At 30.4% G+C, this 144,179-nt stretch overlaps 9 protein-coding genes, 1 non-coding gene and 1 pseudogene across 14 annotated transcripts; 7 read left to right on the plus strand and 4 right to left on the minus strand.

Moving 5' to 3' along the window:
* Positions 1 to 6,306: 6,306 nt before the first annotated feature.
* On the plus strand, positions 6,307 to 11,736 carry LOC113845815 (probable protein phosphatase 2C 59). 2 transcript variants are annotated; one of them, XM_027473417.1, is made up of 9 exons: positions 6,307 to 6,613; positions 6,835 to 7,094; positions 7,722 to 7,849; positions 8,583 to 8,681; positions 8,799 to 8,957; positions 9,761 to 9,847; positions 9,937 to 10,028; positions 10,607 to 10,681; positions 11,101 to 11,736. In XM_027473417.1, exons 2-9 carry the CDS (start codon positions 6,886 to 6,888, stop codon positions 11,257 to 11,259), a joined length of 1,008 nt encoding a protein of 335 aa, XP_027329218.1. In that variant the 5' UTR covers positions 6,307 to 6,613; positions 6,835 to 6,885; the 3' UTR covers positions 11,260 to 11,736. The 2 variants fall into 2 exon arrangements, with proteins under 2 accessions (XP_027329218.1, XP_027329217.1); XM_027473416.1 differs by lacking the exon at positions 6,307 to 6,613 and having other exon boundaries at positions 6,924 to 7,094; positions 7,722 to 7,925.
* Positions 11,737 to 16,234: 4,498 nt separating this feature from the next.
* LOC113848023 (protein GLUTAMINE DUMPER 4-like) lies at positions 16,235 to 16,814 on the minus strand. The gene has a single exon (XM_027477375.1). It carries the CDS (start codon positions 16,782 to 16,784, stop codon positions 16,242 to 16,244), a length of 543 nt encoding a protein of 180 aa, XP_027333176.1. The 5' UTR covers positions 16,785 to 16,814; the 3' UTR covers positions 16,235 to 16,241.
* Positions 16,815 to 50,172: 33,358 nt separating this feature from the next.
* On the plus strand, positions 50,173 to 54,291 carry LOC113848255 (glutamate receptor 2.8-like). The gene is made up of 5 exons (XM_027477697.1): positions 50,173 to 50,305; positions 50,914 to 52,268; positions 52,644 to 52,959; positions 53,148 to 53,563; positions 53,863 to 54,291. The coding sequence occupies exons 1-5, from the start codon at positions 50,173 to 50,175 to the stop codon at positions 54,289 to 54,291; spliced, it is 2,649 nt and encodes an 882-aa protein (XP_027333498.1).
* A 578-nt stretch (positions 54,292 to 54,869) lies between these two features.
* Positions 54,870 to 61,452, minus strand: LOC113848259 (annotated as a pseudogene).
* Positions 61,453 to 84,603: 23,151 nt separating this feature from the next.
* LOC113848267 lies at positions 84,604 to 86,833 on the minus strand. Its single transcript, XM_027477717.1, has 3 exons — positions 85,788 to 86,833; positions 84,868 to 85,669; positions 84,604 to 84,750 (listed from the first exon to the last, which is right to left on the minus strand). The coding sequence occupies exons 1-3, from the start codon at positions 86,831 to 86,833 to the stop codon at positions 84,604 to 84,606; spliced, it is 1,995 nt and encodes a 664-aa protein (XP_027333518.1).
* LOC113848603 lies at positions 86,331 to 86,437 on the plus strand. Its single transcript, XR_003501867.1, has one exon. It is a non-coding gene; the product is annotated as a small nucleolar RNA R71 (small nucleolar RNA).
* A 6,480-nt stretch (positions 86,834 to 93,313) lies between the features above and the next one.
* Positions 93,314 to 103,510, plus strand: LOC113846108 (ubiquitin carboxyl-terminal hydrolase 18-like). Of its 2 annotated transcripts, XM_027474018.1 has the most exons (12): positions 93,314 to 93,350; positions 93,499 to 93,927; positions 94,362 to 94,554; positions 95,301 to 95,389; positions 95,489 to 95,574; positions 95,661 to 95,823; positions 95,952 to 96,075; positions 98,676 to 98,833; positions 100,466 to 100,550; positions 100,840 to 101,052; positions 101,173 to 101,234; positions 102,495 to 103,381. In XM_027474018.1, the coding sequence occupies exons 2-12, from the start codon at positions 93,665 to 93,667 to the stop codon at positions 103,216 to 103,218; spliced, it is 2,160 nt and encodes a 719-aa protein (XP_027329819.1). In that variant the 5' UTR covers positions 93,314 to 93,350; positions 93,499 to 93,664; the 3' UTR covers positions 103,219 to 103,381. The 2 variants fall into 2 exon arrangements, with proteins under 2 accessions (XP_027329819.1, XP_027329818.1); XM_027474017.1 differs by having other exon boundaries at positions 93,342 to 93,927; positions 102,495 to 103,510.
* A 1,276-nt stretch (positions 103,511 to 104,786) lies between these two features.
* On the plus strand, positions 104,787 to 106,918 carry LOC113846109 (F-box only protein 13-like). The gene is made up of 2 exons (XM_027474019.1): positions 104,787 to 104,899; positions 105,440 to 106,918. Exon 2 carries the CDS (start codon positions 105,464 to 105,466, stop codon positions 106,682 to 106,684), a length of 1,221 nt encoding a protein of 406 aa, XP_027329820.1. The 5' UTR covers positions 104,787 to 104,899; positions 105,440 to 105,463; the 3' UTR covers positions 106,685 to 106,918.
* A 10,627-nt stretch (positions 106,919 to 117,545) lies between these two features.
* On the plus strand, positions 117,546 to 120,952 carry LOC113847657 (E3 ubiquitin-protein ligase AIP2). Its single transcript, XM_027476889.1, has 5 exons — positions 117,546 to 117,846; positions 118,798 to 119,023; positions 119,175 to 119,377; positions 120,304 to 120,519; positions 120,663 to 120,952. Exons 1-5 carry the CDS (start codon positions 117,700 to 117,702, stop codon positions 120,810 to 120,812), a joined length of 942 nt encoding a protein of 313 aa, XP_027332690.1. The 5' UTR covers positions 117,546 to 117,699; the 3' UTR covers positions 120,813 to 120,952.
* A 1,810-nt stretch (positions 120,953 to 122,762) lies between these two features.
* Positions 122,763 to 126,943, minus strand: LOC113846545 (RNA demethylase ALKBH9B-like). 2 transcript variants are annotated; one of them, XM_027474948.1, is made up of 6 exons: positions 126,652 to 126,943; positions 126,054 to 126,542; positions 124,267 to 124,352; positions 123,821 to 124,131; positions 123,601 to 123,672; positions 122,763 to 123,516 (listed from the first exon to the last, which is right to left on the minus strand). In XM_027474948.1, the coding sequence occupies exons 1-6, from the start codon at positions 126,842 to 126,844 to the stop codon at positions 123,225 to 123,227; spliced, it is 1,443 nt and encodes a 480-aa protein (XP_027330749.1). In that variant the 5' UTR covers positions 126,845 to 126,943; the 3' UTR covers positions 122,763 to 123,224. The 2 variants fall into 2 exon arrangements, with proteins under 2 accessions (XP_027330749.1, XP_027330748.1); XM_027474947.1 differs by having other exon boundaries at positions 126,604 to 126,935.
* A 6,432-nt stretch (positions 126,944 to 133,375) lies between these two features.
* On the plus strand, positions 133,376 to 138,302 carry LOC113846452. Of its 2 annotated transcripts, XM_027474748.1 has the most exons (9): positions 133,376 to 133,748; positions 133,874 to 134,077; positions 134,164 to 134,221; positions 134,448 to 134,510; positions 135,080 to 135,155; positions 135,992 to 136,107; positions 136,701 to 136,790; positions 136,879 to 137,010; positions 137,697 to 138,302. In XM_027474748.1, exons 1-9 carry the CDS (start codon positions 133,393 to 133,395, stop codon positions 137,829 to 137,831), a joined length of 1,230 nt encoding a protein of 409 aa, XP_027330549.1. In that variant the 5' UTR covers positions 133,376 to 133,392; the 3' UTR covers positions 137,832 to 138,302. The 2 variants fall into 2 exon arrangements, with proteins under 2 accessions (XP_027330549.1, XP_027330550.1); XM_027474749.1 differs by lacking the exon at positions 136,701 to 136,790 and having other exon boundaries at positions 137,697 to 138,208.
* The last annotated feature ends 5,877 nt before the right edge of the window (positions 138,303 to 144,179 follow it).

Here is a 144,179-nt window from a genome sequence, read left to right on the forward strand (position 1 = left end):
ACAACTAAACTGGTTTGATTAATGGTGCCAACATGGATTTTCACTCTTAAATTTCAGCCACAAACTTAGCATTAGGTGATGCTAGTGACTTGGAATTTAAAGTAACGCGATTTATGTTGAAACTTTGTCTTTTAAAAGTAAACTTGTAGTAAAAATTAGTATAATTCTTTTCAACTCAATGTAAAAGCTATAATTTACAACGTTGATTCAAACATTAATTTTAAGACATGATTCTATGTAAAGTTGACTGGCATACACTTCATTTTGGAATTAATTGAATTAGTGAATGGATCTATGTATTTGGAATTTCATTTTGTAAAATTTTTTATGAGGTGTCATCACTTCATTAAAAGTTTTTCTTTACATTCTGTATATTTTTTTATTTTTAAAAACTTTATTCTATTATTATTAAAAATTTAAAAATATTAAATAATTATTACTTACTAAGGTTGTTTATATTGACATGTTGTATTACAATATTTATTAACTATTAAAATAACGTCAATTTCAAGACTTTCCATCTTGGCAGCCATAGGAAAGTTTATAAACTTTTCCAAGAACACATTCATATGGTCACCATACAAATAAATTACCTTACCCTACCTCATGTTGATCTTTCAATTGGTACTATTGCATTACTTCCATTTCAATAGGAGCAAAGGTCGCAAGTCAAGTTTCATCTCATGTTTTTCTACTTTATGTCTTCATATTCATTTTAGTCTTTTTCTTCTTTTTTCGTTATTAGATTGTATATATCATTTATTTGATTTTTATCTCATAAATCTTTCTGTTGCTTTTTTATTTTATTTATGCAAATTTTTTCAATAAAACCAAACATTTACGATCCACCCTTTAAATAAAAAGTTATGTTTTACCTCATTTTTATGTTTCTTTTCATCATGTTTTCTTTTTTATAATGTGTATTTTCACTTTGTACTACACTACATTTTTTTTATTATTTAATACTCCAAGTAGGAAGAAAAGCATGAGCATTTCTTTCACATTTATATGATTTTTATATGATATATAAAAGATAAAATTACTCTTTTTATCTCTTAACTTTAGGATAAAATTCATTTTTGTTCTCTAATTTTTTTTATTCATTTTTATTCTTGAAGTATTATTTTTTTTCCACATTAGTCCTTAGCTTAGTTACATAACCTAATATAGATGTCTTACGTAGCACTGAAGTGACTTAACGTTATTTATTTAATTATACGTAAACTTTTTTATTTAAAAAAATAATTAAAAAAATGCAACTCTCTCATTTCTCCTTCATCTTCCCGTAACTCCCTCACCACTTTTCTCCTAAATCCCTAACTCACTAGCCCTACTCCTCCTCTCGCAACCTCCTTTTTCTTCTTTTGCAACTTTGCCACCTTTTTTTTCTCAATCTACCAACCTTGTTTCTCCCATCTCCCCTCATAGCTTTTCCTCTTTTCTTGCAGCTTTGCTACCCCTTTCCTTTAACCCACTAACCTTGTTTCTTCCTCTCTCAACCTTTGTTTCTCTTCTCCTGCAAGTGGAGCGCTATCAACAACACAAATAAACATCAAAATAATGAAAGATTCATATTTCACAAAAAATTAAATAATTATACATAAAAAGTAATGAAATTTGGAGTTTCATGCAAATCTGAAATAATCCAATAAGCAATAGAGTGAAAAGTTACAAGCTTTAAATGCAAAGAAAGAGAGCAGAATGGATGTATTCTATAAATCAAATTTATAATTGATAATTGGACATAGATTGACACTTTTGCTAATTTATTCTATAAACAAAAGGGTGAGGGAGGTGTAAGAAGAGGAAGGAGAAGGGAAGAGGTTGCAGGAAAAATGGAGGTTACGTAATGGTGGGTTGGGGGAAGGGTGAGGGAACTACGGGGAGGAGGAAGGAGAATGGCTGCTTGAAGGCAAAATGAGGGTTGAAAGAAGAGGAGACAAAATTGGTAGATTTGAGAGAAAAGGGACAGAAGAGTTGTAACAGCGGGAGGAAGAAGGATGAGCTGCAGCAAGAAGAGGAGAGGAAAAATGAAAAGTTAACGTCATTTAGACAAATTTTATTATTTTTAAATAAAAAAATTTCAAGTTTGATTAAATAAACAACGTTAGACTACTTCAAAGTCATCTAAAACATCTATGTTAGGTCATGTAACAAAACTAATAGAAATGACTAATATAAAAAAAAAATACTTTGAGGATGAAAATGAATAAAAAAAAAGTTAAAAAATAAAAATAAATTTTATCCTAAAATTAAGGATGGAAAAAAGTAATTTTGTCTATATAAAACATTTACGGATCATGAATTTTCTGTAGCTTTTTTATTTTACCGATGCAATTTTTATTACGAAATCAAACCAAATGCTAATGACTAATACTTTTATCATAAAACTAAGCTTCGTCTCACTTTTCTGCTTCCTTTCATCATATTTTGTCTTATAGAATGTGTGTTTTCACTTTTAACTATATTGCTACAATACATTTATTTTATTGTTCAATACTTTAAGTTGGAAGAAAAACCTGATAATTTCTTTTTCATTTATTTGGTTCTTATATAATGTATCCAATATTTACAATTCATAAATCTTTCTCTTTCATTTTCTACTTTACTTATGTGTTTTTTTCCAAATAGAATCAAAGGTTAACAATCACATTTCTAATAGAAAATCAGGTTTCATCTCACTTTTTTGCTTCCTTTCATCATGTTTTTTTTTTACTTTGAAATGTGTATTTCCACTTTGTACTACACTACTGCCATACACTTACTTTATTATTGAATACTGAATACTACAAGCAGGAAAAACAACGTAACCATTACTCTTTACATATTTGCTTTTGTGAAAGAAATTACTATAAACTCTACTTTTAACATTTAACGAGCCTAATAAGCAACATTATGTATGAAGTTTACCATTTTTTTACTTTTTAGATTTATATCATTAAATTTGTACATAATATATTGACAACCATATTAAATAATTATAAATTATTGTTGAATTTAATCCTAAAATAATATCAAAGGTTAGCATACAGGAACATAATCCATAGAAGTTAAGAAGCCATATTGATAATGTCATATTTATAAGAACACAACGAATTGGTAAAAAATTTTGGTTAACAAATGATAAGCAGAATCTTCAAAATTTTATTGGTATGTTTAAATATGTAAGTTATTTTAATTTCCACATAGTTATTTTTAATCAATTTTTAGTTATATTAACTCGTTACAAAGTTACTGAAAGTCAAATAGTATTTAATAATCCTTGTATCTTAGAATACGTGATTTTGTTTTAATATAATATTAAAATTTTTTATATTTATAGAATTTATTAAAAGTAATTGTAACAGTTAAAAATGATAAAATTCATTTCTAAAAGTTTTGAGTTTGAGACTCAGTAAATGAAATTATGTTAAATATTTGGAGAAAGAGTTTTACGACTCATTAGTTTTATTTAATTCCAATATAATTGTTTCTAATAAAAAATATATTATTTAAAATATAAAATCTAAAAATATAATTAAACTATTAAATTATTATCCAAATACACTTGAATTAAAAAATGATAGAATATGATTAGAAATATATTGGAAAATTGACATGAATTTGTATCCAAGTGGTGATGTGTGGTAGTTGGAAATGAATGGAGAGAAGATGGGAGTTGGGAATTGATACGGTTGATTTGTACTCTCCACACGTAAGTGGTTGGAGGGGGCAAAACATGTGGGATACAGAGACGTTTCAAAGCCAATTCAAGATTTTCATATCCTCTCCTCAAATCAAAATCAACCATCATCACATTTTCCAATTTCCTATTTAAGATTGAATAGGAACATTTTTTTTTTTTATAAACACGATAAATATTATAATATCCTCTTTAAATTATTTTTTTAATCCCTAATTGAAAAAAATATTTTCAAGAGTGGGGCCTACAAATTTGCTATAGAACATTATTTCTTCTATAGTTTTGGATTTTATGCACATTTTGCACGAAGCCTCATAACTCCCTTCATCAATACCTCTTCAGAAATAACATGCGATACAAATTATTTTATGTTTTTGTTTTTAACATGTGATACATTTTAAAACAAAATAAATTAATATTTTTAAAAATAATTTTATCTAATATTTAAAGATGATTAATTTTCTTAAACACATTTTCTTACACACGTATTTAAATAATAAATTATTATATTTATTATATTTAAATAAGTTAAAGAATATTTAAATTAAAATTTAAAAATAAAATAATAATATTATATTGATATTTTTTTAATTTTATTATTATTAATATTTAATTATTAGCTTAATATATTATTTATAATTTTTTATTTATAATAAATAAAAATTACTTAAATATAATTATATTTTATTTAAAATTAAAAATTTATAAAAAATAATAAAAAATTTAATATATAATATATATATATAATAATAGAATTATGTAATAAATAATATAATTTTAAATAAATTATATATAATAATATTGTTTTTAACTTGACATATATTTTTTTTTATTAGTATAAATTTTTTGAGTACGGTATTCATCAAAAAATTTAGGGTAGCACAACATACACTAATTTAAAATCCTATTAATAGAGTACTCAAATCTATGTGTGTGATTGTATCTTTAACAAAATTATTATTATTTATATAAAATACATTAATTTTTTTTTAATTTTTAAGACTAATTTTTAAACATTTTTTTGTCTATTTTTTACTCAATATTTCTTGTGGAAAATAATTATGGTCTAAATAAAAATATTAGTAAAATAATATTCATTAAATTGAATTTAGACTAAAATCATTATATTTTGATTTGATTTTTGAATTTTAAAAATTATTTTTATCAATTAAATTACTTTTTGCTAATAGAAAAATTTAAATAACAATTGGTGATTTTTTTAATAATTTAACACTCGCTCCATCGCTTGCCACGCGGCAGGATTGCCATACTTTTCCTTATCGAATGGGAACTCAACAACCAAAGAAATTCAAGAAACAGCAAAATGACGTATCGTACCATTTCTTGAGGCGAAGATTATTTCTCATAATCTGATGCTACGTTGATATTTTTCACGCATTTCCCTTTCAAGTTTCCTTCTCATACTTTTTTTTAAATTAATTTCTATACTTTGAAGTCACTTCCAATTTAACCAATTCAAAATCGATTGACCATTAAAAAACCTCAACAATTCCTTTTGAGTGTGTTTATTTCTTCATTTTCACTAAAGGTAATCTACTTTTAAACGAAAACTAACCATAGTTTAATCTTTTTTAGAATCTTTTAAGTGATTTCTTTTTAAATACTCTCAAGTCTCGACTAAAAAAATTTCTACATAAATCATGAACATTTTAAAAATTAGTTTGTAATTTGTTAGGAAAATTAATTTTAACATATAAATACTTTTAATTATATAATAAGTTATAATTAAATGAAAGTATTTTTATTTAATTATAATTTAAAAGAATATACAAACAATTAAGGGGTAAGAAAATCTTAAAATAAGGCAGAAGATGGGGGAGAGATATAGCACAACCAATGGTAGCACACAGTAAAAGGTAATTGTCAAAGGAATCCATAGACGGCCTATTAAATAATTAAACAAAGCTTTGATTCCTAAGATTATGAAAATTAAATAAAAATAAAAAGTTCGGATTTAATGAACCACTTGCAGTAAAATATCAAAACCAGTTAATGGCTTATTCGTTCAACTCATATATTCCTCTGCTACCGGTCATAGGATTCTTGTACCCAAATCCAAAATTCATTGTTAAACTTAGCAGAACAGAAGAACATGAACATCCAGGGTATGGAAATGAGAGTGCCACCATTGTCATTCTTCTTTAAATATTTTTTTATAATTATATTAATAATAAGGATATTTTAAAAAAATAACGATAAACACGTAAAATTAAAAAGTAACAATTAAGACTCATACAAAAGGAGAACATGGAATTTATGGCCCAACAACAATTGTAATTAGTCAACCTTTAATGATGTAATAGATGAAAATGTCAAACATATCCATAATGGGCATGAACAATGCCTCTGCATGTACATAATAACAAGCTTTACTAAGTTAGAAATAAAAACTTAGGAAAAGCTAGTGCTTAAGATTTTTTAATATTAATTATTTTAGATCCAATAATTAAAATATATATTTTTTAATTTTTATCTGATCTATCAGATAGAGTGCTATTTTGGCATTGGCTGAGTCCCACCTTAGCTTCCCTTATCCTTCGGCGACGCGCGCGTAGGATGGAACTAGTTTTTGGTTTATTTTTAGCTTAACCAAAAATTTAAAAAACAGAAGAGTGAAAAAAGAAAAGGTTTATTTTTAAAGAAAGAAGAAAAATATTTTCTGCTTTCAATTGATTTTCTTATTAAAGCAAGAAATTCCAAAATATACTAATTTTTTTAGGTGCAATTAATTAGTTTACTAAAAGAAGATGGTGTTTGAATGCGTTGAACTCAATTTGTTGTTGGAACAAACAAACCATGAAGCTGACTTGAACTAAAAATGAGACAGAATCCACTGTGTTTTCTCACCGTTGTAACTCAATTCTCTCCTTTCTTTGTGTCATGCCATGTCTTCTTTCTTCCCTTCCTTTGGTTAGTTCTTTCTTTCTCTCCATAATTCAACAACTCTAACCAAATCCTAACCATGTTCAATGTTTGATTGGATTGATTAATAGTAACAACTGACAAGATCTATATGAACAAAATTTGTGTCTTTTTTTCATTTGGGTGGTGCAAAGTTTGCTTCTTTTTTTGTAAATTTATCTACTTTGTGAGATTAACTGCACTTTCTTCCTTGTGGGGTTTCTATGCAGATTAAATTTGGGAGCCTGTGATTCCAAAATGACCCCACCCCACTTAGTGTTATGATAACTTGGAACCTTTTGCACGCAAGAATAAGCTGTGCACACGCAACACTGCTATTATTTCTTCATTTTTTCTTATTGGTCAAAGCAATTGTGCCTGAGAACCCTGAATATTCAAGCTGTGATATGGGTTACCTCAATTCAGTTTTGTCCTCTTCAAGCCAGGTTCATGCTGCTGAAGATTCACCTGTCAGTGGCGGAGGCCTCAGGTTAATACCATTCTTTCTGTAGATCTAGAATTTGGTGAATTGATTTGTTTTGTCCTTGTGTTTATTTAATGGTTGTCGTTATTGTTGTTGGTTAATGTTGTTCTTACTTGGTAGTTTTGTGTTTAATTCTTTTGTCAGTTGTGTCCGTTTTGTTCTATTACTGCATGTGTTGCTTTGCAGATTCACAATCACAATCGTGTTCTTCTATGCAGTTCTTGATATTTGCACGACTTTTACAATCATTGGCCAAGAAGAAAAAAATTATTGGAATTTTTCGTTGTATAATAAAATTATTTGAAGAGGTCTTGGTTGATGTAGAACTGGTCAAACTTTGTTTTGTTGAATATCATAGTCAAGTTCTGCTTTTTTGCTTTCTAATTTGTTGTTGTATTTGCTTCTCTGTGTCCTATCATCTATAGATTATATTGGTTAATGTTGTAGTTGTACTCCTACTGGAATGACTACCCTTAGCCGAAGTTTTTCTACTAGGATAAAAATTTAATATAGATGGTGATCTTTTTGCATAATTTGATGGTCATAGATGAATATAGGTAGTTTTCCTTTATATTTTGTGTCCTCTGGTTAATTGAATGATTTGACATAAGTTGTTCTGATTTATACGTACAGTCAGAATGGCAAATTCAGCTATGGGTATGCTAGCTCCCCTGGCAAGAGATCTTCAATGGAAGATTTTTATGAGACACGAATCGATGGTGTTGATGGTGAAATTGTTGGCCTTTTTGGAGTTTTTGATGGTATATTTACATAATTCTCTCATCTCTCCATGTCCTTGTATCCATGCTACTTATCATAAGACGATGCTCAGATGGGGTACTGGTTGTAGGTCTACATTAATTGGAAACATGACGAACTACTGATGCCTGTAGAACTAATAAAAAAAACATTTCTATTTGTATTTGTTATTTATTTATTAGTTTGTTTCTATCCCTTTCTAAGTTACTGGGAAATTAATTATTCCAGGTGACTTAATACTGGCATATGTGAACGCTTCTTCACTTAAGCTTCTATTTTCTCAAATTCACACACCTTCATAGACACACGCACAGCACACTTATAAAGAGGAAGAAAGTTTGAATTTGTTTGCCCTTGTGGTCTCTTCTTGACTTCCATGTCAGCAATTTGATTGTGGAATGTATTGATCAGCTATAGTACTGTTTTCTGTACATCATGAAGGAAATTATTCTGGAGGTTTTCTTATCTAAGTAATCCATCTTTGAGCATAATTTTCAGAGGCTTCAACCATTGCCTTGTACTTTCTCTTTCTAGTATTCTTCGTTGCCTTCATTAATTCTTTATAAGAGTAATTATTGAACGCAGAGTGTTTCTTCATATGGCATTTGAATTTTTTTTCCCTTACACTTAAGCAAGTAGGAATTATTTACTCATGGCTAAATATAACCTGTACCTGTTATTTATCGACTGAAAAATGTTGAATGTAGCTGCAACTTTCTTGATTGAAACTTTCAGGCCATGGTGGTGCTCGTGCTGCTGAGTATGTCAAGCAAAATCTATTTAGTAATTTGATCAGGCACCCAAAATTCATTTCTGACACCAAATCTGCAATAGGTCTGTGATTTCCTATCTATGGCATAGAACATGATCCTTTAGCCTGATGCTCTCCAATTTGATAAATCCTGAGAATAACTATTTTGTTTCTTCTTCCAAACTGTTTTCCCCCCACAGCTGATGCATATAATCATACCGACACTGAGTTTCTGAAGTCTGAAAATAATCAAAACAGAGATGCTGGATCAACTGCTTCCACTGCCATTCTTGTTGGTGACCGTTTGCTTGTTGCAAATGTTGGGGACTCCAGAGCTGTTATTTGCAGGGGTGGAAATGGTAAGACTATAGTCTTGCATTGTAAATTCCTAGTTTCATACACAGTGTATTACTTATATTGTTTCACATGAATTTTAGTTTTTTGATACCTCAGGATGTCATAATAATTATTGTTATTGTGAAATGGTTCTGGAAAATTTCTGTATTATGTCAACCCTATGTGTCTCTGCTTGATTCCTACTGTAGTTCTCTCTACCTGTTATTGTCTAGATTCTAGTCATCTCCATTGAAGTTGGAATATGTTCAAGTACTTAACTAATGTATTGTCGCAACAAGTTTACACTCATTAATCACTTATGTAGTCATTTTTATGATTGTTTGTCCATTTCTCTTGTATTTACAAGGTTATGGATTTTTAGGCACTAGTGTGCAGTTAAGAAAATGTTAAATATGTGAAACTCTAGAGACTGCCTTGTGCTAACCTTTTATTTTAAGTTTATTATATATTGTTTAATTACAAGTGTTTAATGTTGTTGGGTTTATCATAATTTGTATGTTGGTGGTGTGTGCAGAGCGCTTATGTATGACTTCTTGTTTTATTTCAAATACCATAAATGACCATTTTTTCTTTCCTTCTAAATGTATCTTTAAAATCTATTTAGGTATCATTCATTGTTAAGATATTAAGGGCATTTACTTGATTTTAATTGTGTATTCTTGCTGTATTAGTAAGGGTGTGAGTGCAACGGGTGTCTGCATTTGAATTTAGCAATTTATTGTGCTTCTGTTGAGAAAATTGCCTCAACCTTCTGATATTGAGTGGTGACTTAAATATTTTAATTTCCTATTTTTGTTTCCTCTAGCCATTGCTGTTTCTCGAGATCATAAGCCAGACCAAACTGATGAGAGGCAAAGGATTGAAGATGCAGGAGGCTTTGTTATGTGGGCTGGTAAGGTCATCTTATAGTTAGCTTTCATGTTTTGATTTATAAATTCATCTTGTTTATCTCTATGAAGAGCTTAAGCATTACATTTGCAGGAACTTGGAGAGTTGGTGGTGTTCTTGCTGTTTCTCGTGCATTTGGTGATAGACTCCTGAAGCAGTATGTTGTTGCTGATCCAGAAATCCAGGTGCGTTTAGTATGGTCAATCCATTATTGGATATTTCATATTCATGTCAATCTGTATATGTTGTATACAGTCCATGATTTAGTATATGGTTCACATTAAAAAACATCCTTCTAGTAAATTGAATTGAAGAGATAAAATTCTGTTTCAAATGACAAGATGAAAAATATCATAAAGTTTAAAAATACTGGATTCCAAGAAATTTTAAGGAAAAACTTGACTGACTTGCATGATGTGTATAACTATGCATGTGGTTTTAAATGTATTAATATTTGTTTCTGGCATGTTTACATACTTGGAAATTTCCAGAACTTTGTGAAGGTAAAAGAGTACAATGAAGTGATAAATCTTTTATTGCTCTACTTATTGTGCAATTAACCTTGAACAGTAGCATTTTAGAGCTTTTGAAGAAAAATGCTGTTAAACATAATAATTTGTAACATTACGAGTCTCCTCATGAGAGATATGTCTCCAGACTGGTCTTTATTCTTGTTCAAATGGCTTCTTGTCATGAATGTTTTTGGTCTCTTTTTTCCTCTTATTTATTATTTACAATTACAAACATGTTTGTGGCCTTGCAGGAAGAAAAAGTTGATAGCTCTCTCGAGTTTCTTATATTGGCCAGTGATGGGCTATGGGATGTTGTCTCAAACGAGGTTTGCCAATGATTTTTCATTTCTTCCATTCCCTTTGAATAACTATGGTGCATTTTCATAAACCACAAAAATTCAAACGAAATAAGACCTATCAAGAACTTTTGGGTTGCTTCTTTACCCAATTTTGGTGCTAGTCCCGTGATTTGATAAGGTTAATACCTTCTTTCTGAAAGGTGTGAGTCAAAGATTATATCAACAGATGAGAATCAACCAAAGATTGCCTAAATTTTGTGTAACACTCATAGGCTTATCTTTGAGAATATAAATATATGATGACTTACATGATGTAGGGTTCAGGAAAATTAGCTAAAGACCAAACTCATGATGAGTCATAACTGATAAATATGTAAGTGTAAAATCAGAAAGCCAGGCCCCAAAGTCTTATTCATCTAACTCTCAATCTTTTCACCTTTCTCTAGGAAGCTGTTGCTATGACTAAACCAATTGAAGATGCAGAAGAGGCAGCAAAGAGGCTGATGCAAGAAGCATATCAGAGAGGTAGTTCTGACAACATTACATGCGTTGTTGTTCGTTTCTTGATGAACCAAGGTGCTTCTTCTCGTAGTAACTCTGGCTAAGAGTCCTTCATTAGAAGGGTAGCACATAGCTGGTGGATGATCACTGAAACAAAAAAGATTGGGTGTGGCAAAATCAGTTTATTATAGTTGGTCATAGGTATTCCTTGTAGCTGTGTACCATGCAAGAATAGAAGTCAAATTTAAACTCACTATGGTCCTCTAGCATAGAGCTGTTCACACCATCTCACTTCCTTAATTGTTTCCTATTTATAGTTAGGAAAAATTGTTGTGCAAAGAGTTTGCAGTGTTTTTAATTGCTCACACATGATGTTTGTAAATGGGGTGTTGATCTTATCAAACCCTTCCTTCCCAAACAAGATACTCATGTGCTTTGTTGAAGTACCCCCTTTCATTGTCCATTCGATTTTTAGTGTTAGTCCCGTCCCATGTAACGGTTACCCTCTTTTCTACTTGAATTATGGCTTGTTTCAAGTGTAATAATATAAATCTAATAAGAAACATTTTTTTTTTCTTGTGACTATGTTTATATTTTATAACGTGTTTAAGTGAGTGGTTGTAAATTTAGTTTTGGTTGATCTTGTTTTTCAAAACTTGACTTTGATTGAAATTAAGTTTGGAATGAAGCGATTTATGTAAAAACATTTTAAGAGATTTGTAGTAAAATTTAATCTCAATTTTTCAACATTAATGCCAAGCTATATTTTTTTGACTTCTACTCTAACACACTTTTGGAAATAAATTTTGTTTAAAAATAACCAACCAACACTTTCTTTGTATGGAGTTCTGAACTGCAGAACCAAATACATGATTAAATTTTACTTCGGATATTGTAAGACTAATGAGCAATGAACTTGGAAAAGGGTCCAAACCTAGATGGTTCATTTGTCATATATACAAACACACCCACACACGAATTGTTTCTTGTATGTAAAGAAAATGTTATGATAGATTTGATAGAGAAATGATCATGATTCTAACTAAATAAGTAAATAAAGTATAATATGATGCATTTGTTACACCACTAGCATGTTCAATTCATGCAGTCCTGTATGAAGCTAACTCTGCCCTTAACACATGAATTAACGAACAAAAAAAATGACACCAAATTTGATGAAAATCAGAGATATGGCCTCAGAAAATCCCTTTGTCGGCAAGGCAGCATTAGCTCTTACGCACGACGAGCGAACAAAGTATCATCATCATCGCCAAAACAACACACACAAACATATGGAGCATGAAATGTTAGTATGTGAAAAGACTCAAAACATATTTTTGCAACATATTCGTAAGTATATAATAAAGAATAATATTTTTCATAAAACATTCTCTAACTTAACAAACTTATGGTTGATAATGTGCTCCTTAAAAAACAAATTTCAAATATATCAAAAAAACATATATATAACAAGAAAGCAGGTAGAGGAGAGCTACTTTGAGCTCGAAGAAGGGTGAATGGGCAAAATGATAATGCAAGCTGAAGGTATATATAGTGCACAGTTTAATATATTTTAATTGGGGGTTTGAAAATTTAAATTGTAAAGAGGAAGAAACACATGAAGTTCATGCCTTGCCGACCAAGTAATGGAATAATAAATAAAGTGAACCATTCAAAAGAAAACGATAATTATAAATTAAAATACTTGGAAATCGTACAGCCAACGAACCCTGGTCCCCATTGGTCATTTTCATATATAATTTTGTTCAATTTATGCAGAGAGAAATAATTTGCTTTCTATCTATAAGCTGAGCTAGTATCCAATTAAGACTAAGAAATGCATGTCGTGATGCATGTGGAACGATTTAAATAATCTGAGCCACAGATTTGAAAAAATCATCAGTTTACAATTATGAATTTATTAACATTTACACACCTAACACTCTCATTAATACTTTGCTAATCTTTTTCCTTTACTAAAATAAATTATTCACTTTACAAAAGTCCAATTCATAATTAATGGTAAAAATAAATTAGATTATGTCATATTTTTTCTATGACTTATATTCTAAGGATTGAGTTTGAACTTATTTATTTGATGTACATTTGTCTTTAAAAATCTCACATGTTCAAAGCCTGACAAAATTTAAAAGTTTTTATTTTTTTCAAAATTGATTTGTAATAAGGCCTACAAACTGGCCATTGAACATATCTTTAAACAGGTCCCTTATAATAATTGCACCCTAATGGATTAGTGCTTTCAAGTTGGTAGAAGCCGAACAAAGCAAAACATGTTAAAAGACAAAACAAAACAAGTTTTTAATTGAGTTATATATATAATAAAAATTTATTTTAAAAATATTTTAATAAATTAAAAATTTATAATGTAAATAAATTGTAAAATAAAGTATTTAAAAAATAAATGGTCATAATAAAATCTTATGACCAAAATAAATTATTTATCAACATTTAAAATTATTTTAAATAATTTTTTAAATGAGTGTTGTTAGGGGTTAAGATTCTTATCTTTATTAAAAACATCAACAATACACTTACTCATCTTTATTATTTTTTATGTATCCCAATATAATTTCTAAAAAAAATAATTATTCCATCTTTTTTACATACGCTTGCAAATTTTTGTCTTTTTATAAATTTAACACTAATTTAATTTTTTTCTAATACATCTCCATTAATAAATCGATAACAACTTCAACTAATTACTATAATTATATCTCTTATTTATTACTTTCTTTTTTTCCGTATTAATGAAAGTTAAGAAAATAATAAATGTAAAATTTAAACAATAATACTTTAGTTAAAATATTATACATTTACATTATTTAAAAATTTATTAATTCTTTTGCATAACCTTAGAAAAAATGGAATAAAGAAAGTGTTATTTATTAATTTCTTAACCATTATTCTAATAAAACACTTATTCTAATAATTAATTATAAATAAAAATGTTAATCAATGTCACAAGGAAACTAGTTAAAAAATTAGAAATAAAAATATTAATTCACTTTTTTTTTTATTTTTAAAGTATTATAACATAATTTTTTGTTGATAATTTTTAAGTTAAATTATAGATTATCTTTATAATTCACATACATTTATGAATTAATCTCTATACTTAAAAAAGTTATATTTTAGTTCTTATACAAGTGTTTTATTGTATTTTAGTCTTGATGATTTATGTTTTAACTTTTATACACGTGTTTAGTTAACACATTTTTTTTTTCAAGTACAAATATTAAAATGTAGATTTTTTTTTAAGTATAAGAACTAATTCATAAATATATTAAATATATAAACTAAATATATATTTTAATTCATTATAATATTAAAAAAGTTGCATAATTTAAACTTTAAGTATTGTGTTTGTGCAACTTTTGTACAACTAAACACTTAATTAAATTTATATTTTTTATATGATATATCAATTTTTGTAATATTTTAAAAAATAATTTTTTTATATAAAAAATAAAATATTTAGTATATTTGATATGTGAAATTACACTATTATTCAAAATTTTAAAAAATCAACTTTATTACGTTAATGAATTTATAATTTTTTTTATTATCATTAGTAATTAGTTGATTCTTTTTCTCTTTTCTCTACTAATTAGATAAAAAAAAAAAAGAAATCTAGACATATGTAGTCTTTTTTTTGGTCCTATTATATTAATTTAAAAAGACTAGATATGCTTAGATATCTTTTTAATTATGATAAAAAATCTTTATCATGTGAATTATTTTTAGTATTTTAGTAACTATCATTATTAGTTTTTTTTATTGATTTATATATTTACTAAATTAATAAATTTTATTAATAAATATATATGATTTTAAACGATAAATGATATTTGACTTAAATACATAAGTTTTTAATATTTTTAAAATTTATAATCCTTTTATTTGGTGACTATTTTTTAATTTTTCTACACAAATTCACTAAGACTTTTTTTTTTATGTATGGTTAAAATATACTTTTAATTCTTATAGTTAATATTTATTTACGAATTAGTTTTTATATTTAATTTTTTTATTATTTTAAACCTTGTTGCTATAACATCTTTAACATCGATAATGATATATATTAAAACACAAATGATAAAGACTAAGACATAACAAAATGCTTATGTATAAATTAAAATAATTTTTTTTAAAGTAAAAGAACTATTTTGTATACGAGTGTCAACTTTAGAGATTATAGATATAATTTAATTAATTTTTTACTTTATTTATTTAACCAATATTATTAGGACACTTATTAGAAAGATACTTATAAATATAATTAATTATTATTTTAATTAAATATATAAACTAAATTTTATAGTTAAATATATTAAAAGAAAAGTAGTTTGAAGATAAAGTATCTTATTTAAAATATTCAGTATTTATAATAAGTTATAAAAAATGGAATGCCATTATTGAAATTAAATAATTTTAAATAGTAATGCTCACAAATTTGCTCCAATCACGACCTTCCAAAATTTATTTATATTTGTTTCAATTTAAAAATTAATAAAATTAGAGTAGAAAATAATAATAAAGGAAAAAGTTTTTAAAAACTTCAACCAAAAGGTCAAGAAATTGAACAGAAAACAAAGCTAGTGATTCAAACGGCATTTGGTAAATGTTTGTCTGGCTGGACAACTAAGCATACTTTACTCTTACTTAAATTGAATGCTAAGTTGGGGGAATACATTGCTAACTTCTCAACTCAAGGTGAATGATTCGATTCTGACAGTTTTTAAAGGAAACTCTCCTGATCCTAATTCTCTCACTTTAAATTTACAATTTTACCAAAAAACCTGAAAAGAAAACCACAAAAATTGACCAAATGAAGAAAGAGTAACAACAGAAAAAAGAGATAAGAGAATTTCATTGCAGCACTCTCCTCTCTCTCTTGCCAACAAAAAGCTGCAAAAAAATATTAATAAAAAAACATAAAAAATTATACAAACATTTAATGTCATTAACACATTAATTTTTATAAAATTTTATTATATATAAATTCCGATGAAACACAACCTCTTGAAAAATTTAACCAAAAAAAAGAAAAGAGTAGCCTATTAACCTATAAAATTTCTGACAGCTGGCTATGTTGTTGATGTTGGGAACTTGCATTTTCTTGTGTGACAGCTGAATTGACATGGTTGTCCACAATTTCTTTCTGGGACTTGTCACAATCCTGAGAATTTCCTAGGTCTTTGTGGTGGTTGGTACTAACAGAGTGTGCAAAAGAAGATGAGTTGGGGTATACAGGTGTGGCCAAGAAAGTGGGTTTTTGGTCCCCGGCCATGATGACCAGGATCTTGTCCTCGTAGTCCTTGATGGGTACCTTCTTTCGATGGTCACCACCCTCTTTGTTGTTGTTGTTCTCCAAATTGGTGTCTAAGGACCTTGTGAGTGTCCAATAGGAGCAAGCAAGCATTAAGAGCGCAAAGGCTATGAGACCCATTATAGTGGCAAGGCCTCCAAAGAGGTAGGGAATTGGAGAGTGCCATGGGGAGTGATGAGAAGAAATTGTGGATGGTGATGATGTTGTGGCTGTTGGTGCTAATGTGTTTGTGGTGGTGATGGTGGCTGTGTTTAGCTTTGTTGGGGTAATACTTCTCATTTTGCTTGCTTAAGTGGGTGAGGGCGGCGGAGGAAAGTGAAGGATGTGTGTGAGCTTGATAAAGAGAAATGGGGGAGCAGAGAATTTATAATGTAACAACCACCGAAGTTCATCATGAAACAGACAACAAGGCAGAAAGAATGGAAGGGTCCCATAAATACACAGTATTGTTTTACTGGTTATCTAGCTAGCTTTTATTTTAGGTTACTGTTGACCACTCTTAATGCATAGGATTTTAATTGAAGAATAAGTAAATAAATCCTTTCATTAAAGTTTATGTTAAATATTTATTTATATTTTTAAGATATTAAAAGTTTATGTTAGAAAGATGTACAAGACATATAAAAAAGTTTATTAAAAGTTATAATAAGAGCATATTAATAATGTTAAATTTTATTTTTAAAATTATATACATTTAAATATTAATTATTATTTTCCTTTTTCTTATATGTTGTTATATCTGGTCCTTTATATAAGAAATAATTATAAATATACTTTTTTTAAATATAAGAAATAATTTTTTAGATGTATTAATTACTAAGTTCTTTTTATGCCCTTAATCTAAGATTTGTGTAACAAAATATTCATCTTTTATCCTATGAAAGTTAATACATTCATTTAATATATAATATACTAATTTAAATATTTAATATTATGAGTAATTTTGAAATAAAATATAAGTTTATTACATATAATTTCTTTTTCATGATCTTAATAAATTAAGTATTTAATTCTTAATAAAAGTAATATTTTTAAAGAAAATCATGACCTATTGTTTTAAAATAATATTAAGGTTAATTCTACTTTTATCCTTTATACTTTAACTTACGTGTGATTTAAATTTTTTAGTTTTAATAGTTGATATTTAGTTTTTTAATTGTTCAACTTGAATATTTTATTCCAAAATTTTATTTAATAATTTATAAAAATATAATAAAAATATAATATATTATTGATTTATACAAATTTATAAGAAAAAAAGTATAAAAATAGCTTAATAAAAGTAAGAAATTTTTACTAAGTTTATTTAATATTTTATTTAAATATTTTATACAATTTTTTATAAATTTATTCAAATCAATAATATATTTTACCTTTATTATATTTTTATTATTAATTGGATAAAATGTTTGGTAAGAGATAATTTAAATGTTTTTTAAAAATTAAATATGAATAATTAAAATTTGAAAGACTAAAATCAAATAGAAGTTAGAATATGATGACAAAAAAATGCAATTAAGCATGACATTATTCAATTTTCTTTTACCTCTTTTGAATTATAATCTTACCAAAAAATGAAAGATAATTAATAAGTAAAGTAAATATTTTTATCTTCTACTTTTAAAATAAATTTTAATTTTATCTTCAAACTTTTATTTTTGATCCACTAATTTTTAAAAACACTTTAAATAAGTCTTTTATTATTTTTAACTTTATTAACATATTTTTTTATCTTTGTCTGTCAGGTGTATTATTTATTTTTTTCTCTTGCTTCTTCCTCTTCTTCCTCTCTATCATATTCATCCTTTTCCTTTTCTTCTTCCTTTTTTCTAGTTTTTCATCCTTCCATTGTATGTGATTTTGAAAAAATAATAGTAGTGTGTGGCTGAAAATTCCAAATGAAAAGGTAAGAACCCATGAAATCATTGGTTATAAAGCATTTGTAGCATCAATCTCAACTCACTTGAGTTCAAACTTAAATTCAAGTCTAGCTACACACTATTGTCTTTTGTTTATTTGTGTTTTTTCTTTTAAAAATCTCACAATGAAGGGTCAAAGGAAAAAAAGAAAAAGAAAGATAAAAAAGAGAAAGAAAAGAAAAAGTGAGAGTCGTAGTTACAAACCTAAGAAACATGATGAACAATAATATACATGATAAAAAAAGATAAAAACTTTTAATAGAATTAACATTACTTACCTTAAAGGTAAAGGAAAAAAAATGCTAATTTTGTTTAAAAATATATAAAATATTCAAGTAATAAATAAGAAGTTATATATATATATATATATATATATATATATTCTTTTAATTTATGCTTTAAAAAAGAACTTTATTTTTATTACTCGTCTATTTAGAAATTGGTTTCCCAAACTTCATACCTCACTTAAGAGTTATGATTTTATCCAATGCAAGGTTGATTACACTTTTTTACTCTCCAGCAAGGTGATATTTTTTTTTTGCTTTACTTGTATATGTAAATAATATTATCTTGGTCAAAATGACCTAGTTGCATGTCGACGTATTTTAATTATTATTTTAAGATAAAAGATATTAAAATTTAAAAATATTTTTTAGAAATTAAAATTGCTCGTGATTCTATGACTTAGAAGCATTCCATTGACATTTTGAGTTTGGTTTGCTCGGTTGTAAGTTTATTGAGTTTTTCATTGAGTAAAGTAAGTCACAAGTTGGCTCTTGTTGATAATCCTTAACTACAATGATCCTATGTGCTATTGTTGCTTCATCAATTGTCTTTTATTTTTTACTATTATTCTAAATTTAATTATATAGTTCATACTCTTTCAATTTATATAACAACCAAAGCAAATTAATTATGATTTTGTGTTTAGAGTTAAATTGACAGTTATTTACATGGGATAGACAACAATTTTTCATCATCTAAAAGAGAATACTTTAAATCATTCTAACAAGTATTACTATGTAAAGTTATATGTACTTAAGAGTAGGAAGTGTCTCTCTTATCCTATGAATTGCTACTATGGTAGCCCAAATTGTCACTGTTTGATTTCAAAATCATAATGTCAAGCACAAGTCCTTCTCACTATTGTGTATACCAACAACCTAAATCACTACATCATTGCGACTCAATCACAAATCACTGAAAACCTAAGCTTTACCATTGCGTCTCACTTTTTACCAACACACACCTTCTTGCAATACTACAATTGTCATTTGTTAATCAAACACATCATTATAAAACTACTATTCTTATAATCTTATCACTTTTCACAAACATAATGTCGTTGTCACTATAATGTTTAAACTATTGCTAGTTTCTCACCAGCATGCTTGAAATGAAACCTATAAGTATTATTAACTCTTTACCATGTTGAACGCCAATCACCATGACATGATGAAATTTATTCTCCTTATTGTGAGATGAACAAAATTTCATCCTTATACATGTTAGAAATTATTAAAGTATATTTTAAATATTTATTTTAGTGAGAACAGTTGGTTGTGCATTTTTATTCTCTAAAGTAATTTAAGAAAATGATTATATATAAAACTAATCTTTAAATAAATATTAAAGAACAATTGATTACATTGACTTTAAAAAGTAGTTATACCTTCCTCTAGTTTACCATACAAGTGATTGCTATAAAATTTAAAATGGTGTAGTAAACATACAGTTACTCATTCCCCAGTAAAAGTAGAGTACTAATTCACATGGTCGCCATTGCTGCTAAGCTTTTATGGTTAAAATCTTTCTTATTCTCCCTTGTTGTGTCCCATTCACAGTCTTGCAACTATTCTATAATAACTAGGTTTTTCTTTATATTGTCATCAACGCAATCTTTTGTGAATGAATAAAGCACATTGAACTTGACTATCTCTTTGTTCTTAACAAAACTATCACTAGCTACTGTTATGTTCATGCAAGTCTGCAATTTAAAAACATTTTTATCAAAGTTTGGGAAAGAAGTAATTAGAGATGTATTTCTTGCGTGCTCCAACTTAAAAAAGAATGTTAGTGATAATTTAGCTTTAATTTTATTTGAATGATTTTATAAGCATTTTTTTATGGCGACATCTTCTATCTGTAGCCTGTATGTAGGTTGTTTTTATCATTAAAAGGTAAAACATTTTATTACCTCTTAGCTCAAAATACAGTTATTATTAAAATATGCATTTTAATATTTTTTTCCATCCATTAAATTTTGAGATGTATTTTCAATTTTTTAAAAGTAAATGTTTCATTATATAAATTGAGAGAAGCTGATATTCAAATGTGTAAAATTTTGCACTTTCAATTATTTTTAAATATAATATTTTTTAGATGAATGAATAAAGAAGTCTTATATTGAATAAAAAGAAAAATCAACAGCATATAAATGATAAAAGTCTTAAAATTTTAGATTGGATGCGATTTGCTTATGTGATTTATTCGTGATCCACTTATATAAATCTTTGAGTGGTTTAATCCTGTATGCACTGCTATTTTATGACTTTGGATGAATATAAATTGTTATCATAATAACGATATCAAAATTTGAAAATGTAGTTTTATAAGTTTATTCAATCTTTAGTACTAATTTATTTCTGTTGACTTAAAGTTTGATTGGTACAACTTACTATTCGGAAAGAAAAAGTTTGCCGTCGTTTCATCATATTTCTAATAGATGTCATTTTAATTTGCATCGGAAATTTTCAATTTTAAGTTGTACTAACTTTGACTTTGCTTAATTGGGGAGAAAGAAGAAGGAAACAAATATTTTTTTTTTATTAGCATTATTTTCTATAAAAATTTATGAAAAATATAATAAGATAAGTTAATAATAACTCTAATTAAAAAAATTTTGACTTTTAAAAACCAACAGAGCCATCTTCCCTTGAAGACATGGTATTGTTTTATTTTTTATACACCATACATTTAGAACGGAGATCAATAAAATAAAAAAATACTATAATTTATAAATTCTCAAGTTTATTCTTCAAATTCATACGCATCATTGTATGAATACTTAATAGTTTTGATTTCAAGTTAATTAAAATTTGATTATATCATTTTTTTAAAAAATTGTTATTAAATTAATCCGTAAAAAATAACATTTTTATTAAATTAAAATTTTAAGGATTTTTTATTTCAAAGTTTTAACCTTCATGGATAAAAGTATGGTATTAATATTTTAGATATATAAGAAGTCAATTTATAATAAATTTAAAATAAGTTTTTAAATAACTAATATGATGTATGCAACAAAGACTACTTCTTACATAGAATAAATTGCATAACATGAATGAGGTCACAATGAGATTTTTTTTTAATGTCAAGGTGACAAAAAATGCAAAACAAAGGAATATATGTTACTTTTATATATATATATATATATATATATATATATATATATATATATATATATCGTCAGGGTTCTTGGTTTTAAAAGGAGTAGCAGTAACAGGGTTATCGCTTTTGTCTTTCAGATTCGGTAACTGATACAAAGTAGTGACTAGCAATTCGCTTTGAACGATTTGTCCATCTTTAATCTGCCAAGATATGACATTAGCAGAGGAGGTACTAATAACATCCTCTTGTCAAGGATAATCTATGTTATTATGAATGGTATAATCATGATACCAATCAAAGAATGAGATGTTCTGTTTGACTTTTTAGAGAAATTGATAGAATTTCTCTTGGATATCTGACATGTCTTTTCTCCTATACTTCTGAAAGAACCACTCTCTTTGAAGTTTCCATTCCTCGGAGTAGAAATCTTTCCTAAGGGTTTCCTTATCAATAGTGAATTTATGAGATAACATCATAAGACTCATTTAGGGAAGAGTAGGTTAGAGATTGGATACTTTGATTCTCTTCTTCTTTTTCAGAAGTCTGGTAAACATTTCTAGGAATCCTAGAAGTAGTATCTAAACCCTGTAGGTTTATGGAAGGATCATGGTTAATAGATATAGGGATTTCAGATCTAGACGATTAAGACCTGTAAGAGAATGACCTGAGATAACCCAAAGTGGATCAAATGAAAATAATCAAAACTGAAAGGAAAGTAGGTAGTAGCAGGACTACTAAATGAAATGCAGAATGTAAAGTGCAGAAAATTAAATGAAAAATTTAAAACATAAGAAACTAGAACGGCGGTAGAACCGACACAGATCTAGTGGAGGGAGAAGAGAAGAAAGTCAGACGACGGTAGTTCGATCAGAACCGGCTAAGAGGGAGAAGAGAGAAAATAAGATTGAAACAACAAACTTTTATTAAAAGATCTCAAAGAGGGAAGGCTTACAAAGGATTTTATCTCTTAGAGCTTCTCTCTCTAATATCTCTCTCAGATTGCTAAATAAAAGGGTACCTCAAAACATGGCCGAGGCCTCCTTATATAGAAAAATTAAAATACTATTTGTATAGTCCCGGTAAGTAACAGGAACTGTTTCTACAGAGTCGGTCACAATTCTGTTATATCTATTCCAAAACAGTCATCTTCATTTTGATAGAAGTCGTCATCTTTGTTGAGATTAGACTCTTGTTTAGTAGAAGACTCAGCTTCATCTTGATTCAACAGAAGAAGGACTTCTTTTAAGTTTTTCTTCATCTTATCTTTAGAATTATGGCAATCTTATCCTGATAGGAATGCGGCAATCTTTGCTTTCTGATTCTGAAATTGAAAAGTTGCAGGATCAGCAAGCTTCAAGAGTTTTGGATTATTTCTAAAAAACTCATTAACTCCTTGTGGTCCAACATGTTTTGCGTTGAATTGGTTCCACCATTTTACAAAAGCATGTCTGTGGATCATGGGAAGAATATCGTCTTCTTCTCTCTTGCTATACCTGTACTACCATGAGAATACCCAGGCCATTGCAAAGGTAGAGAAATACTTGAGATCTGCACCAATTCTGTTAGGAGCATATCTATTTTTGAATATTTCAAATCCTTCTTTTATTGGAGAGGGAAGGATTGCTTCCAATGGTCCAAAGAAGTCCCACCATTGAAGGAACCAGTTAGGGAAATTGTAATTTTGATTTTTCTTGAAATAAATCAACCAAGAGTGTCGATTGAGTTTGTTCTGGAACCAGAAAGTTCTTGTCCAGGCATCTATGTAGTCCCAGTAATTGTATCCTACTGGATCAAAAGGTTGGGAGAATTTTTTGAATGCATTTGGATTGTTTCCAAAATTCTTTGGTGACAGAATTTTTAAAATCTGTATTGTTGAATGAGTGATTATTAAAGGATCTTTTTTGTCCTTGTAGTGTTTAATAGAGACAGAATCTGAGTCTGTTAATATGAACTCATAAAATTGTTTGATTTTATTCAAGGCATATGGTCTAAAATGAAAACTAGGAGGGAAGGCTTTGGTATTGGCTTTGTATGGGTTTTTGTCCCAAAATTCGGGTTCCATTTGGATGACAGAGGAGAATTTTTCTTTTGCCATGTAATGGTTGGTATTTGAGGTTTTTCCTTTTTGAAGACTAATAGTTTTCTCTGTTTTATCAGGGAGACTTATTGTCTTTTGTGATTGGCTGAAGGACTGGATAATGGTGTTTAGGTTTGCTAAATCAATTTTCATGTCTTCATCAGAGGCAATGTCTGCCCAAGATTTCTTTGGTAGGCTGTTTAGGCTACCTTGTTGTATGGCTAGAAGTGTATTAACAGGGAAAGCATAGTCTACTTTGGTTTGTTTAACACTTTTCGTTTGTGATTGGGAAGAATCAGCCTTGTTGGATGAGTCTTTTTCAGGAATCACAGATTGCTGAGTAGATGACTCTACAATCTGGATGACTTTCTGGGAGGATGACCCAGCCGGAGTGGATGACTCCGAAGAATCAGAACAAGAGTCTGTTGTGGCAGACTTTGATTTTGTTTTGTTGAGAGTTAGGGCGAGCCTAACTCTTCCTCCTCTAGACAAGCCTCCCTTAGAAGGGGTCGTTACCTTTCTAGGCATTCTACTTATCCTGTAGATATTCACAGGTAAGGTAGTCAGGAAGAGAATTAGAAGTGCCTTTGAGATATTCAATATCAAAATAAAAAACACTTAAAATTGCCTGCCATCTTGCAAAAATTTGTTTTGAGGCAAGATTTTTTACATCCTTTTGTAAAATTTCTTTAGCAGACTTACAGTCTACTCTAATAAGAAATTTTTGGTTTAATAAATCAGATTGAAATTTTGAAACACATAAAACAATTGCCAAAACTTCCTTTTTAACAGTTGAATAATTCTATTGTGCAGAATTCCAATGTTTTGAAGTATAAGCAATGATATGCTCATGTGACTCAATTCTCTGTTTGAGGATACCTTCGTAGCCTATGTCTGAGGTATCAGTTTCAACAATTTTAAATGCTTGAGGAATGGGAAGATATAGGCAATTTATCTTCCTGACTCTATTTTTGATTTCTTTGACGACATTAGTATGAACATCAGTCCAAGAAGGAAGATTTTTCTTAAGCCTATCATGTAAAGGTTTGATGATGTTATTTAGGTGAGGAATAAAATCACCTACATAATTAAGACATCCTAAGAACCTTTGTAACTGGGTTTTATCTAGGATTCTATCTGGAAATTTATCAGCAAATTCAATGGACCTGCTAATAGGAATGATAGTTCCTTGATGAATATTGTGACCAAGGAATCTAATATTAGTTTGAAAGAGATTAATTTTAGACTTGGAAACAGCAAGTCTGTTCTGTTTGATGACATTGATGAAAATATTTATGTGTTTGAAATGTTGATCAATGGATTGGGAAAAAATTAAGACATCATCGATATAGACAATGACAAATTTTGAATAAGGATTGAAGATGTCATTCATAATTTTCTGAAATTCAAAATGAGCATTTTTCAAACCGAAAGGCATAACATTCCATTCGTAATGCCCAAAGGGGACAGTGAAGGCAGTCTTGTACCTATCACTTTCACAAATTTGGATTTGCCAAAATCCAGATTTCATATCAAATTTTGAAAAGATTTTAGCAGAGTTTAATCTGTTAAGAATGTCTTTTTTGTTGGGGATAGGATGCCTAATCCACTGGAGAGCTTGGTTAAGGGGTTTGTAATTGATGACAAGCCTGGGAGTGCCTCTCTCGATTTCTGCAGGTTTATTAACATAAAAGGCAGAACACGACCAAAGACTCTTACTTTTTCTAATAAGATTTTTGTCTAAGAGATCTTTGATCTCTTTCTGACAATAATGAAGGAGTTCTTCATTCATCTGGATGGGTCTAGCCTTAGTGGGAATCTAGCTATTCTTAAAACCTGACTCATAAGGAAGACTAACAATGTGTTTTTTTCTATTCCAGAAGGCGCTGAGCAAGTCAGAACATATGGAGGATTGGATGCTACCTAAAAGGGATTGGATTTTCTTCTGAAGTGAAGGATTTTGTAATTGTTTTTCAATGTTGGCAAAAGAAACTTATTCTTTCAGAAAATTAATTTGATTGATTTTATTTTGAATGGTGTTGATATTTTTAGTAAATGGTTTGCTGGAAAATTTGAAAGTTATTTGTTTCCCTAAATGATAAGTGGAAATACCATCTTTCAAAATTTGTAGTGGAAAGAGGGCTTTTATAAAACGGGTTCCCAAAATAACTTCATTTTTTAAATTTTTCACAAGGAGAAAGTTTGTTTCAATCTTGAGCCCTTGATTTTCAATCACAGCTTTAGAAAGCTTGTAATTAAATTTAAGCTTCGAACCACTAGCAATGCTGAGTTTTTCAGAAGTTTTTTCAAAATACTTTGTAGGGATTAAGCCTTCTAAAATACAATTTGAATAAGCACCTGTATCAAAGAGGGCTAAAGTGTCAAGAACAAAATCATCAATAATGATTTTGATATTAATGTAAAATTTTTGAATTTTGACCTTGTTGATCAAACACATAAAGGTTTCTTCTAGATTACTAGAATCAACCTTCACAGAATCATTATCTTTAGGAAGTTCTTCTTTCTCAATATCAGATTCATCATCTAATTGGGAAAGAATAACTTAATGAATTTGTTGTTGCTCTTTAATCTCTTTAATCTCTTTCTTGAGATTGTTAATCTCAATCTGGAGATCCTGAATAGTGGTCAGTTTAATATTAGAATTCTTTTCTAATCTTTTGAAAATATTTGTAATATCAAATTTATTTGTGGTAAAAATTCTTTAGGTTTAGGTTTAATTTCTAAAACTTCTTTGAATTTATTTAGAAATTCTTTTCTTTCTTGGGAGTCAGAAATGGAACTTATTGCTTAAAAAAAAAGATCTTGTTCTTTTGTCAAAACATTGATTTCTGGAATATCATCACTATCAGAAGAGGAAACTTGATCATCGTTTTGGATTTGGTTAACATCTTCTTCAGATTCTTTGACAGAATCTTCATCAGAGGATTCAATAAGGAGATTGTTAATCTGGTCTTCTATAGAAGGCTCAAGGTTAAGGCTGCTAATTTTCTTTTTTAGCCTACAGTATTTGCTAATATGGCCGGGTTTTCCACAGTTGTAACAAGTTACACCTGTTCTGGGTTTCTTGGGAATATTGGTAGGGATAACACTTTCCCCTTACTTCTTAGGAGTAGGTTTTCTATTGTACTTACGTTTGTAAGGCTTTTTATAAGGTTCAACAGTCTCTTTCTTGGGAGCCTGTTTCTTCTTTTTGGTGGAGCAAGATGGAAGATCAAACTGCTCGCAGAAAGATCCTAATTCTTTCTTACTCAAGGCCTTTTCTTTGGCAAGCTGCTTTTGGAGTTTATCCTTCTGGCAAACCTTGATACCATTATGAATAATGATGGCAGTAAGCTGACCATAGTCATAACTATCATAATTAATCTCTCCAGTAGGAGAATGACTTCAGAGTTTGCTTTTAATAAGATCTCCAAAGGCTTTAAGAAGCCCATCAAGATATTTTTCTTTCCAATAGGTTTGATTGCAATCTTCTCTGGTTAAGACCCTAGACATGAAGGTATCCTTATACCACTTAAATTGTTCTAAAGAATCACACTTTAGTTTGGAAAGGAGTTCTCCGGATATTTCTCTGCACAAAGAAGGATCACCTAGAAAATGTTAGGATATTGTGTATAATAACGTATTCACTGCATCAGGGAGACGCTCACTGTCACTGACAATAGTTTTTCCCTTATCATCAATTTTTACTGCAGAGAGGATGTTTTCTCTATCAGCTTCAGTGAGATAATTATCCCACTAACCTTTGAGTTGGCCAGTAAATCCAGCGACTAGAATATAAATAATGGTGTCTTCAGACATATTTTGATTAGTAAAATAGCCCATGGCGACAACCGACATGTTTTGGAGTTTGGCAATGATATTATATTCAGATAATCCATCAATATTCCAAATATAAATATCATTAGAATTGAAACTTTGAATAAAATCTTGTTTTTCTTCTAAAATAAGATCAGGAGCAGTATAATATTCCGAATCTGTTTCAGAATAATGTTCCGAATCAGTTTTGGAAATAGCATTGACAGTTTTGGTAAGGGATCTAGCTCTAGGTTTAGCATTAGATTCTTCAGAGGTTTGAGGAGTGTCGGGAACAGTAGTAAGAAGACTAGTAATTTTACTAAGCAACTCATTCTGGTTATCCTCATTCACTCTGGTTTTTTCTTTCTGCCTTAGTTCTAAGATTTTTTGTTTAGCTTTGGCACTAATCTTAAAAGGTTTAAACAAAGGTTTTTCTAATTGAGGCTGAGAGGATGAAGAAGTCATTTCTTCAACTTTAGTTTTGACAGGATTAACAGAGATTTTTTCTCCTAGAACCTGAAGGTACTTATTGGTGTAATTGGCCTGTTCCATGAGGCCTTGGATGTCATTGGGGGTGATGGACTCGTCAGAGTTCTTGGTTTTTAAAGGAGTAGCAGTAACAGGGTTACTGCTTTTGTCTTTCAGATTTGGTAACTGATACTGAGTAGTGGGTGGCAGTTCGCTTTGAACGATTTGTCCATCTTTGATCTGCCAAGATATGACATTAGTAGAGGAGGTACTAATAACATCCTCTTGTCAAGGATAATCTATGTTATTATGAATGGTATAAGCATGATACCAATCAAAGAATTAGATGTTCTGTTTGACTTTTTTGAGAAATTGATAGAATTTCTCTTGGATATCTGACCTGTCTTTTCCTCTATACTTCTGAAAGAACCACTCTTTGAGGTTTCCATTCCTTGGAGTAGAAATCTTTCCTAAGGGTTTCCTTATCAATAGTGAATTTATGAGATAACATCATATGACTCATTTAGGGAAGAGTAGGTTGGAGATTGGATACTTTGATTCTCTTCTTCTTTTTCAGAAGTTTGGTAAACATTTCTAGGAATCCTAGAAGTAGTATCTAAACCCTGTAGATTTATGGAAGGATCATGGTTAATAGATCTAGGAATTTCAGATCTAGACGATTGAGACCTGTAAGAGAATGACCTCCTAGTAGAAGCAAAACTAGAACGACCACTATAAGCATCGACTCTAGAAGAGAAGGAGTTTCTCCTATCAAAGGTTATCTCAATTTTCCCAGAATTGTCTTGAGAAATATTTTCAATTTGAGGAGCAGGTCTAGGGACACAAGGCGAAGCCTTATCCAGGACCCACTTTTCTGGAAGGGAAACTTCATCCCACTTGATAATTCTAGGAAGAGAGACATTAGCCTTTGTCATATCAGTGATAAAAAAAGTAGTCTCACCTCTTTTGAGTTTGAGAAGGACATGAGAAGCACAAGAGTTCATGGCCTTGTACTGAATCCTATAGATTAAGGCTGCAGGAATAGATCCCTCTTTCATGTTTAACCCATGAAAGCAAACATTGAGGAACAGAGAGTCAAGAATATGGTCATCTAAAAGACTCACTGTTTTGTTAGGAAAACAATTGAAATAAATTGGTCCTTGGCCAAGGCTGGTTTCAACAGTTCCTATAAAGGAGTCGTTGAAGTCATTGTGGCGAGCATCTCTAAGACACATTAGGATAGCAACATCTATACCTATGTCTATGAGGGGCTTAATGGCTACCTGGACACATCCTATGTGGAGGTATTTGTATTTACGCTTGTGCTCATTGATGGAAGATTTGGACAGGAGATGAAATTCTTCTCCTAGATCTTTTCCTAAAGGAATATTATTTTCAACAGTTTTAATAATGTAATCAAAACTATTTTTCTTGGAATGTTCTTCAGGAACATATAATGTGTCCTGAGAGATTTCTGGAATGGTCCAGTCATCCATGCTTTGGTTGATCTCTTCGAAGCGAACTTCTTCGTCGAAGAGGTTATGTTTGGGTGTGATCTCAGGAGTTTGTTTCTTCTGTTCATTAAAAAGATTATTTTTGGTTGGAGAGGAAGAAGATGAACTAGAGCCAGAACGAAAAGAGATGCGGGAGAAAGAACGCAAAAGTCTAGACATCATAAAAATACTTCTGGCACATTACCTTCATCTGGTTCCGTAATAATATATCTGTTAATTATTTATAACTTATTTGACTAGATCTAGTTTATTTGTGAGCTTTTTTTTTTTTTGAAACATTTACAAATTCTGAAATTCTTTTACCATAGCCACCAGCTTCTTATGTTCTTGGCTTCTTTTGAATATAGCATCGTCAAATTAGCCTTACTGCCCTTTAACCACACGGGACTTACTGCTACAGCTCTATTCAAAAGAACTAAGAACTGTTGTACTTCCAGTAAAGGACTTTCATAATCAAAGAACTGTTCAAAAGCAATATTTTAGAATCATTAGTTCGTGGCGTTGTTACAGACAGGGACGACCATTACAAGTCTCACCCGAAGGGCCTGTCACCTGTCCAGCCTATAAACCATGATTACAGAAATTTAAAGTCCAGATCCAGAAGAACATAGTAATAAATAATCAACAGTTATATTCCTACTTCCCCATCAGGCTCTGATACCAGATAACCCGAAGTGGATCAAATGAAAATAATCAAGACTGAAATGAAAGTAGGCAGTAGCATGACTACTAAATGAAATGCAGAATGTAAAGTGCAGAAAATTAAATGAAAAATTTAAAACATAAGAAACTAGAACGGCGGTAGAACCGGCACAGATCTATGTTATATATATATATATATATATATATATATATAAGTATCTTTTATTCGAGAAAATTTTAAATTAAGACTGTTATAAGTAACAAAATTTATTTTCTAAATATTTAACATTATTATATTTATTGGAACTTGAACTAAAAATATAAATTGTTTTTGTTAAGGAAACACTAGTGTTTAAGTCTCTACTCTGAAGCGGTGACGTCCCTCTGACTGTCGCTGATGTGGGGAGGGTACCTGCAAGAGGTATTCCGATGCTGAAGTCAGAATTCAGTTCTGAGCAATAAATGCTATTTAATAATGAAAAGTTAACCCTTTACCTGTACTTTCTACCTTCCTTTTATAGGCATTGTTATGGGCTAATGGGCCTGCTGAGTCAGCCTTGAGTTTTGGCCATTTACTTTAAAGTAGATAATGCCTTGATTTTTACCCTTAGTTGAGTTAATTACCTTTTAATCCTAACAAAATGTATTCGGTCAAACTGGGCCGAATAGGTACTCGATTTTCTTTTTCTATATGTAGGACTCAGCAGTTCCTTATCCAGTACACTAGTCCCCCAAGCCCGAAGATGTACGAGGCAAGGGCTTAATAATATACAAGTGTCAAGAACATGTAGATTAGGGGGTACTCAATTTGATAGGATGGATGGGAATACCGAGGGGAGTGTTCGGTCTAAGCAACATAAGTAAGCCGAGTAGGGTATTCGGTTCAAGTATAGAAAAATAAGGAGGTGTATGCACCTAAGGGGTATTCAGTTTATCAAAAAAGTGGTGTAGACCGAGGAGGTAAAAATAAAAAAACCATAAAAAAGTAAAATAAAATAAATAATAAAAAAGATCATTCTAGAACTTCAGGTTTTTTAGGATTTCAGGAATTTTTAGAGTTTCCTCGATGTGTGTGTACAAAACGAAAGGGTATTCGATCTCAACCGTTTGATTTGGAAGATATCTGTCGATTTGGAAGGGATGCGACCCTTCATATGTCTGAGGGCCCTAAACCCTATAAATACATGGTGGTCCAGGTCTCTTGTTCTTCACTTTTTCTCTGAGTCGAGAAGTACACATTGTTGCTCCAAATCGAATGATATTCAAATTTTCTCTCATTCTTTCGAACCGACTATTTGTGAGGTACGTTTAGTTTTCTTTTCTTTCCCTTCCTTATTTTACCATGACCGAATCCTTGGAATGGGAGGACTTGTTGTTGGACTCATCTAGGCCGACTAGTATTGAAGGTCAGAATGCTGAGGGAACCGAAGGAGAGGTGGAATTTTCTTCAAGATCGAGTGGGGTAAATGAAGAAGTAGAGACTCACTTTAGAGAATGTAGTGACGAAGCCGAATCGTTTGAGTCAACTAATTCTGATTCTTCTGAGCTCCTACCGAGCATGAGCCCTCCTAGGAAAATACCAGTATTCCCTCCCTGTTCAGTTCCTGGATACGAGTGGGTACACGGTGAAGTAGCAGCTTACTTCTCTTGGTTTAGAAAAAATAGGAGTCTTCAATCTTTCGTGGACCATTGTGAAATTTCATTATGGGAACCTTCCGATCCCTACCCCATATCCATCGACCCTTGCCGAGGAGAGGAAATCGGGAACCCTAAATTTGTTTTTCAAGGGGGTGCCGGGATGACCGACACTTTCTTTGTGTACGAGTATATGTTTAGAGAACTAGGTATAAAACTGCCCTTTGACAACTTCCAAATGGGAGTATTGAGGGTTTTAAATGTAGCGCCGACACAACTCCATCCGAATGGGTGGGCGGCTATCCAAACTTTTAAAGTACTTTGTAAATTTTATTATATAGAACCTAGTGTAGGCTTATTTCTTTATTTCTTCTGTACTTGTCCATTAGACTTAGCAAGATGGATATCTTTAATAAGGCAACCAGAATTGCCACTGTTTAAGCCTTATGCTTCATCTTTCAAGGGTTTAAAGACCAGCTACTTCAAAGTAACCGCCCATCCTGTAGGTAGAAATTTTTTCTTTAATAGTGAAAACAATCCCCTCTTTCCCTTCAACTGGACCCGAGTGTCTTGCCGGTACGACTGGATTCCTAAGGACCTGTTGTCGGCCAAAGAGATATCGGCTTTGGATTACTTGAAGTCTCTTCCCTGAGAGCTTCCTGCCCGACACATACTCCTAGTGTTAAAATCTCTTCACCCTCGTCTGGATATGGATGGTATATTTCATCCTTATGATTTAGTTTTTGAATCAAGTTGTATTGATTTGACTTTTTCTTTTTATTATAGGTTTGATGCTTCAACGCGGTGTTCACGTACTAACATATCGTCAAACCTTGAAGATCCCACCTGAAAACACACCTATTGAGGAGCACCGAAACTCTCAACTCGACCACTTGCCAGAGATAACCGAGCCTCATCCTCCTCCCCGAGACCTTGTCATTACATATAGTCAGCCCAAGAGGCCCAAGAGGCGCAGAGAAAAGGACAAGGAAAAAGGAAAAGAAAAAGAGGCCGAGAGATAGAAAAAGAGAAAGTATTCCCATTCGGGTAGATCGAGTAGCTCAGAGGGGGCACGAAGTCAATCCCGAGGTGATATGATGGCTGGGGTTAGCAGCTCTGCAAACTCTGCTATTCCCCCATCTATCTTATCCGACACCTTCCTCGTCCCAGGGGTACATACTGGACAAGTAGTTGCCCCTGACTTGCTTTCTGATTCAGGAAAGGAAGCGGTCAATAACCTGGACCTTGAGTCCTTATGGCGATGCTTCGCGGAGCTTCAAATTCGATCCATAATGATGCTCCGAAGACTAGCTTTGGAGCCCATACTCAAGGTGAAAAAGGTGCAGAACGAGTACTCCTCCTCTCAGCAAGCTTTGGCCAATAACAAAGAGATTCGGTTGAATCTTTCTGAGACCAACAAAGCTTTGGAGGCTGAGGTCATTTAGTACAAAGAACACTACCAAATAGTGAAGAGTCGGCTCTAGGCCACCGAGCAAGCACTGAGGGCTAAGGAAGAAGAATTGGGGGCTCTAAGGGTAAAATCTTTGGGACTGGAGGAGGCCTTAAGGGCCAAATCTGTTGAAATGGAAGAAACATTGGCTCTTGAAAGGCAAAAGGCTGATGCTAAGATGAAGGCCTTTGCTGACAAGTGTTCGGTCCAAGTGGCTATTGAACACGAGTCGAGCTTTAACCATGCCATTTGCCAATGCTATAGTTTCTGCTAAGTACCAGCCAACTTCCATTTTGATCTTACTAAAGATTTTTCGGTGGCAGGTTTTTACCATACAATGACGTGGATGATGATGTGGAACCTGATACCGAAGTCCCTTCTCGAGTTGAAGTTAATAACAATGCTCTCAGTCGTGAGGCCCCTGGTCCTGACACTCCCAGTCCTGATGCTGGAGAGGAGGAAAATTAGAAATAGGTTTTTGATTTTCTTTGTATTCATGGGCCGATAGTTCCCAAATTTTGTAATCCTTTCAAACATGAATACAAGCACAATTCTTTTCTTGTTATCTTCTGTGTTCTTTTATATAAAAAACAACCAAACCGAATAGATATAAATTTTTTAATGAAATTTCCTTAACATTGAATACTTCTGTTTATCCCATTACTGGCTGAGTAGGAGTACTCGGGAGGAAATTAATTACCTTAGCTAAATAAAAGTACTTGGGAGGGAATTGTAATAATGATTCATCCTTGGTCAAGTAGGGGTACTCGGGAGGGAATTAATTAATTCAACCTTAGCCAAGTAGAAGTACTTGGAGGGAATTGTAATAATGATTCATCCTTGGTCGAGTAGGGATACTCAGGAAGGAATTAATTAATTCAACCTTAGCCAAGTAGAAATACTTAGGAGGGAATTGTAATAATGATTCCTCCTTGGCCGAGTAGGGGTACTCGGGAGGGAATTAATTAATTCAACCTTAGCCAAGTAGAAGTACTTGGGAGGGAATTGTAATAATGATTCATCCTTGGCCAAGTAGGGGTACTCAGGAGGGAATTAATTCATTCAATTTTAATCAATAGCTGGAGAGATTTTATTAACACATAAAAACTGAATAGCTAAGAAGGAGTATTTCATTGATAAGGTGCCTCGTTAAAAACCTTTCCAGGAAAACCTCTTTTCACTTTCTTTTAAGAGGACAAAACCTGGGCGAGGAAAAGAATGCACCGATTACATGTTACAGGTGTTTAACTAAAATAATGCTTCAAATGCGTGATGTTCCAAGTTCTCGGTATAAGCTTTCCTTCCAATGTCTCTAACTTGTATACTTCATTGTCTAGTTGTGCCGCTACCCGAAAGGGTCCTTCTCAATTAGCTGCTAATTTCCCCTCTCGTCGGTCTCGGTGTGCTTCTCCGGTTACTCGCCATACTAAGTCATCCACATAAAATTGTCTTGAGTTGATTTTGGAATTGAACTTCCTTGCCATCATTCTTCTGCTAGCCTCGGTCATTATTGCTGCTTGACCACGTACTTCATCTAGTAAATCTAAATTGACGGCTAGAGATTTGTCATTGGCCGATTCCTCAAAGTATTCCCTTCGAAATGATGGTTCTCCAATCTCGACCGGTACCATGGCATTAGTACCATAGGTGAGCCGAAAGGGAGTCTCCTTTGTGATAGTTTGCGGCGTACATCGATAAGCCCATAAGATCTCAGGTAGTTTCTCTGCCCATTCTCCTTTGGCCGAGTCCAACCTTCTTTTTAATTCATGTAAGATGACTTTATTGGCAGTCTTGGCCTGACCATTAGTCTGGGGATGTTCAACTGATGTGACCCTATGTTTGATGTAGAGCCCTTCCAAAAATTCATTAAATCGGCGATCCGTGAACTGTAATCCATTATCTGTAATTAAGGCATGAGAAAGACCGAATCGTGTAATAATATTTTTCCAGGTAAACTTTTGAACATTATTGGCCGCAATGGTGGCGAGTGGTTCAACTTCAATCAACTTGGTGAAGTAATCCACGTCGACTATTAGGAATTTACACTGCCTTTTTACTAAGGAAAAAGGGCCGAGAAGGTCCATTCCCCAAATGGCAAAGGGCCAAGGAGAATTGATGGGATGCAGGGTGTCGGCATGTTGGTGTAAATGAGGACCGTGTTGTTGATAAGAGATGCACTTCTTCACAAATGTTTGGCAATCTTGGGCAAGTGTCCGCCAAAAGTATCCAGCTCTTAGTATTTTAGCCGCCATGGTTTGTCCACCCGAATGGGTACCACAGATACCTTCATGAATCTCTCTCATGACATTGCTAGCTTGATCTTCATCAAGACATTTAAGCATCGGTGTTGAAATTCCTTTTCTATATAATTCTTTGCCGAGAAGGAGGTATTTAGCTGCATGCATTCTTATTTTCTTGGCCGAAGCTGGATCCGTTGGTAAGCTGCTGCTGGCGAGGTATTGAATGATCAGAGTCATCCAATTTTGAGGCATATTTTCTATGTCCATGCACTCTTGTTTGACAATGCTAGGTTGAGGGATTTTCTGATGAATCACTCTTTGTAATTGCCCAGGTTTCCTTTGACTAGCAAGTCTATCGGCTTGTTCATTTATGGTCCTCGGCGTATTTCAAACATGTACCTCGTCAAAATCATCCTTTATATTTTTGAATTCTTGATAATATTGGAGCATTACCGAATCCTTCACCTGATATGCTCTATTGACCTGTTCAGCCATTATCTTTGAATCACTCCAGCAAGTGATACGTTTTACTCCAATTTCTTTTGCCAAAGCTTCATACTCGGCTTGATTATTGGAGGCTTTGAATCCAAATCGAATAGATTGCTCAATAGTTATATTATTCGACCCTTTTAGTATAATTCCTGCTCCATTACCCAGTCGATTTGATGATCCATCGACATTTAGGCTCCACATATCCAAGCTAGTATGTTTCTAGAAGGTGAACTCATTAACGAAATCTGACAGTACTTGAGCTTTAAGGGGGCGTTGGTTTTCAAAATGAATATCAAATTGGGACAACTCGATCGTCCAGCATACTAACCAACCAGCTAACTTTGGCTTTTCTAGAATTTTGGCCATTGGGCAATCGGTTCGCACTACCACTCGATGACTTTGGAAGTAATGTCTTAACCGCCGAGCTGTGTGGATTAGGGCTAACACCACTTTTTCCATTAGCTGATAGCGGGATTCGAGACCTTGAAGTGTCTGACTGATGAAGTAGATAGGGACCGGTTCAGGAGTTTCTTGTAGTAAGACCAAGCTGATGGCGTTTTTTGATACAGCCAAGTAAATAATTATATTTTTTTCGGGCTTCGGTTTTGTTAACACAGGCAGTGCTGCTAACATATTTTTATATTGGATGAAGGCCGCTTCACATTCGTCAGTCCAAACAAACTTTTGAGATTTTTTAAGCAAGTCAATGAAGGGCCGAGACCTGTCTGCCATGATGGGTAAAAATCTGGCAAGGGCAGCAATACTACCAGCAAGTCTTTGGACCTCCTTGACATTTCGAGGACTAGTCATGTCGATGATGGCTTGGCACTTGTCAGGGTTCGCCTGGATCCCTCTCTCGGATAACATAAACCCCAAGAACTTGCTACCAGCTACGCTGAATATACACTTTTCTAGGTTAAACTGCATCCCATGTCGCCTAGCTTCCCTGAACACCTCCTTTAAATGAGCGAGATGTTGTTCGAAGGCAGTAGATTTAACCACCATATCATCTACATACACCTCTATGCATTTCTCTACTTGTTTTTCAAAAAATTTATTCATCAACCTCTGATACGTCACCCCCGCATTTTTCAGGCCAAATGACATTACTCGATAACAAAAATTTATTGAGTTCGTGATGAATGTCGTCTTCTCTTTATTTGGGGGATACATCCGGATTTGATTATACCCAGAATAAGCATCCAAAAAACTGAGTATCCTGTGACCGACTGCACCGTTCATCAGGGTATCAATATTTTGTAGAGGGTATGCGTCCTTTGGACATGCCTTGTTGAGGTCCGTGAAGTCTGTATATATTCGTCATTTATCATTTGCTTTTTTAACCATGACCACATTGGCTAACCAAGTGAAATATCTGACCTCTTGGATAAAACTGGCCTGTAACAACTTACCCATTTCCTCCTCTATTACCTTTGCTTTGTCACCACCAGTCTTCCTCTTCTTCTGTGCTATCAGCTTGGCCCCCTTATAAACCGATAGGTGATGACAGAGAAATGCAGGGTCGATGCCAGGCATGTCTGAAGTCAACCAGGCAAATAAATCAGTATTACGTTGCAGTACTTCCTGACAGTCTTGCCTCTCTTGTACAGACAAACCGACCCCCAGATAAGTAACCTGCTCAGGCTTCGGTCCAAGTTGAAAAGGTTGCTTATTTTTGTTGGGGCTCAACTCGACACCCCTCATCAACCCTAGGATCCAATTCAACCTCCAAGTCCTTTTTAGACCGAGGGGATACAATATTAACATCTCGTCTATAGTCTTGGAATGGTTTGAGGCGTAGGCTTGCAAAATAGCATTCTCTTGCTGTCTTTTGGTCAACATGAACGGTGACAATTCTACCCCTTTCTGACAGAAATTTCATAACCAAGTGAGGAGTAGACACTATGGCCTTCAACTTGTTTAGGGATGGCCTGCTGAGTAGTATATTATACGAGTTATTCGCGTGTACCACCAGATAAGTGACTTTGATACGTTTTTTCTTGTGCTCTGACCCGAATGAGGTGTAAAGATCAATACATCCACGGGTTTCCACTCGCTCTCCTGAAAAACCGACCAGTGGCTCATGGTATTCTCGAAGCTCCTCTTCTAGTATGTCCAGTTGTTTAAATGTACTCCAGTAAAGGATATCAGCCGAACTCCCTTGATCAATGAGTGTTTTCCTGACAGTACAATTGAGAATGTCAACACTGATGACCATCGGATCATCTTATACCAGATCCACTACTTGAAAGTCATCGTTTGTGAATGTAATGGGCAGAATTCGAATTTTGCTGCCCAATGAAACGTTGTTAACAGAGCAAACCTATCTGAGATGTCTCTTTTTAGCCGAATGGGTGGGTCCTCCACCAGCAAACCCACTGGCTATGGTGTTGATTACCCTCTTTGGGTATTTTTCTCGTTCATCATATTTTTTTATAGGAGGCTCTCTTGACTGGCTCCGCTGTCTCTCAGGTTGCTTATCTTCGTACCTTCTCGAAGATTGGGGGTATCAGTCCCTACCTCTCTCAATACGACCAGTGGGATTTGTTTGTACAAATCCCCGAAGATGTCCTTCCTTGATTAAATCTTCAATTTTATCTTTTAGGGTCGTACACTCCTCTGTCGTATGACCCCTATTGCGATGATATCAACAAGATTTGCTTTTATCTGCCCGAGGAGGGGTGTTGCCACATCTGGGCATACTCAAGATTTCTGTTGCTAAGGCTTGATCAAGTACCCTGGATCTGTTAGTGTTGAGTGTGGTGTAAGAGGGGTATTTAGGCCCCCTGGGCGGCCTCTCGGGCTCATTCCTTTTATTTTCTTGCCGGGGTCTGAAAGTTTCTCTTTTGTCAATATTTTTTGAATTGGACCCCTGGTCCATCCGAATTTGATTTCGGTACTCGGCTAATTCCTCCATCTGCATATACTTTGCAACCCGACTCCTCAATTCATCCAAGTCAGCTGGCGGTTTTTTGCAAATGTTGTTAACAAAAGGCCCGAGCTTAAGAACCGTTGTAAGGTGGTGCATGGCCAGGACTGGTTCTAGATTATGGATGGAAAATGTCACTTTGCCGAGTCGTTCTATGAACGCTCGGAGTGATTCTCCTTTTTCTTGACGACTATTGACAAGCGCCAGGGATGTCAAGGGGTGAGGTCGGCTTGTGATGAACTGCAGATTAAACCGTCTTATGAGGGTTGTGAAGGAGTCAATAGATGAGGGGGGGAGTCGGGTGAACCAAGTGAGAGCTGGCCCTCTTAGTGAAGTGGAAAAAATCCTGCACCATAAAGAGTCATTTTCTATGTACAGGCCGACTTGGGTTGTGAAAACATCCAAATGTTCCCCTGAATCAGTTGTGCCATCATATTTTTCTATTGTTAAGTCTCTCCAGTTGTCAGGTAGTTTAGCATCCAAGATATGGTGAGCAAACGGGCTTCGACTCACTATATCATCTCAGTCATTCTTGGTTTCAGATTGCTGAATTAGTCTCGGTTTCTCTTGTAACACCGAGGACTCCCCTTGATCCTAGGCGAGATGTGTAGTTTGGGAAGGGATGTATGTTCTTATTTCTTCTCTTAAGTGGGCATTTTCCCTTCTCAAGACCGAGAGCTCTAGGACATCTTTTTCCCTTTCTTTTTTCATCTCTATCATTTCTGTTTTGAGTTGCATTAACACTGCTAAAAGGTCCTCGTCGGTGTCTCCTTCCACCAAAACCTCAGGTGTCGGTTGGTTAGGTGTGATATCTTCTTGCTGCTGCTGTGAAGTTCCCCCCGCTGAACATGTCTGTCCTGTTGACTTCTTGTTAGTACCATATTGATCGAAAAAGTAAGGCAATCGTGCCCCATGGTGGGCGCCAAAATGTTCCTGTTAGGGAAACATTAGTCTTCAAGTCTCTGCTATGAAGCGTGATGTCCCTCTGACTGTCACTGATATGGAGAGGGCACCTGCAAAAGGTACTCTGATGCTGAAGTCAGGATTCGATTCTAAGCAATAAATGCTATTTAATAATGAAAAGTCAATCATTTACCTGTACTTTCTACCTTCCTTTTATAGGCATTGTTATGGGCTAATGGGCCTGCTGAGTCAGTCTTGAGTTTTGGCCCTTTATTTTAAAGTAGATAATGCCTTGATTATTACCCTTAGTTGAGTTAATTACCTTCTAATCATAACAAAAAGTATTCGATTAAACTAGGTCGAATAGGTACTCAATTTCTTTTTTCTATATATAGGATGGAGCAGTTCCTTATCTAGTACATAAATTAAATTAAACAATCAGTTAATCTACATAATCTACATGTTTGATAATATATGTTACTTGTGGAATGACATAATAGTTTTAAAAACTCTGAAAAAAAAAGAAGCTAGTCTTCTCTATTTTAGGAGAGCCCCGTGGGTTCTTGGGTCCCAATCTAAGGGCATAGTTATTAGTGAATGCACATTTTGCTGCATCATTGGCAAGTTCAAATTTTGAAAGCAACCAGAAGCATCAATCAGGGATAAAAGAGAATAAACAATGTGGGCAAAGCGGAAACAAAGCTATTTTAGCTTTTCCTTTTGTTTCAACAGTTTAATTTCAGATGTGATTCGTATTCATATACTCTCAATTAAAGATGAAACTAAGTCTCTTTTTGTAAAGGGAGAAAATGAACATGAAAATGAAAAAATGATTAATTGGCAACTTTTATATAATTTGGATGACATTAATATATTATAAGGAAAACAATTAGTACAATGGAGATAAATTTTAAAATAATGATCTCATGAAAATGAGAAAGAGTGAGACTTAAGTTATTTTTGTAATTTTTAATAAATTTTAAGTAATAATTAACTGTGTGTTAAAAAAAATATGTTTGGGAGTGAATTGCTAACATTTTTTTTATCTAAATGGTTTAAAGAAAGAAAGAAAATATTATGGGTGATATGAATCATTTTTTATCTGCTGTTATTTATTTAAAGTTTTAACCTTTTCTTTTTGCAGAAAAAAAGAAAAGAAAAGTTATCTTCCCATTTAAGGTAAAAGAATGAAGTAATGATGATTGATATATGGTAAAATTCTAATTCTAATGAAATTCATAGTGTTTTTCTTCGTCCAAATAGGGAGGGAACATTGGATAAATACGATCAAGGGCCTGAAAAGAAGAGGTTGAATCTTCTGATATATATTTGAATAATAGTGCAATCAGGCAGTAACCATCTATTTACTCATATAAATTTACTAATTGTATGATATTATTGAAAGTTACAAGTTAGATTTTAAAATAAGGTAAGATTCAATGTAATAGAATACATGATTATTTATTTATATGAACTAATTAATAAATAATTTACTTAATTTTTCTATAAAGGAGTTCAACTGGAAAAAGAACCTGTGGATAAAAAGGAACTGATAAATACATTTTTTTTTGTTGATTTTATTATTCTTTTATAAATTGATAAAAAATGAAATATATTATTTAATAATTATCATTAATAATAAGCCAATTAAAATTTAAAATATAAAATACTTAGTTTATTTTATTTATGTGAACTACTTATTTGACATAAAAAATATAAATGATTATATCTTATCATATTATAAATTTATTAAATATAAATAATTATTCTTTTTAATTAAACAAGAAAACACATTATTATTATTATTAAGAAAATGTATTTTATGTGTTTATTTAAATACAAAAATTAAAGTAATATAAAAATATTTTTTTAAAATTTTAAAAGATGTAAATATGATTTATTCTTATATTACGTTTGGATAAAGTAATTCTAAATTAGCAGATAATATGCAATAGTAAAAAGTATATTTTAAAATACTTCAATATTTTAACTAAAATTTTTTTGTATCAAATAAAAGGAATTTTAAATGACATATATTTTATATAGAACTTAAAAACTCTTAATTTCTTCTAAATATTATTCATAATTATTTTTATAATTTATCCCTGTTTAAATTATTCTTCATCATCATTGATTTCATATTTTTTGAAAAGTCTAGAATTCTTTATTTTAATACAACATTAATTTTATGAATGAGCAACTATAACAAACACAATAATTATTCTACCAATTTATTTGTCTCTTTTTAATATTTGAACAAGAAAACTCACGAATAGATGTAATATTTAATGACAAATTTAATTTCTTTCAAAGCGTACTTAATACACATTAATAGAAATACTTATTTTTTAATATATAATTTAATAATTTAATACTACATTTTTTGTTGTTGATTTTGCTATTTTAAAAGTATTCATTACATGTCATGAATTTTATAATAAACATTTATTTTAATTCTTTAATGTAAAAATTTTAAGAATAATTTTAATTAATAATATAATTTGATTAAAGAATTTATAATACAAAATTTTTAAAGAGTGACACTATTAACAAACTCTTTTATAATTTTTAATGCAATATAAAATTAGTTCTTCAAATAGTAACTGTTATGCATATCAATCATTTATTTATTTAAATTTTGTTAGTTTCTTATATATCTGACTATAATGCATTTAAGTTTTTATCATTAATAGACATCTAAAAAATTTTAAATAACACATAAAAATTAAAAATGATGTTGTCTCACATTTTTCTTTCACTCTTTTCTTTCTTCTTCTTCAAATCCAGAATGGTATGTCATGGAAGTTGTTTATGGCAAGATCGAGAAACTTTGGATCTTCTTGTTCATACAAAAGGTCCAACATGAGATTATTGCTTCTTGTGTTATGTGCACCACTTGCGAGTTTTGTTAGGGGGTATCATTGGTTTTGATGGTTTTGTTAAGTGTGATTGTAGGAAATTTTATACATTGTTGCTTCAAGTGGCCAAAAACTTCAAAGAGGAAGAAGAGAAAGAGTGAAGAGGATGTGTGGAACAATATTGCATTAGCTTCTACATGTTGTTTAATAATAAAAAATAATTTTTTCAAGTTCCTGTTAATGATAAAGACTTAAATAAATAAAAGGCTAATATATGAAGAATTAATAAAAAATTTAAATAAATAAATGACTAATATGTATAATTGTTATTGTTGAGAAATTAATTTGATGATTTACTCTAATTTTTATCATAAAATAAAGATAAAGTTACTCTAAAAGTAAATTTAATAATAATTACTCCTATTACTAACTTTTTATAAATATTAAATTTTTCCAATCCAATAATTGAATAAGGTTGTATATTTATGTTAATTATGCATCAAATTTAGATAACTTCAAAATTTGTAGATATATAAGTTTATAATGAATACTTACTCATATTTAAAAATTATATATTATACATTAAAATAATTTTTGAAGATTAAAAAATAATTTTTAATTTAATAATTAAACTAATGAAATTTAATATTTGTAAAGAGTTATTAAGTAAAGTTACTCCCTTGAAGAAATTTAATTTATAATCTTATTTTATTATAATTTATTTATTTTTTATATCTTTAAAGCATTTTGTTAACAAGATTCTAGTTTTAAATCAGATGAGTTATTAAATTGATGAAATCATCGATTCATCGTTTACTCAACTGTAATTTAATTAAAATTTTAATTCTATTTTGATTTAAGATCATTGACATTTAGGTATTATTTTATTAAAAATTAAAGAAATGTAAGTTGATTTAATTTATAAAATAATTTTTTTTTATCTTTTATAAACACTCTTCAAAATATTTTAAAAGTCAAAGTAATTTAAAAAATGTTTAGTTTATGAATTTTTTATTTGTTTAAAATCTTGTTATGCGTTAATTTTTTTAATGCTTTTTTCTTTTTTATAAAAATGCATATACACTGTTTTATTATTAGTTAAAACTACGGTGGTTCTGAACATTAGAAAAATTTTCAGGGCCTAGAGACCTGTTGAAGACTCATCACTATGTCTTTTAGCCTGTACTCGAATTCTTTTTATGCTTAAAAGCGTTAAAAAATTAATATGACTCGTAGAAGTAAAAATCTTACACTAAATAAATTTTAATTCAGCATAAAAAATTAAATTTTAGTATGAATGACGGAAAAAATTCTAAAAGTAAATAGAAAAATAAAAATCTGAAAAAAAAGAACAACATATTTTTAAGAGAGAAAATCTAAAAAGAGAAAGAAGAAGGGGAAGAGTAAAATTTGTTCAAAGAGATAAGAAAAAAAAGAGAAAAATGAAAATAAAAAAAATTGAAAAGCAAAAAAAAAAAAATAGAAAAAAATCAAAAACTAAAAGAAAGAGTAAAAATTGCACCATTAGTCACCGCTTCTGCCGTGTTTCCACCAAATTTTGAATCTTGCAATAAAGAATGGTAGAAAGAAAAGGCTGAATGATCAAAAGGGCGAAAGTTTCTAGTTTTTTTAATATTATTTTTTATTATAATAAAATTTGATGTAAACTACCAGCATCCTAGTACCGGCGGAAACTTGCACACGCGACCTACAAAGAGTTGAAATCAACCTTCCACAGCTTTTGCATTATTATTATTATTATTTTAAAATATTAATTAATATTTTAATAAATAATTTTTTAAAAATAAAAATAGAAAATATTATTATTTTAGGTTAAATAATTTTTTAAATTATAATAAATAATAACTAATTTAAAATAACTATTGTTTAAATGGAGATTGCAAGATGTTAATACTTTCTTTATGTATAAATAATTTTTAAATTTATTTTTTATTTTAAGAATTATATTATTTTAAAAAATTTAAATATTTTTTAATAAACTTTAGTGGTAAATCTTCTGATTTTTAAAAAATATTTTATTTTTAATAAATATTTTTTTAAAGCATGTCTGTTATCATTTGTGACATTAAGTTACATTTCTTTATTTTTATGTACTTTTAATTAATTGAAAAAAATTATTAAAAATAATTAAAAAGACGTATAATTAATAAAGCATAACTTGTGTAATTTGTAAGATTGTTCTTTATATAACTATAGTGCTAAGAATAGGCTTTTTATTCCACGCAACGTCATTCTAATTGTACACATATTATTTTAGCATTAAAAACTTTTTGTACGTGGATACCTTTATCGTGTTGTAGGGAACATTACACCACCAACTCAAAATCTAGTGAACTGTGAAAACTCAGATAAGTCAAATAGGTTGGAGTCTCATTTGTATAAACAAAGCATCATATGGTTTGCTTCGTGCAATCGATCTTGAACATAACTAATAATAAAAAAATCTTAATTTATGTTCATAAAGTTGCATTGAAACACTTAAAAGTAGTAAACTTTTATTAAAATTTATATTTATTATATTTTATAATTTTAATATATTAAATTTATCAATATATATACATAGCCTTAATATAATGAAAAAAAACTGATATTAACAAAATCTTTAATAATATGATGACAATTTTTTTTATATCAAGGATTAAGTTTAAATGTTCTTCATCTCCATTGTGGTGACGTAGCTGATTCTTCATTCCATCTCTACTTTGATTAATTAGTTCCCTTGGTTAGCAAAAGGGTGGGAACATAAACACTTGGGATCAAAATAGGAACCAACTTTTGCCATTGGAACATCTAATTTCTACCTTGATGCTTCATTTTATCTGCTTTATTACGTCAAAATATATTCTGTACCCATTCGCAAAAAGAGTTGAAATGCTCTCTAACTTTGATTCTTCATATTTCATAGGGTCATCACTTTTATTCCTATCTCGTCTCCACTATTATTAGCCAAAAGAATTACAAAGATAAATATAATATTAAACTTAAAATGTTAATTTATTTTTATATTTAATGTTTCTATTTTATTTTATATTTTATTTGTTTATATATATTTCCAAAACCTTAAGTCTGATTTGATTTCATGCAGCATCCAAAACTGTATTCAACATTATAGATCTAGACAAATGAAACTTACAATAGTTCCTCTATTTTGGTTAGCAATTTAATGAACGATTTTTCTAAAATGAATTCAAGAGTATATGTTTGAAGTTAAAATTAATTTTTTTAATTAAAAATAATAATATTTCTTATCTCAAAATCATAAAAATTATTCTATACATATTTTTATAATAGTTCAAAATATTTAATAAAGTATATTTAATTCTTCTGAACACGTACTAAAAAATATATAGTAATTAAATAATCTGTTTAACGAATAAGAGCAGTTTGTTTTAAGGGTTCATGAATTGCTCAAACGTCATTGCCTTTGTTTTGGTTCAAGTTCTCAATCATTGTTAACAGATAATGATTAATAGTAATGTCATATTTGGAGCATAAAAAATTGTGCGTGACCTTATTTATACCCACAATGACACTTAGGATAATGATCTTTAGATGTTTATAACTAAATGTTATGACTCCAGCTTCAGAAGTGGATAGAGCACTGGTGCTGGGTGAGGTTAATTTATACAGATTAGTGATTGATTAGTGTAAAAGCAATCTAATTATATATAATTTCAGAGACATTTGGTGTTAGAATCTTTTGTGGCAAACAGAGAAAAGTGACAGAGACAGATAGAGAGAGTAGTAGTCTGGTCCCCCACTTGCATGGATGTGTGAACTATGACGTATAGTTCCACTAATTAAAAATCCTATTCTTTGATATATGCTTCCTCCTTAGAGTTCTTCTAGATAAGGAAATTGGCACTTCTAGTTCAGGTTAGCTCATATATTTTTAGATGCATAAATAAATACTTGCAGCTGAATAAGAGAGCAATATATGCCAAATCTATAATTGAAGTAGAAAAATTTCGACCCTTTATAAATATATACTGAAATGAGAATAATTACAAGATTGTGATAATATTAAATATGAATTATTAACATTAAAAATTTGATAACGATCACATGACCACTTACAAAAAGTCATGTGTATTATTTTTTTAAAATTTTGACTTTTTAATGTGACCATGGGTTTATTATTTATTTAAGATTACATGAATCCATCCAAGAAATACATCTGAAAGATCATATATTTTGTTTGTGTCCTCTCATCTCCTTAATTCCATTTTAGCAATTGCTATCCGAACTAAGCTTTCTCAAAATCTCGTATGGTCCAGTGTATCACATTTGTTACCTTCTTATTATTCCCCTTCAATATTTCCTTTGCTTCAGTCAGTGTAAGGTTCCCACTTGGAATAAGTGCTTTATAATTTGGCATCTCATGCCCCTGAAGATTGTCGATTCCATATGCATGCTATTTATAAGCTCAGTTGTGTTCATTTTCAAAGCCAACCTATGTTTGATAAATGGTATATATTAGGAACTTCTTTAGGCATCTGGTCAGATGCAACTACATATCAAGTATAGATGCAAATCTTCAACTTAGAAAATGAAAGTTTTTTCATATCTCCTGGCTATACACAATGTTACGTGTAATTAAAGATCTAGGAATACCATTTTGTAAAGTTATGAGCCACATGCTTTCATGCTTTCATGTAGTTAGGATAGGGGCACAAAAGGTGGGTTACGAACCCATGTATCAAAATAATACATGTGTAGATTTTTTTTAAATTATAGATTTAAAGATTAGGTCTTACTTATGCAGACTTTAAAGTACTTTTTCAAATTAATATTAAGAGAGTCTAATATTTAATATAGTAATTTTTCTTTTTTCTTTTTTCTTTTTTCTTTTAGTTTTTTTTGCTTTCCTCTACCAAAAAGCAGCAAATATAGTAAGATGCATTTTATTTTTCCCTAATTTTATTAGCATACCATTAAATATATTCAAATAATACACAATTAGTATATAAGTCAAAGTTTTTACTAATAATTTTTTTAGATAAAAATTATATTAACAAATGTTATCCAATACTTGATAATTTCTTTTAGTAAATGATAATCATTTTAGTGTTTTTTTTTTTTTTATCTTTTATGTATATATACATTTTAAAAATGTGCTCCAAATATAAATTAGGAGACACCTGAAGGTGTCCCTTACTAGTGGTACATGAAATATTTTTCGTAATGAAAAAATGTCTTTTTTTCATATTTACTTTTTCAAAACCTACTTCTATGCTTTTTATTCAGGGTAAATTATACTTACATCTTCTCAGGTTAAATGAAATTTCATCTAATACCCTTGTTTAGGAGAGATTCAAGAAGGTCCAAATCTCACCACCAGCTACCTTCAGTAACCAGTAGCCCAACACCTAAATACAATTGGTGGCCCATTTTGATTTAAACACTTATATGTTTAATGCTCTGTGCATGCATGATCAATTCAAAGGATCATAACCTTGGGGTCATTCATACCACCCTGCTGGACAAGACTCTTCTATAGTTAAATGATGCCACCCTCACCCATTAAGTTACAAATTCTATCACTATACTATTAGTATAAATATTGACTTGAGCATTTGAGACCCTTTATAAGGAACACTGTTATGGTGGGCTCATCAAAGCGATATAAGATCAACCCTTTTTTTAAACCTTACACAATTTTTTTCTTAATTTATCTAACAACATGACACTCTGTACTATCTCGATTACTCAAAACATCCTTGATTTCTTGTGCAATGATATGAATCAAACGGAGGTCAAAGTAATTAAAATAAAAAAGAGTATTGAGAGAATTATTTTAAATCTTAGAAGAATATAGGTAACTTTGTCCTTTATTTATGATAAAACAAGAATTTAAGTATGAAAATAATATATATATATATATATATATATATATATATATATATAAGGAATGTTGTAACGAAAACTTAAGTATGAAAATATCATAGTTAAATTTAATATGTTACTTAGCAGACCTATAGTCGATTTTTTTTTTTTTGTGGAGATGAGATGGTATTAGTCATAAATTAAAATTAAGAGATGAAATTGAATTTTAATTTTTAAAAAATAATTTCGACCCTTTCTTTGAATTCTGTGAAATTCATTCTGATCAGCCCATATTTTTATTGGAGTTATATTATTCATTTAACATTTCTACAATACTTATCACATTTTTTTTTTACCATTTTTCTATGTTACTCATTTCACATTTTTCTCACTCTTCCTTTGTAAACTTAAAAGCAATTATAAAACATATCTTTAAATTTTTATTTAATTTAATAATACAAGTAGATTGAAATAAAACTCTAGTCGATATATTATATTAAATGAAGAATGCTGATTTTTTTCAAATAATTTTGAAATTCAAAATATTTTTATTAGATTATTTGAAGAAACAAAATTCATAGAAATCAACTTAATTTACCTGTATATATAATTTGTGAGTCATAATTCTTAATTAAAATTTAGGATTTTAAATTATTTATAGTTATTTTTAATTTAAAAAATTTACTTTTCTAATTTTATTTAATATAATAAATTTTATTATCAATAATTATAATATACTTATTTTCTAAGTTTATAAAATTTATTCATTTAAAAAATTATAATATAATATACATTTCATTTTTTATTTAAAATTTAATAATACCATGATGTACACGCACTGCAAACTATTGCCTATATTAATGACATATGGCCTTCAGTATCATTTAACAAAACTTATGCTGGAATTCTTTTTCTCTTAGAAGAAGTTAAGTCAAACAAATTTTTGAAAAAGATACTTTTAGAAGCAATTTTTTAATGAAGAAAATATGAAAGAAAAACGTAAAAGAAAATAAGATTAACTTTTTCAAACACAAATTATAGTAATAAGTACTAAGGTCTTTTCTTTTCTATGAGCACCATATCAAAGCATTGAACGTGTGAATCAAACATTGAACGTGTATTCACACGTTCAATTGGTCAAATTTGAAGGAAACAAATCATTTGATAAATGTCAAGTAAGAAAAATCTGTTTTTCTCCCCTCCTTCCTTGTTCTTTCTATGTTTCTTCGTTGCTTGTCAATATATGTGTGCTACGTGAATCTTCCAACACTAAGTCAACCCAAGAACCTCACATATTTCCCCTTATATAATGACATCTCGGGCACTGATTTGACAAAAGTTCAATTTCCTAAAACCAAAAAATGAATGCCATGAAACTTTTTGGTTACTTTTCGATCTTAAATGCCTCTATTTTCACTTGTTTGGCCTTCCAACCAAATGCTACGATCCCTGTAAACGTTGGCATAGTTCTTGATGTTAACTCGTCGATGGGGAAGTTGGGTCTTAGTTGCATCCGCATGGCACTCTCAGACTTGTATGCTTCACAGCGTTATTATAAAACTAGGCTCATTCTCAATGTCAAGGATTCCATGGCAGAGGTGATTGAAGCTGCTTCAGTAGGTAAGGTACAGTTACATTTATGGCTTAGTATTTTAGCACTCCACTCACCAGTGACTCGAGTTACCTCACTGGTTTGAATCTACTTTAACGACTTTAAGTTTTATTAACATCTATCTTTAGGGGTGAATTTAAGCATTTAAAAAATAATAAATTTTTATTATAAAATATTTATTACATTAGAGATACAAAAATGTAATAAATATTGTCTTTTTCAATCAAAGTATATTACTTTTAAATGCTTAAATTAGCTATAAAATTTAGATTATTTTTATATTAGTCTTTAAATTTTTTTTATCATAAATTAATTCTTACCAAAGACTAAAATAGTGACAAAATGAATTTGAATGACTAATTTGGTGGCAAATTAAATCTCTAAATAATTAATTTAGAGATATTTTTTGTTTATCTTTGAAGGATTAATTTGGTTAAAAGTTAAGTTTTTGAATAATTAATTCGACAGTAAAGTTATTAAAAGACTAATAATTTAGAAGTTAATTTTGAAAGATTAACGTAGTGACACAGGAGGCTTATGAATTCATCACAACTCTTAAACTTCAAATCTCGTTTGGTTAATTTAATTAATATTTCGCTTGATTTCATTCATGCAGGTTTGGATTTGATAGAAAATGGGAAGGTCAAAGCCATCATAGGGCCCCAAATTTCGAAGCAGGCCAACATTCTTATTGATGTGGGACTCAAATATCAGGTTCCTATTATATCATTTTCAGCTACCAGCCCTTCTCTAAGTAGCCCTCAAAGACGAAGTCCTTATTTTTTTCGAGTGGCACAGAATGATGCAGCTCAAGTAAAAGCCATCTCAGCAATTGTTCAAGCTTTTGGATGGAAGCAAGTGGTTCCCATATACTCACAAGGCATATATGAGGAGGAACTAATACCTTATATGACTAGAGCATTACTAGAGGCAAATGTATCTACTCCTTATCAAAGTGCAATCTTCCCTTTAGCAACCAACCAACAGATTCTCCAAGAGCTTCATAAATTGAAAATGATGTCCAATAGAATCTTTATTGTGCATGTGTCACTTAAATTGGGTTGTCGTTTGTTCACAATGGCAAGAAACATGGGAATGATGAAGCAAGGCTATGTTTGGATCATGACCACAAGGATGAGTAATCTTTTAACCTTGAAGAATTCTTCAATTATTGATTCAATGCAAGGGGTCTTAGGTGTGAGTAGCTACTTTCCAAAGACAAAAGAGCTTGAAGATTTTGATGCTAGGTGGAAGAAAAAATTTCAACAAGAATATCCTAGCATCGTTGACACTCAAATAAATGTTTTGGGTCTATGGGCCTATGATGCTGCAACAGCACTAGCTATAGCGATTGAGAAAGTTGTGCTCACAAATATGAGATTCCAAAATACAAATGCTTCAAACAATGCAACAAAATTTGGAGATATGAGGCTCTCTCAAATTGGTCCAAAACTTAGGGAAGCGTTACCCACGATCAGATTTCAAGGCCTTGTAGGGGAGTTCAGTTTTGTCAATGGAGAAGTAAATTTATCATCTTTTCAGATAATTAACATCAATGGTGATGGGAAAAGAGTGGTTGGATATTGGACACCACAAAATGCACTACAAAGAAATATGGATTCCACAAGCATGGGTGCTTATTCTATCTCTAAGACCAATCTAGGACCAATTATTTGGCCAGGGGATTCTTCCTCTACCCCTATAGGCTGGGATGAATATGAATTAGCCAACACCAATTATTTGAGGGTAGGAGTTCCCTTTGATCAATATAAAAGGTTCATTGATAAAAAAGGTGACCAATATAATAACACATTTGTTCTTGTGGGTAGCTACAGCATTGATGTTTTCAACTACGTAATAGGGACGTTACCGTACAAGGTTCCTTACGAATTTGTCTATTTTGCCAACTATTATGACCCTTTCCACCCAGGTTTAATCTACGATAACTTGATCAAGCAAACTTATCTTGGGGTAACTTATCTTTCATACTTGAGTATTTTTGAAATATTCAATTCTACTTTTTGTTTGTCAACAGATAAAATCCATTCTATAACCTCATGCCAAAATTGCTTTTCTTCATTCATTCGAAATTTTGTTCTGCAGATATACGCATATATATACACGTATGATTTTCTACTCGGTTAAGATTTTTCATATCGGTTAAAAAATATGAGTAGAATACTCCTTATAGTAAAGCCTCCTTTTATAGGTTAGCTTTTAGAAATGAGTTAAAACTAATTTTTTAATATATAATTTACATGCACTAAAAAATGAGAAAACAATTTGACCAAATAATCCATAAACAATTGCTTTAAATATGAATTGTTGGTATCTGGTTTTGGACAGAAATATGATGTGGTGGTAGGAGATATAATGATCAAGGCTAATTGGTCCATATATGTGGACTTCACATTGCCGTTTACCGAGAGTGGTGCAACTTTTATAGTGCCAACAACAAAACTAAGTAACAAGACAAAGGCTTGGATTTTCTTGAAGCCCTTGACATGGGAACTATGGCTCACAACCGGTTGCTTCTTTGTGTTCATTGGCTTTGTGGTTTGGGTGCTCGAACACCATGCCAATGAAGATTTCAGAGGATCTCCCTCCCATCAAGTCAGCACTAGCTTTTGGTTTTCCTTCTCAACATTAGTTTTTGCACAGAGTAATAATTTCATACTTTCTCTTCTTTCTACTGCCTTCTGTCCTTTTTATATGAACTTTGAATTTTGCTGACCAATGCTCTTAGATCATTAGTTAAGAAACTGTTAGAAAGCTTCTTATAAACAGTATCAAAGGAGCATATTTGTAACTCTTTCATTCTCATTTTATCTAAGGTGTTAAATTTCACAGGGGAGAGGGTCCAGAGCAACTTGGCTAGGTTTGTGGTGATCATATGGATTTTTGTAGTGCTTATACTAACACAGAGTTACACAGCTAATTTGGCCACGTTAATGACAGTTCAACAGCTAAGACCAACTGTGACAGATGTGAGTCAGCTACTACAGAATGGGGACTTTGTAGGATATCGATATGGGTCTTATTATACTTACGAATCTTTAATACAAATGGGCTTTGATAATAGCAAGCTTAAGTTGTATAGTACTGCAGAAGAATGTGATCAACTTCTAACTTTGGGAAGCCCAAATGGAGGCATTAGTGCTGCTTTTGATGAAATCCCATACATAAAGGTTATTCTATCAGGTTACTGCTCCAAATATACCACCATTGGACCAACATACAAAACTGAAGGGCCAGGCTTTGGTTTTGTAAGCCAAACTTCTTATGTGACATTTTTTCGCAATATTTGTCTCACACCCTTAATTTTTTTCACACTATCTTACATTTCACCTTTTATAGTAAAAAAATGAAAGAAAATCAATCCAGTGTGGATTAACTTCCAATAAGTACTTTTGTGAATTAAAATCAACTTATGCTCTTTTATTTATTTTTTAAGCTTCCTTTTTATATAAAATGCATGTTGTGAAGTAATGTAAAATGTCAAGGGTGTAAGAGAGAGATTACTCTTTTCTTCCAATTAATTTGTATATGAATTGCATGCATGCAGGCATTCAGAAGAGGTTCCCCTTTGGTAGCAGATGTTTCAAGAGCTATCTTAAATTTAACACAGAATAATCAAGATACCATGAAAGCAATTGAAGATAGATGGTTCAAGAACGAAACCCATTGTATACAACCCTCTGAAGAGGATAGTTCCTACAAACTTGACCTTGAAAGTTTCCAAGGACTATTTCTCGTTGCGGGTTTGGCTTCATCATTTGCCCTTATAGTACACTATTCTATGATACTTCGTGGCCACAGGAGGGTCTTCATTCAGTTTGATTCAAATGAATCATTTTGCAAAAAAATCTATACCATGTTTAGAATCTACTTTCAAAAAGATGCCAGAATTGTTCCTGATAAAGATATATGGATGCCTGAAGTGAATTACGTAGCCCCACCAAATCCACCAAGGAATTTAGAACCATATGCTTGAAGCATGATACACCCTATTATACCAGGCAAATTTCCTTGATTGTAAATCACTTGATACAAACATGCTCTTTTCCTTTCTACCCCTAACTGCACCTCATGCAATACTCAGGAAGATCCAAATCCTAGTCAAATGATGGATCCTATTAAATAATTGTTTTACATCAATTCTTGGCTCTTGCACACTCATTTTCACTCCTTTAATTTTAATATCATTAGCTAGTTCTACATAATATATACTAGCAGCAAGTAAATATTACCATAAACTTTGAAAGAGATTTCCTAGTGCCTCTTATGGTTTTTCTAGTGCCAATTGCCACCAATACATTCATAACTATTATTAGCAAAGGCTTATGCACCTCTACATTCATAGTCCAATTAGTCCAACTGGCTAAGCTAATAGCTATTTGGCAGAGACTCCTGCACTCTCTTCAAAACTACTTTAACATTTAGAGAGATGGAAAGAATATTGTAGATCTATACAATTTAAGGTAGATACAGATGAAAAGAGCATGATTCACTCGTTGCAAAACTTTCCTAGCCTCTTATTCTTTTATACACAAGTAGAAATTTACATGGATATCACCTCAAGTACTGTTCTAGACACTCTTTCAATTTTTGAAAAGTCACAGGTTTTGACACAAATGAGTCCATACCATGTGCATAACATTCTTCAGCACTCTCTGACAGTGTGTTTGCTGTCATCTGCATCAATATGAGATAATTAGAAAATGATTAGTTTACTGCCAAAGGATGTGTTTATATACAGAAAAGTTCGTTTCAATATTAAGAAAATTTGTAAGCTTTTTGGAGATGACAAATCCAAAGCAACAAGAATTTTGTTAGTACTAGTTTTGAGAACAAACGTGCGAATGGGTTATGGCTCAATTGATTAAGCAAGATGCAACTCAGATGCACAAATGTCAAAGCAAGAAAATCAAGAGCCCCGGAGAAACTATAAGAAAATAGAAATCGTCATGTTCAGCACACCATGCTACATAAAAATGCGGCATGGCATTTTTTTTCTGTAATAGTTGTTTAAGGCTTATTTCGGATAACTTTTTTCACTAGCACTTGTACAGAAGAAAATAAAAAGGCATAATAAATCAAACTTCTTTCACAAGTTAAAATAACTTATACACCTCAACTGTTTTAGAAGTTCTCCCATCTAATTTCTCTAAAAATTAAGGTGTATAACTTGATTTTAACTTATAGGAGAAATTTGATTCATTTAACATTTTTGTTTTTTATCCTTTGTATTTATCAAGAAGTTGACCTAGACTAAGCCTTAATAACTGAATATAGTGCTTGAATTTGTTTGCAGATTTTAATATAGTGACCTATATAAATTACTATATAATAGTTGTTAACATGTTGGAGTTCGTCTTCTAGATTAGATGTAGCCAATCACACACAAGCCGATTTACTCACTGCAATAATGTGGATCCGGCTTTTAGGTTGTATAGAACATTCATGTGAAGCTGGTAAAGATTGTTCAATTCCAGCTTTTCTTGCAGCATCCCAATTGCCTGTTTCCTCATAAGAACGAATCAGCTTCGTTGTTTGAAGACCATTCATAACTGGCATGAAAACATCCTGTAAATTGCAAGCACCAAACAATTATCAGAAACTAAAGTTTCTATTCAGAGCATGACCTCAAAATTATTTACGTCAATAAGCACATTGCTTACAAATTGTTTCAAGGTTATCATCATTCATATCCTAAAGAAGACTTGCCAATTTTTTTTTTCAGAGAAAAAGGCATTGATTTATATAAAGACAATGCATCAACATAAAATTTGAAATTCAATAAATTACCATCAGAATTATGTCGTAAGTATGGCGCTGAACAGCACGTACAGCTTCCACTCCATTATGCACAACATCCATGCTATAACCTAACCTTTTCATCATTGACTGTGTCACCATGACATTGATCTTGTTATCTTCAACAAGAAGAATCTTAGGCTTTAATGTGCATTTGGTTACTTCTGATGATGTGTTACTGCTGCTAACTACACTTTGGGAGGTTATATCTGTCTTCACTTGTCCCTGACATGTTGTTTGAGGCTCACTTGGCATTGTTCCTAGAGTTATTGCCTCCTTAAGTTGAGAAGATTCTGCACTACCATTCCGTAACTGAGCACACGCCTTATCTTGATTCTGTTTGTTTCTATTAACTAAATTTTCATGCTTTGTTTCTGGGCTGTGACTTGATGAACTTGTTGATTCAGACATCTCTGGAGGATCAACAACAACTGAAGAAGCATCCTCAACTGCACTAGTCCCTTTTGATCTTATGTCGCTAGTGGGAAATGAGTAAGAATTCTCCGGAAACCCATTAAACTTATTTGAGCTTCTGAAACCTGGTAATATATTTTGGGGCCTGGTAGGTCCATTAGAAGAGAAGAGAGAGCCCAAAGTGCGTGGTTGGAATTGGAAGAAACCCTCTGTTGCATCATCATCATCATCATCATCATCATCATCATTATTTTCCACATCTGAGAGTTCATCTGGGTCATCAGAATTTTCACAAGTGGTCGAAACCTTGTATGGAAGTATGAATGTAAAGGTAGAACCACAATGTTCTTTGCTAGACACAGTTAAACGACCCCCCATTAACTCAACCTGTTTCAAGTGCAAGAAACGTTTACAAGGTGTAACATGTAGTTAGTATCATAAAGAAAATCTTGCTAAAGTTGGTCCATAGAAATGACGAAGATACCTATACAATGCGAAATAGCATCTTTTTTTTCTCTTTAAGACAAAAATCAATTCTTTTAGGCCAAGTTATGGAAAAAAAAAATGAGGTCTCAGAAATCCTTAAATGAAAATTTAGTAACATCGTCATTCAAATAACATATGATTGTCTATGTTATTTTTTATCTAAGAATTTCTACTTCTGCCAAAATAAGAGGGGGAATAAAAAGCTTACCAATTGTTTGCATATTGCTAGTCCTAGCCCCGTGCCCCCATACTTTCGAGCATGGTCTGCACTTACTTGCATGTACCTTTTAAATAAAGTAGGTATAGCCTTTTCTGTCACATTGCAACATGTAAAAAGTTAAGTTCTTTTCAAATTTTTATGAATACAAAATAGAATTAATCCTATCTATAACCAAATGAAGGATAGAAATCATATTTCAGGAATTTATATAGTTGTCATCACATACCTGGTATTCCAATTCCTGTGTCATACACATCACAACGTATCCACACTGTTGTTTCAGTTGAATGAGTTTGCTCCTCAGTATCTCCATTCATTGAGCATTCACTTTTAACTGAAGATCTACATTCATCATTTAATTCATGATTTTGGCTGAGATGGTCATTGTGTTTCTGACCATCGTGACATTTTTTATCACTACCACTTCGAGGTGTTGATACATGTTTTTCTTCTTTCACCCCATTTTCTGAAATAGTTGATCCATCTGTAATCATCTTTTGACTTCCTTCTTCTGCTTTGGCAAAAGGTGGCTCTGAAACAACATAAAGGTTTATACCAACTTTGCCTTCATGTGTAAACTTGACTGCATTGCTGCAAAATATTAGAAATAATAAATGTAAAGCAAAAGATAATCAGAAATAAATTCTTTTGTAGTAATAAAATTTTTGGTTGTCAATATACTTTCAACAATGAATAGTCTATGAATTTACAACCAAACACTTCAAATGTTTCCATTTCGTAGACTATATTGGGAACGTTTGGAAGAGCTTTTGAAAAGCTCTTTTGACTTCCATGAGCTTGTTTTAATTTATTTTTAATAAACTTCCCGGTGTATTTTATTAAAATAAGCTCTTTGTAACTTTTCTAATAAACTTAATGATCAAATTTATGCCATAAGCCCTTATATGATATGAGCTTATTGAACAACCACTTCATTAAGATGTCTATCCAAGCATACCCTCAATCACATAAAGCTTAATACCTGACTAAATTTGTGAGAATCTGTCGAATCCTTAAAACATCTCCAATGACCTGCAATGTTGCATGGAGAAATTTAGTGTAAATTTCATAGCTATCAGGTGAAAATATGTCATTGCATTCGAAATTCAGGTCAGGACCCGAGTCCTGCATAATGCTTTTGCATTTATCAGTCAACTACTTCAATAGCACTTGGGATTTATGAAAATAATCATTATCTGTTGAGGTACATCATAGAAGTTGTCCCGAATTTATGCATAATAACAATGCCGAACCTTTGATATCAAAGCATGGAATTGTTACTTAAGTTCTCACCTCAACAGGTATATCATCTGCCACATTTCCTTCCAAGGTTAACATTTTCTGCAATGATGCTGCAGCTGTCTGGAGGACATGCTTTACCACCTCTCTCGGCCGGAATTTGGTAGCTTCCAATTTCATAACTCCTATAGAAAACACAGGTTTATGGGGACGGGAATAAATTTAAATGATCAGAAAATTAGAACCCATTTTGTCTTCACTATACATAGCTAACTTCCATGTTCCTCTCTGTGTGATTAAAATTCGTCTTTGAATAACTGTTATAAGTTTGGATATCACTGATAATAAGCAATGGTAGAAGACAAATTTCTAACCTGACTCAACCTTGGAAAGATCAAGTATGTCATTTATAAGTTGAAGAACCAAATCTCCTGAAGATATCATGACATTCAAGAGCTGTCTTTGCTCCCGGTCAAGTTTAGTGGTGGAAAGAATGTCAGCCATGCTAACAACCCCAGAAAGTGGAGATCTTATCTCATGAGACATTGTTGCCAGCATTTGTTTTGCTCTCATTGTCTCCTCTATTGAAAGGGAAGGGGAGAAGAATAAGTTTCTTGCTGCCAAAGTAACAAAAGTATAACTCAAAAATTAAAGATAAGGGTAAGTGATTAAACCTGTAATGTGAATGGTTTTATTAAGTTCTGTTTCCTTGGCTTTCTGAACTGCAATCTCTTCCCTAAGCTTTGCCATTCTTTCTCTTTTTCTTACCTGCAGTTTGTAAAAATATATAAATTTCACCAGTGCAAACACAAGATTGGAAGTGACACTTGAAAGTAAATAACAGACATATACCTGATCGGTTATTTCCATTCCCATATAATTTATTCCAATTGTCTCTCCTGCCTTGCTAAAGACAGGTTCTACATATATCAAAAATGTCTTTGACCCAAATAACTCTGTCTCAAAAGTGATTTCCCTTTTTGCAGGCAACCCTTTCTCCATTACTTCCCTCTTAAAATCTTGAGATTCCTTAACACCAGATCCTGAGAAAATTTCAACATCCGTTTTTCCTATGATGTCCTGAAAAAGATGAGTTTTAAGAATCAAGATATTCAGTGTACTTATAACACGTTCGGTTCTATTTCTCTAAAATAAGTGATTAAATTAAGCTACTTTGCAAAATAAGTAAAATAGCTCATGAAGAGGCAAAAAAAGTTTTATTTGAAGAAGATTCTTCTGAAATGTGTGTAGCTTTTGATTTAAAAGAAAATATTTACAATGTAACTTGATCATATGACCTTGCAATAAGAGCTTCGACAGCAATCATTACCTCCTCTTGTAAACTCGGGAAATGATTGTAGATAAAGCGATAGCGCAACTCTTTGTCCTGGAAGAAAAATATCAGAGTCGGCACTTTGTAGATTGAAAGACCCCTTACAATGACAAACATTCATTTAACATTCATAGTGGTGAACCAGTAAAACTACAATAACGGAGGTATAGTGCAAGTACTGTGCATAATACGGGCCATGTGTTGGAAGGAAACAGTGTCATGTAATTCCTAACTGATGTAGAGTTTAATCAATTTGGTGACAAGTTCTTATATTTATGTTGCATGTCTCATCAATTTGGTGACGTGTTCCTGTTTATATGTTTCACGTGTTAATTCACCACCACCTGATCCTGCAGCACAACACAAAGTTCACTTATTCTAGCCTATTAAAAAGACATTTTCAGGCATTGTTGTGTCCCCTGCACCTAGGCAATACGGCAGCATAAAACAAAGGTTAGTTAAATCCAGTGCCTGAGCCTTCCTTCCATCTTAGGCAATAGAAAAAATAACTATTCTCTAAATGCATTAATTGCTTTCATACATATTTCAACATGTCAACCATCATGATGTAAATAAAAGAAGGAAATATATTTACAAGAATATAAGCTCAGAAATATGTCACTGATGCTTGCAAGGTCATAACTCTTTTAGTACTTAGCCTAAGGAAAAGCTAATCTCTTTTTTTTTTTGTGTGTGTATGCGTGGATCAAGATATTTTCCATACTCACAGCCAGAGATCAAACCCATGTCAACGTACTTAAGGGACACAACTATTTACTAGTTGTGCTGGACTTTGTTGGTTAAGGAAAAAACGAATCTAGTTTAGATAAATTGTACCTTATGCAAGATTTTTCTATATAAGTAGGGTCATATCTGGTCATATGGATATAAACTCAATACTCACAGCAATATACCTGATGGCCAATAACAACAGGTGCATTTTGGAGTATAAAATGTAAGAAATTATCTGCTCTCTTCAGAATCTGTGTGAGTTCTTCCACAGGTGACGACTGCCTTTCAAGATTCTTTACACTTTCTTGCAACTTGTCCATTAGTGTCTGCTCTCTCTGCATGCTTCCCTCCAATTGTCTTTCCAATTGAAGCGCCCGCTGTTTCCAATACACAGCAGTGTCATACTCAGCATCAACTTCAATCCTCTTGTTTTGAACAACCACATTAGTTTTCCTGAGTGGCACTGGCACATCTTGCCATGTGTAGTAAACTTCATCCAATATAGAAACTGGCCGTTTGTCGCCGCCATAATTTTCTTCCTCGAATCGATTGTCCTTAAGTATCTCTAACTTTCTTAGCTCAACTTCATGCCTTTGCTTGCTAAGGTTGTCAAGTTCCTCTCTGAGAAGGCGCACGGCATTAGCCTGCTTATACTCCCAGTGTTTCATGAGAAATGCTAACTGAGAAGACCCTTTATCTGTATAATTGGTAAGCTCCATGAGGCGCTGAAAATCAGCTATAGTTGGCTCCTCTATGATTGTGACTTCCTCTAACATGTCTTGGTCCCTTCCAGGCTTTTCTATATTGAACTGTTTTCCAACATCAGTTCCAATATCTTCAGGCCACATTGAAGAGAGGACTTCAACTTCAACGTCCATGTCCTCAATACAATCACTCTCCATTTCACAAACCATTGAAAGCAAACTGATAACATCCAATTTTCCTTTCTATAACATTTAACTTGTGATTTCAGTTAGCTCATCCTTCAATCCCATAAGAGCACCTTCATCTTAAGAGTAATAGTCCAAGTTTAACTACTCTTGCCTTTATATTTAAGCCAAAGCACTTGTGCCAGCTGCAATCTGTGAGGCCAAGATGAGTCTCTCGTAAGTTTGGAATTGAAGTTCTAAATTGGAACAGATATATAATAATAGAACAAAGTTACCACGAAAGAAAGGTTGGATTGAAATAAAAGAAATATATATTAAAAGAAAATAGAACAAAAAAGTAGTACAGTGAAAGTAACCAAGATCAGGAACTTTAACCGACCAACAAAATAAGAATAAGGAAAAAGTTAAAAGAGAAAAAACAGAATGGCCACTGATTAGATGTTATTATGTCATTCTAAGGAATGGAAATGTGGAATGTGACAAAACCATGACTGTTGAAGAAATCACAGCTGGTATCAAGCCCTGAAGAGATCACAACTAAACAGAAATTGAAGAAACTGCGCACTGGTGACTAAAACCATTTTAAAAAATTTAGTGAAACATTTTGAAACAGAAATTGAACAACCCCTGACACTGCACATTCAGAATATTAATAACAAGAAAAGAAGTGAAAAAAGAACACCTGGAAACTTTTAGAGCTCAAGTACACAAAATAAAATAAATTTCAGACTTCAGCAAACACTTGCAAATTGCAAAACAAAACTAACACACATTTTCACAACTAAAAGATGATTAGATGAATGATCCGATTGCAAACAATGAAATCAAGATCCATCATCAACAACAAGCCCACCAAAAAAGAAAGTGAAAAAGAAAAACACTCAGAAGAAACTAACCTCAAACCAAACACAAATACACATTAAAAGAAACCAACCTTATATACGAGTGTAAGTCATGTCATAAGAATGAATTGTTGTTGAATTTAAGAGCTCCAAACTTTCTGGATTGATAGAATTAAAGTCAGTCACCAAAAAATAAAAAAGACCGGAGAAAGATGAAGAATTGAAGCTGACAATGTGCAAAAGTCTTTCCCTGTAGATCTGAGGAATCTCTTCAACTGTGGAGTCAAAAGCATTCAATGATGCAGCTGAAACATGTAGCTAATCACTTGAGAGGAGAGAGAAAGAGCAGAAGAGAGAGGATAGCATGTGATTGTAAACTTGTAAGGGTAAAGGCAAAAACTTTTAAAAAACCAAAAACTAATAGAACAGAAACCCAAGCAGCCATGTGCATTTGGAGGTCAAATATGATAGAGAAATGTTCTTGCCCATTATTTTTTTCCTTTCTTATTTTAGTTGTCTTTCATGTGTCATATTATGAGGCAACAACGTTAACTTCACTGTTCAGTTCAGTTTTCTCTTTCCTCTGCAAAACCTCATGTTATTGTTGGCTACAGTGCATTAAGCCAAAGTCATAGGTACCTGTCACCATGCAACTATTTTTTTACTTACGTTTATTACTCAGCTGCACAGTTCACATCTTATTTGAAATTTACTAATGATCAACCAATCATGAATGTTATAACTGTTTAAATTAATAAAAATGTTTGCATAATTTTCAACTTTTTTCAATGTTTTTATTATTAAATGAATTTTTATACTGAATACGGTGAACAATTTCACCATGTTTCAGTTGTCCACACGTGATAATTTATCTAATAATAGAGACAATAAGAAACATAAAAAAAATTATGGTATCAATAAATATACTTTAAGCTTAAATATGTTTTTAATATCTATATTTTATTTTAATTTCTATTAACGATTTTATTTTATTTTGATTTTTACAATTTTTTGATTTTGTAAAATCACTATCAGTAACGTGATTCATTAAGAGGTTGGTATATTTAAATTTTAAGTTGGAATATGTAAACAAAAAATTCAAAAAAAATATAACAATTAAAATAAAAAAATAAAAAAATATACTTGAACTTATTTTTTATTCGATTACTCTTGCTCTAGAAAAAAACATTAAATTCAACCAATCATGCAATATAGAGAGAGAAAATATATTTGTTTTTATGGGGCGATGAGATTTTTAAATCCCATTGATGTTCCCCGCCATTTGCAAGGTGACGTGGGAGGTGGTGGCGCGGCGCGTGCAATGACGCGCCAAGGGAGAATGTGGGTTTTACCGAAGCAACCCACATGATAGATCTAAACTCAACTAAGCTTAATGTTTAATTTACTATTTTACTTTGCAATGAGATGAGATGAGATGAGATGCATGTATTCAGACCCAAAAGAAGCAACCTACGGGGCGGTTGCACAGATTCTTATTTCTTAATATTATAAATAAGATTATCTCTGATCGCATTTTCTTAATCTTACATTAATTTAATTCACCAGTTAACGTACTACGTTTGTTTGGTAATGTTATTTTACAATGCCCTACATGTGTTCCTTCATAAGCTGTTTCCGCTGGTTAAACAAACAATGTGCATGTCAATGGTTGCTTCAAGGTTTATCAACCCGTGAAGGAGAAGCAACCAAAAACTATTAGTAATTAGTTTTGACTTTTAAGCATGTTTTCAGTAAATTTAATTTCAAGTAATACCATACATTGTCATGTAAATTTTGTTTACATGTTACAATGTAAACAAAATTATATGCTACTTTAACTTTATCTAATTGAAATCATCAAGAAATAAGAGTAAACTGCAATAATTTTGTTTGTAGCATCATCCAAACCTATTTTTGCTTTCTGTCTGAGATAAAATGTACTAAACAAAAGCTATATATGGTTTAATAAGTACAATTGATATGAGTGTAGATATCATTTAACACATCATTCTAATTTTATTTTATTCAGAAATGCTGCGTATGTTTGAGTACTACTCAAAACAAAAGTTTCAAGAATTAAAACAATATTGTCCACTTTCTAATCATGCAGTGTGTTGGAGGATATATAGGGTGGTTGTTTTTATTGCAAACAAAGCTTTCTTGGGATATTTTTTTAATGGGTTCCGAAAAACAAGAGTAAATTAACCAGAGAGAAATAAAGAAATCGGAAATATTAAATGAAGTGCTTTTGAAAATAATAATAATAATAATAATAATAATAGTTGGAGAGACATGGGTGTGTTATAAATTGGTGTAGGTTATAGAAAACACTAATACACATTATGGTATTTGTTTATGCATATGAACAACTAAGCCATATTCTCCTCTGTTGTGTCTGCTTCTTGAACCCTGTCAAATTAGCCATTCCCATGTGACAGTCGGCTAATTTGCCTTCGAACCACATCAATTCAACTACTGCCATGTGGCACGCTGACTTTAGTGACACATGGCATCAATATATATATTTTTTGGCAACTACATGACATTATTATATGGTTTGTGTAGTTATGTGTGTTCTTTCTTTAGTTTCCATCTTTGAATATTAAATTTGAAATGCCAGTTAACATTCGATCATCCCTTCTGTATTGAATGATTAATATCCACAAGCCAAGTTGCAATGCTCTTTTTTGTATAAAGGAAAAATACATGACATGTATACCATTAGATATGGTTTCGTATTAAAATTCAATTGAGAGAAAGACCAAGTGTCAGGTTATATGGACAAAGATTTATCAATTTATGGCACTGCATGGCTATCTAATTATATCTTCTATTGTAACCAATATGAGGTATTTTACAGAATTTTTAAGAAAAAAAAAAGTATTTTGTACTAACCTTTACATTTTTAAAATTATATTTTTATTAAGAATTAGTAATCTACATTTTATTTATCAACATATTGTTTTAAAACCATAAATCTATCCTTTTTTTTTTATCGATTATCTTATTAGTATATCCATCTAAGCTAATTAAACGTAAAGACAAGAGTCAAATAAGATTAATTTGTTGCTAATGTTAATGGAAATAATCATAAACAAATTGCTCTGTTTATTTAATAATTTGAAAGGTTTATTAAAGATGAAGAAAATATTATAAAATTAATTTAAAAATTATAAGTCATTATAAGTATTAGAGTATGATGGGATTTTTATTTATTTTCCTTATCACCTAATTGATTATATACAAAAAATTTATTTCTCGAGTTACTTTCTTTATATTTATTCCAAATTCAAATTACTATTTATATAAATAATTAAAATTCTTTATTAATTGATTTCTTCTTCACGTAGAAAGATAGATATAAGATTTATAAATTAATTAGTAAAGATTGTTTCCTATATAATAAAAAAAATCCCATGGATCATTCTTTTCAACCTAAAAGACAGATGTTTTACAATATGGTAGGACCTATACAAAGCTTCTCTGTAAGGTTAAGTGGTATAAAATAAGAAACAAATTTTAAGTCATAATAAAGTTGTCGAGAAAGTTAAGAAAGAACATAAGTTGAATTAAAAAAATTGTTTCCATAATTTAACTCCCTTCTATGCTCTCCTCATCTTTTCTTATAAATTATTTATTTTTTTCTTTTTTTTTATCCATTTCAAATTTAGATTACAAACAAACTCTTCAAAAGGATAATTTAAGGAATTTTAGAATAAAAAAGCACTCGTGTGACTGAAGTTAATGAAAGAAAAACTATTTTTTCTAGAATAAACATTCACTTTAGTTTTTAAAATATACAATCTCATTTAAATTAATTTTTAAAATTTTAAATTTTAGTTTTTGAAATTAACAATCGTCAGTCACATTAATTTTATTATTAAGAAACGTTAAAATTGAATAACAGAGTGATTATTTATCATGTTAAATGCATGTAACAGTTCATCTAAATACAAAACACCATTGTTTCAGAATATTTAAAAAATAGGTTATTTTCATCCTTAACTTTTGAAATTTTTGGACAATAAGGTCTCTATCCCATCTTTTGCTTCACCTTCTTTGATGAAACTCTAATTTGTCTCAGGTTTTTCCACCCAAATTATCAAATTTAAGCCTTGAACTGAGAGGTCTCGACAAAGATCTAAAACAAATTGGATGAGGAAGAAGGCACGATAGTGATCGATTTTGTTGAAGCGAGAGAAGGTTTTGGCATGATGGCACCGGAGGTGTTGAGAGGACAATAGGGTCTAAAGAAGTGTGACATGTAGAGTGGGTTGGTGAAAATGTTAGATTTAAAGGTGATTTAGGTGGGTGTGAGGGTAGGGAGATAGAGGAGGTTGAAGGATGATGCTTAGGTTAGTAGGAATTTGAACTTGTTGAGTTATATATGAGAGAGAAAAGATAAGATTTTGTATTGAATGAAAGGGAGAACTATGAAGAGAAAAGGGAAGAGTAAAACTATTACGGTGACGCAGATGTCATAGAAGAAGGGAACTCCATTGCAGCGATGGCCAAAAGAAGAAAAAAAAGAAAGCGAATAAAAAAAAAAACAAGACAGATACCTTATTGCCTAAAAATTTCAAAAGTTAAAGACAAAAATTACCTATCTTTTAAATATTCTAAAGCAGCACTGTTTGTGTCCAAAATGATTCTATGTGTAATGTGTTGACGTTACAAATCATTACTCTATTACTTAATATTAATGTATTTTAACGACAAGATGATGACAATTGTTAACTTTAGAAACTAAAATTTTAAATTTTAAGAACTAACTTTAGTCAAATTACATATTTCAAGGTCTAAAGTGAAAAAAAAAAAAATTCTACTTTTACATGCTAAATAAGTTGATAAAATTGATTAACAAATGAAAAGTTAATTACAAAAATTTAATCATATCAACATAATAAAAATAGTTTTCGTCTACAAAAAGTGACATCAATTATTAGTTTCAACAACATCCCGATATAAGAGATGAAATTTATATATTGTATAAGTGTTTCTCTTATTTTATAGCAAAGGTGAATTTTTATTTTTTATTTTTTTGCTGTTTAAAAAAGAAAAAAAACGGTGCATTGTCTTATTTCGAAAAAGTGTTTTTTTTTCTTCTTATATTTATAGAGATTGTACCTTCTTTTATTTAGTAGAATTTTTCCTACTCTTAAATGTGATTGATTTTCCTTTTACCAATTTAGAGCTTTTTCACGTAAAATTTTTCCTACTCTATTTCTAACTGCATGATATTATTTTTGTGACTTTGGTAGTCAGATTATTATCAATGCCAATAATTATTGTTTACTATTCAAGTTATGATTCATATTATTCATAATCACTGTTTATATGTATAGTTGTATACTTTTATAGTCATTATTAATATATAATAAAGTTATTCTATAGTGTGATAATACTTGACAATATTATTGATCACGTTACAAAATTATTCTTAATAAAATTGTGTAAATCAAATTAGTTATAGATGGTACTAAAATCATTGAAGCAAAATTTGAGATTAAACACAGTAGGAGTATTCCAATTTCTCCTACAAAAATTAAAAATAAATGCAATTTTGACAAAAGACAATCAAGAAAATTGAAGGTAAAATTGTAAATAAAGCTAAAAATAAGTGAAAGAGATAGAGGATAAAGATATTATCATTTTGCATTTAGCATTAACAAATTCAATCTTTTTAGAAAGAAAGGACTAAAGAAATTTGAGATGAACATATAAAATTATACAAAATAAAATACTTATCTTTTTTTTTTTTTTTTGCTATTCAATGAGACTAAAAAGCCCAACAAACAAAAAAATAAACTATAACAATCTAGGAGTACAAACACCTAACGAATCTAAACTTAGAAAAGATTAAAAAGGAGGAGGACTCTTAACAAAATAGGAGGCATTCTCAGAAAAATTTAGATCAAATTTGACCAAAATATCAACACATCTATTTCCTTCTCTAAGAATGTGCCTGAACCTAACAAAATGTTAAGAGCATCAATCAGATAGAATGATGAATGATTACCACTTTGAATATTTAACACAAGGTTAAGAGTTTCTTTGGAGTCAGTTTCTATCCAAATAACAGAAATATTATTATGAACAACTAATTGCCAAAAAATATGTTCCGTAACTTAGCATCTAGAGGAAAGCACAATACAATGTCCCTGTAAAATCTAGCTATAACATGGCCTTAGCAGTTTCTGATTAAACCACCACAGTCAGCACTTCCATGAACCTGAGAGACAGCTCCATCTACGTTAAGCTTCATGTGGTTCAAAGGGGTAGGATACCATCTCTAAAGACTTTGAACTCCCAGACAATTCTGTTCTATAATAGAATTGATCTTGAAACAACAATTTAAATAATCAACTTCATAGCAAATTTTACGATATAAGGACATAGGAGATATAGATGAAAACTGAAAAATGACATTATTTCTCTCCTTCCAAATTAGCCAGATAGCCACCCCAAACAGCCTATTCCAACAAGGAAAGCTATTAAACTTCGATTTAGATAAATTTATAAGCAACCATTTAGATAGACCAAGCTAAAAAAAGAGGCCCAATTTTCAGGTAAAATAAGATATTCCCAGATTTCTTTGGCAAACCAACAGTCTCTAAGTATGTGAATAATGTTCTCAGTGGCTGTATTGCACCTAGGACAAAGAGGTGAACTATCTATGCCTCTCTTATATCTTTCTTCATTTGTCAAAAGTCTACATGAACTACCTTCCATAAAAATAAGGTAACTCTAGGAGGTCCATCCCACTTCCAAACTGCTTTAAAAATATTATTACTAAAGTCACATTGCTGATCAATAATATTAAACAAGTTATAAGCAGTTTTAATAAAAAATAATTCATTACTAGAAAGATTCTAGAAAACAAGGTCTTCACCTCTGCTCATATCAGGCAGTTGGACTTGAGCAATAGAGTCACATATGGGAATAGGGAGAATCTGTCTAATCCTAGCCCAATTCCACTTTCCCTAGTTGGTGAAAAAAATCTCAGGCATATCTAATTGTTCTTCTGAAATAAGGCTCAAAGCATACTAAGCCAAATTTTGGACATGGAGAATCCAATTATCCCTCCAGAATTTAGTTGTCCAACCATTTCCAATGACCCAACCCCAACCCCTAAGAAAAAGAATCCCAAACAGAACATATATTCTTCCAAAGATGAGAGGTTCTCATGTTATTTCCTAGGTTAGGGTTCTTACCAAGGCAAAAATTATACTTATGATATATGACTTAAGCCATAGCTCACTAGGAGATTTAATCAATCTCCAAAATAATTTTATCATATATGTCTTATTAAGCAGGGAGAGATCCCTAAAACCTAGGCCTCTATTATTCTTATGTTTAAAGATTTTATTCCAATTGATTAGGTGATATTTTCTCTTGCCTAAAGAGCCTCAAATGAACTTTTTACATGTATTGTTTATTTCTTTACAAACAGAACTAGGAATGACCCTAGATTGCATAATATAAGCAAGAATGGACAAGAGGCATAACTGGGCCAGTGTGACCCTTCCAGCTAAGGAAAGGGTATTCATCTTCCACAGGGAAAGTTTTTTGCGAATTTTATCAATAATGGGAGCAAAATCTTTTCTGCCAGGAGTTTGGTTTCTAATGGGATGCCTAAGTAAGTCCCAAATTCATTAGACCTTTTAATTCCTAAATGATTACTAATATCCTGAGCAAGGACAGGGTCTATATTTTTGGAAAAAAAAAATAAAGAAGATTTTTCTTTACTAATTGAAAGACCTAAAGCCAAACAAAATTCAGAAAGGACACCATAGATAATGTTAGCTTGATGCAGATCAGCCTTAACTACTAAAATAATATCATCTGCAAAAAATAAATGAGAAATTTTACGTCCGAGATTACTAAAAGAAAAAGGAATCCAATCATGATCAAAGATCCTATCATGGATTAGTGTGTAAGTCTCTCTAAACATAAAACAAAAATATAAGGGGAAATGGAATCCCCTTACTTAATACCTCTGCCTGGGCTAAAAGGCTGGATTTGACTATTATTCCAGTTAACAGACATAGACACTGAAGATATACATTGATAAATTAGATTAACTAAATTAGTTCTAAAACCAATTTTTTGAAGGGTATTCCTAATGAACTCTCATCTAAGCTTATCATACGCCTTTTCAAGGTCTATTTTAAATATCATATAATCGCTTCTGCCTTTTAATTTGTTAAAGGAATGTAAGAGTTGTTGAAGGATGAGAGCATTATCAATGCCCTATCTCCCTGGAACAAAACTAGTTTAGTTGGCAGACACTAGGTGGGGCAGGGACTCCCTAATCCTATTAGCCAACAACTTATTAATAATCTTATAGCTCACATTACATAAAGAAATAGGTCTGAAATTCTTAATGTGTTCAGGATTTTTATTTTTAGGGATTAAAGTAATAGAAGTTCCATTTACAGCAACTATATTGTTAGGATTACTAAAAATATCCAAGACAAAATTAAAGATGAAATGTGCTAGTATATTCCACTAACTTTTAAAAAAAGTAGCGTGTAACTCATCTGGGCCAGGGGATTTGAAATTCCTTATACTAAACAAGGAAGCTTTCACTTTATCTATTGATAAATCAAAATACAGTCTGTCACTATCAAAATTCCTAAGAGGAAGGAAAGAGGTTCTGCTGTTTAGATTAGGGATAGAGAGATTTAGATCATTATATAGGTTTTTAAAGAACTCCAAGGCCATGAATTTTAATTTTAAGGGGTCATATTCCATATTGTTATCATCATTTTTAAGAGCCTCCACCAAGTTTTTATGTTTATGAATTACAGCAGATTTATGGAAATAACTATTATTTCTATCACCTAACGTAATCCATTTAGATCTAAAGTGGTGATACCAGTAAATTTCCTCTTGGTCTAGAATTTATTGATAGTCTTTCAAAGTGAGATCATTAAATTAGTCAGGAAAGGGTTGTCCCCAGAAGCTAATTTATTGAAAATATCTTGTATTCTATTAAAGATTCGCTTTTTCTATTAAAAATGTTTCCAAAAATAGTCTTATTCCACTCTAAAATGTTGCTTTTGAATCTATCTATATTCTGAGTCTAAGGGCTAGAAGATCTCCAAGAGTTCTTAACCTGGTTAGAGAAATCATCATGATTAATCCTTGGGGCAAGAAATTTGAAGTCCCTGTACCTATCTTTGACACTATCCTCACTTCTAATCTTAAGCCATGGACCAGAATGGTCAGATTTTAATAAAGGGATATTGATAATGAAACTAGCTTGAAATAACAGTCTCCAAGATTCATTTACAATAACTTTATCAATTTTTTCTTTTAGGTAACCTTTTTGCCAATTAAAAGAGTTACCTTTAGCCTCTATATCATGAAGGCCACAAACATTCAAGTAGTCAACAAACTCCTAAATATGATTAAGGTTGGCTGGACTGCCTCCTACTTTTTCTGATTCAAATAAAATAGAATTGAAATCCCCTGCAGCACACCAGGGTATGTTTATGGAGGAACTAAAATCCATTAGTTCATTCCAACAATTAACTCTCTGCCTACCTTGGAGACTAGCATAAACTGAAAAAAGGATCCACTTTTTTTTACCAGGACTATTGATTTTAAGGTGAATAAAGTGATTGGATGTTTTATAAACCGTAGCGTTAACTCTCTTGGAGTTCCAGCAACACCAAATGCCACCAAAGAACCCAACACTGTCTACCATGACTGATTCATCTAAATTTATTTTATTAATTATTTTATTAGTATTTTCTAAGCTAACTCTAGGTTCCAATAAAGCTATAAAATTAAGGTTATGAATGACAATTAAATCATTTACTAGCCTTGAGAAAGTCTTTCCGCTAGCGCCCCTATAGTTCCAAAATAAACAATTCATAAATTTTGGGTCTAAATGGTAGAAACATCCTTAGGATATTGGGTTCGACTCTTATTATTGTCCAAATGCTTGATATTTTCTGAATTAGTAGGATTGTCTTTACCTAGAATATCTATTTTCATAGACTTTTTTTTCTCAGGGGGCCTATCTGTGTGGGCATTATTAACCAATTATTAGAATTCCAATGGTAAACAGGATTAAGGCCAATAAGGTTCTGAATAGAGCTACTATACTCCTTATTATTCTGAAGCTCTTTCTGGATTCTATTCATCAAGAGTAAAGTATCTAAACTATCCTGATTATCTTTTGGTATGCTACTTGGATTATTGAAGGTATCATTCATAATACTTAATTGAGGATTATCCTCTCTACCGTTATCTAATTTTACAGTTTTAAGCAATTGTTTGTTTTTGGTTAATTTTTTATGCGAGTTATTTCTTATAATGTTATTTTTGTTATGTTCCAACTTAGGTAGAGACCTATCACTAATATTGACTTTTTTGAGTTTATGTTCATTTGGGGTCTTATGCGACTTAAAGGGTCCATCCTGACTCGTATCCTGATCAGAAGAGCCTAAGATATCATATCTTGATCCTGAGTATATCTCTTTACCTCTTCCATTATTAATATGGCTACTATTTATTTGGGTCTAGTTAGGTTTTTTCTTGAAAGGCTTTTTTGGTAGCATCCTTGTCTTTAGTGTTTTTAATATCTTTATTATCCTGAAATTGCTCAATGACCTCCTTTATCATATCTGATTCCCCTTGTTGTGTTCTCATTTTGAAATCATCATGATTCTTTTGGTTAACGTTATCATTATTTTGTTCAACAATTTCAGTGCATATCTCCTACCTATGTCCATATTTTCCACATTTAAAACAAATTAAGTGCAAACTCTCGTATTCAACCTTAAATTCTTAGCCTAGGACCTTAAAGGAGGGAACGAGAGTTTTTCTGAGATCTAATTCTATGCAAAATTCTGGCAAATCTACCTTTGGATAGCAGAGATGTATAGGGGTCAACTTTTAACATTGACCCTAGACAAGCTCCTACTTGCCACAAGAACTTTTCACTATATAATTCCAATGGAAGATCAGGGATACGCACCCATGAAGCAATTTTTCTAAAATTATAATCTTTTAGCCTAAATAAAGGTCTCCATCTCTGAACAAGGAGATAGTAGTCTAGGATCAACCAAGGCCCCCTTAAATCAAGCTCGCTTATAGTCCTCTATATCGTCAAATTTAAATAAAAAGAACTCATTATTAAGGTCTAAGATTTTGAGAGAACTATTTTTACCCCAAATATTATTTAACTTTTGAGTTAAATAGTTAAAGCTAACAGTTTTACCTAGAAGTTTGATTATTAAAGTAGATCTCCAGGGTGAACACCAATTTTCATAGTCCTCCAAAGGGATTTTTAAATTAGGGCACAAATCTTTAAGGTTTTCAAAAATTTCTTCTACTTCTTCATTATCTGGACCAAAGTTAAAGTCATCAAGAACAGATCTAACTATTTCTTCATCTCCTAAGACAATATCTACCTCTTTACGTTCAAGAACCTTATCTTTATACGAAACATAATCAGATCTAACAAGATTTGACGGCACCTGATTTGGCATCAGAGTAATATTGATCTCTTCCTGCATGCCTTCCCTCAGTTCTTTGAATGAAGATTCGTTAGCAATCTTTATCTTTTTTGTGCTTCGACTCATTTGATCAAGTTCTTCCATCGAACGCTTTTCAGATTCCAATTGCTTCATTCCTCAAAGCCACTAAGAAGGTGAATTTCTGTTGGAGCGACACCTTTGGATAATCGTGAGACCCCAAGGCACAGCGGCACCGAGGTTTGAAAAATGGGGGAAATTTAGGGAAAGAAGCTTAGTGGCGCACTCCTCTCTCTTAGCTTTTTGAAAATACGAGACTAATTCTTGGAATGTGCTCATCCATGTCATAAAGCTTCATTTATCAAGTAAAATACTTATCTTTTAAAACAAATGACTTTGCACTCTTCAAATAAATGAATCTACGTCAACAAAAATAACAAAAAAATGTCATTGGATTATTAACTTATATATTTAGATCTTAAAATGGGCGGAAAATGAACATGTAGTTTAGAGTTTATCACATTCTTATATGATCAATTTATCATCAACATAAGTCTAAGCTTTAACAATGATGAGACATGAATCAACAAAGCGTGACTTTAGAGTCAAAGTCATATGATGGAATTGTTGGCACAACAAGAATAATATCGAAAGGACTATATCAAACCTTTTAAAGATGAATTGCAAGTATATTTAATGATGTAGAAACCATATACAGGAAAGTAATAACTAGTTTCAAAGGGAAAAAAAAATAATTAGCAACATTATAACTGTTTAAATGTAAGTTAAGTGAAAGACTTAAATCGAGTGTAAGAGTTTTTACACTTATACTAGTGTGAGAAGATCATACGCTTTTCACTACGTCATAAATAAGCTTTTGGAGCGCTAACTTAGACAGCGGTTAATAAAAACCGCTTTATAATTATATATTTAGAGAGCGGTTAATAAAGAACCGCTCTTTAATCTCATTCTTGGAGAGCGGTTAATAAAGAACCGTTCTCTAATGTTATTAAAGTCATTTATAAATGAACACGCTCAACGCATTTCTTCTTCTTAGCTAGCAAAACTGGTCTCTTTTACTGTAAGTTTCTTCTTTTCTCTCTTATGTTTTCTTCATCTTCTCTGTTAGCCTGCTCTCTTTGTCTTCTTTCGCTAACAAATTAGTTTTTTTCCATCTGTGTACCTCTTCATTCTGTGTTAGCCTGTTCTCTTCATCTTCTTTATGCTAATTTTTCCACATCTGTAGGTACTTCTTTCTTCTTCTCTATGTTAACGGGGAATCATCCATTCCCTTTTTCTTTCTTTTTCTCTCTATTAATGTTAAAAATTATCCTATTAATTTGTTCTCTCTTTTTTCTCTGCTTACTTGTGTTTGGTTCATGCAAATGTAAACTGTTTGGTTAACACCAAATATATAAACTCAAGATTCAATTTTGATTTGTGATAAAAATGAAGAAAACTCACAAAGACATCAATTCTAAATTTTGATTTAAACGTAATAATAAATTTTTATTTTGTAACAGAAAACTAAAAAAAAAAAATCAATTTCAAATTTCAAATTCGTGGTCTACATTTATACTTTAGAGAGCAGTTCCATGCAGAACCACTTTCTAATTTTACACATATACTTTGGAGAGCGGTTCCACCTAAAAACGCTCTCTAATCTTAACATCAGATAGCGCTTGTTTAACCGCTCTCTTAAATATAATACATCTGATAGCGTAAGATTTTAGAACAGTTCTAAACGCTCTCTAATTCAAAACAGAACCGCTCTCAGATCTCCATTTTGGCGTAGTGTTTATACATATTGTATGATATTTAGCAACAAATTTATATCTACTTTTAAGAGATATATTATAAGAGACAAATGTATCAAATACATGTATCATTATAAGTTGGCCACATGTCTAAATAGAATTTGAAGTATTTATTACAATTTAATAAATTTTTATTAAAAATTATTTATTACAATTTAAAATTTTTTAATATAATAATGATCTTTTCTTATAAAAAATTATTTTCAATTAATTTTAAGGATTGATGTTAATATTTTTTTTATTTAATGATTGACAACTCATTATGACTTGTTATGTTGTTACTTGAATTGATAGTAGTTTGTAAAATTCAAGTGTATATGATACAAGGCAAACAAGCTCTGATGTTCACAAGTAGTTACTATTTCTTTTGGTGGATTCAATCCAAGAATATATTTTTTGACAAAGCAAAATTATTTTGGTAATTGAAGAAGAAAAATTAAATATCTAAGTTGAAATATTATTTTTAATTTTTATTAAAATGTACCAAAAAATAGTACTTTTTGTGATTAAACAATGATTGAAAAGAGATAGCACTTCAACTAAAAAAATGGAAATTTTGGGTAGTGTAGCTTTACCTTCATTTCTTTGCTTATTTTATTTATTTATCTATTTATTTTACATCACGTGTATGAATGATCTTGCATTTAGCTTCCATTCAAATTCTTTTATAAGTGTCATTCTTCTTTATTCGGAAGATATATTTAGTATAAGATGGAGTTAAATAGAAGGAAATACAAATAAATAAATAAAAAATCGTCTAAGACTAGCATATGATAGAAAAATTTGTTATTTAGAATGGTCTTGGGATTGGTTTATATAAAATTCAATATACTTTTTAAATCTATTTTTGTGAATGGTATGAGTCGTATGGACGGTTTAAAAGAAATTTATAAGATAGTTACTCGATGCAATCATGGGATAGTATATTCTTTATACTATATATAAAAAAATATTTGATCTTATCCTTTTATTTAGTGTTGTTTTTTCAATTAGAATTTGTCGACCAACAATACAAAATATTAGCACTTCATTTGTATGGATTTAGTTAATTAACGCTTAATGCCGTTTCCTTTTCTATATAAAACCATGCTATTATTTCATGCATATTTTGTGATTGTTTTTACTTTCCATTAAAATGGACAATTGAAGAGAAAAAAAAGTATTAAGAACTTAAATAATAAATCATACGTTTAATTCTATATCACTCTAGCTCGTATCATGGATGTTATAAGTAAATCTTTTTAATTTTTATAAGGCCATATAAAGAGAGTGTCCCTACCCTTTAAAATATGAATATATCTTAAAATATTCATTTTGTTAATTACCACTTATGCCAACACTTTATGTTCATCCGACTAAAGGATCGACATCCATTCTTCAGATTTCATTATCAGCTTTTCTAAGATTTGCTTTGAATCATTGATACTTCCAAAACTCTTAGAGATCAAGCATGATGTTAAAATATTTAATATTTTTTTACAGGTTATATATTTACGTGAATTGAAATATTAAACTAAAAAAAAACCTTAACCTTTTATTATTATATGATTTAAAGATTAAATGCCACAATCTTTTTTAAAAAATTATATCTTTATTAAAAATAAGCTTAAATTTTAATTAATACTTGTATCTCATATGAATAATTTGGCTCACACATAAAGCTTTTATATCTATTTAACAATAACAATATTTTGGAGAGCAAGAAATGAATGGATATATGGAGTATAGTGGAAAACACCACTCCGGTTTTTCTTGCTTGAACTTTCCCTCATTCTCTACCCTTTTGCAGCAATTGCAAATAATTGATCACCAACATCTATAACTATCCTTATCAAACATGTATAAAAAAATGCTACTATCATTTTCAGTTAGATTTTTTGATTCCTCAAATTCTAAAAGCCACGGTACAACACAGTACACCTATTAGCCATAGCATAAACTTGGGACCAAGATTGGCCATATATGCACCTAATTATAACAAGTAAATTTAATTTAATCATTGTTTATGGCTACTTTCTTTTGAGAGAAAGTTAATTTGACCCACAGCTTCTCCTTCATTCAGGGGTTTCACGAAACTTGAGTCATTGCATGTCTTCATTTTTGCGTTGGAATCATACAGAAAGTGAAGATAGAAACGTCTTTTAATTAATTAATAAGCGTTAATTTCAATCCAGTTAATAATAATAAAATTTTATTAAAAAAATATTTATTATATTTTTATAACTTCAATATAATTATTGTATTTTTTTTATAAATTTTTTTATTCGTGAAAGCTTAAATTAAGTCTAAACACTTAATTAATTAATACATAACAGAAAACAACACAAAAGGTTGCTTTGCTGAAGAAGAAGGGGGCACGATAATTATATGCACAAATATGTATAGTGGCTAATTAATAATAATAAATTATGGGTATTGTTAATATTAAATTCTTTAACTAATAATAAGATTAATAGTTGGCATTAATTAAAAGAGCACGATGAGTGCCTAGAACAGAGGGAAATAGAAAGAAGGCAACTTCTCCTAATCAAATGTTCCATTCTCCGATTCATATGAAACAAGACCTATAAAATTGGAGAAATATTAATAAGAAAAGAGGTTGTTGATGCTACAGATGAAGTATGAATATAATTAAGAGTGGATTGAGTTGAACTTGAACCTGGATGGGTCACTTTAGACAGACACAAAGGTTCCTTCCCACATGCTGATTCTACTTATTTAGAATAGAAAACAATTTGGATCCATTTAATAACCCCTTATTCTGTTGTTTATGCGCCTTATAATAATAGGGAGTGATGGATGTTTAACTTTAAAAACTATAATAAAAACTAATGAATGTGATTTATTTATTAAGACCCAAATAATGTTGCCTTGGTTGGCATTCCATTAAAACTGCATTATTCTTACTTGTATATCTCACCAAAGAAAATGCCTATTCTTTTTCAGGTGTTTGGTAGAAGTGGCTTTTACTTTCTTTTCTTTTCTTTTTTTTCTTTTTTCTTTTTTAGACTTTAGATTTAGAGAGTGGAAGTGGTTTATGTTTGGAGTGGAAGTGGATGTGGATATGGCTTTTTTGTTTGTCAACAGATAGGAAGATTGGGCCAATGTGCTCAATAATATCATGAAAATATGATATGGGCTTGAGTTCCTCTAGATGGGCTACAAGTTCAAAAATCGGCCTTGAATTTTCAATATATAGGAAAAGCATGTTATCCTGGTCATTAGTTGTTAAGAATGAGGGCCCTTGTCATTATTAAATTATTAAAAGTTACATTTTAAATTTTTTAAAGGAATTTTTAAAAATAAAAATTAATTAGTAGTTAAATATATTTTATTTCGTAAACATATATTGACTTTTAAAAGGTTTAGTTGTGTTTTTTATTCCTCCAATTTAAATTATGTGCAATTTTGATCTTTTAAGAATATTTTAACCTAATTAAGTTCTTCTATTTTTAAAATTATATAAATGTAAGTCCCCATTGGGTTTTTTACTTCCCGCAAATTTTTAATTTCCACCCAAACTTTTAGGGGGTTTATAATAGGATTAGAATATAAAGTTAAAAATAAAAAATTTAGTGAAATTTTGAAAGATTTGATAAAGCGTTAAATCATGGCTTGATGAAAAAAAATATTTTGTGTTAGAATTGATATTTTGGTAGGTTAATTTTGAGTAAAAGACAAATAAATTAATTTATAAATATTTTTAAAAATATATGAAATTTAGTAGTTTTGGATAGAAGAAAATTAATTAGGGACCAAATTTGATAATTTTAACTAAAGGAACCAAAAATATAATCTGTATTTAATTTTTATGTATTTATTTTTCTAAAAATTTCAAAAGTTGTGTGCTTTTAATTCTCGGGGAGGGATTAAAATCATATTGTTTTTGTTAAATTTAAATATTAAATATGAATATTTTTTTTATTAGTAAAACAAAATTTTCATACTTTCAAAAAGACCAAACATATATTTTAGGGCCTTCCTTATTGAAACACAGTTATTAACATAAAAAAATAATTAATTAATAATCCTATATAAGTAATACTAATCAAATCATATTATAATTGTTTTATGTCTTTTTCTTATGACATGACATGAGATATTGCATTTTTTATTAATATGGAAAGACCAAATCCACGCACAAGGAGCTTTTTCTATAAAGTGAAAATGGATTTAGATAAATGTGAATTATTTATCTTCTATCTAATTCGTTTGTAATTCATATCATAATTAATCTACACCATCCATTCAATTTTTGTATTTTGTGCTATAATGTGTAAACGTTAACCACATATGTATAATTTAATTTTCTTCAAGTCTCTATTTAAGTATTATAAATGCATTAAAAAAAATCAAAATGGCTATATTATATTTTTTTTTCCTATAAAAAGAAAACTAATACCAGATATTTAACAATCACAGGAGGGGGAAAAATTAAAAATATATAATTTTATCCGTTTGAGAATTATGAACAGTCTCATGCAAAATTTGCACTAGAAATTAAAGTCAAACCAAGAACACTTTTATTGGAAAATATGAAAAGTAACAATGCAAAATGACTCTAACTGTGCACGAGTGGCACGTGCTGGCATGGTATTAGGAGGGAAAGAGAGACGTAATAATAATTAATGATGTTTTTGACAATCCCATCACCAAACTGGCAAAAATAATAAATGGAGAGAAAAGGTTTCCCTTTTGCTTCATCATCAACTAAGCAATCAATTAATTTGACAACCCCTTTTTATGTCACCAATAATTCATATAAAAAAAAATATAATAAAATATTGAGAACCTACCATTTGAAATATTTAGATACTATTTTTTCAAGTCACTCTCCCAGCATGAGTTTTATTATGGCTGTAACTTTCATTTTTTGAAATTAAATCTATTATGTGACTTACAAATATTAATGCCTGCGTTCTCCATTTTTTGAATTGCAAGCGTTCAAATGCTATATGAATATTTGGATGTTTCCTTTTCATAAAAAAATACTTGCAATTTTAGACAAAATAACACTAAAAATTGTGGGCAAAGTAGTTTAGTCCACTTTTTTAAATTATTAAATTTTTGGTAGATAAAATCTTATAACAAAGAGATGTTGTTCAAATCAAAGATAAGAGAAGTCTTAAAACTCAAAAAACATTATAAAAATTTATATGATTTAAAAAAAATGCAGAGAATAAGCATGTTTGTTTGTATTTTTAAAAAGATAATTTTTTTTTAAAAACCAAACAAACATATTAAAGTTATCAAATAAGACTATTGCCTCACTATAACTTGAAAAGTTTTTTAGTATATTTTTTACAATACAAATTTGGTTAGTTCAATAAATTTATATAATTATTAGTTTCAGTATAACATTTCATTCAACAATAATAAAAAATATATTACTCATATATCTCTTGTTATATCTATTCGTTCCTCTAAAATATTTCTTTTCATAAAAGGTAAGTATTATTTTTTAAGCTTAGTGTTTATTAAATTGATAAATTTTTTAGGAAAAATATATAGCTGTCTTATTTTATTATTTTTGAATATATTTTATATAAAAATTATACATAAAATACAAAAGATATATGATTTCTTAAATACAAAATAAGTAATTGTAAATATCAATTTTTGCATCTCCGAAATGGCCTCCAATTTTTTTTTAATTTATAAAAATAAAATAATTTTACAAAAAAATAGAAAATTTTGACAAAAGGAGAGACCGGTTCCTAAAAACGGTATCCTTGTACTATGCAGTCTGAGACCTCAGTTTCAAAATTGACTTAATGCATGAAAAGAGAAAAGAGAAAGGCTCAGATATTTTGACATTTTATAAAATCTTAAAATGTAAGATTGAAGGTCGGTATAAATACATAAGGATGACAATGAGTAGGATTTCTCCTAAACCTGTTATCATGCCCACTAGGTCAAGAGAATGTTTGATTCTCATCTCGCACTCTGGGTTAACAACCCACATCAGAGGTCTCCCTCTTGATGCCTTAAAGATAGAGGAGGACGGAAGGTGTACTAATAAGTGTTAATCCTACTCGAAAAGGATTGAGCTAGCAGGATAGCTGGATAGAGGATAATACGGGATAAATGGTGTGTAAAAACTAATCACTGGGCAAGTGTACCTGTTGTCGAAGTAATATTATTAAAATTAAAATTAAAGTACCAAGTGTCGTATCCACAGGAACTATTATTAAGAAACTTTTCCTTAATTGTGTAATTGTTAATAAATATGAGAAATAAACCTTGTTGATGAAATTGCTAAAAGTAAAAGAATAATAAATTAAAAGGAACAGATATTCTAGTGAAAATAAATTATAAAAAATTATGACTAAAGGTATTCAATGTAAAAAGGCAAGTATCTAGACTGTAAATCCCCCTAAGTGTCCAAATAACTGAAATTCTTCTTCAACTACTTAGTTCCAAACCCTTATCGCTGCAGGAAATTTCAAATTAAATCAATACCTTTCTCAAGGATAATGATTCCTAACCCTCAGTTGATTAATCAGAATCTCTTCCTTAATTAATACCCCTAGGTTGCATTAAGTTCATTATGAATTCCATAATTAGGGTTAATCCTAATACAGAAAACTCACGTCTTTCTATCTCTAGAAATACATTCAAGTCTTTTTAATTGAGCAATGTTAATTTCATGCAGGAATTTTACTTAAATTCAAACAAGAAAACAAGATAGAGAAAATTGATACTACTCAATTAAACTCAAGAGAAAAGAACATGAAATAGCATTAGAAGAATTCCAGAAAATTTAGTCAATTAGGATTCATTATGTCTAGATACTCAAAAGAAAGTTAGAACCTAAACATCTTGAAATTAAAATTACAAAAGAGATGAAATAAAATGCTTAATCCCATCCTCTTGCCGTCTCTGAGTCTTTCGTCTCCAAAAACCGTCTCCCCAAGTTTGAGTTCAGTTCTCCTTTTATAGGAATTATCCTAGGGTTAATTTTCTCGCAAAAGTTAAATTTCTGACACGCGTAAAAGTACACGCCCAAGTACATGGCCATGTACTTAGCCGTGTACATCTCTGTTTTCTAATAGACGTCTTTCAAAGCTTTCCATCAAAGTACACGCTCATGTACACGGCCATGTATCTGGCCGTGTACATCTCTGGTCTTGATGATACACTTCAATTGACGCGACCAGTGAGATACACGCTCATATACACGGGCATGTACTTGCCCTTGTATATCTCTGGTTTCTTTTTCTTCAATTCTCGACATCTTTAAGACTTTCACTTCTTGATCCTTTTTCCTGAAATATGAATAAAATGAAATTAATAATAGTAAATTTTCTCAATGAATAGCTTAAAACTCTCAATTATCATTCATGAATTACAATGTAGGATCAAGTATAGAAAGCATTTATCAAATTCCCCCAGACTTGAACGATTGCTTGTCCCCAAGCAAAGAAATGGATCAATTTTACCCTTGACAACAAAGAAGCAAATTCCTGATATTTTTATTATTATTGTTGTTTTTTTTATTTTATTTTTCAAATTTTTTTTTATTTTTATTTTTATTTTTTATTTATTTATTTTTTTAGAGGGATAGTAATTCTTAAACATCAAATTGTGCCTTCTTTTGCTCTCAACCTTTGTAACTTCAGACAGAACTGAATAAGGACCTCTCTACCATTAGCTCTTAAAATTCAATTCAAAACTTTGAATCCTTCCACAAGGTATTATTTAATTTTCTTTACTTTGAGCCATGATCGGCTAATAGGGTGCATTTTATGCTCCATCCCAATTAGCACAAGGTATTAATGAAAAATTCCACCCCTTGCTTTCCACATCGGTACCTCAAACAATTTCGGGGTTCTAGGATGTGGTATCCGGACATTGCCTGCAATCCACATTCAACTAATTATGCTTCTATGGCATGCTCTTTTATTTCTGAGCAGAGCCCCAATTTTTCAGATATTAACGATTCTTAAAAAAAAAAAATTTGCATACATTCAAGGGCATAGATTCAAGGTCCTCAAATCAGAAAAATCTACCGATACTTCAATTGAGAAACAATCAAAAACACAAATCCAATATCTAGAATAACTGCATATGAATCTTTATTATTATTTTTATTTTTTTTATTTTCAGGAATATCATCTTCTATGCAACAATAAAATTGACTCAGTATTGCTCAAGAATAAAACAACAATTCAGTTCAAACATCTATAATTATCTACCCCACAGTGTAAGATTTGCATTGTCCTCAATCAAATAGAAGAGTTAGAGTGCAACTGAAACTTCCCTGAAGAGTAAGTAAATAAGCAAAGAATCTTGGGAAGCAAAACTAATCTGAGATTGACTTGAAAAGGAAACCTGATTAAAATTGATTTATAAGAAGATTTAACTCAGTTCATAATGACAAGAGGAGTAGAACGATCAAAATAATGCGATAAAGAAACAGAAGTAATAAACAGACAAAAGCAATTTAAATCATAAAAAATAACATAAGTAAAAAATTCAACAACTAAGACTCCTAATTGCAGACTAAACTGCGCATCATCTAAGTCTTCATCATCTATACTAAGAAAGTGGTCAGAAGGAGATGGGGTTCATGCTGGGGCGAGGACGCTTATTCAAAATATAAATAAATGAGCAAATAAATAACTAAATTAAAATAAACTAAACCAACCTAACCTAAACTATTCAATGTAATTCAACATTCAACATGCAACATTCAACATGGAGGAGTTTAAACTCCTCATTTGCAAAAGTTTGCAGTTGACCCCCTTGGTACAGTTTCAGCCTATGTTCATTCACCTTAAAATTTCCTTTTTCTGGATGAGTTAATTCAATTATACCACAAGGAAATACCTTATGCACAGTAAACGGTCCAGACCAATGGGATTTGAGTTTACCTGGGAATAATTTGAGGCGAGAGTTGTACAACAGTACTAAATCACCTTTTTGAAATAGTTTACCTCCCTTGAATTTTTTATGATGGTAGACCTTCAATTTTTCATCTGGCGGTTCATTAATGGATGGGTTGCGTTGCTTCTCTGATTTTCACTCCAAAACTTTGAAGTCTCTCTTTCTCCATAATGGCTTAGTGGCTTCTAAATGACACCACTGTTCTTGAGTTACCAAGCTCATATCATCTTTTCCTCTATCATGAACTAAGCTTCTTTCCAATGGGTTTGAAATCAAGAATTCCTTTGCACAATCAGAAACATAATCATTAATTACATTAATAAAGTAGCAAGAATCATCTTGTTTCAAAGACTTTTTTATCACTTCAGGAATTTTGAAAGTGACTTTTTCATCTCCAACCCTCAAAATTAACTTTCCATCCCTCACATCAATTATAGCCCCTGTAGTAGCTAAAAATGGACGACCTAAGATCAAGGGAACATTAGTGTCCTCGTCCATATCAAGAATCACAAAATCAACAGGAAAAATAAATTTGTCTACTTTTACAAGCACATCCTCAATGATACCCCTAGGATATTTAATTGACCTATCAGCTAATTGAATACTCATCCTAGTTGGCCTAGGTTCCCCTAAACCTAATTTCTTAAAAACAGAATATGGCATCAAATTAATGCTAGCACCTAAATCAGCTAAAGCCCTATCAACTATCAATCTACCAATGAGACAAGGAAGATTAAAACTCCCTGGATCTTTTAATTTTTCGGGCATCTTGTTTTGCAGAATTGCTGAGCATTCTTCATTCAGAGTTACTGTGGCCAACTCCTCCAATTTCTTCTTGTTGGACAATAGATCCTTCAGAAATTTGGCGTACTTGGGCATCTGTGCCAAGGCATTAACAAACGGTAAATTAATATGAAGCTGACGAAATAAGGAAAGAAATTTACCAAACTGTTCATTGTCTCTGTCCTTCTTCAATCTAGCTGGGTAGGGAAGTGGGGGTATGAATTCTTTCACTACAGGGGGCTTTTCCACATTCTCCTCTTGACATTTATCCTCCTCTTCAACTGCATCTTTTTCTGTTTCTTGCTTCCCCTTCTCTTGTAATGTTCTGCCACTCCTTAATGTTACTGCATTGACCTGCTCCCTAGGATTAGTCTCAGTATTGTTAGGCAAGCTTCCTTGGGGTCTTTCTGAGAGGAGTCTAGAAATTTGACAACAACTGAATTTCTAAATTATGAATAGAGGCTTGTTGATTTCTTAGTGCTGTCTCAGTGGATTAGAACCAAGATTCTGAAGTTTGAATGAATTTGGTCATCAACTCCTCAAGGTTTGACTTCTTTTCAGCTGGGGGTGGTGGTGGATGTGAAGCTTGTTGAAATCCTGGGAGTGTGTTGTTCTGCATTGGCTGTTGGTTGTTGTTCCATGGTTGGTTTGCATAGTTCCTCCAGCCCGGATTATTCATGCCATTATAATTTTGATAAGGTGGTATGTTTCCTATCACATTGGCATATTCTTTCTGAGTAGCTCGACACTCATGATTAGGGTGGCCTCCTCCGCAAATATCACATCTCATTACCGGAGCAACTTGATGGTTAACAGATAGACCATCAATCTTCTTCCCTAAGGCTTCCACTTGCATTGCCAAGGATGTTACTGCATCAAGACTATAGATCCCCGCCGATTTTGCAGGTTTGGATCGAGTGGAGCTCCATTGATAGTTGTTCATTGCCATTTCTTCAAACAGTTCTTGTGCAGCCCTTGGTGTCTTGCTATTTAAAGTGCCCCCAGCTGCAGCATCTATCATTTGTCTTGTGGCTGTGTTTAATCCATTGTAGAAGGTTTGCACTTGAAGCCAGTCCGGAATCCCATGATGTGGGCATTTCCGCAACAATTCCTTGAACCTCTCCCATGTATCGTATAATGTCTCTGACTCCAACTGATAGAAGGAAGAGATATCGTTCCTCATTTTGGCAGTTTTCGCGGGAGGGAAATATTTTGCCAAGAATTTTTCTGCCATAGCCTCCCATGAAGTGATAGACCCTCGTGGGAGAGAATTCAACCATTGCTTTGCTCTGCTCCTGAGAGAAAATGGAAATAGTCTCAAGCGGATTGCATCATCAGTAGCTCCATCGATCTTGAAAGTATCACAAATTTCTAGAAAATTTGCAATGTGAGCATTGGGGTCTCCGTCTTGCAACCCATCAAACTGGACAAACTGCTGAACCATCTGAATAACATTGGGCTTTATTTCAAAATTTCCTTGCACATCCGGACGGACAATGCTAGACTCTGTCCCTGTTAATGATGGACGAGCATAATCGAACATGGTCATTGGTTGATCTTCGTTGTTTGCCATTCCTTCCATGTGTGTTTGTGCGTTTTCCCTCTGTACTAGCAGTCGTCTCTCTTTTTGAATTTTTTTGCAAAGTTCTTTTGATTTCTGGGTCAAATTCAAATAGTTCTTCAGATAGTGCAGTAGAACGAGTTTTGATCATACACTAGAAAAATCAACTCCTAAAAAGAATGAAAGCAAAATAGTTAAGTTAATTCAAGATTAAAGAAATAAATAAAATTAGTAAATACGTAATAAAGGGAATCCTAATTAAACAGTCCCCGGCAACGGCGCCAAAAACTTGGTGTGTAAAAACTGATCACTGGGCAAGTGTACCCGTTGTCGAAGTAATATTATTAAAATTAAAATTAAAGTACCAAGTGTCGTATCCACATGGACTGTTATTAAGAAACTTTTCCTTAATTGCGTAATTGTTAATAAATATGAGAAATAAACCTTGTTGATGAAATTGCTAAAAGTAAAAGAATAATAAATTAAAAGGAACAGATATTCTAGTGAAAATAAATTATAAAAAATTATGACTAAAGGTATTCAATGTAAAAAGGCAAGTATCTAGACTGTAAATCCCCCTAAGTGTCCAAATAATTGAAATTCTTCTTCAACTACTTAGTTCCAAACCCTTATCGCTGCAGGAAATTCCAAATTAAATCAATACCTTTCTCAAGGATAATGATTCCTAACCCTCAGTTGATTAATCAAAATCTCTTCCTTAATTAATACCCCTAGGTTGCATTAAGTTCATTATGAATTCCATAATTAGGGTTAATCCTAATACAGAAAACTCACATCTTTCTATCTCTAGAAATACATTCAAGTCTTTTTAATTGAGCAATGTTAATTTCATGCAGGAATTTTACTCAAATTCAAACAAGAAAACAAGATAGAGAAAATTGATACTACTCAATTAAACTCAAGAGAAAAGAACATGAAATAGCATTAGAAGAATTCCAGAAAATTTAGTCAATTAGGATTCATTACGTCTAGATACTCAAAAGAAAGTTAGAACCTAAACATCTTGAAATTAAAATTACAAAAGAGATGAAATAAAATGCTTAATCCCATCCTCTTGCCGTTTCTGAGTCTTTCGTCTCCAAAAACTGCCTCCCCAGGTTTGAGTTCAGTTCTCCTTTTATAGGAATTATCCTAGGGTTAATTTTCTCGCAAAAGTTAAATTTCTAACACGCGTAAAAGTACACGCCCAAGTACATGGCCATGTACTTGGCCATGTACATCTCTGTTTTCTAATAGACGCCCTTCAAAGCTTTCCATAAAAGTACACGCTCATGTACACGTCCATGTATATGGCCGTGTACATCTCTGGTCTTGATGATACACTTCAATTGACGCGACCAGTGAGATACACGCTCATATACACGGGCATGTACTTGCCCTTGTATATCTCTGGTTTCTTTTTCTTCAATTCTCGACATCTTTAAGGCTTTCACTTCTTGATCCTTTTTCCTGAAATATGAATAAAATGAAATTAATAATAGTAAATTTTCTCAATGAATAGCTTAAAACTCTCAATTATCATTCATGAATTACAATGTAGGATCAAGTATAGAAAGCATTTATCAATAAACAATAGTAATAGTTTGAGATAGTAATAGCTCGACTGGTGTACTTATAAAATACCCCCTCTCCCTACCAGACGGGGGAAAAAAAATTTTAAAAAATTGAGAGATCTAAAAAGAAAAGAACAAATTTTTGGAAAAAAAAAAGAAGCAACAAGTTTACGGGGAAGATTTTCTGGATAGTAAAAGTATTTTTAGAAGATCTTATATTAAAAAAAATATATCATAGAAAAAAGGTAACCAAAAAACTTAACTGAGAAGAAAGAGGAAGAAAAATCATATTTGACATAGGTTAATATCACCCACCCACTGCAGCTCTACTCCATTATCTTCTCAGACTCTCGCACAACAAAGCTTCTTTCAGTTAAATGGATTGTTTTTTACTCTCAATTCTATTGAGCATCAGTAGTATATAAATACTTTTTCATTTCTATTGAAAAGTGATGTGCACTCGTGACTGAACGTTCATATATTAATTTTTACGATAATGTCTAATCATTTTATTTCAAAAAAATAGGTAAAAGATTGAAAAAAATTGGTATGGATTTGATGTTTTATCTGCACTTTCCCATCTCACATACTTTATACCTTCATTTGTATATGTTAAATATCTTTAGTGATTATTTTAGCTTTTCAAATTATATCTGAACATTCCTTGTTTCGTTATCCTGTTCATGCATGTTTCAATTTTTTTTTCTTTTCAAAAATATAAATTGTTATTATGTATTTAGGAACTATTGTTAAAATAGATTTTAGTTGCTGTTAATTTTATATCTAAGTTTGTTTTATTTTTTTTGACATTTTATTTGAACATTTATTTTATACTATAAATTTAGACATTTTATTATGTATATAATAATAAAATAATAATTTTTTTAATATATCATCCCATATTTGATTGCTATCTAGTAATTAAATTTTAATATATTTTTTATTTTTTATATTTTTGAGTTATTATTATTATTATTATATGAGATAGATATAAATGAATTGAAGAATCAAATTTTTTTATATGTTCTTTTATTTTATTTTATTTTTCATTTATTTAGCCATTCATTTTTTATATCGATATAATTTCATATAAGTTTGTGTGTCATTCTTTTCTATTATTATGCTAAATTATAAAAAAAATTATTATAACAAAATTTATCTAAAATTAAACAAGTAGATAATACAATATTTGTATCGATTTATAACATTAACGTGTATTTACTCTACTGTCATATGTTATAAATTGATAACACTTTTGTATACCAACGTTACTTTAGGTTTTACACAATATTAATATATTAAAAATCTTATCCGATTTCTAAAGTAATCAATTTTATCATTATTATTTTTATTAATTAAAATCTATCATTTATAACATTTTTATTATATCAGTGCAACGATTTATAGTATTATTGTGTAGCGTCTCTATCTTTATACGCTCTAAGACATAAAGGCTTTTGTTTATCAACGTTAACTCAGGTCTTATGCAATATAAATTTATCAAATAAAATTTTAATCTTTCATTAAATAACTATTTTCTTTAATTAATTTAAATATATTTATTCTTTTCATCGAATAGAATTAATTTCATATTATAATTTTTCTTAAGTCAAATTTCAAATTTTGATAAATTAAATAACTGTCATTTGTTCATTTTATTATATGAATTTTTTACAACATTAATATGTAATTTACATTATCTTCAATTGTTTAACTATTATAAGAGATTTATGTATAGCCTATGCTATATTAAATTCTCTTTCAACCTTAATCATAATTTAAATATAAATTCAAATATTTCATTTACAAATAAAAATACTTTTTAGCGACTTACAATATAGTTGTGTGATCTTCCTTCACCTTTTGTATTATTTTTCGTAGAGTACATGTATAACCACATTATCTTGTATCCTAAACATTATAATTTTATAAAAATAATTTTAATTTCAAATTAAATTTTCTTTTACTAAACTTTTTTTAGTCAACTAACTTCAGAATGTTTAGATAAAACTACATGACTTTGAATTCTCTATTGCACCTAGGGATACGTAAGAGAGAGAATCAGACCCGTCAAGTTAAAATAATTTTTAAGGTATCCATTAACATTTTAATAAATAATTTGTCTTCTTTTAAAATAAATAATAATAATAATAATAATAATAATAATAATAATAATAATAATAATAATAAATGTTTAGGGGTTAAATAAATATTTTTTAAAATTAAGATAAATTTGCACAATTAATTTAAGGTAATCATTTTTAAATGAACGTTATAGGGTGCTAATACCTTCTCTACACGTAAATGACTCCCGGACTAATTTTTGGTTTCAAAGATCATATTATTTCTAAGTATTTTCAAGGTTTTCTTAAATTAAACTTTGGTGGCGACTCCTCTGATTTTAAAAAAAATATTTTTATTCTTAAAAAATATTTTTTTTTAAACTCACATTTTTGCCATACCGTTGCGACAATAATATGAATATGATTGTTTGAGTAAATATTCAAATCTTTCTCTAAAAAATTCACAAAATCAAATTTAAATTCCTAAAAAAGATATCAAATAATCGCTAATTCCTCCCTAAATATATTAGTCTCTCTTCTAAAATATCCTTATTTAATTTAATGAAATCATCTACGTGGTTCATTAATTGATTTATATGACACATGTAATTTTCATCTTGTAATAATTAAGTTTTAACACTCAAATATGACTACTTTAATTTTTTTAGTCGTTTTGTCAATATTTTTATCATTTCCTTTAATAAAATAATTAATGTTCATTTGAAAAATAAAAATAAGAACCTTTAATTAAGATATTGTGCATTTATAACATTTTGATATCCCTTTTATTAATATACTTAGTCTAAATAAAATTTAAATGTATCATTGATTAATATGCAATAAAATATATTAAATTAAATAAATAATAAAATACTTTTAATGAAACTCAAGAGAATTTAAACTAAATTTATGTTATATTATTCATGCAACAAAAAAAAATAAATTAATAAATATAAAAAATTTAAATATTTTTATTTTAATATCTTTTTATTAAAACCTATATATAAGTAAAAAAAAAATTAAATGGGTATTAAATTAATGTACAAGTTTTAAAAAATTTTACACAATAATTTAATTATGATTTGTCATACCAAATAAAAATAATTAATAATAAAAATATGCTTATGTTATATTCTAGTTAATTGATAGTGTGAAAATTGTTTTATACTAACAATGTACTAAATAATAATACATAAAAAACATAATAAAAATAAAATAACTATACGATGTGTGTTGTGGTACCCTAAAAAAATTTTATGGGTACTGTACTCAAAAAATTTAGACTAATAAAAAAGAAACACGTGTCAAGTTAAAAAAAATTATTATATATAATTTATTTAAAGTTATATTATTTATATTATTTATTACATAATTTATTATTATTATTATCATTATTATTATTATGTATACTTAATTTTTTTTTATTTCAAATAAAATATAATTTATATTAAATTTATTTAATAATAAATTGTTATATTTGTTATTTTAAACAAGTTAAAAACCAGTTAAATTTTTAAATAAAAATAATGTGCAATCAAAATTAAACTAATTAAAATAAAAAAATATTATATTAATATATTTTCATATTCTTAATTTTATTATTATTAATATTTAATTTTTTAATTATTATATTAATATATTATGTTATAATTATTTTTTATTTATAATAAATAAAAATTACTTAAATATAAATTATATTTTATTTAAAATAAATAAAAAAATTATACTAAAAATAAAAAATTAAATATACAATATATATATAATAAGACTATGTAATAAATAATATAATTTTAATAAATTATATATAATAATTTTTTTAAACTTGATACATATATCTTTTTATTGGTCTAAATTTTTTGAGTATGATACCCACAAAATTTTTTTAAAGTACCACAGAATTTACTTATACACATTTTATCATAACTAAAGATAAAAATTAGAATAACACTTTAGAAACTGTTTGAAAATGAAAATTTTAAAAGGAAGAAGTAGAAAAGTAAATTTTATATTTTAAATTAATATTTGAATATAAAAATATAACTAACATATTAATTATATATTTATCATATTTTTAATTTTTAATTTAAAAATTAAAAATGTTATTTTCTCTATTTTTTTCTAAAAATTCTCTTCCGAATATATCCTTTATATGATATATTAGTTTCGATTTTAAAAAGGCAAGTAAAATATTTAAAGATAACAATTATAAAAAATTTAAATTATATTAAATAGTAAAATACTATATGAACTATATAATTTATTCACTTTTCTATATATATATATATATATATATATAAAGATGAAGTTTAAATAATGAAATAAAATTATCTAGATTTCATATTTTGTAATTTTTTTATTTTAATATTTTTTTACCAAAAGATTTAAATTTATTATTATTTATTTTATTATAATTATGAAACATATAATTGCATAAATATGTTCTTAACAATAAATGTATCTTTAAATTACTGATGACTTATGGCCTCTTTTGTTGTTAAAGATTATATTGCAAACAAACAAATATACATTAATTTAATATAATCAGCTATTATCATGGTGTATTTAAAAATTTCAACTGTTTCCAATTTTAATATTTTTTTTGTTAGGGTTTACTAATCTTACTTTTAATTCAACAATGTCTAATTACATTACAATCTATGGATAAATCACATAATTCAGTGGTTAGAAGCCGACAGCTGCAAATTATGAACATAATTCAGTAGTATGTCTTAAGCAAAAAGAAAATATAACAAAAATGTGACACGTGGGGTAATTTAGCTCCATAATCATAAATGAGTGTCCAAATTGATGTAATTAATTTTTAATTAAATCCGTTTGAACACAATCTTACGAGGCTTTTCTATCTCCCAAGATCGATCCCCGTGTGATGGTGTATTCAATGTCAGTTTCGAAGAAGCAGAAAGTGTCACAGAGAAGAAATGGGAGAAAGAGACTCATATAGTATTATACTATTATTTTTCGTATTATATTAATATTAATTACCATATATATTAATGAATTTAGCCATTTATCCATGTCCTGATAAAAGGAACAGGGAGATTCAGAAGAAGTAATAAAGAGTGAGTGGTATAAAGAAGAAGAAGAAGAAGAGGAGGAAAAATGAGAAAACCCTAATTGGAGGATGTGATATGATTATATATGATCGATGGAAGAGAAACCCTAGAATCGGAGGGGTATAATCGACGGCGACGTAGATGCTTGTTGTGGTTGGAGTGTCGTGGGATCTGAATTGGTTCCTGCAACTCTTAGTCTCCGTTATCGTTGTGGCCGTTGGGGTTCACATTTTCGTCAAAACCACTGCTTCCAAGTACTTCGAGGTTGACGCCAATTTCGAAGGGGATCAACACCCTCTCCCCGACGCAATGCCTGGCATTCTCGCCGCCGGCGACACTCTCTGCGCCGTCTGCGCAACACGCGCCACCAAAAAGTGTTCCCGCTGTAAAGCCGTTCGATATTGGTACGTTATTTTGTTTATGAGTTTCTTTTTGTTTATTAGTTTTGGTTATTAGTTAGTTGAGTGTGTTTCGCGATGTGAATTCAGGGGTTAGTGATCAAATTGACAGGTTTATGTCGTTTGTTTTCCTGGGTTGGGAGCTATACTTTGGAGGGTATGAGAATGGAGGATAATTTTTTTTTTTAATTTCTAATTAATATGGTTTAATTTCATAATTTTTTTAAATAAAAGTCATGAACTGATAAATTAGGATTAATTTAACGTGTTAAGTTTTTATTTTATAAATATTAATTATTTTAAATTGAAAAATAAATATTTATTTTTTCCTCTCTTTCTCTCCAAAACTCAACTAAATTTAGTGGTTGAGTTTTTGTTTTTTAATAGAAAAAGAAAAGTAACTGAATTTAGTTTGCATGTTGTGCGTGTTGATTTTTCAGCTCACAAGAATGCCAGCAGTCGCATTGGAAGTCTGGGCATAAAACGACATGCAAGGATTTTTCGGCTCAAAATGGGGCAACAACTAATCGAGGGTTAAAGGCTTCTGTTGCTGGGAGTAAAAGCTCCACTTCAATTGCACTCATACCTGCCTCTGGAGCAACGCCTTCCAGGCCAATCAAGCAGCCTAAAGATGTAATTTTCTTTATTGAAGTATTGACAAATTCATATTATGTGCATTGCTTACCATAGGAAGTCAAGGGGAAAAGGCAATTTTGAGGCACTAGGTTTAGATGACTTGAAACAAGATGCCAAAATGCATGCACCTTCGTAAAGAAAATAGTTACCATTAGGGTAAAAAAAATACTCTACCCTTGTCTATTTTGCGTTAGTTTTCCATGTTAAGTAATTGCTCAAGATAATAAGAATATATGATTATGATTTCCAATTGTCAAAACCTTAGCTACTTGTTCCATTGTGTCAGTGCCTCTGACTTTATTGTGTATATGGGGACAAATCTTATATATATATATATATGTAAGATAGAACACCGCTAGAATTTGGGATTAAACACACTAATTGAATAGACAATTACAGCAGAAGCTGTCTTTGTTTTAACAACTCTAACAGATAATAACCCTGTCCAAAGAACTTCCAAATCTACACATAAACTGTCTATTTTCATACAGTGCATATCATATATGACAATTACATATCTGCTTCTCCTTAACTTAATTACTGTCTACAATCAAACCATGTATAAAATTACTGCTCCTACAGATCAGCCAACATGACGATTAATATTAATATGAATATTTTAATATTATATTTAATAATACACGAGTGCTCTTGATAGTAATTATTAATTCCTGATAGTAATTATCAATTCCCATCATATTTTCTCACTTGCTCACCAAAATTATATGTTTTATCTTCTTTAGGTTCTTTTTCCTTATGATGAATTTGTCAATTTTTTTAACTGGAACAAGCCAGGATTTCCTCCTTGTGGACTCTTGAATTGTGGAAACAGGTTTGCCCTTTTTTCAAGCTTAAGCTTTATTTTGCTGTCCGCAATTAATTGTGATTTGAGGATTTGGGAAATGAAATACATTATTGAAATTTTTTTCAGTTGCTTTGCAAATGTGGTTCTTCAGTGTCTCTCATTCACAAGACCACTCGTTGCCTACTTGTTAGAGAAGGGCCACCACAGAGAGTGTAATGTCATAACTCAGAGCTTTGGTTATCGCTGGATGTCAATTATTCCTCATGTCATGCTTACGTTGTTGTTGGTGGTTCTTCAGGCTGTTGTAATGATTGGTGCTTTCTATGTGATTTTGAAAATCATGTTGAAAGAACAAGGCTAAGTTCACAGGCATTTTCTCCAATGAATATTCTCTCTCGTTTGCCTAATATTGGTGGTACACTCGGTTACGGAAGACAAGAGGATGCTCATGAGTTCATGAGGTTGTTTTTACATGCAACATTGTCATTTCATTTCTTGTAGTGAATTATTCATTGACTGTTAGCTAAGATGTCTGTCTTATGAGTTTGGCAAAATGTAGATGGTAACTTTTTCAATATTTTTTCTGTAGGTTTTCCATTGATACTATGCAATCTGTTTGCCTTGATGAATTTGGTGGAGAAAAAGCTGTCCCTCCTAACTTTCAGGAGACAACTCTTATTCAACACATTTTTGGTGGCCGCCTTCAATCTGAGGTTAGGCATCTAATCAGACTGAAATAAACACTTTCTTGTTAGAGTGGTTGCCTTCTGTTGTTTCATTACATGAGTAATAAATAAAAATATAGAGACTAATGATTATGATGGCATGGGATCATTAATTTCTTGTGTTTTTTCCCACTATCTTTGAACTCAAGAAGTTTGTCTAGTGTAAGTGCTAAGACTCCATAATGGTGTAGAACTCCATTTAAGGTTGAGCTTTGGAGAGTAACCTAATAGCCTATTTTGTTTCTGTTTTTAAGAACAGTTTTATGTTTTCAGAAATAATCAAACAGTAATAATACCTGTTTGAATGAATGTTTTCTGTTTTTAATTTCCAAATACAATATAACACAATACACAAGTCAAAAACAAGTAAGCAATAAAAATTCATTTTAGTTTATGGTTTGGAAAATGGAAACAATAAAAAGGCATGAACAGCACTATAATTAATGGAAATATCGTAAAATTGTAATTATCAGCATGGTTATCGAAACTGGATTCATACAAATATTGTGTATTGTAAGATTCATAATCAATAACTAAGATTACCATGAAAAATATGTTAACATAAAGAAACATAAAAATACATCTATGTATTGATATTCTAAAGTAATAGCTAATGGAAATTTTGTAAAATTGGAATTATTGGCATGGTTACCAAAGCTGGATTCATAAAAATATTGTGTATTGTAAAATTCATGATCAATAACTAAGAATACCATAAAAAATATGTTAACATAAAGAAACATTAAAAATACATCTATATATCGACATTCTAAAGTAATAGTTAATATAGGGAAACATAAACTTCAAAATATGGCAAGATTGAAGCCGTAACAGTCACAAGACAAAAAAAGGACTACTGAATTCAGCTGTATATCCCATAAAAAAAACCCAAAAATTACAGAGGTCACTATTTCCTATTCTAAATGCCTAATCTCATGATCATCATTGATCTTCAAGATCAATGTCATTTAGTTCCAGGGCCGGGTAGTGCTGCTGTCAGCCACTACAGATCTTCCATTGTGGTGCATTTTTCTTTATCAGATGTCATGGTCACTTGAGGCCCAAATAGCAGGGTTTTTGGCAGTGATAGTACTGCTACAGTGGGCAGGGAGAAAAGCCACTTTTGCTCTCAGAATGGTGTCATTTTATTTATTTATTTATTTATTTTTGAAAGGGGGAAGGAGGAGGAGTGTGATTAGGAAAAAAGTTCACTTTTTTCACTTTATTTTAGAACATTAAGAAACCCTAAACTCAAGTATTTTCCCATGCTTCTCATCTTTTCTTTTGTTTGAAACCTCTCTTCTCTTTGTTCAGCCTCTGTTTCTGTGACCAGAACCACCCATCGCTGTTGGTTTATTCAGGCAACACCCTTCACTCTTCTATCCACCTCTGATCTGAACATTAGTTTCTTGGAGGCTTGGAGCTAGAAAACCAACAAAGAAAGTCAATGATATGCATTTAACTTCTAGTGTATATTGTTTCAAGTTTAAAACAAATACTTGTTTTCCTTTTCTAGCTTGGCATCTCTTCTTCAAAAGCAAGGTACTCGTGTATGCATCCATGAAGCATCAATTGGTAAGCAAGCATCAATAGTTTTTTTTCTTAGTATTAGGTGTGGGTATCATTGGAAGGGGTAGAATGGCACTTTCCCTCCAAATTCACACGAAAAACTTGCAAAATACCGACACCCCCTTCTCCCCTCCCCTCCCCTCCTCCAGGAATTGCTGTCCGGTGGACAACTTGAACCCTAACCTGCTTTAATGCATAATATGGTTGATCAAGAATTGTGTGATAGAGATTCTTTCAATTCAGCTGCAATACATATTCAAGTTCTGATTCAGCACCAGAAACTGTTTAGGATGTGATCTGAATTGCTGAATCTCTGAATATAATTGAAACACACTAATTGTATTGCAATTCATAGATTGTGACATGGTAACAATGATTATTGATTTACAATTTCACACTGCAGAAACAAGAAGAATCAAATGGTCTGTATAATTTTTTTTTTGAACTTTTTTGTTCTTCAAAACTGTTTACAAGTTCTGTTTTACAGAATTGATTTCAAAATCAATAAAAAAAACTGAACCAAACATGGATAAGTGGATATGCCCCATTATCTCTGTAGGTTGAAATTTCTTGTTCTCTTTAGATGAATACAATTACAAACCTTGTCTCTCTTTATATAGTCAGTGTTTGGAGAAATTGCATTAGAGTCTTATTCTTGTTTCTCAATTTTTTTATGAGTTAAAAACTTTTTAAAAATTGAGCTTATTGTTCAATATGCAATATTTTAAGATTTCCCACATTGGTTAGCAATAGAGTCAGAATATTCTTTACAAAGGCTTTGGTAGTCTTCTTCCTATGAACTAACTTTTGGAAGTGAGTTAGATCTAAGTTTGTTAATACAATTATTATGGCAATGCAGTTGTACTTGCTGTTATTTACAGACTAGCACATACCTTTTCAGTATATTCGGGAATAACACCTTTGTAAAATGTCATGAAATGCATTGTGTTATTTTGATGCTGAGTGCTGACATGGATGCGGCTGTTTGTCTTGTTCTTTTTTCTTGTGAAACTAAATAGGTGATTTGCACAAAATGTGATAAGATTTCAAATCAGTATGAAAATATGATGGACTTGACAGTTGAAATTCATGGAGATGCTGCCTCATTGGAGGAATGTCTGGACCAGTTTACTGCCAGGGAGAGGCTTGATGGGGAAAATATGTATAAATGTGAGGGGTAAGGTTACCCTGCCCATTGAATGATACTTGTACCTTGACAAGGTTTATTGTCACATTCCATATTGTTTCTTGCCATTGATGTCAGCTTGCTTTAAAAATAATATTTAGTTATACTCAGAGTTTTTGTAGTTTGATTAATTGAATGTAGATGATGAGAGAACATGAGAATTTTATATTACAAGTCATAGTAGTTAATTCCGGATAGCAGCGCGGAGCGGCTGACTCCCAAAACACTATAGCGGGATAGCAGGATGTCTGCTATTGCAGACAATCAAAACAGCAAAGGAAAATAGATCAAATAGTGGTCATTCATCGAAAAAATCTCTAATGCAGATGGTCTCGCTGGAAAATGTCTCACTATTATTAGAAAATATCTACATCTTGTCAGAACTAGTTTCGGTTTCGCTGGAGATAAAGAAGAAAATTGAAACCTGGCTGGAAATGGTGACTCACATGAGAAAGTGGTACTGGAGATGGAGGACAAAGCAAAAGAACGAGAGAACCAAAGATGGAGGTAGGGTTCGATCTTGACTTGTGAGGACAGAAGAGAAATTGCTATGTAAGTAGGAGGCAAAATCCTAAGATTGCCCCCCTTAAAAAGCTTTCCAACTTTAAGAAAGGGAGGGTAAACTTGTCCTTTTGCCCATTTTTGATATAGCAATTATGATGGCCACAGTTTTCACCTTTCATGGTCACAAATTGTGGTCACTACACAGAACCATGACGCGACAGCCCTAGGATCACAGCAGGGAGCTGCTCCTCCGCGATCTCGCCCACTATTCCCGCTATTGACTACTATGTTACAAATTGAAATGGAAGTTGGCCCCTCTCCCTCTAGTCGTTCAAAAATTAAGTTCAAAGATGTTCTGTAATAGTAAAAACATTGATAGTAATGATGTAAAATATTGTTAGCTTTAAAACTAAATTCAAAATTTGTGCCAGGGAACTATTAAAAAACATTTGTGGTCTCATCTGCATAAAGGTGACCATACCCCTTAATTTTAATGACCAAGATATTGAGGTAAGAGTTTAGGCTTTCCAAAAAAATTATGTTAATTACATTCTAAATGGAATCTTTTTGAACTGATCCGTGTCCCCATAATAATGATCCAAATTGATAACTATTACTATAAAAATCTTTATTGGATTCAATTATGTATGTTGCATTATGAGTTTAAGTTATCAGCTTTCTTAATTTAGCTTTTATTGAAGAATTTGGAAGTGTTGATCATATGATGTATCAATGTCAAATCATGATGCTTATGTTGACATATGTCAATAGCTTTGTAGTTTTCTGGCCATTACAAAATGAATATTGCTTGAGAATTAACCATAATAATTATCCTCATTATAGTTGTGGGTTTTGGTCTTTGTTATACTAGATTTCTAATTCAGTTCTGTTTCCTATTAAAAAATATAGGCTTGTGACTTTTCTTTTTTTTTTTGGAAAATTTTAAGTGTGTATTTTGTTAACCAAGATGCACAATTTGGGAAGATTTTATAAATAGGAAACTTTCAATGGTGGAAAGTGAGTGTTGTCAATGAAAATAAAATTCAAACATTTGCCTTTGATAATGTATTTTTGCTGTTAGATCCTGTTCTTAAAATAAGCTTTCCTGCTGCTTGTCAGGTGCAAGGATTATGTCAAGGCATGGAAACGTCTTACAATAAAATGTGCTCCAAATATTCTTACAATTGCCTTGAAAAGATTTCAGGTCTGAGTGATTTGATTAATTTGATCTAGACATGCTTGCTAAGTTGTCTGATGCTATAAGCTGTTAAACTTTAGATATCAACTGTATAATTCTAGTACTTTCTCATCATGTTTTCCATGTGATATATGAATTGTATGGATGTTAATTTAGCATGATTACATAGCATACTTTCAGCACATTAACTTTTACATCTACTAGTATATAAAAGCTTGAAAGGCTTATATGCGTTGTTAACTTCTCCTATCAAGTTTTCTTATGTTTATTTTTTGGGGGTGTTGTGTGCATGCAGAGTGGGAGGTTCGGGAAACTTAACAAGAGAATAGCCTTCCCTGAGACTTTAAATCTTAGCCCCTACATGAGTGAAGCTGGAGATGGATCTGATATTTATAAGCTATATGCTGTTGTAGTACATATTGATATGCTAAATGCTTCATTTTTTGGTCATTACATCTGCTACATCAAGGATTTCCAGGGAAACTGGTATAGGATTGATGACTGGAAGGTAGATATCCGTGTCTCCCAATCCAAGTTTGAATATTTTTCTTTTTGGCCACTGAGTACTCTGAATGTACTTGAACATGCAGTAAACTTAGCCTCATTTGTGTTGCCTTACATTTCTCAGGTTACGAGCGTGGAGTTGGAAGATGTACTTTCTCAGGGAGCATATATGCTGTTGTATAGCAGGTATTCTTGTTACCATGTATTGAAGAGGCTAATGCTCTCTCTCTTTCTCTCACACAAATTAATCCAGTGTGTCTGTGGTTTCTATCTTCCACTTCTGGTGCCTGAACGACATTGCCCTTTGAACATGGTTTTGTCAGATGGGATGTGAATTTTCATATGATAGAATATCTATTCAGGCTCAATTAAAATCGAATCCTATCTTTTCATCTAATAGCTCAAGTTTATTCTTTATGCTGATATTAAATTGGTCTTAGTCTCGGGTTATCTATGAAGAAAATAATCACCCTTGTCTTAAAAGTCAAATTTTAGTTATTCTGTGCGGAAGTCCACATAGCAGCTTTGTATCCATGGTCCCAAGTTGAGCTAGCAAGTACAGGTTTGAGTGTTCTTACCTTTGTTAAGTGGTTTTGATGACTAACAAGACCTGCATTAGATCGTTTGATTTTTTGAATCATTGAAAAGACCAACTGTTATAACAACAGATCAACCTTTTTATATGGAGTAAATCATCAGTTCCTTGAATTACAATCACCAATCATTTTAGTTCCTGAAATTTTGAAAAAAAGTCTCCTTGAAATTGACAATTGGTGATCTGTTCAGTTCCTGACGATAGGATCTGTCAATTTGATCCTTGACTTTGGCAAATGAGTTAATTTGGTCCCCAACTTCAAAATGCTTCAATTAATTTGATCCCTGACATTAAGACCAAATTGACTTGTTAGAACTCTCAGATTTATAGTGAGAAAAAGAGGGATATTGTATTAATTAAAATGAGAATTATAGAACCAATATTCTGGACTCTAACAAGCTCAAAGCCTGCGGCTCCTTCAGAGGAATGCTCTATGCATTCTATGCCAAGCAAAACTGCTTCACAACACACTACTATACTGCTGCCTCCCTTCTACCCCTTCTCTCATTGTGTTCCCTTTCATATGCCACAGTCACTCTCCCCAGTTGTAAACTAACTTGCATATTCCCTCTATTTGGTCTTGTGCCCTTTTTACCCAGCTCATATTACTTATGGTTGTCAAATTCCAGGACTAACTTGTTTGTTTGTTAAGCTTCATCTTTCAATGTATTCTGTTGTGGCCTTTTCTTTGGTTTACATTGGTGAATATATGCTTATATTACAAATCTCAAATAAAGAATGTTTGTGATAATTGAAGTTGGGCCAGATGCATGTTGCTTTTCTGAACAGTTATTAGTGTCAATTTCTTTCTGAGAAGAATGTTAAATATTGCTTGATTTGATCCTGGACAGGTGTAGTGCCAGGCCATCAGGCCTTCATATTCAAACAAATGAATCTTCAGGGATAGCAGAAGTGCGAACAATGGAAGTTAAAGTGGAGCCTGGACAAACTGAACAAGATGAATGCCTCTCAAATATGAAGACTTTGAGTTGTAGTAGAGGTTGTGGAGTTTTTCCACCTGATAATAGTCCAGAACCAAACCTCAGCTATGACCACGAGTCTTCTACTGGATTGAACTCAAAAACTAAGAGAGAGCGGTTTGAAGATATAGACGTGATTGATGTTGATTCAACTGGTACTGCAGATGAGATTTCTTGCATTGCTGTTGAATCATCTTATGTGCCTATTTCTCAAGCCAGCAAAGATCTGGGGGATGTAGATGTTAGCAGATCTTTAGAAGAGACTTCAGGCTGCATGGAAGAGCAAAATGATACTAACATGGCCAAGTCTGGTCCTTGTCTAGGTTTACTGAATGACTCTTCCTTCTTTGATAACCCTTCTTCTGTTTCAAGGAATCATCAACGAAACGTGGAAGATGATTCAGAACATACAGATGTGGTTAAAGGCAAGTTGATTGCTGCTAAAGATAATGCATATTATGGTAATGGATTCGTCAGTGAAAATAAGTTCGCTATTCCAGTTGAAGATGCTAGCACACATTTTTCTGGCATTGGTTCTTTTCCCAATGAAAATGACAAAGGAAATGGAATTAAGAAAGTGGAAAATATCAGCTGACTTCAAGGAGCCGCTATTTTTGTCGTGTCTTCATATCATTTGATTATCCCATCATCGAAAGGTGGTGAGTTGGGAAATTTTTGTCTGGGGTTTCATTATTTGCAGGAACCTTGGATCTCATTGTAACATTTCCAGATGGATTTTCTAATTTAATTTTACTGATAGAAAACAACTGTCCTTATTTCCCTTCACTCTTTGTAAATAAGACAACAAATTTCTAGGTTGCCGCGTACCTCCATCGTTGGGTATGTTTAGTATAATTAATTTTGAAAATTTAGTTTTCGAAAATTTTAACCAATCATAGGCTAACTGAAATCAGTTCTTGATCCTGAATGTCTTTAATATTTGTTAAATTAATTAATGGTTTTTCTAATTTCTGCCTAGGGACACATGATATGAGAAAAAATATATATATTAAAAAATATAGCATTTAATAATTTTTATGCCTTAAATTCTGTAATATTTTGTTGTTATACATAAATTTTTAGCGTTTTTAGGTTAGAAAAATTGATATTTTTTTTTTGCTCAAAGAAAAAAATGATTACTCAAATGGTAATTCGCAATGTGATAGCACAAAATACTAAAACAAGCATAAGGGAATGATAACTTAACCCAACATCTACCGTCTAGTTTAGAGGCCCAAAGAGGTAGTCGACCAAAGACCAAAGAGAGATTCCATAGAGGAAGTTCATTACATCCTTCTTCTTTTTTTAAAAGAAAGGGGCCAAAAGCAAGGCCAATTTAACGAGCGAATGAGGCTGCATCATGTGCGGATCAAGACCATATATTGGGGCCTTAGTGGCTATTGGGTGTGTGTGAGCATCTACTTGAGCTGAAAGCACACGAGGCGCAGGAAAAGAAAAAGACCACAATTAACGGCTTTTGCTTTTCAACATTTTCCTTCACTAATCTAATCTTATTATTCTAATGAAAAAAAAATACTTGTCTTGTGGATGGGGCTTGAGCATTGACTTGTAATTGCACAACACAGCAAAGCAAAAGAAGACAAAGATTCCTTAACGAGGAGCCAAAAGGAGCCAAGAATAGAGGGTTGCTTCTTGCTTTTGCTCTAAGAGGGTCAATTACAAATCACACGAGTCACAGACAAAACCCAAGCCCTCCCCTTTGACAATTGACATTGTTGATCCACTTTGAAACTCTGTGGTCCTTTCTCTTCCTTTTATGCAAAGTAAAATGATTAAATAAATGTGCCAGCAGTTTTTTGTTTGCCCGCTGAGTGTACCCTTTTTATTTTTCAACCCGAATCCAAAGCATATAGATAGCTATGGCCTTTAAGCGGAGTCAACTACTTATCTTATCTAATAGACTAATGCCATAGACATAGACATCCTATTTTGCATCGAAATTTATGATTAAGCCACACAACACAACCCCAACACACCCGTGTGTGGCGTGTGCGTGTGCCTTGTCATCATCACAGTGTCAAGTGTCAACCATCTAACACCAACAAAAAGAGTTCCCGAGGAAGCTTCCTACCTCGCTTCCTACTTCTTGAGCTCCCTTTCCCTTTTTCACTTTTTTTCTGCTCCAAAGTCCATTTTAAACACACAATCCAAACCCAACCCTGTTGTGTTCTCCAACACACTCTCACTCACCACTGTGTCCGTGTGTTTGTTTTCTTATCCACTCAACGAAGCTGTTGCTGCTTCAGTTCTATAAGGTACTTTTTCTCACCTTGATTGATTTTGTTCTTCTGTCATCATCATAGTACTGTTTGGGGGTAATTCATAAGTTATTCAAACCCCTTCCAGCATGTGTTTCCTGAGTGAACTTTTCTTTTTTATTTGGATTTTGGATTATCCTTTTTATTTAGTCATTATGTGAGGGTTTCTACAAAAGGGGTAGTTTGCATTTCAAGTCTCAAGCTTCATGTTTGCTGGTAAAGGATAGCTTACTAAGCTAGAAGGGTGTCTTTTTTTTGTTGCCGGAGGGGGGGGGGGTTGATTCTGCACCTTCAATTGGTTATCAAAATTCAAGAAGACTCGCAATTTTTGTTGCAAATCTAAATGGGACTGGGGAAAAAGGGGCAAGTCTTGATCTTTTTGGGTGTAGATAACCTTTTGGGTTATTTGTTAAGGGCCACTCATTCAATTTGATAGTATTCATTCACATAAATTGGCTTTTATGATTGGTATAACCTTTAAAGTGGAAAAAATTGTTTTCTAAAATAACGATTTAGTTCCTTTGTTTGTTTCTGCAGTTGTTTACTCCAAATTTCTGGTCAATGGAACATAGTTTAAAAAGAAAATATCCAGAAAATGGGGATCATTTACGCTTCAACAGCTTTTCTCTAGATGACCTCAATGAAGATCTCTTGGAAAGGGTACTTTCCTGGTTACCAACTTCCTCATTCTTCCGCGCTACTTCTGTGTGCAAAAGGTGGAAATCAGCTGCTTCTTCAGTGAGTTTCAAGCTTGCTTGCTCACACATTCCTTCGCGGGATCCTTGGTTTTTGATGGTTGCTCCCAATCTCAACCAATCTATTGTCTTTGACGCTGCTCAAAACAGTTGGAAAAGACTCAATCACCCACATCTTCTGCTTGAAGACTCTAACAAAAGCTGCATGCCTGTTGCAGCCTCTGGTGGCCTTGTTTGCTACCGCAAATTGTCAGGAAACTTCATTGTGTGCAATCCTGTGAGCGGATCTTGTAGTGAACTCCCTCCATTGCATTTTGCCCCTGAAAATCAATCTCTGAATGCTGTCGTGATGAGTACAACTTTCAAAGATCAAATCTCCTACAAGATTGTGTTAATCTTTGGTGAACTTCCTAATCTCGTGTTTAAAGTCTACAACTCAAGCTCTGGCTGTTGGGAAGATGAGACTTCGCTGAGGAGAAAGGTTGATGATAATTCCATGGATTGCGATTCAACTGATGACAATGTTATTTACTTCCTTAGCAAGGCCGGAAATGTGGTGGCTAGTAGCATGCAGCGAAGCCCATCAAAGCAATATTCTTCAGTTATTACATACAAAGATGATCAAGAGATTGTGTATTTTCTTAGCTCCTCTGGGACAGTAGTTGCTTGCAATTTGACATGCAAGTGCTTCTTTGAGTATCCTAGGTTGTTGCCTGTTTTCAGTGAGTACTCCATTGATATCGTGGAGTGCAATGGTGAGATGGTGGTTGTTTTGTTATCAGAATTCTTGGAAAGCACAAGTCTTAGGGTGTGGAAATATGATGAGGCTAATCGATGCTGGCAACAGATTGCAGCCATGCCTGCAGCAATGTCTCATGAATGGTATGGAAAGAAGGCAGATATTAATTGTGTTGGAGCTGGCGATCGAATTTTTGTATGCTTGAACTCTCTTGAGCTATGTACTTACATTGTGTGTGATTTGGTGACCAACAATTGGGTTGAATTGCCAAAATGTTGCATAAATGGAGAAATCATGGAGTTCATGTCTGCATTTTCATTTGAGCCAAGAATAGAGGCTTGTGTGTGAGACTAAAATTTCCCAGCCTTGGTATCTTGATTTTGTTCATCATTCCTTTGTGTTCTATTAGCTTAAATGTTCTTTTCATTTGTACTTAGTGCAGATTGGTATGAAAATAGAGATGGAAGCTCTAACCAAATGATTGATTGCTAACTGAGATATTGTAATTCTCTTTATTGATTGTTAGATGTATACACCGTTTTCAGTTAATGGTATTATCAATGAATGACCTTGTTAACGATCCCTTCTCCTTGGTTTTTCCCTAATTGTGATGCACATGTTAGTGACAAACTGTCCAAATATTAAGGGGGGTTTGGTTTCAGATTTTTTTTTACTGTTAATTATAAAAATACAACTTTTTTTTCTGTTTTCTATTTTCATGGATTTGTATATAAAATATTGAAAATTTGTTTTCACTATTTTCTTTATAATTTTTTTGAAATAGAGAACAAAATAAAAATAAGGTGAGATTTTTATAATTAGAAGTGAAAATAAAAAAATGTAAAAACATTTTTTGGTTTGATCAATTAATTTTTTTAGCTAAATCCATTTCAGTCCTCCGAAGATATAGGTGATATGAATTTGGTCAGAAGAAAATTGACATTAATTTAGTTCTTATTTTTTACAAAATGTTGCTTTAATATCACCCTTCCTGTTAAAGAAACATAAAACTGTTGAGCATCTAATTGGTTTAAAACGCAAATGGGACGAGGTTGTCTTCTTTCTCTTTGGTTTTGACCTTTCAAAATAAGTCATTAGTATTTGTCAATTTCATATAATGGTCTAAAATGTTGAGGATCGATATGTCAAATCTCATAAATTTTAGCAGGTGGAAAATAAATGGCACAATTAAGGACTTCATTGAGAAGCTGATTACTTTCAATTATATGACCTTTTTGTTTTTTTCCTTGCCGTGTCAGTAGGGATGGAATTGTGCGGATGGAAGGATTTTACTCTAACCTTTTTAACTTAATTTAATTTATTTTAATAATAAGTTTAATTTAACTTGTTCAAAAGGAGTTTAAATTATGCTAAGTCTAAGTTTTTAAGACTTAGCATAATTTAACTTATTTAAGTAATATGTTTAAATTAAATTTTTTAAAAATTTTAATTAATTAAATAGGTTATGCTTGAACTTAAAAAAAATTTATTAGGCCTATTAGAATGACCTATTTAAAATTTATAATAATATATTAAATAATTTTATATTAAAGTTATAATATAATATTATATTAAATAAATTAAATTTTAAAATAGATAAACTCTTAAATCATAAACTCTAATCTTTTTATTGGAGTTTAAAAGTGTTCATATTATATATCTTTTAAGAGAGAGAGTTTTACTCGTTAAAGTCTGTTGCGTTATTATTGTTTGATTTATACATAACGTTGATTTGTGTTTGTTATTTTGATTATATATTTTAATAAAATAGAAATATAATTTTATTATATATTCAATGTGTTGAACCATTTTTTTTATAACTTACGTAGATAGTTTAATAGCCAATTTAAAAAAATACTTAATAACCTATTGAAGGTTTAAATACAAAGTAAACTATTAAAAAATATAATACGTTAAAGTAGACTTTTAAAAAGTATAGGCTAAACTTAATAAAAAACTTATAACAGATAATAGATCAGACTTAGGTTTCAAATTTATTGCTTATTTAAACAGTTTAATAACGTATTTTAAAAAAATACTTAACAACTTATTGAAGGTTTTAATACAAAGTAAACTATTAAAAAGGTTAATAGGTTAAAGTAAGCTTTTAAAGAGGACATGATAAACTTAAATAAAAATCATATAATAGATAATAAATCAGATTTAAGCTTCAAAATTATCAAATAAGTCAGATTTATTTATGCAAAGCTTAGCCTAATTTAGTATATTTTCATTCTTACGTATTAATATGTTGCACCATCTCATTAAAATTAATAAATAAATAACTCGTTCATTTTCTGTGCATTATATAGTTATCATTAAATTAAATTAAATTTTATAAATATTTTACAATTTAATAAAATTCTATTAATTTAAGAAATTAATTTTTTATAATAATAAATATATTATTATGTTAAATAAGTTATAGAGATAAAAATTTTAAAATGAAAATATCAATTTAAATTAAGAATTATTAAAAAAAGAGTAAACTAATACATAAAACACTTACATTTTCTCCTTAAAAATATTTGTTTAAAAAGTAAAATTCAAATTATAAGCTTAAATAAAGTTTTAGCCCTATAGAAGTTGTTATATTTGAAATTAATATTTAGAAAATTGTTAAGATTTATTCTCTAATAAATAAAGTGAATAAAAGATTAATTTTTATCATTAAACTTGGTTTCTTATGTATCATATTAGCTAATAAAATTTTAACTTAGCATTATCATGAACCCTTGATAAACCTTTATCTCAATTAATTAGCACATGTATTTAAAAATATTTTATGATGAAAGCTTAAACAATACTTTTTTATTTCATAAAAATTATTGCATTTGGAATTAGTCTTTCAAAGAATATGTTAGAATTTACTTTTCCACAAATTAAGTACAAAATTAATTTATATTATTAACCTTTATTAGTCAAGTACTGAATTAGCCAACGAAGTTTAATTTAGCATTATCACATGTTAAATATTCAACATACCATTATCTTAATTAATATATAATTGTTATAGGTGATGTGAAGGATAGACCCTAATAATCATGTCAAAACATGGTTGAATAAGATATACTTGCATGAAAATTTAGTTTTATGGCCATTTGGAAGTTGAGCTGTATGAAGAAAACAAGTTTATAGAGAAAGAAAAAAATAAAGACAAAGCAGAACACCAAATTAGAGTCCTAATTTTCAAACAAAAATATTTTTGGATAATATTTTATAATTAGAGTCCTAATTAAACAATAATATTTTTGGATGTTAAATTTCTTTCCTTTTCTATAATTTAATTTTAATTTTTTATAAAAAAATTATCTCTTTAATTTAGTTTTATTTAATATAATAAGATTTTTATTACTAATAGTTAAACTATTTAGTTGTTCTAAATTTATAATATTTAAAATTTATAAAAATATATTTTAAAATTTTAATTTAATAATAATAGTGCAAAGCTGAGAAACATACTAATTAACATAATGCTATACTAAATATTAGACATATAACAACGCAAAATTGAAATTAATAGTTAATTTAATACTTGACAAGTAGAGATTAACAAATAACTAATTTTTTATTCACTTAGTTTACTAGAAATTAAATCTTAATAAAATTATTTTGACAATTAATTTCAAATAGAACAATTTTTATAGGAATAAAAAAATTATTTTTATTTTTTATTTTAAATTATTTTTAAATATCATGTATTTGACTAAAATAAATATTTATCACATGTCTCATCTAGAATAACGGTTTTTTATTAGATAACTTAACACATAAAAACAATTAAATTTTTATTTACTTAATTTATTAAAATTTAAATCTTATCAAAATTTTAATAAATTCTAAATGTAAAAACTTTAATAAAAATTATAAACTTATTTAAACTCAAATTATATATAAAAATAGATTATCTATACGTCTTTATTAAAATTTGTATAAAGTTCATGTTAGCATCGTATCAAGACTTAAAAATTATAATATTAACATAATAAAATTGAATTATAGTATTTTGTGTTTATTTCTTTTCATCACATTACCTATTTTGCTCTCTCTCTCTTTTTAGTTTTTAAAAAATATAAATTTATTGTACAATTAGAATATTTCTTGAATTTTTTTTTACTAAAATTATGTTATTTTAGAAAATATTTATATAAATAATATTATTTAAAAATAAATTATTAATATAGGTTAATTAAACAAGAAACTTTTTATGTTAAAACAAACATAAAAGACAGTATACACTAAGATGTATCATATAATACTTTTATAAAGACGCGATATTTGTACTAAAATTATTTCAAAGATGCTTGCAAATAGAATGCGGGGTGTGTTAGTAAGTATAATAAATAAGCATCAATCAGCACTCATACTAGGGAGAAACATGTTAGATAGTGTGCTTGTTGCCAAAGAAGTAGTAGATTATACTAAAAGAAATAAAAATAAATATTTTGTGTTGAAAGTAGACTATGAAAAAACTTATGATTCAGTGAATTGAAAATACATGTTATATATGTTATGAAAGTTTGACTTTGGGGAGAAGTGAGTAAGGTGGATGGAGGCTTGTATATGTGGTGGTTATTTATCAATCCTTGTAAAAAGGAGTCCCATGAAGGAAGTGGCGATTGGTAGAAGTCTTAAATAAGGCTATCATTTATCTCTATATTTTTATTGGCAGCGAAAGGTTTGGAGGATTGATGAGAAGTGCTATTTCAAGGAGACTTTTTTTTGGGGTCAAAGTTAGTGATGGATCTGAAATCTCATTGTTACAATTTGCAGATGATACTTTGATTATAGACAAAGCTATTGAGCAAAATTTGTAGACGATAAAGGCTATTCTACGAAGCTTTGAGCTTATATTTAGGCTTAAAGTTAATTTTCATAAGAACTATATTATAGAGGTGAATGTGACAAGTGAATTTCCATATACGACATCTCGTTTTCTAAATTACAAGGTGAGGTCTTTGCTTTTTCGGTATTTAGGTATCTATGTTGAGGATAAATTAAGAAGAAGAAGTGTTTGGCAAAAAGTTTATTGAGGTACTTAATAGCAAAGTAGCATCTTGAAAGCACAAATACATTTTCATTGGGGTAGAGTGACATTGCTTAATGTTATTCTAAATAGTCTTCTACAATTATTTATCTTTTTGGAGAATGGTATCAAGTATTATCAAGGAAATAGTGAAGATTCAACATCGATTTCTTTAGAGTGACGTAAAGGAATAATCAAAAATAGCCTAGGTTAAATGGAAAAGAGTATGCATGCCAAAGAATGAGGACGGTTTGGGAGTGAGAAACATAGAATGATTTAATTGGAGCTTCTTGGGTAAATAGGTTTAGAGAGAATTGAAGTTTCTAAACTCATTTTGCTTTAATGTGCTACGGGTACGATATGGATTGTGTGCTAATATGTTAGTTTCTTTGGAGGTGACTCACAATGCTTCAGATTAGTGGAGAGATGTGGTGTGTGTAACACCCTACATTTCTCCATCTTAAATATATTGATTTTATAAAATTATAGAAAGAATAACCAACTTTTTCTTATAACAATTAATAAAAAATTTTAGAGATAAAACCTTTCATAACAGTTAATTCATATACAAACAAATTTAAAGAATAACTACATGAAATATATTACAAATTAATATATACATATCATTATCCATAACATATCAAAATTTACAGCAGTTCATGCTCATTCCCACATACTAAGGGCCTGAAACTATTCGTCTATATCATGTCAACCCTCAATTTTTGCTAAGTCCTCAACAGTTAATTCATCATTCTCTCATGGATAGGCGTCACTAGAATCCGCCATCATTTCTATATTAGGGAATCTCTTAAATGTATAACTGTTAGGTCTTTCTAATAAATTATGATCATGATAAGTAAATATATTATTCATGATCCAAGAAGGCCTTTCTATTCCTTTATATTGATAAAAACTGAGAGGCTAATGAATTTGATCATTGGTCAGGCAATCAAAAGGAACTGCATAATTATAAATTACTTCTAATGTGTACTCCCCATCACTTCCATGATATACTCTAAAATGTAAATGTACAACACATCTATATTTTCTAAATACATAATTTAATTTACTACTAACATAAACATCTATGATATCAATCCGTATGGGATGTGTTGTCATCTTTGCTACCTGTAGAGTGGTGTAAGGGTGAGCAACTATTCTACCTTTCAAACATAACGCAATTACATCATATCACTTATTACCATATTCATTAATATGCAATAATCATCACTTTATATCAATTATCAATTATTCTCTTCCTAACATATAAATTCATACAATTTCAATATATTCTTATCATTCCATTTTCAAATACGCACTTTCAGTGTACTGTGATCACAATCATTTGATGCCTCCAGTAGTTCTTAAGGTCTTACTCAATCATGTAAATAGTTGCTAGTTAGCTCATATAATACGGATACAACATATGCAATCATGAGCCCTTAGCAAAGGCATAGTCAGGAGTCTAGTCGGGAAACGAGTGTGAGGCCATGTGGCGCATTTGCACTCAACAATAATATGTGCACAATTGCAAATGTTGCTCACCACCCTACATTTCTCCGAGATTTCCTTATCGTCTCCAGACTCTATACCCCAATGCATCTCTGTAACTATTTATATCAATTCATTCATAAGATCGTACTTAATAGCACTTCTAACTAATTCCATATTACTCATCACTTACTTATTATCTCAATAATCACATCATTCAATAAATCATCAATGACTCATTCATCATTTTTAAGCATATCTCAACAATAAGCTTATATCACATATAGTACATTCATCAAACCTGTTCCACTATAATATTATACTTTTTCATCATATATTTCATATTTACACAGTATAATCAGTTAACCAACCATTAAACATATGCATATTAGCAATCTTTCTTCATTAATACTCATTACTCATACATACCTCATCAAAATTGCTACATAAACATGCTTTCATGAACTCGACATATAACTTATAATGATAAAATAGAGTTTCCCTTACCTTATAATGAATATCTAAACGAAAATTGATGAAAAAGAATGTCCTAAAATAGCACTTCTACCTAGATAACACGAATTTGTTCCTTAAGAACAAGATTCAAAGAAAATGAATGGTAAAAATACGATTGAACTTAGGGAAACTTACTTAGAATCACTTAGAACGAACATATTTAGAGAATAATTGGTGTTTAGAGAGATTTTATTTGAGAAAATGTAGAGAGATTTTAGAGAAAACGAGGGTGGGACGTGAGAGAATGTGAAGAAATAAAGTTTTATGCATGAAAACCCTTAAATACTCTCTTGCCACAGCAAAAATATCAGATGAAATTGCACCTTATTTTCTGCACTTTTTGTTACAATGAGTAATCCTTGCTACAGCGAGACATCCTCGCTGCAGCGAGAGTGCTCCAGAATGTTTCATTTTCACCACCTCATTCTCACTACAGCGAAAATTATCTCGCTACAGCGAAAGCCTTACAGTTCAACACTTCAAAACTCTTCCTAACATACCCTCACATGCATATTTATCATAACCATGTAGTTTCAATTAATATAAAAATAGGGATGTTATAGTGTGGGTTTGTAAGCAAGCCAATAGGTGGATAAATTCTAATATCACACGAGTTCTTAGTGATGGTTGTTGCTTTAGTTTTTGGAGGGATTAATGGGTAAGAAACATTATATTGACGAATTCATATCCAAGGTTATTTTCTGCAATGGTTAATAAAGAGGCGCGCGTGGTGGATAATGAACGATTTGATATGGGCTATTGGATATGGAAAATTTCTTGGAGAAGATAATTATTTGCATGGGAGGAGGATTTAAAACAATAGTTGTGGGAGACTATGGAAGATAAGAGGCTGAGGAAAAATGTGAACATGTTAATGTGGAAGTGTGATGGTAATAAAGACTACAGTATTCAGTCCACTTATCGCTACATTCATAATTACTTCATTGCAAGTAGTGGTTTAGAGTTGTGTCTAGTGCAGGATTTACACAAAATTTGGAAGGTCAGTGCACCAAGAAAAACAATGGTATATGTGTGTTATTTGTTGTTTAATGCAATTCCAGTATGAAGGAATTTAACCAAACGCAGATTGACGATTTCTTCATAAGCTTTTGGATTTTGTGATACCAAAGATGAAGAGGTACCGCACCTTTCTTTGTATTGTGATACTTCTATGAGACTATGGTACATGGTGTTTGAATAGTTTAGTGTTAATATATGCTTATCTGAAAATTTACATGAAACATTACTGAGTATGTATGAAATTCGATGTGAAAAAAGAAAATGAAAGGAAATTGTAATGATGTATTTTGTAATAGTATGAACGATTTAACTTTATAAGAATAATATTATTTTAGATAACAATATACTAAATGTTAGTGAAATATTTGATTCTATCAAGTGTCATTTTTAAAAGTGACTCATGACATAATTGTTTGAAAGTTTAATTATGTGTATGAATTGATTTAATGATCTCTTATCATGTATTGCTAATTTTTTTAGAGATATAATAAGTTAGAGTATTCTTATAGTCAGATTTTATCTTTAATAAAATATTGATGATTAAAAAAAAAATTAACATGTAATACATTTTAATGTATGTAGCTAATTACATTAACATCTCACCGAAACACATAATACGTTGTGGTATTTGGTAGCTAACTAATAATTGAGTACGTGTCACACGCAATATTTAATGCTTTGTATTTTCACTTTGTACAATAAATTAACTGTTAAATTTACTTAATATAGTAATTTGATTTTAAATTATATTAAAATAATAATAATTTTTAAAACTTAGAAAGTTCTTGTCAAAAAGTTGTTGCATCGTTGTCTTCTCTACGAGAGATGTCAAAATCATCCTTGAAATAAGGTTCCACACGATCATCATTTTAACATATAATGGTAACTATTTTAATTCACAATTAAAAGCATTCCTAAAGTTATTGAACAACTATGTACCAAATTATTGTGATCAAACCTTAATATTCAATTTTTATTACATTCAAAATATACTGTTTTAACAATAAAATATATACAAATATATAAATTAATATAATTACTTCCGCACATTAGATGTGACATGTATCGTGTTATAGTGTATAGTGTGAACTGCTCCTTATTTTTCTTTAAAGCAAAAATTCCAAACTTGAATTAATTAAAAATCAAATAAATTGAAAATTAAACAAATTAAAAAAATAAAAAAAAATAAAAAGAACCGAATTATATTATATTTAAATTAATTTTAAAAATTGATCTATTCCATCCAAACTAAATTTATATGTATATTTATAATTTTATTTATAAATTTAATATATCGTTATAAAATCATAATATGTAACTATTTTTTATGATTTTTTTAAAAATTATTCATTCTGTTATCTTTCAAGAATATGTTTTATTATTTTTATGATTAATAAGAAATTTTTAATTAATTTAAAATTATTTTTGTATATCATATTTTTTATGTAGATTTTATAATTTATTTAATAAATTAACTTTATTTAAAAATAGTGTAAAAATAATGATATAATTTTATTTTTAATTTCTAGTTAATTTAAATAAACTATAAAAATTGAATTATCCAATTCAATCTTAACCACTTATAATTGAATCAAATAAGATTAGATTTGATATTTTTTTGAACTAATTCAATCACTCTATAATTTTATTATTAAATCAGTTATATTTTTTATTTTTGTAAAAACTGATTTAGTCGAATCCATAAATACCCTCAGTATGATCTACAGAAATTCCTAAATTTAGCCTTAATCTCATTCTCATGTGAAAAAAAAAATAATCTCAAACTCAAAGTCTTAAATTAAACAGTCTCTAGAGAAATTCCTAAATTTACATCATCACTATCAATTTATAAAAATTATAGAAAAAAAAAATTTTGAATCTAAATTTAAATCAAGATCGTGAGCGTTAATAATTAAATTGATTCACAGTATATTAAATATGACGTTTATTTTTTAAGTATCATTTAAGACAATAATAAATAAATTTAAAATGTAATTAATAATGTTTTTAAGCTTTATATGCTAAGTTTATAACAGAAATAAATATAATTAATATATAATTAGGAAGAATGTTTTAAAAGGATAATTAAACAAAAATAAAAACATCAATTAAATGAAATAAATATTGTAGTAAGATTTGAAAATAGTATTATATTTTTTTAGGATGAAATATAAGTTTAATTTCTATAATTAATATATATTTTTTATAAATTGTTTTAATTCTTCAATAAGCATTTTATACTTTTGTTATACTTTGGCCCTTGTCACGGCTTGTCATTTTAACAATGTTAGGTTAACACGTAATCAAATATTTGTATATAAATTAAAATATGAGTAATTTTTTAAAAATATGAAAATTAATTCATAAATTAAATGTTAAATTCCGGTACTAAAAGTATATTTTAATTTTAAATAAATATACAATAAAATTATTTTTTAAAATACAAATTCCTAATAATGTTAAAATGAAAAATTACAATAAAGAGGTATTTATTATAAAAAATTTATCATAAATATTAAAATATAATTTTTTTATGCATAAAATAATTCATAAATAATGTTGAATGTAAAGATGAAATGTGCAGTTTATCTATTCTTTTATAATTTGTTCCTATCAACCATCTTAATAATTTATAAAAATAATAAATAAATAATTTAAACTTATTTAATAATTTTTAAAATAAAAAGATAATATTTATTTATTTATTTAATATATGATAAAAACTATGCAATATGAATATTATGTATGTATAAAATTTATTAAAATAATAAGATATTACAAAATTTAATAATTTAATATACATAAATGTCATAAATTTTAATTTTTTATTAAATTTTGAAGATTAATAATGGCAATTAAATTTAAAATTATTCAAAATTCTTATAATTTTTAATATAAAAATTTTAACAATTTCTAGAAGAATCAAACTTTTAGAATGTCACAGTCAGCAACAGCTCATGGATTGTTCATCCTCGAATACGACGCGCTGCGCGACCGAATCTGTCACTCTCTTTTTCCAAACGACGACCGAAGTTAACGTCGTTTTATATTTTCGAGGTAATTCATGCCGATGACGTGGCCAAAAACAATTCGGAAATCCACTAGAAGATTCGTAGTCGCGTCCGTAGGCGATTATCCTTTCTGGTTACCCCTCGCCGAAGAAAATCGATTTCGGAAGGATATAAGAAAAAATAAAAAAACAAAGAAGAACAAAGGGTTTCTGAATTTTCATATTTTGATCTAAATCTGAGGAAAAATCACTTTAATTTGAATTAAAATTTGAGTTTCTCACACAAAAGGAAGGACATAGATGGAATCTGAGGATTTGGTGAAACAAGAATTGGAGGAGTTGCAGAAACAATTGGGGAAGAAGCAAAAGTTTGAAAGCGCAGTTTCGTCCCTCAAATCCCTTCTCCAACGCACATATCCATCAGCTTCTCCATCTCTTCGTAAATCTGTATGCTTACCTCGTTTCATTTTTCTATTCTTATTCGAATTTGCCTTTATAACTGTCTTACCAGTTGTTGCTGCATTCTTCAATTTAATTCCGTACAGCTTTTTAGGTTTGCTTTCTTTTTCTCTGTTTGGTTCGAAAAAACTATTTTTGAATTTGCTTGGACTGATAAATATTGTTATGTGTATGATAATAATATATAAAATAAATGTGTGGAGAACCTAGCTCAATGATTATTGTGCCAGTCATTGATTCTACTAATATGTTTGAACAATTTTGACTCGAGTCCTAGTGATTTTCATCGGTATGTCATGCGTAAAAGCATCTGGGAAGCAGGGTCACTTTGTTAGTCCATAATGAATACTGTATGAACGCTTTAAATTCTTGAAATTGCATTTTATAAATGGTTTTTTGAACATGTGCTCAACCACACACAATAAGAGAAGAATATATAGCAAGCTTTTATTGGAAGTTATAAAATATCACATGATTAATGCATTAATAACATCAACTGCTATAATTTTTAATAAAAATCTACTATTTATTGATTTATTATTGTCCGCAAGAAAATCAATTTAACAATTGTTTTAATTTTTTATTTTACAATTACCAACGTATACAAAGTGGAATACCACAATGATTAGATAAATTTTAGTATTTCATAGTTACAATGACTCATACAAATTTTTAAAACATGAATTTTAGATTAATTTTGTATATTGTATTATAGTCGAGTAGTGTCTTGTTGATTTTAAAAATATTCCATGTCTCTGTCTCATTGTACCCCGTACTGTATCCGTGTTTTCTTGGAAGACAACCCTTGACGAGGTTTGTGGCATATGTGACCTTTGAGTAGGTCAACCTTCCCTTTCTCTAAACCTACAACAAAATGTTTGTCATTGTTTACTCAAGAGTTAAAGGGCAAGTAATTGACTGTGGTGTTGCTGCTGGTAGTTTTATTCGGTTATATGCCGAGTTGCTACTGTGTTGAAGACCAGGTATACTGCACCAGGTTTCTGGAATGCTGGTCTGGGCCTTTTTGAGCAGGCTTATTTGCTTGTTTCTGAATCTTCTGAGAAGGCGCACTTGAAGGCTTGCATTGCTCAGGCCAGGGAACATTTGCATCTAGAGGAAAATCCATTACAAGCTTCACAACCTGCTGATAATCATGCAAACAGAGGTGATTTTCTTTTCAGAATGACCCAATTTTTTTCTCTCTTTAGGTTGTTATTTATGGCTTTTCATGTTCATGTGTTGTCTGAATCCTTCAGAAGTTTCAAAATCATTTTACCTTTGTCTACTTGTGTTTACTGCATTTTGTGTTGATTCAGGTTATCTTTTTGAGGGGCACCTCACAGTAGATCGAGAACCACCACAACCTCAATGGTTGGTGCAGTCAAACCTCTTGACAACAGCTGCTACTCTCTTTGCAGCTGAATCCTCTCAAGCTGCAGCAGCAAATGATACCACACCAGAGGATGCCTCAAATGTGCTTCAAGAGCTTATAAATAGATTGGAAGAAGTTGTGCCCTTGGTATTTATCTGAAATCTTTTCATTTGTTTCTGATAACCATTGTTTACCAGTTTCAACTTTTCTCTCTTAAATATAAATATGGCTTTGAATGTCTAGTTTCAGTTTCTGTACTTGGATAACTTTCAAGAAAGAGGTATAGGACTCAATTGTTTCAGCTTTTTTAAAAAAATGAATTTTAGAAGTTGCTTTTTGTTTGGTTACAATTATAAATATTACTTCTTATTTTAGTGGGTAGCTAAAATTTCAACTTTTTTTAGAAGCTATTCAAAACAGCTTCTCTCAAATAGCTAAAATCATATTATTTTCAGCTTCTGTTGATTTCATGATCTTAACCATACAATCTGAAAAACTGAAGTGTTTTTTTTTTTTTTTTTTTTTGGAAAAAGTGTTTTTTTCATGAAAAAAAAATCTTAAACAAATGGGCTCGTGATGTGGCTTAGTCATTGTTTGAATGAAAATAAATCAGGCAATTCTAGATTCATTTGAGATCATGGACAAATTATTTAGGCTCAACTAGGAACTGGTGTACACCTAGTCAACTTTGAACAAGATTTTCTTCTAATTATATTAAAGTAACAAAGCTACTTGAAGGTTCAATAGGATACTTCTTCACAAGAAATTAATGTATCAATGTAAACAGCCTAGGTATCAACTTGACTTCTATTTAAATCCTTATATATAATGTTCTTTGTCACGGTTGCTTTAGTGGATTTGTTAATGCATTATCTGAAGGGTAACTAGATATAATTATAAACAACCTGCTCAGTTCAAACTCTTTGTTAATTTCTTGGTCGTGCTGTTGCTCTTTTCAACTTGCTTTTTCATTGATATATGTATTTTGTTAGTATGAGCAGCCATTCCATCATTATACTTTGCATTGTTTAATTAGGGGCATTTACTGTAATTTGCTTTTTCTTTTTGGTTAGATGGTAGATGAAGGTCATGTAGCTCCAAGAGCTCCTCCTGCTAGTAAAGAAGTTGTGGCAAAACTTCCAGTCATTATTCTCACAGAGGAAATCCTGGCTAATTTGGGAAAAGATGCAGAGTGTGCAATTTGCAGAGAGAATTTAGTTTTAAATGATAAAATGCACGAGTTGCCATGCAAGCACACATTCCACCCACCATGTCTAAAGCCATGGCTGGTATTTTCCCTTAGTCCACAGATCTACTGGAAATTTTATGTTCTCCTTTTGAAACCAACTTAATGCATTTGATACTGTGGAATTCTAGAAGGAATGACGTGATTAAATATAAAGTATGTTCTATTTTATTCTTTTTGTGGCAGGATGAGCACAATTCTTGTCCAATCTGTCGCTATGAGCTGCAAACTGATGATCATGCCTATGAGAGCTGGAAGGAGCGCGAAAAGGAAGCCGAAGAAGAGAGGAAAGGTGCTGAAAATGCTATTCGAGGTGGTGAATACATGTATGTTTAGATTACCATTAAAGTATGGTTAATAATATTGTTGTTCTTGTAATATTGGATTTGTTAATTTTCATTTGGTGAATAGTGTATTCTTTATTATTGAAGCTGAAGAGCTAATTCCCCTCAACTTTTTAGGGATGTTCAAGTGTTTAACAAGAGTTCATAAAATGAAACCCAACAAGCCATTCAAGTTATAACTATCCACTTAAAGCCAAAATGTAATGATTCATCGAAAGCCTATCAATGGAGAGTGGTGAAACATGAACTCTGAAAGTGGGTTCACATTATATTTGTCCATGGTTGGTATTAACAGAATAAGGGACTACAAAACTTGAGGATCATTTTGGAAAAACATCAAAACGATTTCTTACATTTTGACGGACGAATGATAAGTGAAACAACTTCACGAAACTGACCTGTTAATAAAGTTGCAGGTGATTAACGCCAGCTGTGATTTATTTTTCCATACAATGAATGATAATCAACACATGGAGCATCCATTCTTCAATTTAACATGGAAAACTGTAGACCTCACCTCAAATTCTATAGCTGAGGTATCAGAAGCTTTTGCTCGACTGATATTTATTGGAAACATTTTTGGTGGTCAAATATTTGTTGAATATTTTTTTTGTCAATCATCTCTAACTACTTATTAAGGGCTTATATCGGATGTTGCAAATCTTTAGGTTTTGATTTTTTTAAATATAAATTTAAAATAAACATATATGATTATAATAGATTTAAATTAGTTTTAATATACTTTTAACTCAATTCTAGAAAATCATACAATATAGTTTCAATTTTAAATTGTATTAATGGTAATGCAACGTTTAAACTTAATATTTCTAAAAAAAAAAACTTTATTATGGTTATTGTCATTAATGTCATTCCTATTGACATTGTCTTCAATTAACTAGTTTCACAATTGTTGTAGCACTTCTATCATTGTTGTTATTCTTGGCATCACTTATTGATCATTATCATTACTACTACCAATCAATCATTAATAATATTATTGTTACTATTATTGTTATCACTTAAATAATTCATCACTAATGATATTACTATCATTACTAGTTAACCTTCGGCGTTGTCATTATTGCTATTATTAGTGAACCATCATTGCCATTGTTGTCTTTAATGTCTTTTTTTCCCCTCCCTTTCCAACCATTGTAGTTATCATTATCAAAATTTGCCGAAGTTAACCATTATTGTTTACCAATCAAACATGAGGGAATAAGTGTAAGTGATTTTTGTAGTTTGAATATAAAATTTAACATCAAAATTTGAAGATGAAAATGGAAAAACAAACTAATTATAAAACTAAAAATAGATTTTAATTCATAATGCTTTCAAAATTAGTAACCAGCTTGAATTATTTCTATTCGTATGTCTTTTTGGTTTAGGACTATATATGTTTTTTATTTTTGAAATTTAAATGAGACTTTGAGTGGTTTAAATAACATCTCTTTTAACTAAAAATCGTGCATATAAAAATGTAATCAGAGAAAAAGTTCAGATTGATTATTTCAAATAATTATCCTTTTTAGTCAAAATGATATACATATAAACAAAAGAAAAAAAATAAGGAAAATAATTTTGGTTCATTAGTTTGAGCAACTAGTTATCAAGTTTTTAAGTATGAAACCAATACTCAACATAAAGACAATGAAATTTCAGTCAGTTTAAATCCGAATACATAAATCAAATAGGACTATATTGGTTTGATTTAGTTTTTCAAATTCAACTGTTTATCTAAAATAACGAAGGGTCACGGATCTTGTTTATTGGAGCCACTAATCAATCAATGGGGATGACGCCACTCAACTGATCATCTCATTGGTTTCAAAGAATGTTTAGCCATTAAAATGATAAAACAACCTTGCCATAACACTTCCACGTCATATCAACTATACCACAAACAATCATAAACTGTGCTTATTTTGGACAAGAAATATTAGCATATATACCAAAACCTTCATAAAACAATCGTAATTAATGTGGTGTATATCCACCCAAGTATATTGTGTAAATACAAATAATGTAGAACCTCTCACTCTCCAATGAATATTTTCTATTTAGTCAACAGTACCGTATGAAGTATCAAGCTTAAAAATAAAACTGAAGGCCTTATATATAACCCAGCCACATTTTAGCTTGGTACTAAAAAAACAGACGAATAATGACAAATTCTCACCAAATTGCAACCATTATTGACTTGAAAGATCACTCAAATATACACTAGTGCCTGAGGCTTAGGAAATAAAGTAACCAAAGCAGCACCACAACTCCACAATTTGTGCATGCAGTGATAGTAAAATTGCTGCTTTTGTAAAGCTTCCCCAGAAACCAAAGTGAAGATACCTCCATGACAAACTTGTTGAACCAACAGGAGCCTTGGATCCTAATAACTCGGCATCTGTCAACTTCCAGGTTTTACTCTACTCCACCTATTTGCGGGTCTTGGTGAACTTTGATTCGACTCACGAGGCTCCACAAACCTATCACTTCTAGTTGCAGATCCCATTGCATCATTCCTGCCACCTCTCCTGTCCTTATTATGTCTCTTCAGATGACGATTAGGTCTGTGTCCACTTGACTTTTTTTCCTGTTCAAATTCATAGACCAATGGTTGGATCCCTTGAAGATCAGGTTCTGGAACATACCCATTTGGCCGCTTGGATACATCCATTCTTCTAAATGTTATTGATATCCTAGTAAAAGTTTTAACAAAGAGAATAGATCAATAATGGGATTGGTTTAAAAGCCACAGAGAAGATATATCAGAAAAGGAATACCTTTTCATAGGAACTGCAGGCACACAATGCTTAGCTACATCAGCTCCATTTCCATTTAAGACAAGTACAGATCTGGAGAAGAAAGACGACTTATAAGATTCTGAACCCTCAATAACAGTAGGAAAATAGATGAAGAATTCAAGTTAACTAGATCCAAAGTTATGCATTCATAGTTGAAAAATTAGACATAACAATGGATAAATTCAGATAGAATGCTTACCCCACAGGTAAGGGAATAGCAAATGAACCATCAAATTCACCAGGGCCCACAATCTTTAAGTTTGATCCAAAAACTATATTGCATTCACTAAGAAAAGAGACAGTGCAAAATGGTCGAACAAAGTCATGGTTATCTATATGTGGAGGTATACAGTCCCCTTCTTCATAGATATTAACAATGCAACTATCTGGCACACAAGTAGGAGGGAGTACATGCCACTTTATCAGGCGTCGAATGATGACCTTGAAAAGATGAGGTATAGGGTCTACCATTGCATTCTGAAGAATACCAGGAGGGTTGCCATCTCTGTCCTGTAAGCAGAAAGTTACAATTTAGGAGATATGTTCCTTTATCAAACTCAATAGCCATTATACTGTGGTCCCAATTATTACATTACTTGGTTTCCAAATAAAAAAATGTAAAGACAGCATCGAAGAACTACTAACCACAGCATAATTGTAACAGCACCCAAATTGGATGGTTTGACGTCCCTTGCCCCTCATCCACTTCTGTGGAGCAGAAAACGTCCGATCTGAAAAAGTTAACAATTAACATCATATAGTTCCTCAGAAATAACACCAACCGACATATTTAATAGATTGTCAATAAACTGTATCCAAGTGGGGCATAAAAAGGAATGTTATTTTTTTTGTTTTCAGTGTCTATGATGTTTAATTAGAATATGCATAAAGCCCAATGGATGTAAATTGAGCCCCATCTGCCCCACCATGCTTATTCCTAAATGAGAAGAATCATGTGATTAGTTTCACAGTCATTGGCCCTGCTAAGTTCAGGGTGATCCTCAAAATTTTGGAAACATGAAAGTTACGTCTACAATCTACATAGATTTGGTAATTCCCATGGCCAGTGTAGTCCAAGGCATAAAAAAGCGCTGAAGTTAGGCACTAGAAAGGGACAGTGACTCTAGCTGGTTGAGGCACCGTCCGTTCATTTAGGCACATGCATGCCTTCCTGATTGAGACAAGCCATACCTTATTGATAACTGTTAGAAACCCAACAAAGTGTAGCCACCTAACTTGATAGTTATGATGCCAAAGGTATAAAATACTCAGAATGTAAATTGAAGGTTCTAATATTTTGTTTTATATGAGACAGGCTTGACTAGTTAATTTATAAATCAACACCCACCCTCCATTCTTTTCTCTACTCTGAACTCTGAATCACCCTTGTTTTGAACTCTGAGCCCTCAACCTCCTATGTTCTGTTCTCTGTGAAATACACACCCTCACTTTTTTATTGAATGTTTAAGATGTATTATATTTGAAATATGAACATGTCTTTTGAATTTGGTTTGTTTGCTTGACCTTTATAGTTATTTACTTGTATGTTTTGTTTGAAATCTATGACTTTTTATGATTAATTATGAACATGTAATGAATTTTGAATAATTCTTTTTTAACTTTTTAGCATTTATATGTATATAGTATTCATTAGCTAATCTGCATATAAAATTTCAACATAGCAGCCATCACGCCCTGTGCTGTCTTTTTGGGGTGGGCAGCTACATGTTACTATCCAAGAATGATAACTATTGCTAGGCATATATCACCATTATTCACATTTAGCATCTATCAGACTCAGTAGGATTGCGAGATACTAACCAATAATATAAATCAATACGAAGTTGCAGTTATAGATCATCAAATTCCTGATATTACTTTAAACTATTCAGCAGCTAAGCAGAGGAATGCTATAAATAATCAGATTACATTTCTATTAAGAGGAAATATACAGTTCAATCCATGAAAGATGTTACTTGTGTTGCTTTAATCCCCCAAAACTTTGTGTATACAAATTGGACCCCAAAATTCTCAACTTGCTAACAAAATCACCCCACCAAAGTTGTCTTCTAGTTAACAAATTCATCCCTCCAGAGAACAATTTGGATAAACAGAAACTTTCAGGACTAAAGCAACACAAGTAACAAATGTCAAATTGAATATTTACTATTTACATTAAATTCGTAGCATCTAGATGCCATGCAGCAGAATGTCTACAATTTTGGACACACATTAAATTGCATTAGGCACAGCTTTTTTCCTTCTTTCACAAATGTAAATTCATCAAACAGCAAGGATTTAATTAAAGTCAGAGGTCAATTATTGCATCATTAAACAACAACAAAACAATAAAGCAGAAAAGCGCACAACAAAAAACCAAAAAAGATAAAAACAAAACAAATGACATAAAAGGGTGAGATGAGATAACAAACCTTTCAATTCACCCTTTTTGCCCTTCTCCTGCAGAGAACTAACATAATTAACAATCCTTCTCTGCTCGGCAGCACTAAAAATCCCAGTGTGGAGTTCAATTCCTTCAAGAATATTCACAAGCTTCCCATTAACCCTCTCAAAGCAAAAGAAGTCTTTCTCACGCCTCACATTCATGAACCTTATGTACTCCCTCTGCTCCCTAGGCAAAGTAGGTTTCTCAGCAACAACCTTAGTCACTTCAAAAGCATTTGAATCAGCGACCACAACATTAACACCATTGTTGTTGCTATTATTATTGTTATCATTAGGTTCATGCTCTTCTTCACCAAACTCATCATCTTCTTGGGCCATATCGGCCCAAGACATTCTTGGGTTTGGACTCTCCACATTAGAAGTCACCTCTGCTCCATCTTTCCAACTCCCAAGAGAATGTGCGTCACAGTTATCTTCACCATCGTTTACCTCGTCGACGGTGTCGTTTTGAGGCCCTGCACGTGCAAGCAAAGTAACCAAACAGCGTCAGAAGTAAAACGCGAAACGAAGCGAGACCCAGTTCGAAAACTCGAGAATTTAGAAGGAAAGTGAGGGTTTTGTGACCTGGGTCGATGGAGCGAATGCGATCGGAGAGTGATTCGGTGCAGCCGGTGCAGAGATCTCGCGAGAGGAAGGGAAGCCAGGTGGCAAGAAACTCAGAAGCTGTTCTGAGATCGGAAGTTGTGTAGTTGAGGAGAAAAGGGTCGGTGTTGGAAGCGTTAGGTTGACGTTCTTGTTGCTCTTGGTGGTCGTCCATGGCGCTGAGTCAACTCGGATGCAGAATCGGAGAATGGAAAGAGAGAAAAGAGACCGCACAAAAAGATACTCTGCTTGCTTCTTCCTTCCAGTGAATTTTACAATAATAATTATAAGACAAAATAAATATACTACGAGTTAAAATTTCTAAGAAAATATATTTAATCTATCTTTAAAAGAAGATATTTAAAGATGTTTTCTTCTGTTTTAAGTATATTTTGAAAGATAAAGATAATGACACAGATAGTATTAGTTTTTAGTCATTTAAATAAAGAAATCAAAATTTAAAATTTAAATTTTTGTTTGTGTTTTACTTTCTTAAGTTTTATCTTTCTTGTCAAAATTTCACTATCTAGAAAGTTATTTTTTAAAAAACTTACTATCTTTATTGTCAAAATTTCATTATCTAGAAAGTTATTAATTTTTTAAAAAACTTACTTTATCAAGATTTATAACTTTTTTTTGTCATAAGAAAAAAAAATAAAGATTATAACTTAATAAAACACATAAAAGATACGTCAGTTAAGTATTTATTTCTAAGGGAAGGTATTTGACTTGTCAAATTATGATATATTAAGCTTAACTGAAGAAATAATATAAAAATAATATTTTATAAGAGTAGGACTAATAAAAATATTTTATGTGAAAAAAACTTTGAATTTTTTTAATGATAAAACTGTATTTATGAAAATTATATCAAGTTGCAAACAATTTTTTGTTTTTTTATCTATTGGTGAGGAAATAGAAGACTGAAAAATAAATATTAATTATGGTTTAGGGTTCTGCGTTATTATTAACGTGGAAAGTGATGTTACGATGCTTTAAAAGAAAAAATCATCTCATTTTATTAATGTCCTTAATGAATTTTGTTTAACTTTTAGATTAAAAATTAATTACACTAAATTCTTCCTCTTTTTCTTTAAAAACACTAACTCTGTCCTAATTCATTCTATTAGTAACTCTTTACACATTTTTTCTTTCTCTTAGTTGGGTAAATATTTAGGAATCTCTACTACTCATCAGAAATTAAATAAATATTATTTTAATTTTTTTATTGATAAAGTTAGGAAGAAATTATCCCTTTGGAAAATGAATTATTTATCTCTTGCAGGGTCACTCTTGCTTAGTCTTGTCTCATGAGTATTCCATCTTATATTATGTAAGTGCATTTTATCCCTACTGCTATTTGTAATGAAATAAATAGCATTTGTAAAAAAAATTATTTGGAAATCTTTGAGAGGGAGTAAGTGTCATCTAATTTCTTGGAACAAAATTTGTAAACCCAAAGATAATAGAGGTCTTGAATTTAAAGATCTCCATATGTTTAATAAGGCTTATCTTATGAAATTATGCTAGAGGCTTGTTACCTCTCCTAATGATTTATGGGTCCAAGTTGTTAAAAGTAAGTACAAGTTTTCTATAGATCAAAGACCTAATATTGGTTCTGGTCAGCATTTTTCTCCTCTTTGAAAAAGTTTAGCTGTTGTTTGGCCTTTGTTTTCTCAAGGATTAAATTAGATCATAGGTAACGGCCTAGATGTTAAGTTTTAGATTGATAATTGGATTCTCCTCATTAGGGATCTTCATAAATATGTTATTCAACCTATTCATGATTTAGATCTTGACTTACATGTAGCCATTTTCTCTTCTAGGGGAGTTTGGAATTGGGATAAGTTGTCTTCCTTACTCTCTGATAGTATTTACCATCTTATTACTCAGCTTAAACTCCCTTCTAAAGGTTAAGATTTGTTGTTCTGAAGCCTGACCATTAACGGGTCTTTCTCTTTGAAATCTGCTTATCAACTTACTATTAAATCATCTCTTTCCAACTATCCAGCTAAGAATGTTTTTAAATTGGTTTGAAAGTGAGATGGTCCCTCTAAGATTAAGTTCTTTCTTTGAAAAATTTCTCATGGTAAGCTTCTTACTAATGAGGAACAGTTCAAGAGAAGAATGACATATAACTCAATCTGTTCTAAATGCAATGAGGCTCCTAAAACTCTCATGCATGTTTTACGTGACTGTCCTTTTGCTAGAGATGTTTGGAATCATTTTATATTATCTAACTATTTTGTTCAATTTTTCAATCCCGGTTGGAATAGTTGGTTGTCTCTAAATTTATCTAATGAGTCTCTTAATAATATCTACTGCTGGGACATATTGTTTGGGATTATAGTTTGACATATTTGGAAGAATAGAAATGCTTTTATTTTCCAAAATAGTGTTATCTAGTCTAATATCTTAGCTCAAAAAATTCTCTGTGATTTTGAGTTTTTTAATGATTGTTGCAAGAACCCTTCAATAATCTCTCCAAGTTATCTAAGGATATAATCTCTCTAAAATGGATCCTTCCTACCTTTGGGTAGCTGAAATTAAATGTTGATGGTGCAATTTCTGTTGTGAAGGGAATGACTGCTTATGGCGGTCTTCTTCAGGACTTTCAAGAAAATTTCATTGCTGGGTTCTATGGTAGACTTGACCTATGTTCTCCTTTAGAAGTCGAGCTATGGGGCATTTACATGAGGATCAAACTAGTTATCCATAAAGGTGTTGAAGCTATTTGGGTAGAAAGTGATTCAAAGGAAGCCTTGTCCTTAATTTTGAGTGTTCAATCTAGTTTTCACTCTTTGTACCCCATGATTCAAGGGACGAGAAATCTTTTGAAATTTGTTAAATTTATCAAGTTTGGCCACATTTGTAGGGAAATGAACCAATATATAGGTTAGTCAAAAAAGGCTTAAAGGAATTAGTTCCTTTTTTCATTCTAGAGGATACTCCTCTTTTCTTGTATTCCTATCTAGGTATTGATTACTTTGGTTTTTGGACTCCTAGGAAAGTCCTTTAAGTGTCTTTTTTTTAGGCTTTTAGCCTCTTTGATTAGTTAAAAAAAAAAAAAAAACCAACTCCTAAATTTTATTTAGAAGACTGTCAATTTGATTCATAAAAGGAAATCAATTATATATTTTTTCAAAAAAGGATAAAAAAAATTGTTAACAATTTAAATCTAAAAATTATTTGGGAAGATTTTTATCTAATATTTTTTAATTTAATAAAATAATTTTATCTATAAAAATATATATAATAATAATTTTATTATTATGATTGTTATCATTGTGGTGTTAATATTTAAATTTGAATTTCATAATTTAAAAATTTTATTTGAAAGTTAAAAGTTTCTCATAAATATACTAATAAGTTATTAAATGTTGTATTAGTATTTTTAAATTTAATTTTTTATATAAATGAAATTAAAATATATAAGGAATAAAATATTTATTATTATTAAATAACAATAAAATCAGTTTTCTTTTGTTATGTGCATTAAGAAATAAGAAAATATAATAAACATGAATTTGGATTATCTGTAGTTTTGGCAACAACTACAACTTGTAGTCTAAATTCACTTAAGTAAAAAAAAATTTGCTTAAGCGAAATTGAAAAACAATGATTTTTACTTAAGCGAATTTAGTAAAAAAATATTTTTTACTTAACTCAAAAAATTCACTTAAGCTAAAATTGTAAAAAAAATTAAAACTTTATCTCCTTCATCTCTAAACTATAAAATTTTTAAAAAACCTTTATTTCTTACCAATGACTACTTAGTTACTAAAGACCTTTACATATATCATCCAACAAATATCACAAATGTTATTATTTAGTGTGTTACTTGTACTAATCATTAGTAAGGTAAAATTATTTAGAATTGAGTTAAGTTATTGAGAATGACGATAAAGATTATAATAACGATAACTCTGAAAAAGTGATTGAGAAATAGTTGATCACATGATATTGCATAAAGTTTCTCAAATTTTTTGTAATATAAAGAGAAAAAAGTTTATAATTTTGGCTTAAGCAAATTTTTTTTGCTTAGTGAAAATTATTTTTTTATCAATTCGCTTAAGCAAATATTTTTAATTTAAACAAAAATCATTTTTTTCTAAATTCGCTTAAGTAAATTTAGATTGTAGACTGTAATTTCTACATAAACCGTGGAAGATCTAGATTCGATAAATATGTGTTTATTATCAATAACGCGTATTTTTTTATTAGATAAAAATAAATTAAAATAGCATGTTTAGAATTATAAATAAATAAATAAATTAGTGGAATTAAAACTTATCATATTTTTAAACAAAGATAATTGAGTTAGATAGGTTTTTAATTTTTTAAAATACAACAAATTTTGATTTGAGTTTTTATAATATTATTTTTTATTTTTAGATTTTTAGTCATCATGAAATAATCATAACCAAATTTGATATTGTCCCGTATCAATTTTGTTACCTGCGCCACTTTTTTATAAAGTTATATAAAAAAGATATATTAAAATTAAAAATTTTTAAAAAATGAGTTAATGGAGAAATGAAATATGAAATGCAACCCTCACAACATTCACTTTAGACCCTCACAGCATACACAAGTACTGTTTGATGCACCGAATATGAGCCAAACAAGAGTACTGCTTCATTTCATTTCATGCACATATCAAACTATTTCACTAGCTAAGTATACATTTAGACGTGTCTTTTCCTAACCCAACGCTTTACATAGAATAAAATTTTACTTTAAAAATATATATATGATACACTAACAAAGTAAATTTATCTCATTTTATTAATTTATTAACAATAAATAAAAATAAAATAGAATAATTTATTTTATCCTATTTTTTTAATCAAATCCTTTAAACCCTAAATTTCTCACTATGAATAAGTGATGTGGGTATAATTGACAAATCATTTTGTTTTTATATCCTCACTCAAAATTAAAACGAGTTTTAAAATTTTTTTAACAATTATTTATTATTTTTAATTTTAGTAAATCAATTCATAAGCTATCCATCGAGTTAGTTGGCTAAGTTAAATCAGCATTTTTTGGTCCATTCAAATGAGTCGACATTTTCACACCGATCCATTTTTATATAAAAATTTATTATTTTAAAAATGGAGTGTTTCTAGGAGTTAGTTTTTTCTATAACGTTTTAACTAGCTTTTTTTTAACATTATTAGTTTCTTTTTTAATTTAGTATTAATTTTAATTTTTCAATTTACATTTTTATTTAATTTTATTTAATATAATAAAATATTAATTATTGATTATTATAATATTTACTTTTTAAAATTTATAAAATTGAAAAGTAATCATACAGTAATAGCAAAAAAAAAAAAGTAATCATACAGTATATTGGTAATTATTTATGTAAATATTTTTAATTTAATTTAATAATAAATGCAGTGCAAAAAAAAAAAATATACTAGTTAAATAAAACACACAAGTAAAACAAATTTTGTCCGCATTTACGTTCTTGGCTCTAGAGAATGGAAATTTACTGTTAAAACTTACTGTTTGATTTTTACGATCAACATATTATATCCAAATTAAAAATAAAAAACGAATAAACCTTTTAAATTAGACTAATAATTGTACTTAAACAAGCAAGCAAAACTTTTGTAACAAGAAAAAGAACTACGACCAATCCTTTCATTTCAAAATAAAAAATAATAATTTTTAAATGTGTTGTAAATTAAAAAATATTTTATAATCCTTTTATATGTGTAATAATTATTAAGCAAAATTACTTTTTTCATCCCTTAACTTTATTATAAAATTTATTTTTTTATTTTTTTATTTTAGTTTTTTAACTTTTAAAAAATTTCAAATATGTTATTTTATGCTAAAGACCTTATCTTCGTTTGCAAATTTTGTCGTGATACATGTAATATTTGTTACTATTCATCATTTTTTTTAGATTTCTAATATAGTTTTTGACAATTTTTCTTTTCTATTTTTTTTTTCTTATACTCAAAATTCTATCTTTTTATCACTAATATCAAATACTTATTTTCAAATCTCGAATTGTAAACAAATTAACTTTTTAAATATCTATTTTTCATTTCTGACAAATCAAAATACATATTTTTATTTTTTATTTTATTAATTTTTTATACTACCCTAACTTTTCAAGTCTTCATTAACAAGAATATTGAACATAAATTGAATAAAAAAATTATGCGATGAAAGTGAATTTTATCTTAATATATAATTATTTTTTAATTTTTAAAATTTGATGAGTTAGTAATTTATTTAGAAGAGATATAAATAATTTTTAATTTTTAAAATATGAAAAGAATTATAATTTTTAATTTTTAAAAATATATTATATTATGAATATCGTAATAAATTCTTAACTTTTTATAGGACTTTAAAAATAAAATTGTTAAACATAAAAAAAATAAATCACTTTTTAATATTTATTTTCATGATAATAAAGGATATTTTTTCAGAACTAGATTCATTGGTTAACATCGGACATCTTTTGAAAAAATGACCGGGAAAGACCTCAAAATCGTGGCGGAATCTTCAACATATGTGGCAACCTCTGCAACATCCAATAACATGAAAGTTACTCTAAACAACTGAGGAGCACAAAATTTATATATTTAATAATAATTCATTACTTTATTTTGGACCCCACTTCTTACAGGACAGTGAGTTCTTTTAATTATTATTATTATTCATTTCCCATATTCAGTTGCATTTCAGTAGATAATGGATATGGCTACCTCCTCCTTCGTCTTAGGCTCAGATTTCAAATACATATTATCTTTGAAGAATACTAAGACCCTGTCTGGGTTTGGTGCATTGAGACACACACACCCAAATGGTTTATTCAGTAAAAGCTTCCACTTTCACGCTCTTTCTGCTAGAATGGTGAAAGGTACTACAAAGATGGTTTCTGATGTTTATGTTGGTGGAGACACAAGTATTAGAGTCAATAGCAAGATGTACACCAAGTTGGACTCTTGTTTGGTGTTTCCACCTACTCCAAATCGTGCCAAGCCTCGAGCAATAATCAAATTCATTGGTGGTGCCTTTATTGGTGCTATTCCTGAAGTTACTTATGGGTATTACTTTCTGTTACTCGTTTGTTTTTTCAATGCAAATTTTGTTCTCTGTCATTAATAGCTGCTTTTCCCAATTGGGTAAAGTTGATAAGTTTTATTTTTTATAATTGATTTGCAATTTGCAGCTACCTTATTGAGTTTTTGGCTAAGGAAGGTTTTGTTGTGGTGGTGGTGCCTTATAATGTGACATTTGACCATGCTCAAGCAGCCAAACAAGTATATGAAAGGTTCCACACTTGTTTGGATACAATCCTCATATCTGGGTTGCCTCCAGCCAATTTGTCACCTGCTCAGCTTGAAGGCCTTCCTCTTTTCTCTGTTGGCCATAGGTTGGTGGATTGCTTAATGTTTAGTATCTGTCTTACTGAATTAATGTCAAGAAAGTAATGTTTTTCTTGTTTTTTGAAATCTGTAGCAATGGTGCACTACTTCAACTACTCACAGGAAGCTTATTTTCTGAGAAAATACCCAAGGTTTGGTTATTTTTGTGGCTTCCACAGCACAGGATTGTACTTCTCTATACACAAAATAATTTTTAGATATTTCAACTGGACAAGAGTATTTTATTAGTTAAATTATTATGAGCATATTTTAGTTTGTGGAAGCACAATGTACATTGTGAAGTTTCATTTACTTCAATAAAATTTACTTATGGCAATTCAAGGAGTGTGACGTAAAGGTATATATCTCTTGTGGAAGGCTAATGCCATAATCTCATACAACAACAGGCCAGCAACGGAGGCAGTCCCTTACTTTGAACAGGTATTAACACTCAATACTTGTTGAATCCTTGTACTTAAATTTATTCAAGAGTCTTTCTAGACTAATATAATGGTTGATTCTTCTTGTTGTAATAACCAATAGGCTATGTTTACCGTACCACTAGAACTTAGTTATGAAAGTTAGAATTAAGTTTGGTTGAGGATGCTAAAATTGTGGAGGATTGCTACACTACATAGAGCTGATAGAGGTATAAATGTTAAATACTACTTGCTTGACATATGACTTTTAATATGTTCTTTTGAGACATATTTGTTGTTTGGAAAGGATTCCTTGATATTTTGTATTTCACCTGGATATCCGGTTTACACAAAATGATCAAGGTTGAGATGAAAACAAATTTAGGCAAACTAAATACCGGTTATGATCATGTTTGAAACACACCACTGAAATCAACATGCTTTGTTAAATAATTTCATATGGTCTTAAAGAGCAAAGATGTTCTTCAAAGGGCCACATACTGTTCAAATTCATGCTGTATTTCAGCTGATAAAGCATGGTTGTAAGTTCATCTTTATGTTGCTCTAAAACTTTGCAGTGCTGCCCTGCAGTTGGGTCCTGCAGTCAACCAAATGATGGCAGTTATGGAAGCAACTCCTTTTTATTCAATAGCTAGAAATGCATCAGGTATCTCCTTAGCTTGCTTCGCTCGTTTGGCTGTTTTCAAAAGGAGTATGATAGAACACTGTTATTTAATTGATAGGAAATGTAATAGAACACAGAAATACAGCATTTAATGTTGCTGTCCCAGGGTTTTAGAAACTCCTACAGAGCACGATCTCTATCCAAGAGAAGAAAAATATTATCATAACTATCTTTCATACAGAAATTACACATTATATTCTAAATATGTAACTATAAACTCCAATAGCTACAAATTACATTCTGAATAAATAACTTCCTACTCCAATAAGTGTCACGACATTTAATTTTAATTCCTACGCCTCCTACAGTAAACCTGTAACACAGGTGGTTTGATTGGATCCATGACCCTACCAGGGTAAACAAACAGGCCATATACTTACTCCTCGAATTACTAAAGTCTCACCAGAAGGAAACATTACCATCATTGCTCAATTTGTTAAGTGAATGTGATAAAATTATGTGTCTTTATATAATCCTACAGTTCTACTTATTCATTATTTTACCAGTTACTAGAGGAAGGTGATTTTATATGTAGAGAATTTAGAAATTTAGATATGATATAGTAATTTGTTCTAAATCAAAAGTCTTATTCTAAAATTCAAAGTTGTTGTTGATCCTCCAACGATGTAATTCTGCTGTTACAACCAGCAGAACCAATTGTTGCTCTACCACCTCAACACTTGTTGGAATCTTTGGTGTGTTCAAAAGCTCAATAGCATGCATAGTTCATAGAGTTATATATGTATGCATATATCATTTCATAAATTAACAATTTGTGTGTCCATAATGATGATGCATGTCACTCCCAACCTATGTAGGAGATGCATGGAAGATGATGCTGGATACTGTTGGATCAATTCTACAGGAAAGTGAGCAGGAAATATTGAATTCCTTAACTAAATTTGTTGATCAGTTGCCATCAGTAATGAATGAGGTACATGTTAATTTTTGATTTTGGAGATTACTTTACACTGTTTATTTCATTAGGTATGTGTTAATGGGAAATCCTTGTAGGTCAAATTTTGGAGTTGATTCATGTGCCTCCAGATATTGCTTATGGCATCCCTGATTTTTTTTTTTCTAGTTAATTTTTCTTCTATTTGATGCATATTATATCTGAACTCAATGTATACATAATTAGGATGATCTTTGTGACCATTGATCTACTATGATTAAAAATGATTCACTAGTATGAAGCCAAACTTGAGAATGGTTGAGTACTTGTGTCTTTAGTTGACTGTGATTCTTATTGTTGGAAATATGTAATTATAATAATGCTGTAAATAGAAAAGTTAATATCTTTGTAATTATGGTAATTAGGTAAGTAAATATTTTATTATTTAAATCATGTATTAATGATTCCTATTATTAAATAGGTATAACTTATTTTACCTCTAAATGAGTATGTGTGTGTCTCTTTGTGTTATTCCTAACCGATGTGAGATATCTTAACACATAACTTATATTACCTCTTAATGAGTGTGTGTGTGTCTGAGTGTATTTTGTTGATGCATATATATCTGTCAGGTTACACAAGGAATATCAGAGTTCAAGCCAACACCATCCGAAAACCGAGATTGCTTTAAATGTTCATATAATGTTGAACACACACTGTTGGTTTGTCTGATGCCCTATACCTTCTAACCTATTCTTGAAAGATGGTGGTCATTGGTAAGATGGGTCTGATGTCTATCTGTCTCTGTAGGTGAAGTTCAATTTTGACCCAATTGATGAGACAGATATTCTTGAAGAAACAATAAAAACTCGTGTGGAGTCATTGGGTGGAAAATTAGAAAAAGTACAATTAAGTGGTAACCACATCACACCATGCATTCAGGTAAAACATCTTTGCATCCTCCTTCTGTACCATATTACAGTGAAGTTTTCCTCTTTGCTGGAATCTGCTTCTGAGTTGTCATGGCAATGACTTGGTACACATGCATATTGCTTTATTTGAAAAATGAAATATTTGATATATGCTATGTAAGTTGATAGATTTAACTCTTCTCAAATACTGGCAGGATAGCAGATTTTGTGATTAATATTTCAAGAATAACTTATCCAGAAAATAAAATAAAATATTTCAATCAAACATTTTTCCTTGATTTACCTTTGTTTAATTTATTATTTAATTTTTTGATGGCACATACACTAATTAAATTCTCTAAATTGGATATATCCTGAAATAGTTTTTGACACAACCATGGACAGCGGCGGAAGCATTAAAATAGTGCCCATAAGTTTGTAAGTTTACGGAAAAGAATAGATACGAACATTACTCATACCTATATACGCACCATCTTGCTATCACTATGGCAAATTTATTTGATTGAAGGAAGTGTGAATTTTCATAGACTTGTAGGTTTTTCTTTTTAATTTAAATTAAGTATGACTTTGCCTTTCTGTGTAAAAGAAGATCTATGATAATAATATCTAATGATTGCTTTCCTAATAAAAAGCCTTACATTTCATTTCATTTCAATTTTTTCTTTTCATTATTGACTGGTTACACTGGGAGATCAGGAACCAAGATGGCAAGTGGGTAACTTGTATACTCCAGCAGATGCTGTTGCTCAAGGGCTTAAATCTCTTTCTCTGAATGAGACCAGAATCCTTGCCAGAACCATTAGCGAATGGTTTAGAGGCTTTGAGGATTGAAGTGCCAGAGAAGACTTGCATTGCGTACTTAATACAGTATAATTTTGGCTATATGCAAGATGAGAAGTGGTAACGTAGAAATATATTATCTAGCATATTTTTTCTAAAACATTCTTAGTTATTGACTAAAATTTATTGAAGACTACGAAAATATGAATGCAAATCATTAAATTAAGAGTGAGATTCCTATGATTTTTGTGATTTCTAATAAATTTTAGCCAATAATAAAATGTATTTGAAAAAGTATGTTAGAGACTAAGTTGCTAGCATTTCTCTAAGCAGGATAATGCATGTTTTGGGATTGGAACTTTAAATCCGAAGGTGATTAATTGAAACCCTATGTAATGTATATGACTTACAGATTAAAGATCAAAATACGGCGCTGTAGCTAATATCATTAATGATTGATGTACGTTTGCACATGCTTCTTTTCTATCAAAGTTATGCACATATATAGGCTGAATGCCATTCTATATGGTTAGAAGTCTTCGTAATTCAGTATAAGTCTTGACTTTAGAGTTTAGAGCCTCTAAATTTCAGGCAAATTTGACAGACGGCTCATCTGCTTGCAATTTCAGATTATAAAAGCTATTTCAAGTTATTCTATAGATGAATACTAATATCGGCAAAGAATGAAGCAAAGTGCTAGCAATACACTCCTCGAAAGACTCTTAATTATTAGTTGAGTTTACTAGAAATCCAAAATTTGTGAGTTTTACTTTTAATTTAACGAGTCTCACTCATATTTTTATATTTTTTTAATAAATTTTAATTAATATTTGAGAGTGTGATAAAAAAAAATGTTAGAATGTGTGTTCATAACACTTTTCAAGAAGAAAAACCATGTGGATGTAGTCATATATGCAACAAAAGGATGGGTAAGACCTGCTCTTATGGCTTGAAATGACTGTGGGAGTGATCCATCATAAATCTGTTACTTGGTCTTTAGTGTGTCAAATTGTATTGCTAAATACTAGAGCTTGAATAAAAAAAAAATTGAAATTCACCTAGATCATGATTTTAAATTTTGGTTGCATTGTAATTATTGAAATTGTAAAAACAATAGACATATATGGCTGATGCAGTCACAGTTGTGGTTGTAAATTAAACCAATTTTACACAAATATATTTTTATTTTATTTTATTTACAAACTTATATATGTTTCTATGAAACTTTTTAAGGCAACTTTTTTGTAAATTGAATTATGAAAAGAAAAAAAAAAGTATTTATTTAAGAAGTGTTTGGTAAAAAAAATAATACTAACTAAGCCAAACCAATATTTTTCCTTTGATTCGGTTTTAAAAACTAATTGGCTTAGTTCATGTTTTTTTTTTTTTTGCTTTTGGCTTAAAGCAAGGATTTGTTATTTCATTTCAATTTTAAACTGCCATATTTATATAATAAATTACTAATATTAGTCTTTAAGGTCGGTATTAAGTAATTAAAAGAGATAATTTTTTATTGAAATATAAAATATTTACTATATCAAAATACAAAAGTATAAATATTTTCTTTTTTTGATTAACTTATAATGTTACTCCTTATACTTGACTTGCTTTCGGATTTTATCCCTATAAGAAAAAACTCAACATTTGGTCACTATATGAATTTCTCTTTATTTAAGTTAGTCTCTGTTATGCAGTGACTAAAGCAAAAGTAATATGTCATGTGTGAGAACAAAATGTAAAGCTTTCATATGTAGGAATAATAATAAAAAAAAGTTTAAGTATGGGGATTAAACCAAAAATAGTGTCAATTATATGGATTAAATTTAACTTTGTTCTAATTTTATAAGTGATAAGGATTGGTTCATAAATGACTTTTCTTATAAGAATCAAAATATAGGGATTAAAAAAAATAATGTCAAATATAGGAATCAATTTGATAATTAATTTCAATAAAAATGACCTTTTTTAATTGTTTAAAATTAACTCTACAGACTAATGTTAACAAAAGTGGAAGCCTTGCCTTATCCCACCTTTTGCCAATGGGACCAAAGGATAGGGTCACCACCTGTCAAGAGTAAGGTTGGCAATGTTGGTGGTGCTCACATTTGCTCACAAAGAAAGGTGAGTAGGAATAGGAAAGTGTGGGTGATTTTTACCCTTTTATTTTTAATCTAGATTTAGATTATAAAATTTTTTAGAGGAGACAATCTATCTTGATTCAGTGATTCAGGTAAGATCAAATGGTAAATTTCATCCAAATATTTAATACAAGATTTTTAAGATTTGAGCTCGAGATTATTGATTGAAATAAAACAACAATTTCATAGCAGGTTGGTTCATGCAATCGGTGGTCAAAGTACGCATGCCTTTAAAATAACGCAACCTTGGTCAAAACTTTTCAGTTTGAACAATTATTGGAATGGAACCAAATGTTTCTGAGTCTTGTGAGCATTGCGCAATAAATTTGTCTATGAAACTACTTGTGATCTTTCTTATTTGGACCAGCTCACTGGCATTGTTGGATGGCCATGGTTTGGTTTTGGTCCTATTCTACTCTGCACTGCCTTTACTTGGGTGGGGAAAACCAAGCTTCATGTTCATGTATAACGTTTGTTCATTATGATGCAGCAAATATGAGCGTATTTCAATATAAGTCGTAATTTATCTTCATGATATAAGTTTGCATGAATGTAAACTTAATGTACTGTCACTGCTATCACTACTTGACTCTTATCAAAATGCTCATGTTTGGCATCTAAGTGACTTTATATGCATATTATCCATATTGTATTTAGTAGTGATGCTAAAGAAGAGGAAAAACATGATAAGTACTATCACAAAAATGAATATACAAAAGGAATGTATACGCAAACGGTTGTTCTTCTGAATTATTTGTTGGTATGGTGAACCATATAATATAAAAAAATATTAACAGAAACTGTTTTTTTACTATACTTTTATATTTTTAACGAAATCAAATAAAAATTTTCCTCATTCTAGATTACTTAAAACCAACCCTACAAGCCGACATTACTAAAACTATAATATAAAAAACATATAGGAAAAGAGGAAGGACTATATTAGTGGGACTGCACTTGGTTTATGTGGTATTTATCATATTGGCGTGTAGGTTGAGGTATCAATTAAAGCACAGTGTCTAGCAAGGTAGAAGGAAAAAGTATCTTCTATTTTTGTATTATACATGAAGAATTGGCATTGATTGGTTGCAAGTTGTCAATAAAAGTCATAGGTAAAACTGAAGTTACATAAAAGGTTGTTGTATGCATCAATCAAATTTCGAAAACATTAATTTCTGTAGTGAGCCTCCATTGCCCTTTTTATTTATTTAATTGTCTTTATAAAAGCTAACAACTCTGAGAAGTGCAGGGAAAATTGGGATACTGCAATAGAAGGAAAGTTGGTGGTGGTAGTGGCAGCTTAAAACATGAAACAGTGGTCCCACAGATGCCCACTTATAGCAGAAAATGACCTAACAATTTGGGGGAGGCAAAGGGGGTGAATCAATGTGAAGGACACCATTCTAATTCATAAATCTTGTCACCACAACACCGTTAATAATAATATGGATATTTAATGCCGACAAAAATATAAATTAATATGAATATTTATTGTTTACTGATATATATCTCAAAACCTCAGAGGGCCCAATCCAAGTGGAGGCCACAATGTGTTATTTATTGATGAGAATGGTAAATTTCCTGTTCTTATTTTATAATTTTAATTTTATTCTTTATTTTGTTTTATTTTAATCCTTTAATTTTAATTTTTTTACATTTTTTTATTTCATGTTAATCTTTTAACTCTATTTTTTTTAATTCAATTCGATCCTTATTATTTTATTTTATTTTTAATTTGGCCTTCTAATTTTGTTTTAGAAAATTAAAATTAAATGAAAAAATGTTAGAGGATTAATATAAATTAAAAATGACTAATAAAATAAAATAAAATAGTTTATTAAAATGAAACTAAAAAAAGTTAGAACTAGTTATCTTAGTTAGAATTAGCTGTTACAAAGAATGTTAAATGGTTTGTTGATCACTCAATAAAGAATGATATAATCTGTCTATTAATTTTTAGTTTTGTAAAATGTTTGCGAAAGTAAATAAAACATTATTGCTATATTAAATTTATAATAATTTTTTATTTTATATATTTTTTAAAAAATAAGAAAATATTTATTAGAAATAAAAAATTTATTAGAAATAAAAAATTTATTCCCTTCCCTTTTCTCTGCAACCTAATTTCCGTATATATCCTTAAGATATTGTAAAGTTTATTAGTGATATTAAAAAAAAATGGTTTGTTTTTTTCTCTTTAATAGATCCATATCCAGAAAACCCGCATAGAGTCTTGTTGTTTTTTGTTTCCTTAAATTTTTTGAAACTTTTTTTTATCATTAAAAATTTGTTGACTAATGTTATTTTTTATCTTCTGTGTATTTGTATATTTTTTTAAAAGAAAAACAAACAAATAAATAAAATAAAATTTCAAATATAGTTAGCCTGTGTTTTTATATCTTTTAAAAGGCTATACTATTTTAGTATTTTTCTTCGTAGAAGAAAATAAGCTAAGTGGTTCCCAAACTACTCTAAAAAAACTAGTTGTTTTATATTTGGAAGAATTAATAAGTAACTTAGGAAGATAACTTATACATTTTTATAATTTTTAATTTATTTTAATAAATTAAATAGTCAAATTTATGATATAAGATTATTAAATAAATACTTAATTAAGTTGTGTATCTAAATATATGTTAATTTTTTTTTAATTAGAAAAACTTACATTTAGTTTGTTATATCTTTACTATCCTATTTTCTAATAACAAAAATAAGTAAATAATAACATGTGCATTTCTTAAAAATTAATTTTACAACATAATTAATATTGAAAACAACATTTACATGTATAAAATCATTTAATTATATAATTTGATAGAAAATCATAAAATCATTTAATTGTATAATTTGATAGAAAAAGTCTAAGATATTTAAAATTTTCACAAACACACACATATTAATTTTATTTATATTATCAAGATTATTCCTCTCATAACAAAGCATTTTATTGGTGGCTTGTATCATTGACACGAAGCCCCCCTCAAAAGTTTAAATATATGTTTATATTATAATAAAAATGGTTGATAATCAAATTAAAATATTACTGTAAAATTTAATAGCAAAAATAAAATATTACTGTAAAATTTAAATTCTTAAAATGTCTAAATATTTAAAATTAAATCTACAATACTTTGAGTTATTTGTTAAATTTAAAGTATATATCAGATAAAAGAGATTAAGAGCATGTTTGATTACTGTTTTAAAAATAATTTTTTATTTTTAAAAATAAATTTTAATATAAATTTTTATTAAAATTTATTTTTAAAAATGAAAAACTATTTTTAAAACAGTAATCAAACATATCCTAAGTTCTTACTAAATAAAATGTAGAAAAAAGAAGAAGACAATGATAATACAAATTTAAATAAATATTATTAAAAGATAATATAAAATACTCTAAAACTCTATTAATGACCACATAAAAAACCTTGCTACTTGTAAGTATAATAAATGAAAGTTGTAAAAATAAGTAATAGGGAACTAATATTTGAAAAAATCTTGAGATTTGATGGGTTTTTTAAAAGAAAAAAATAGAGATATACCACTAGTTCATAAATAGGTATAAAGTGCAACACTACTCATAAAAGCAATGCGTTTTGAAACAATTTAAGATATCTAATTCACCTCAAAATTAAAATTTACATTTAATCAAGTTCTAATGGATAGAGAACATTTTTTATCTTTATTTTTTTTTTATGTTAAAATGGTTTAGGGGATATGGAAGGGGATGAACGTCCACATATTTTACCACAGTTATATAAATATATTTATTTTAAATTTTTTTTCTTATAATAATTTTTTTATACAAAACAACTTAAAAGTGTTCTTTACAGTGTATTTTTTTCCTACTAACTTAGAGTATTATTTCAAGGCTGAATATTTCTTAACTCAAATATCAAATGCGTTTTAAATATTAAATCCCAATTATCAATTATACGTAAATCTCCTTTAGATATGATAATTAAAAGGTATATTTATAACTTAAAATTCATAGACAAATTCTTATAAGCATAAAATCTAATTAAATTAAATTTTCCGTAAACTAAATATCTTATAAAAAATAAAATCTTTAAAATTAATACAAAAGTAAAAAATTTATTAAAAAAATATTATTAATACATTTCTAACATAACTTTTAATATTTTTTTATTGTAATTTTAAATAATTGTTTATGTACTAATTTCTTACTCCTTTTCAATATATTAGATTAAGCAATTCAAAATTAGTTGAACATAAATTTTTAAGGAATAGATCCTAAATT

Source organism: Abrus precatorius, unplaced genomic scaffold (assembly GCF_003935025.1).
Source record: "Abrus precatorius isolate BTA unplaced genomic scaffold, Abrus_2018 Scaffold8, whole genome shotgun sequence".
Lineage (NCBI taxonomy): Eukaryota > Viridiplantae > Streptophyta > Magnoliopsida > Fabales > Fabaceae > Abrus > Abrus precatorius.

What these genes read in the sequence shown, in the direction of transcription:
- LOC113845815 (XM_027473417.1), top strand. Translation starts at nt 6,886, where the DNA reads ATGATAACTTGGAACCTTTTGCACGCAAGAATAAGCTGTGCACACGCA. An exon ending in GTCAGTGGCGGAGGCCTCAG is followed by an intron (nt 7,095 to 7,721) that starts GTTAATACCATT and finishes TTATACGTACAG; the next exon opens with TCAGAATGGCAAATTCAGCT. An exon ending in TTGCTGATCCAGAAATCCAG is followed by an intron (nt 10,029 to 10,606) that starts GTGCGTTTAGTA and finishes GTGGCCTTGCAG; the next exon opens with GAAGAAAAAGTTGATAGCTC.
- LOC113848023 (XM_027477375.1), bottom strand. Translation starts at nt 16,784, where the DNA reads ATGAGAAGTATTACCCCAACAAAGCTAAACACAGCCACCATCACCACC.
- LOC113848255 (XM_027477697.1), top strand. Translation starts at nt 50,173, where the DNA reads ATGGGGAAGTTGGGTCTTAGTTGCATCCGCATGGCACTCTCAGACTTG. An exon ending in TCAAGCAAACTTATCTTGGG is followed by an intron (nt 52,269 to 52,643) that starts GTAACTTATCTT and finishes GGTTTTGGACAG; the next exon opens with AAATATGATGTGGTGGTAGG. An exon ending in AACATTAGTTTTTGCACAGA is followed by an intron (nt 52,960 to 53,147) that starts GTAATAATTTCA and finishes TAAATTTCACAG; the next exon opens with GGGAGAGGGTCCAGAGCAAC.
- LOC113848267 (XM_027477717.1), bottom strand. Translation starts at nt 86,833, where the DNA reads ATGGAAGGAATGGCAAACAACGAAGATCAACCAATGACCATGTTCGAT. An exon ending in AAGAAGTCAAACCTTGAGGA is followed by an intron (nt 85,670 to 85,787) that starts GTTGATGACCAA and finishes TCAAATTTCTAG; the next exon opens with ACTCCTCTCAGAAAGACCCC. An exon ending in ATGGAAAGTTAATTTTGAGG is followed by an intron (nt 84,751 to 84,867) that starts GTTGGAGATGAA and finishes GATTGTGCAAAG; the next exon opens with GAATTCTTGATTTCAAACCC.
- LOC113846108 (XM_027474018.1), top strand. Translation starts at nt 93,665, where the DNA reads ATGCTTGTTGTGGTTGGAGTGTCGTGGGATCTGAATTGGTTCCTGCAA. An exon ending in CTCTTGAATTGTGGAAACAG is followed by an intron (nt 95,390 to 95,488) that starts GTTTGCCCTTTT and finishes AATTTTTTTCAG; the next exon opens with TTGCTTTGCAAATGTGGTTC. An exon ending in TTGCCTTGAAAAGATTTCAG is followed by an intron (nt 100,551 to 100,839) that starts GTCTGAGTGATT and finishes GTGTGCATGCAG; the next exon opens with AGTGGGAGGTTCGGGAAACT.
- LOC113846109 (XM_027474019.1), top strand. Translation starts at nt 105,464, where the DNA reads ATGGAACATAGTTTAAAAAGAAAATATCCAGAAAATGGGGATCATTTA.
- LOC113847657 (XM_027476889.1), top strand. Translation starts at nt 117,700, where the DNA reads ATGGAATCTGAGGATTTGGTGAAACAAGAATTGGAGGAGTTGCAGAAA. An exon ending in TGATAATCATGCAAACAGAG is followed by an intron (nt 119,024 to 119,174) that starts GTGATTTTCTTT and finishes GTGTTGATTCAG; the next exon opens with GTTATCTTTTTGAGGGGCAC. An exon ending in TGGAAGAAGTTGTGCCCTTG is followed by an intron (nt 119,378 to 120,303) that starts GTATTTATCTGA and finishes CTTTTTGGTTAG; the next exon opens with ATGGTAGATGAAGGTCATGT.
- LOC113846545 (XM_027474947.1), bottom strand. Translation starts at nt 126,844, where the DNA reads ATGGACGACCACCAAGAGCAACAAGAACGTCAACCTAACGCTTCCAAC. An exon ending in GCTGTTACAATTATGCTGTG is followed by an intron (nt 124,132 to 124,266) that starts GTTAGTAGTTCT and finishes TTCTGCTTACAG; the next exon opens with GACAGAGATGGCAACCCTCC. An exon ending in CCTGCAGTTCCTATGAAAAG is followed by an intron (nt 123,517 to 123,600) that starts GTATTCCTTTTC and finishes AACTTTTACTAG; the next exon opens with GATATCAATAACATTTAGAA.
- LOC113846452 (XM_027474748.1), top strand. Translation starts at nt 133,393, where the DNA reads ATGGATATGGCTACCTCCTCCTTCGTCTTAGGCTCAGATTTCAAATAC. An exon ending in AATAGCTAGAAATGCATCAG is followed by an intron (nt 135,156 to 135,991) that starts GTATCTCCTTAG and finishes CAACCTATGTAG; the next exon opens with GAGATGCATGGAAGATGATG. An exon ending in TGCCATCAGTAATGAATGAG is followed by an intron (nt 136,108 to 136,700) that starts GTACATGTTAAT and finishes TATATCTGTCAG; the next exon opens with GTTACACAAGGAATATCAGA.